The sequence below is a fragment of the Triplophysa rosa genome, linkage group LG12 (genome assembly GCF_024868665.1).
Source record: "Triplophysa rosa linkage group LG12, Trosa_1v2, whole genome shotgun sequence".
Taxonomy (NCBI): Eukaryota; Metazoa; Chordata; class Actinopteri; order Cypriniformes; family Nemacheilidae; genus Triplophysa; species Triplophysa rosa.
In genome coordinates, this window is record NC_079901.1 from 7,268,140 (window position 1) to 7,392,242 (window position 124,103).

Below are 124,103 nucleotides of genomic sequence, written 5' to 3' on the forward strand. Positions count from 1 at the left end.
GTCCCAAACAAATAATTTTGAAGTTCTTGATCTGCATATGTTTTTAAGTTTTGATTGCAAATTACAAAACAATTGCTAAAATCATGTCTGTTTTTTCATGTTTATCCGTAATGAAACGCATGGTCAATTGAAATTTTTATACAAATACTACCAAAGCCACGTGGTTTAGCATGAACTAGTGAAGGTCTGGTAATGTTTTTGTCTCGTCAAACTGACATTAAACACGTAAATGATATGTTTTTGCCATTTTGTAGTTTGGACTAATGCGCAAACTTGCGGGCACTCTGAAAAGAGGGAGAAAGCGACGCAGTCCGCGTTTTGAACGCGTTTTTAGACGCGACGTGTGAATGGCTCCTAACATTTCTATGATAAAGCATTAAACATTTAGCTACTTACATCTCGCTCTTTCACAGTTGAAACTGAACTCAAGCTCGACTAAATCCCACCTCTTTCATTTGATTGGCCATCTCAATCAGATTGACACTAAAGAGCGCTGTTAGACAGCTGAGGTAGATCAGATCTGAGATCAGTTATCTAGGCGTTTTCTACAATATCGGCAGTACTAAATAGTACAGTTTGTCCTATTAGGCAATGTTTTTCACCACAAAACTACCGAGGTCTGGAACTCGGGGACCTCAATAGTAGGTACGGCCATGGTTGCAAGCGACTTTTTGTCCAGTTGGGTAGTGTCATAATCATTTTACCGCTTGTAAGATTTGAAAATGATCCATTATGTCCCAGGAATTACAAGGCACATGCACGTGATACAAATTGAATGTTACACTTTTCCTAATGAGACTGATGCTGAGGTTGCCATCTCCTCATATAATAGGAAGCGAGGTTGTTTGCACATGACATCACAAGCAAGTAGCAGGCAAATATTTTTATTCGGTAGAAAAATCACTCCTCTTCTAGGGTTGGGCGATGTCAAATTGGCATCGGAAGATGCCTACAGTGAAACATTGTGATGGAAGACGACATCGAGGGGCGGGGCGAGGTGGCGGGGTTATATCAGTTTGCTGGATGGCCATCTGCCAAAACATTAAAAACAATTATATTTTGCGACCAGTTTTCAAGACAGCGTACTTTTCAACAAGTATTTGCCTATGTATGACCCGCACATTTTGAATTTCTTCCAGTTGTTATTTCACGTGGAAAGACGAGTAGATCTTGAGCCCACCAGTGTAGGCTGTGTGTGTGTGATTAGTCAACTGCGCGGGTCACGCGTCACTGATGTTTCCCGCTGCCATCGCGGACGCTTTCACTTCCCTGATAGCACACATACATCTGGCTTACGTCTATTTGAAATCTGCATTTACATCTGCAAGACATCTACAATACATTGTTTGCTCATCTGCAATACGTCTCGGAGATGTCTGCTGTCAGACGTCATATAGACCTCTAGAAGATGTCTGTAAGATGTTTATGATTTAGAATGGATGTAAAGCAGCTCTTTCTAAGATGTTTAGCAGATGTTTTTACGCAGCAGATCTCCAGATCTTTAGAAGATGTATTACAGACGTTCAGGTGTCTCCGAGACGTATTGCAGATGAGCAAACTACGTATTGCAGATGTCTTGCAGATGTAAATGCAGACGTCAAATAGACGTAAGCCAGATGGATTGTGCTATCTGGGTTTCTACGTCTGTCAAGACTCGCGCAGCTTCCAAATCATACTCGACCGCAGAAAAGCGCGAATGGACGAGCTCGACACATGCGCAAAATGTCATACTGTGGACTCGGCTGTAAACATTTGTCGTGCTGTACGCGTATGGGAAGTGCGGACGACTGCAGAACCTCCTGATGACGAAAATGACGTCATGCAGGGGAACCACGATGCCAGCCCAACATGTGATGTCTATCGGCCCAACCCTATCCACTTCATAACATAAGGATCATGTCCAACATGTGTTGTGATTTTCTGTTTATACCGTACCTTTCACTTGTAATAGCTCAATCTTTAAACCAGTTCATTACGGACTTTCTGCCATTCTGCTTTTCACTTCGTGCTCCCCATCTGCTTTTTGCATTTCATCAGAACCACATGACAGCAAACAAGCTATTGTTGTGCCATATGCAACCTATAGACAAAGTGTGATATTTTTGAAGAAACTGATTTGAAATGATTAATGATATATTATATTTTTTTTTTACTTGGTAAATAATTCCTGTGTATTATTTCATAATGTTGATGCCTTTATTATTATTTATTGTTTAATCTTTTGACAATGGGAAACGGTAATAATAAACAAACCGTAGGAATGTCTAAATTTCAACTGTTAGTGTATATTCTCAAAACTAGAACTGTCATCAGCTATCTTTTTGAATGTGAGTGTGTGTGGAAAACTTCATGTGAATATTCTTGTGTTTAGGGAGTTACAACAATTTATAAGAAGGATGTATTTTACTATCGACATTCAGTTGAACAGAGACGTGTGTTTCTTGTTGAATAACTTCAAACCCCCTTTTGATAATATACCCATGAAGTCCAAATTATGGATTTGTAATGTTGTTTCTGTTCAAAGCAATTTTTAGTTTATATGTATTTATGCACTTTCTTTGGTGTGGTTTCTGATTAGATAAAAAAAATCTAAGCATGCCAGTTGGTAACTTAAGAAGTCTTTAACATCTTAAATTATTCAAATAAAATTAAAATTAAAACAAAAGACCATGTAGGATTCTTTCCTCTAATTTCTTTGAGCAAACATAATTTATGAGAACTTCAGCTCTGTGTGTTGGATTTTAAAAATATTTCCCCTCGTTTCATCTTTCTGCTTTGTACTGGTGTGTCTCAAATTGGAAATACATGTTAGCGTCATTAAAAAATAAAAGATAAGTATTTTGCACATTTAAATTGGTCTTGCAGACCAAACATGCCAGGAAATGTGTCAAGTGTGCTGTCACTATATATGTTTGTCTTGTTTACTTGTTTGTATATTGAATTGTATAGTGAGCAAACAAATTTTAAACCTAAGCAATGTATAATTGTTCACTTTTGAATGAACAATACATTTATGTAGATTACTATCTCTTCTGGTATATGCGAAATGGCTACAAATCATGCTTACAAATATGCAAGTAAGCTAGACAAATACAAAGAAAACACCAAGAAAAAAATGGCAAAAACGGGATGTTATGATGATGTTGTTTCACTGTGCAAGCCTTCTGTCACTATTGATGTGATGTGATGATATGCTATGTACAGATCACGAGTTTGCTGACACATCATAATGCTGCTTGATCTCACATTGATTCATGTAACTCATCGATGTTGCAAATTATACTGGGTAGGAAAACACTGTAAGCAAAAAGTATGTATGTAAAGGGGAAAAATCACAGGACTTGATGAAAGAATCCCTAAAGGCTTGTATAAATGTATAATGAATGTCAAAATTATACATTTAAAACACATCATTAGTTAACATAAGACTCGAAAAAGAAACAGATTCTAACATCATGCATATTTTCTGCATCCTCATAAATTGAGGTCAGTAAGTACAGTGGCGGTTGTGAGATGACATTTGACTGCTAACAGCAGAAATAAACAACACTCGGCTCGGCCTGAATGAGATTGGCTGTCCTCTGCGAAAGGTTATGCATGAAAAAAACCCCAGATCAAATCAACCAGAATATACATGTGTGCTGGTAATCTGAAATACCTTTATAGACTGAACCTTGGTGGCTTTGTAATTGATATTTTTTTGGTTTTGTTTAAAATCCCACAAAGAATTTGATTGACTTTATAATTACTTGCCGTTTTAAAACGCACATTCACGACTGAACGAGATTTGGCAACGTCTCCCTAAAATTTCAAAGAGAAAATCTTATTTTAGCAATCTGTCCACACTCAAGATAATGGCCATGACTGAGAACATTTACCCGGAGATTTTAAGCCCCTCAGTCATGCGTTGTGCAAAACGACAAACAATACGAGTGAATCAACAGTATCTAAGCCTTCTGTAAGCGCAGAGGTCTTCTCTGCTCATTTGATCGAATGTTTTCTTTCTAATTTAACGGCTGACTCGATCTTGTAGATGGTGCCGAGCATTGGCCGGGTGTGATTAAGTGGGGTCCCAGCTCGTTCGATACATGCGGCCCACAGCTTAACCCAACACACGGAACAGCCATCTCATCAATGCTCTCATTTGGGCACGCTCGCACGATTCGCTGGCACACGCTGCTGTTTATGCAAAATAATCATTGAGATGTCATGTTGAGCTTGTTGTCTGGCACATTGGTGCTGTTTTAAATGGTAAACAGCAGATTTTGTTCTCGTGTTGCGATGCTGACATGATTACGAGGGGTTTGTTCATTTCTAGATGAAAAGTGAGTGGGCTTTAGTTTGACTGTCCTCATTACAAATGAAAGCACATTCAGTTTTTAAAGGGAACCCGGTGTATAGAGAGATGTATGGCTTAATGCGTTGTAATAGCCTTACACTACTAGCATTTGTCGTTAGAAACACATCAAATATTTTCAGCTCTTAAAAAAACCCTCAATCTAATACTCATTTTAACCTAAGGAGGCTGCCATGTTCTTTTTCGATGACATAAACTGGTTGCACGCACAGCTAGGCAGCCAAACTAAACACCGACACACTAATCAGTTCTTCAGTAAATAAGGTTCTGTAGGATAATATATATATATATACTGTATATATATGTGTAACAATGTTCACAGCAAGGAAGGAGGAGGAACGTTGAACAACAAAACTTCAATAAAATAAACAAACAACAAAACGAAAGTAAAATGCCGGAAGCTCCTGACATACATAATAAAACATAACGTAAAGTCCAGGCCTGGTTCTCTCTCGTCCTTTACTGTTGTCGCTCCTCCTTTTATATAATGCTAAAAGAAGAAAGAATGAAAATAAAGATGCTATTTGGTGTATTTTCCTACATTTTAATATTGTTTGTCAGAAACAACACAAACATGCATATTAATATCCAAAATCATTTCGAATTTATCATATACACGATGTTTTAGCCATTATTCAATGCATTTTATCCAGATTTTAACTTTTTGATGTTGATTGATCAACATCAGTAGCCTAACGTTATTGTCTTCTTTCCCTCGGTCATTAGCTGACGGGGGCTAATATTCACGTGTGCTCTAATACAGAATAAATAACCAAACCACAACCATTATTATTGTGTTTATCAGTATATTCTCATAATGTATAAAGTATACGATTATGGTGGATGCTGATGTCTTAAATAGTCTTAAATGTCTCAAAGGCGGTAGTTTAAAGCTAAGATTTAAAGCACGCTCACCTTGAACAGAAGTCTAATACTGAACGCGTTCTTCTTTTATGGCTGGCAGGCTGGCTTGTGTCAAGAGGACATACCGCCACTTACTGTCCCTGTGTGTTTGTATATCTGATCTTATGTTTTACTTGTCATATTTTACTGTTATATATGGAAAACGTGTGTGCTTCGCTGTTGCGAAAGAGAACAGGTTTAGGTCGCAACCATTTGACATCACGGATTCTGACGCAAAAAAATGGCGGCCTCTAAGTAAAAATATTTTTTTCAAAGTTTATGAATACTGTGACAGTTACACTGTTTTTTATTTCACAATTATAAAGTCAATGCCATTGTTCATATATTAAGCCATACATCACTCTATACCCAGGGATCCTTTTAAGTATTTTACGAGAGTTACTTCCAGTTCTTGACTGGTTTCAGAGGCGTTCAATGAGACCAGAACAGGGGCACTGTAACCATAGAAATTACGCTATGACTATGTTATTCATTTTCTCTTCCGACATGCACGGCAGATGCACTCACGCAAAACTCCAGTTTAAGACAGTCTTTCTGATGTTAAGAACATGTTTGTAACGCAGTGTTTTTAAGGTTTTAAATACATTCTTTCTTGTCCACAACATGACGAATTTTAGGAGTCAAAATCCAACATTTTTTGGGGGAATTTTGAACTATTTTATGAGGTGGATGGATAATTCGTATGAATGTGAGCTTATTTGTTTTAGTACAATTTGCTTTTCACCAGTGATGTTAGGTTTAGGGGTGGAGGAGCTTCAGTATGGCTTTTTCTACTAATCACAGAAATTCATACGAATTAGCCACCTCGTAAAATAGTTACAATTCTAGTGAGATCAGGGTGTCAAAATCGCACAATCGAACACAGTGATTATTCTAACCGAAAATATCAAGTAGTCTGAACCGGGCATATGAGATATAAGCTTGCCTGTGAATAGGCAGCTCTTGACCAGAATGAGCTACAAACTCGACCAGACTATTTCCCCACAAGTCTGCTACAGGAGTCCACGTGATGAATGGAATTTGCGAGAGTTCAACCGCTTTTATCAACAAAGGGACGTCTAACTCAAAGCACAGCTGTAGGTTACTCGACTGGTTGGCCATCATATGTACTGCACTATAGAGGTCAGTGAGTTTACTCTGATGTCCAACTTCCTATTAGAAGGAAAGTGAAAAGATGAATAAACCGAGATCAAACCGCAGCAATAAAGATCAGTCAGAACTCAAGTTGACGGCTGGAGGATGAGGGAGATGTTATAGGAGAAGAGTATGAAGTAGGTTATTTCCCAAGGGATCAAGGCCCTACGCACCTACGCAATCAATGCCTTGAGATCAAAGACGTATGTGGACTTCCTGAGCTACTTATCCAATTTGCTACCTTGTTCTTACTTTCTCGTCTCTTTTTTTATTAACCATATCTTCAATAAAGTTATCTCAAACTTCTCTTCAGTGAAAAGAGGAGACGAGAATGTGTACATCTGTAGAGACAAGAACAGCATGCCAACAGCATCATTTTTATCAGTAGATTCCTCAGTTAGGCCTATCCTCTTGACATGGAGATCAGACCTTTGTTGAAACCGTATCAGCCTCTCTATCCCAAACTGATAAAACATGCTTGAATGTAAGATGGCAAATTAAATAGGTTTTGATAGTTAACCATCTTAACTGTGAAACACTCTTAGTCCCACGCTGCGAGACTGACGGACAAGTAGTGCACCAAACACTGCTATTAGACCCAAACACAAGCACCAGAAGCCTTTCACAGTCCTCCATTAACTCCCACTGAGAGCTTAGATCTCAGACGTTGCATTAACGGGTTTGCATGGGTGTGTGTGTCCAGTATGGAATGGGTAGGCTACATTTCCTGAACGAAATAATATATTAAAATTCTGCCAACATTTCAGTAGGGAAATTTAGACTTTAAATACATCATTTAATTTGGGATTGCATGCACATTGTAAATAAGAAATAGCAATTGGGTAGCACTTTGTATGAAGCCCACATTTATAGTGGATTATAGAGGCATTTGTGCTAAAGATGGAGACGCAGGGTCTGGCATGCAAGAGTAATGTGTCTTTGAATCAGAGTGACATAATAGCCATAAAAAACTGTTTTACTGTCCTCATAGGATGCACATTCAAAATGGCCGCCAGCAATCGTATGAATTTCTTCATATGAGGAAATGACACCGTCCTGATAAAAAGAAAAGAAAAGCGGTGGCAGTTTGTGTCTTCTCACTCCTGGATCATTTCCTGGGCACCTGTGGGGACAGCTGTTGGAAAGATTTGTCTGAATGTCGCTGAGAATCCTGCAGAAGCCCTGATAGTGAGTGTATCGTACACAGAGTGCCAGTTTCACCGTGCCATCACTGCAGGCCAGAGAGGGAGTCAGATGTAGAGACATACTGCTGGCAGGTTCATAGCTCTCCCCTGTGCTGTGTATCACATCGGTGTTAGTGTCTGCTTTGATTTAAACCACAGATTTCATAATGAAACACTTGTAGCCCCCTTTGTCTCGTATACTCTTCAACAGCTCAGGCTAATGAAAGTCCAAGTGACATAATGACTCCGCAGTGAGTCCGGCTTTGTGCAATACAAAAGGTCAGCTTTAATAATGAAACACCTATTAAAATGAGCATGTACAACACAAAGAACAAACTTCAAAGTGTACGGAAACAACCTAGACAGTATCATGCTGTGCAGGTTTCCATCCAAGACATAAGATTCATATTTTCCAAAGTTTGTCGAAACATTTAGGGTAGCACTTCAGAGGCACTTAAGCAAAGTGAAGTCTAGGTGTCACATGTGGATCATTTCCTACATGTGCAGAGATCTTCTGTGGTGCACCAGTGAAGCACGCTTTTGATTGGCCAGAACATGTATGCGCTTAAAAACATCTCTGACTGGTTGTAACTTGTAGTGCTCAACGAAATTCACAGCTTATTTACGAAATAAACGCAATAAATGTAAGTACTAAAAGTATTTTATATACGAAATGATAAAACAAACCAAAAATCATAGTGACGAGAGATTCTTGTATTTTTTTTTCTTGTAAGTAAAATTTATTTATGTGGCAAAAAATTCTAGCTATATAAAAGTTAAACTTATAAATTTGTGTAGCAAAGTAAGAGTGAAACGTGCAATAAATTAAAATACTAAACGTGTTTTATCTACGAAATAATAAAGCAAGCCAAAAAACATGGTAACGAGAGATTCTTGTCCAAAGTAAAACATATTTATTGGATTACAAGTGCAGTAAAGTTAAACTTTCCATAAATTTAAATACTAAAATTATTTTATTTACAAAATAATAAAACAAGCCAAAAAATATAGTAACGAGAGATTCTTTTGCAAAATAAAAATGATTTATTTGGCTATAAAGTGTAGCAAAGTAAAATTAAAACTTGTGATTAAATTTAAATACTAAATGTATTTTATTATTTATAAAAATAAAACAAGCCAAAAATCATAGTAACAAGAGATTCTTGTGCAAAGTAAAACTTATTTTTTTGGCTAAACATCTAGTAAAAGTAAAACCCGCAATAAGTTTAAATGCTACAAGTATTTTATTTACGAAATAATAAAACAAGACAAAAATCAAAGTTACGAGAGATTTTTTGTGCAAAGTAAAAATTATTTCATTTGTAAAAAAAGTAGCGTGTAAAAGTAAAACTTTAAATACTAAAATAAATTCAAATACTAGAAGTACAAATTTGTAAAATAATTGTACTTTGTTAAATATGCCACTGCATTTTCACATGACTGGCCTCTTGGGCAGTCCTTGGCCAGTTTAGTCTGACATGGAGTCTAGACCTTCTGCCATCAGTCTGAAAGTCTGGCTACACAAGGCTACTGGATACTCGTACTAGCATAAGAAGGTCCAGTTCGTTTTTAAAACACACTTCCTGGTCATTCTAGCCCGACCAATGACCAGATTAAAGCAGCCACAGTATAAGCCAGCTATAGCGTCTAAAATACACCTATCTGCCCAAGATGGATTTTCCACCAGGGACGTGACCACGTTTAAATCGATAACACAATTCACTTCCCACACCGTTATCCCGCGGGCCGTTTCTTCTCTTCCACAGCGTTCTCTCACGCAGCTGTTAGCTTTTCGATGAGTGGCGGCTAGGGGGACAGTGGTATATCTCTCCCGCTGTGTGCAGCTGGTGAGGTGTGTTATCAGCTGTTCTGTGTGTCCGAAGGAAACGCACTTGAGCGGGAGTTTACGCAAGCATAACGATGCAGATGGTGAATGAGGCGTGCATCAGGAACATTGTGACAGTGTGAACAATGTGTTTACGGGCGTTCGGTGACTCGTCTTGGGTGTTCTGCATTCGGGTTGAGTACACAGTGTCACAGCACAACTGCTGTGTGAGCTGTTTCAATGCACCACGCTTCTGCTTTCATTTCTTTCTTTTTGGTTGAAATGTCACAACATGATCTTCAAAGACAAAAGAGAATTGAAAAACTTTTCTCTGGGTTAAATGTTTTATTTATGTGCTTTACACAGAACCAGTTGTAGTATAGCTTGAGGGAGTTGTTTTGTCGTCATTTATTTACCCTCCTGGTGCTCTGCTTGACTTCTGCTTTCTTCCTTGGAGCACAACAGAAAATATTATACAGAATGTTCTCACAGCTCTTTTACATACAAATGCCACTGACCTCAGAAATAACACAAAATAGTACACAAGTAGGTCGTACGTATTGTGTGTAATATCCCACAACCTTTTCTATTCATTGATATAACATGCATGACCTTTGAATATAGTCATACAAACGTTTACTGCCGTTTAATATGGAGTTTTTGTCTTATAATATAGTTTATTTCTTATTTTTGTCTTAGTTTTATCTTTTTTATTCAACAACCATTAATGTGCAATAACAACATCACTGGACATTTACAATGCCAGCAATATCACTTTTACAACTAGTCACTTTGTCTTACTGTCTTCTCACTTATTGTCCAGCGATTACTCTTTATCTTATTTTTGGTAATTATTCTACAAATTGAAATTTTGTATTGTATTGTGTCCATATCCAGCTAACCATAATGTGTTATTATTAAGCAACTGCAACATCATCTGACCACCAAACTTTCGTTGCTACAACATAACTTTGTGACCTTGCCAGTTAGTAATTGCAATGTGACAACGTCTTTGTTGTGACTGATTTCTGATTACTAACTGACAATTTCATAAATTTACATTGTGGCGGCAAAAGTTTAGTCGTCAACAAATCCAAGAATTTCACTTTCCATTTGTCATAATGTGACTGGATTATATTGCATTAATGATGTTGCCAATAAGTCAGGTAATTACCGAAATAGTACGAACATAGTATAGCAATTGGATCATTTTGCCTCTGGCGTGGCTGTTACGTCATGAAATTGCTTAAAAGTAAGAATAAATTATTTTGTCGTTATATTTGTCGTATTGCGTTTCAATCCTAGCCCGATGAGACCCAAATCATTTAAGCTCCTAGGGCCGGGCATCTGTGCACAAGCGCTACTGTCCCCACTCCTACTGTCCCCTGTCCTCACTTTACGATCTGGACCGAAGCACACTTACGTTATTATGATCCGACTGTTTTGAGGTAAACGGTAAGAAAAGCACACAAGTTTGTGATTAATATGTTCGACTTCATGCGCGTGTTGCGCAGACCCATCCGCTTAAGTAACACGAGAAATAACTCCTGCGGTATGCAGCACTGCATTATGTCCGACAAACCTAATATTTGAAGCCGTTTGAGACGCGGTAACACAGGTCTGCATGTGATCGTGTCTCACGTATCAGAAGGTTTTTTCCTTAAGAAGGAGAGGAGCTAAAGGAAGAATTTAAACAATTCATGTCATGAGTTCAAATAAAAAAAATCTGCATTCCGCGCACACACAGTCACAAACAATCATACACCAAACATTTTTCTTAACTAACTTTAAAAAGAAATGAAACGAAATAAATGTAATTTGCCATTAAAAACTATTCTAAAGTATTTTAAGTCTCAAAATGTACATCATGCATTCAAACTGTGCCACAGCCTGTCTGAGTAAACAGCCACAGCACAAACAAAAATACTCCAAACATTTAAATCATTTTATGAAGAAATGAAACGAAAAATGTATGTTTGAATTATTGCAAAAATCTGCGTTGTTATTAATAGCCTATAACAAATGTTGCTGTGTGGTTTTGGCTTCATCTTCACTCTCTCGATTCCTGCTGACATGACATTTACGTAGTTTAGAGCGGCTTTAATGCACCTTCATTTACACTAATCCTGAGCCGCATCAGAGTCGCCTTTGATACTAGGGTCTGAGGAGGGTCAGAGGCGGCATATTTTAGATCGGCTTTCATGCAGCATTGCGTCTTTACACAGAAATTGAATCCATGCCTTAACTCGCCTGTGTAAAGACGCCATCATATATGAGCAAATGAGATTTAATGTTTTGGTGATCTTTATCTTTAAATCCTTATTTATGAAGGCCTTCTAACATACAGCACCAAAGATTTTTACAACATTTTGAACAGGCCATAAAAGCAAGAATCGGAAAGTGAATTAAGACACAGGCAGATTGTCATGTTCGGATCATAAACCTTAAGGCTTTGACATTTACTCTGGAGTAAAATGTTGTCAATGAGCCATACCAGCCTCCTCATGCTTCAGAGATGTGAGAGGGGAATGCAAGAAGTAAAGGGTGCCTTTTCCTCTCATACATTAAAATACATCAAGATCAGAAGACTAGATACGGAGCATGGCTGTTGTCATGACAACAGTGAAAGAAGATGCTCCGCTTTTAGGCTGCACTCTTTCTTTACGACCCTGTGCTCCACCTGCTGTAGTGTCATGCTCTGTAATGCAGCACAAAGAGTCAAAGGAGAAATGGAGGTGGAGAGCTCAGGTGTCGGTATGTACAGTACATAACGGCGTGTTCTCACTTGACATTTAGGCTTTCTTGACAATGACATCTGTGACATTGTAGACTAGAATTGTCGTTGACAGAATGTTAAATGTTTTCTCATTTCGAAGTCAGTTTGATTAAAAGTGTCTGCTAAATGAATAAATGTAAATGTAGAGAAAATATGTTCATGTGACTAATGATCAAACAAATCAAGTACTAGATTACATTTTAAATGGATAGTTCATCCCAAAATGAAAATTCATTTACTCCCCATGTCATTTCAAACCTGTATGACTTTCTTTCTTCTGCAGAACACAAAAGAAGATATTTTGAAGAATGTTGGTAACCAAACAACAACGGTACCCATTGACTTCTATTGTATGGACACAAAACCATGTATGCGAATGGCTACCGCCCTTGTTCAGTTACCAGCATTCTCTAAAATATTTCATTTTGTGTCCTGCAGAAGAAATTAAGCCATACAGGTTTGACGTGACATGAGAGTAAATAAATGATGAAAGAATTGGCATTTTTGAGTGACTTATCCATTTAAGGCATCACAATGTTGTCTGACATGCAGTTTATTCGATTTAAGGCTTAATATCGCAAAACTTAAATTGTTAAATAGCTTTTCACACTTCATCATTTTATAAGCCTTTGAGGTCAGGTGTTAAGATTTCATACTATACATTTACTATACTATTAATTTTTCACAAATGAATATATTACTCTGCAAAAGTTTTAGGCACATTAGTATTTCTACCCCAAAAAATGGTTTCAAGCCAGTTATTTATATTTGTGTCAGTAGGAAATATGAGTTAACATTTTCAAACGTTCCTTTTGCCATTGTGTGTAATAATCATAGACTGTATAAAACATGGACGGTTTAACTGTAGGTTTCTGAGGAAAGTACGTTTTTTTGAAGCCTAAAGTGGGCGGAGCCATTGCCATCTTAGCCGTGCGAAAATGGGCAAAGAGGCGGGATGTGGTTGGAGCTGAGATGCCTGGTTGCTAAAACCACCTGTCCCTCAAGTGGCCAATCCGTTAATTAGGCAGAATGTTAAGGCTTAATATAATTTAAAGGATGAGTTACAAAATTCTCCCCCCTCACAGCTGTCATGAAAGGCAAAATTTCATGACAACAGGCTGTAAACATATTTTTCTGATGTAAAGTTGGACATTTTAACATGGGGCTCAATGAGATTCTGCTCTCTTTTGAAGCCTTGTCTCTAGGGGCCACACGATGAATTGCAGTTTAAGTCACTTACGTGTTGGTTTCACAAGAGAGACCTGAAGGTTGCTGCTTGGTAATAAGAGATTTTGTATTTAGTTAAAAGGAGTTAATTGATGTATGACCTTATTTTTTATTACTTCCCCACTTTACAGAATGTTAATACCTAAAACTTTCCTAAAAGTTTTCACTGTACTGTAGCTTTGCAGTAGCCTGACTACGTCAGACTTCGTACTTCCGCTCAATTTCAGTTCGCTTCTGTACTCAGTCTGAAAAAGTCAAACCATCTCCCAGATTATCTCCGGCTCCATACCAGCCGTCCAAGTAGACGCTAAGCACCGAATTTAAGATTGTAGTTAGGGAAATCTAAAACGACAGCGGACATGGAGACACGGGATGCTATTCGCTCTGTTGTGGAGAATATTCCCGGCATTTGCCAACTGAAGCCCGAACAAGAAGAGTGTTTGGTTCACATTTTGAATGGAGGTTATTTCCTCTGCTTTTTTTATGGTCTTTGGAGTTTTAGAGGGTGTATCTCGGTCTCTTTTATCTGTCAAGCTCGAACTGGCACCCTTTTGACAGGTCAGTGTCTCCTTTCTTTTCCAGTCCTTGAATATTGCCATGGCATGCTGTAATCTTGCAATTAAGTTGCAGCATTTCCGACAGACTCAAAATGAACGAAGAGCTGCTGTGTTTAAAAGAACTAATCCTAACTTTGACAGTTGGCTGCAAAAAATTTTTTGTTTGTCTCTACGGTCAAATATTAGTTTAGATGCACTAATTGTACCGTGGATGTGTAGATTTACTTCACATAATCTGCAAAAGTCGTTCACAGCCATCTTAACTCTGATATTTCGCTCGATGGTTTTGTTTTCGCCGCATACCTGTGTTTACAGTGGAAATTCGAGGCAGCTGAGCCGGTGCATAACATACGTCATAACCAAACGTTATGTGATTGGCTTAGGGGTACCAATGATTTTAAACTTCAGACAAGCGCCCCCCACGAGAAAGTAAACGCTTGTCAATTATGCCCTTCCAGATTCTGTCTACGAAGCAAAGCGGAGTAGCAGAGTTTGGTATTACCAGGCTAGCTTTGCAGGTAGTTGTCTTCAAGCATATTTACTTATTGACAATGATTGAGCAAATATGTATATGTAGCATGTCCCAGTCTTGCTGACCCTATAATGTTGGGTTCCAACCTGTAAAAAGCTTGTCCTGGGCCTTTAATTTAGTTTTAGTGATGAACTTAGTTTGTCTATCGATGTGAACATATCACTGTTATTAATGTAACCTTAGTAAAAAAGTAAAGCACATTATTAAGACACGTATTGCTTAAGTATACGCTTTCCTGTGGCTCAGTGGTTAGAGCATGGCACTAGCAATGCCAAGGTCATGGGTTCGATCCCAGGGGATTACACATAGTCAGAAACAAATGTATAATACTTTGGATAAAATACGCTTTGGATAAAAGCATCTGCCAAATGCATACATGTAAATGTAAATGTATTGAGGCAAAACCTATACATACTTTTAAATACATTTTGAGAACCTTGTAGACGCTGTTGGTCTGACAACCAGATTAAAGTGTGCAGTAGTTTAGATGCTGTGTTTTGACCCGGACAAATCAAATCTGCTGTGGGTTGTGTCATTATAAATGGGTGGTAGAAGCTTACATGACTTTCTGCTGTCATCCATTGACACCTGTAGTAGGTCGGCTAACAGAAGATTAGACAAAATCTAGTCATTTGATGTGAGTCTAGACAGTGTCATGTTTACTTACAGGCACTATTGGTTGACCGTGTTCACCAGGTCTTGAACTGCACCACCCAGTAGAATGGTCTGTATTTCTATAAAACCCCAGGGTCAGTCAGACATGGAGAGCTATGGTATTCATCTTCCTGCGGCGTGTAACCTCATTAAGAGTGATTAATTTAGCCACATGAATAATATAGTCCTGACTGACCCCAGGAGCCACACAGCTCCCAATAGACCTCTTTATCCTAATTCACAAAGTAAAGCAACCTAGACAGGTGCCTTGACTCAAACAACAGCTGCTCCTACTTGTTATCCGAACACTGCACAACACCAAAGCAATAGACCTGTGAAGCACCTCACAAAAAAGACAGACATGTCTGCCCTGAAGCTCATCCTAATGTACGTGAATGAAACAACGCAGATGTTAATTGTGGAGGTGTCACCCATCACAGACTCCCCTGAGAGGTGAGCTCCAAGCAAAGCGCGGTTCACCTGCGGTTGGAAAGTCACTTAATTTTGACAGCGTATTTTAAAGTTCCGCACAGCTTTTTTAGCCACTCTCTCTCTGTGCCACTACTTAAGCTGTGTTTTAGCTTTTCCGGAACCCTGTCATTCCCACCTACGTGCGAACTCGAGCCCACGCCAGCTGACTGCTGTTTTGGAGCTTAATGTTCTAGCATCCAAAGTGAGACATTAGCTTTACGAGCGTATCCATCAGCGCTCTCCGCCCACTGCGAATGTGCGCCACGTTCCATCCGAAATATTTCTGACATCCATCGCCCCCCCCCAATTTGGTACGCATAATGTAACTTTTGAATAAAAACGAGTTTTCATACAACCGCCTGCCAGCCACCGCCACACCGGCCCGTTCCTGTATTAGTCAACCTCTCTGAATCCCTGAGGGGACATCCAGCAGCTCCTCATTCCAACCATAAAGAGGCTGTCTTGAGTTTCTCCAGAGTCCTGTGAAGTATGATTTGGTGGTTCCAAACATCAATGGCCTTCAAGCACCCCTGAGGGAAGGACCCCTGCCAGAACACCAGAAAATCCATCCTGCCTGAAGCTTTCTCTCCGAAAACTAGCTGAGACTAGCTGAGCAGGGATATCCTCCCCATTGAAAGTCAGAGCTGGCACCGGGAAAAAAACATTTGCATTTCTATTCCAATACATCACATTGGTGGAACCCCAGACAAGCGACATCCTCGCAGTACTCGCAGGAGAAATGCAAGCAAAGGCCTCCTGATACATCGAAAATCCTTTAGCTTCTACAAAGTAGACTTGAGCAGTGTCGCACGTCGACAGACTTCAGACGACTGCGTTGGCACTGAAACAAGTTGGATTTTGCCGATATAGATTGAAACAATACCATATTTAACAACGACACCAGAATTTCATTCAATTCAAGGAAAGTCTTTTCAGCAAACACTCCAGGAAACAGGAAATTACATAAGATACGACCAATTATAGCTACCAGAACTGAGCATAAGGGTGTAAACATTCAGAGGATAGTGATCTCATATTCTCCAACTTGATATTAAATTCGGCTACTCGGGGAGGCTAGAAGCAATCATTTTAAAGAAATGAGACCTTGGAGTATTTTGGCTTGTACAGTGAAGGCCAAAGGGATCATTTCAATCAGAGTGACTAATATATGTGGTTTCCTCTTCACCCTTCATCCATCAAGACTAAGACCTCCAATTAATAAAGCTCAAGAGGTTTGGAAGGGAGGAGAGCTGCTTGTAAAAGCATGACAAGATGATCACTTACACCCAACTGATTAAAAGATAATCAAAGAGCAAAGATAAAGAACTCTCTGTTTCGGTTAAAAGAACCGTCTGTTCTCTCTCTTCTCCCTTATGCCGCCTTCTGCCTCTCTGATGCTCATCATTCAGATGATGTTGGGAGGACCCTCGAGGATTCATGTGCTGTGTTGACGAAACAACTTCTGGATCCTGTTAATCAAACCCATGAGGATGCAGCAGATCTCTGCCAGTTAGAGCCACTTTCAACTCTCACTTTCTGCTTGATGTTGAACTGAGATGAGACGGATAAACTGAAACAGAGAGATGGCGCAAGTTTATATGTTTGATGGCAGTTTTTAATAGTCATTTAGGGCTTAAAAGGACCCAAGTTCACCCAAAAACGTCAATTCTGTCATGAATTACTAAACCACAAGTTGTTCCAATTCTGTATATATTTCTTTGTTCTGTTGAACACAAAGAAAGATATTTGGAAAAATGTTAGCAACTGAGATTTCAGGGGCACCATTGACTACTATTAAAATGGTTGTCAAAGGTGCCCCAGAAGTGTCAAAATATCTTCTTTTGTGTTCAACAGAAGCAAAATATACAGTAATTCTTTCTACTATGGTAGTCAATGGTGCCCCAGAAATCTCAGTTGCTAACATTTTTCCAAATATCTTTCTCTGTGTTGAACCAAATTTATACAGATTTGAAACAACTTGAGCGTCAGTCATTCATGACAGAATTTTCATTTTGGGTGAACGAATAAGTGGTGCTTGCTAAAGAGCAATACAATTTCTACTGCTCATTCTTAGGAATAGTTCAGTAGAATAGTAAGGCGCAGTTTCATAGACAGGACTGGACTTTAGTGAAATTATAAGATTTTAGTCGCTTTTACAAAAATGAAATGGAAAAAACATTACTTATGTTTTTGAAAAAAAATTACGAGAATAGTCAAAATGTCTAGATTGTTGTCGTAGCATACAAGATTAAAGTTGCAATATTTAGAAAATAAAGACAGCGTTGTGAGATTAAACTCATACTGTTTTGAGAATCATGTCAAGATTATGAGACAGTCTTATATGTTAAAGGAAAAAGCCCACCTAACGCGTTTGTTGCAAATCTCTACACTAATAATGAAAAATAAAAAGTAGAAAATACACATATTTTTATTTCTTGTTTATTTCTTTAAATTAGTCCAAAAACATCTTCAGCTTCCTTGAAACCCACATATGTTCTTGATGATGTTGGGTATCTTCCCCGTATGGCTCACACAACAAACTTTTCTGTTGTGTCTTCCCAGTTTCTCACCTTTGAGAATCCACTCCCGGTATGCCACAAATCTACACTACACAGAAAACAGAAGCATAGCAACTCGCTACGTTGCACGTGTATTGCCTCATTACATAAAAAATGACTTGCTCTACAGACAGTGTTCCTCCGGTCCGTCTGGCCTTGAACGTCACTTCCAATTCACTTTTGGCAAATGAAGAATCACTGATAAAACACGGCGGCTTAGCAGAGGTGGGAAGCCAGGATCCTCTGTTAGATAGCGTGACGTGTCGTCTCACCGACTGGATTATCCCATTTTTAAGATGTGGCATGACAATATCCCAATCGACGCAGCACAAACTCTCCTGTTCTGCAGGTATCGCTTGGCACGGACTACATTTACACCACCAGATCTCCATTGCTCTCTGTCGTTCTGAAGCTTGTGGCTGCGGTTGTGCGGCTGTCTTAGTTCACTGTCTGTATATTCTGTCTCTATATTCTATTCCCCATTAAATCTGCAGACGTATTATCGAACACTGTTTTGTAAACAGTGACCCCGGATGCACTGTTTTGCCATACGCATGGCGTCGTGGTGCTCTTGTGTATATACAGTAGTTAAGGCTGAACCACTGGATCGACATGGACTATATCTGCAATGTCTTTATCTACTTTCTGTGCTTTGAAAGTCAGGTATGTTGCAGTCTATGTGGGGAGTCAGAAAGCTCCCGGACCTCATCAAAACTAGCATCATTTGCGTTCCGAAAATGAACAGATGTCCTAGGGTTGAGTAATTCAGGGCAGAATTTCATTTTTCGGTATATATCTTTAAGAGTAAACTTACTTTTTACCTTGTGTTTGGAGTGATGTAACAAGAAGATATGCGATGCAGATACGCAATTCAGTACATTTTTGTAGTAAAGCATATGATGTGCTTGCAAGCAGATATAAAAACAAAAGTATGAAAACAACATAGTTTCACGTTCATCCAAATAAAATAAAATATCAAATTTGTCTCCATGAAATATTCCATCTTCATTCTCGTTATAATACAACTTTTGAAAATATAGTTTCACTCTCATACCACTAAAACTTTATCACTGTCATTTTGACTTTATTCTCAAAACATAACTTTATGTTTGTAATCATTTTATTTTTATTATTATTTACATGGCTATAAATGATGGCAGAATTGTTATTTTTTGTGACTTTAATTAGAGTAATTGTTTTGTAGTAAAACAGTAGTTACTTTTAATAAGGATAACCATCATGTCATCCCAACCAGAGTTATTATAGTTTTGATTTTAGTTTTATTACTATTTTAAATTCGTTTTGATTTTTAGATTTTTATTTGTTAATTTTAGTTCAAGTTTTAGCAATTTTGGTCTGTGCTTTTGTCACTTTTAATTTATTGGTTTATTTTGAATGTTGCTATATAAGATTAATTAATTTTTATTTTAGTTTTGTTTTAGTTTTTGTTCATTATTATAATTTTACATTACTTTAAACATTTCAATTTTTCCTTGAGTTAAGTTTTTCCAATAATTTTTAGGTCAATATTATATTTCAATGAACCTTGATCCCAACCCCCTATTATTGTATTGCTTTTGTGAAACAAAAGATGTCTCGCACAATGTCAGAGAAAAAACAATCATTTTTTACAGTGTCTGTTTGCTACTTTTCCGTCCTTTTTATATGTCATTAATTGAAAGTACAAGAAACCAGTAACACATCAAACTCAACAACCATCCAAAAACACCTCAGAACATTGAACATTAACCAACTACACAGCATCCCGACAACCACCATCAACATTGTGTCTGCTGGTGAGATTTGCACAAGCAATCAGAATCAGAATCAGAAGAGCTTTATTGCCAAGTGTGCTTGCACACGCAAGGAATTTTCTTTGGTGTTGGAAGCTTCTAGTACAGACATTCAACACAATGACAATACAATATAATACGATTTACAGTCTAAAAGCATATTTAAAATAAAGACTATTTTACAGAAAATGGGGGATAATAACATATAAGAGTAACAGGGTAGTATATAGTAGAATATACATATTAACAGATTGTATGTACACTTGTGCAAATGGATCATTTAGTAAGTAGAGGTAGTGTTATATACATGTATACATAAGATGTAGATATAATAAGGCACTATAGTGCACACTATAGGAGTAGTGGAAGTGGAATATTGCTCTTAAGGAGCAGTTATCTGTTTAGGAGGGAGATTGCCTGGGGGAAGAAGCTGCTTCTGTGTCTGGAAGTCCTGGTGTTTGGTACTCTAAAGCGCCGGCCAGAGGGCAGCAGTTCAAAAAGTTTGTGTGCTGGGTGTGTGGAGTCAATGATGATTTTTCTTGCCCTGTTTTCCACTCTGGAATCGTACAGGTCCTGAAGTGTGGGCAGAGGAGCACCAATAATTTTCTCAGCACTACGAACTGTCCGTTGTAGTCTTCGTAGGTCTGATTTGGTGGCCGAGCCATACCAAACAGTAATTGAAGTGCACAGAACAGATTCGATGACCACTGAGTAGAACTGGGTCAGTAGCTCCTGTGGTAGGTTGAACTTCCTCAATTGACGGAGGAAGTATAACCTCTGCTGGGCCTTCTTTACAATGGAGTCTATGTGGGACTCCCACTTCAGGTCCTGAGAGATGGTGGAGCCCTGAATGACTCCACAGTATCCACAGTGCTGTCCAGGATGGTGAGGGGAGGAAGTGATGGAGGGTTCCTTCTGAAATCCACTATCATCTCCACTGTCTTGAATGCATTCAGCTCTAGGTTGTTTTGACTACACCAGGCAGCCAGCTGAGCAACCTCCTTTCTGTAAGCAGATTCATCACCGTCTTGAATAAGGCCAATGACTGGTGTCATCTGCAAACTTCAGGAGTTTGACAGAAGGGTCTGTAGAGGTGCATTCGTTTGTGTAGAGTGAAAATAGCAGTGGAGAAAGAACACATCCTTGAGGAGCTCCGGTGCTGATGGTACATGTGCTGGATTTAAATTTTCCCAACCTCACTAGCTGCTGCCTGTTCGACAGGAAGTTAATAATCCACTGACAGGTAGAGGTTGGCACAGAGAGCTGGGTAAACTTGGGCAGAAGGAGGTCTGGGATTATGGTGTTGAAGGTCGAGCTGAAGTCTACAAACAGGATCCTGACGTAAGTCCCTGGTCTGTCTAGGTGTTGTAGGATGTAATGCAGTCCCATGTTTACTGCATCGTCCACAGACCTGTTTGCTCGGTAAGCAAACTGGAGGGGATCAAGAAGTGGTCTGGTGATGTCATTCAGGTGGGCCAGTACAAGTCTCTCAAATGACTTCATGACCACAGATGTTAAAGCAACAGGCCTGTAGTCATTAAGTCCAGAGATTTTGGGTTTCTTCTGTACAGCGATGATGGTGGAGCGTTTGAAGCATGAAGGGACTTCACACTGCTCCAGAGATCTGTTAAAAATATTAGTGAAGATGGGCGACAGCTGCTCCGCACAGACTTTCAGGCAGGAGGGTGAGACATTATCTGGGCCTGGTGCTTTTCTGATCTTTTGTTTGCGGAAAAGCTGGCAAACATCCTCTTCGCAGATCTTAAGTGCAGGTTGAGTGTCAAGAGGAGGTGTTAATGGTATAGCAGAGATAGGGTCAGGGCGGGAGTGAAGGGAGAGACTCTGCATTTCAAAACGACAATAGAAGTCGTTCAGGTCGTCAGCCAGTCGTTGATTACCCACAGACTCAGAGGATGATGGCTTGTAGTTGGTAATGTCTTTCAGGCCTTTCCACACTGATGCAGGGTCGTTGGCTGAAAACTGGTACTTCAGCTTTTCAGAGTAGCTTCTCTTAGCTGCTCTTATCTCCTTTGTCAGTGTGTTTTTGGCCTGATTATACAAGACTTTGTCACCACTTCTGTAAGCATCTTCTTTGGCCTGACGAAGCTGTCTCTTCAGGCATAAAAATAAGACCGCTTCAGTGTGAGAGGAAGAACACACAGCCTCAGCCAGACATCAGCCTACAGCTGTAAGCATCTGCTGGGCATCTAGAGGGGGTGAAGAGGCAGCACACCGCTCAACCAGTGCAGAAGACTACAAATGTCAGCTCTGTAAATGCTAAATAATGGATTGTTTATGTTGTTTCACCTAAAATTATTCTTGGCTACTCCATCTTTTAGTAGCTTCGAGTTCGGCTATTTTGAATTTATCTGGGTAAACTTATTTAAACTTATTTCCTCCCTCCTGGCACTGTTTTGTTTAGTGTGCCGAATCCTTTTCTGTAGCTAGATTTGCTAGTGTTTAATTTTTTATCTTCACCTTAATATATTTTATATTTCTTTATATTGATATATATCAATTTCCGTTATATTTTATATTAATATTTTAAACGTTTATACAAACTATGCAAATAACTGTTTTTCAACGACTGTCATTTATTTTCATTTCAGATAAACTCGTTTTTTTCACCCTTTTTTTAAAACCATTGTTTACAAAAGCAAATAGCAATAGTTTTGTTATAAATGTGATTTAATGGTGGTAAATGAATGGGTCATACTGTATGTTGTATATTTGCTTGTAGTTGATATAAAGTACACATCTGCAAAGTATTTTACATACATTTCTATGGCTGTGTTGATGTAAAAAACAAATAATGATGTGGGTTTACTAACCTGTGAGCATTGGCAAAAACAAGGGTTAAAATGCTTCTTTGCCAGTTTAATGTGAAACAGAAACCTATATGCTGTGGCTCTGGGATGCTTGATGTATTTGTGTTTGAGGAGCCTAATGCCGCGTTCCATTGACTTCCATTCATATTCATGCAATGCGACAGATCGGAAGCGCAAGCTCGTCCGAAGATATTTTGCATTTCTCTGCGTAGCAAAGTTCAGGTTTGGTGAACTCTGACTTGCGAATTTGCCTCACATGAGTGTGTGAGACCAGTAGAAGATCAAAAAGTCACAATTTGACCTCTCGGTACAGAAATGTAAAGATAGAGGAATCGCTCCCGCCCATTTTTGCAGCACCGTCCGAACGATTTTGGCATGCTCAAAGTCGAGTGTGTCTGCGGACTGTCAACTTTTAGCTCAACCAGTAGATAAATCAGTAAGGAGGCCATGCCCACTTGTGAGGGAAAATAAAATACCAGTAGACAGTTTAGTGTTTGAATCAGTACAGGTGCTGAAATTACACGCCTTTAAAACCCTTTTTCTGACCATATGTTGTCTTGCGTTCTAACTTAAAATGCATTTGGATTGATATTTTAGACCACATCTGGAAGGAGACCTTCTATCCGCTTTCCAAACAATGAATATTAAAACAGTTCCCTCAGAAGGGCTTTAGAGCACAATTGCTTAAGTAAATCGTCACACACATCCACTTTTGATGTCCACTCCCATTTCATCTGCCACACCATCTGTGTAGCCACGATAAGCGCAGTGCTCTCTTACTTTACCTTGTTGTTCCCCAAGGACCCTCTCTTCCTTGTCTTCCTGTTCCTCAGACACGCCTTCCACCACTGTTTGCTTGTGACAACACTCAATGTGAGATATGGAGTCTCTGCCTTTTAGTTTCTCTCTCCGCCTCCTGCGGGCAGATTGTTGTTGTCAGTGACGGGTAACACTGCTATTACAGACCACAGCGCATCAGTCCGGGTTGGTACAATACAAACGCATCTGCACTTGTGTGGCAGTTGTATTTTCCACACAATAACAATGCATTTTGCTGCAGTGACTCCATATGAAATAAGCCAGTGTCTGCTACGATGAAGTAGACATTTTAAAATGAATTTATAGCCTCTCCATCACAAAATAGTTAAAAACAAAAATGCCTTTTAGTTAAAGGTCCAGTGTGTCATTTTTGTGGAGGATCTACTGACAGAGATGCAATATAATGTACATAACTATGTGTTCAGAGGTGTATATAGACCTTACGTAATGAAGCCTTATGTTTTTGTTACGTTTATTACCTCTAAGTTAGAATGAGCTATTTCTATCAACAGCGCGGGTCCCCTTACATGGAATTGGACATGATGTTTCTACAGTAGCCTTAAACGGACAAACTGCTCTACAGAGCAAGTTTCCTAAATACGTTATCTCCTTCGACAAATAAGTGAAAACGTAACGCCGTCTTAATGCTGTGTCAGCCACTGTGGTACTTCGAAATTGAGGGGCGAGGAGGGAACCGTTGGTTGCAATTCGAAACCTCACCCCTAGATGTTGCTAAATTTCATACACTGGACCTTTAACAAAGAGGTTATTTATACTCGGCCATTTTTAAATCAAGTAGTTATCCAGTTATATAAAGATCATGTGTCCAGATGCCCTCCAAGAGGAATTCATGGTTCAGATTGCACATTATCACAGGAATAAACATCACAATCTCATGTCAATTCTTATTTTTTAGTAGGTGGCTAATTCGTGTGATTTCAAAGATCATTTTATTTTATTAATTATAATAATTATAATTATAAATATAGCTGCAAGCAGCGATACCGGGCCAAGCCCACTAGGCACCGCAAGAGCAGTGCACTGCTCACCAATGCAATGTAACAAAAGCGATAAAAGCACAAACTGCACATATGTGAAAAACACTGGTTGATAACTCAAAACAAAGCATGCCCACACCCAGCCCACACTTCCCCCAGTGTATCCACAACATAAAATGAGACCGTAGAGCAAAAGTAGCAGAAATACATAGTGTATAGGAGGAACAGATGTCAGGAGTGACAATGAAAGAAAGAATGTCATTTTGTACTAAACTTGTTTCTGTTTGAATATATTTACATGTATTATAAACCACTTTAAATTGCACTACATAGATCACACTTTGTTTTATTTTATTTCATTACTAAAATGACATTACATTTCGTTTGTTTACGTACTTGCACTATTTGTGCACATACTTGCAAATTGAAGTGTATAAATGCACAAGACGAGGTTCGAACCAGCGACCTCTTGCACCCGAGACTTGCAATTTATCAGGTGCGCCACTCAGTAGGTGGGTTATAAGCAAGGGTTATAAGCAATTACAGCATAATATCTCATGAACGCTAGGTGGCGCTGTCTTGAAACTTCCAGGGTACGTTTGGGACTATAAATTGGTGACGCGTGTCAAATTTGGTGCCGATATAACATACACTTCATAAGATATCGCGATTGATGACAAATTTCAAAAAGGCAGACAGGCTGATCATCCAATCGTGACAGAGTCATAATCGTATGATCCGGCATGACAAGGAATCTGTAGACACCGAGATCTCGGTTTTCTGACAAACATTTCAAAAGTTACGAGCAAAAATAACCATTTTTCAAATCTCGCGACCCATAGGTGGTGCTGTTCCCCATTTTGGCAAGGACCCCCAGTCCGAGGTGTAGTTGACATGTACCAAGTTTCGTATCGATGAATCGAACATTGGCCGAGTTACAGCCTCCAATACATTTTTGGGTCAACTTTGAAAAGTTTGCGAAGTCGTAACTTTTGAGCAAGAGCGAAAATCTCCATTCCGGGGCATCTCTTCTGTTCGGCTCAGTCCAAAGATCGTCTCAGCTGATTTTCGTGACAATCGGTGACAAGTTCTAGGACTAGTAGCGAAAAAACGCAATACTGTACTTTTCAAGATGGCCGCTACTGTAATGGGTTAAGAATCATAAAATGTTAAGAATCACATGAACTTATGTTAATAAATTGCTGTAATAATAGTTGATTGATAGTTCAATAATGCTATAATAATAAATGGTTTTAATAAATACAACCTTAGTGTAAAGTGTTAACCATTTTAATAAATACAACCTTAGTGTAAAGTGTTGACCGTTTTAATAAATACAACCTTAGTGTAAAGTGTTAACCGTTTTAATATAATAAATACAACCTTAGTGTAAAGTGTTGACCGTTTTAATAAATACAACCTTAGTGTAAAGTGTTAACCGTTTTAATATAATAAATACAACCTTAGTGTAAAGTGTTAACCGTTTTAATATAATAAATACAACCTTAGTGTAAAGTGTTAACCGTTTTAATATAATAAATACAACCTTAGTGTAAAGTGTTAACCGTTTTAATATAATAAATACAACCTTAGTGTAAAGTGTTAACCGTTTTAATATAATAAATACAACCTTAGTGTAAAGTGTTAACCGTTTTAATATAATAAATACAACCTTAGTGTAAAGTGTTAACCGTTTTAATATAATAAATACAACCTTAGTGTAAAGTGTTAACCGTTTTAATATAATAAATACAACCTTAGTGTAAAGTGTTAACCGTTTTAATATAATAAATACAACCTTAGTGTAAAGTGTTAACCGTTTTAATATAATAAATACAACCTTAGTGTAAAGTGTTAACCGTTTTAATATAATAAATACAACCTTAGTGTAAAGTGTTAACCGTTTTAATATAATAAATACAACCTTAGTGTAAAGTGTTAACCGTTTTAATATAATAAATACAACCTTAGTGTAAAGTGTTTACCGTTTTAATATAATAAATACAACCTTAGTGTAAAGTGTTAACCGTTTTAATATAATAAATACAACCTTAGTGTAAAGTGTTTACCGTTTTAATATAATAAATACAACCTTAGTGTAAAGTGTTAACCGTTTTAATTTAATAAATACAACCTTAGTGTAAAGTGTTGACCGTTTTAATAAATACAACCTTAGTGTAAAGTGTTGACCGTTTTAATAAATACAACCTTAGTGTAAAGTGTTGACCGTTTTAATAAATACAACCTTAGTGTAAAGTGTTGACCGTTTTAATAAATACAACCTTAGTGTAAAGTGTTGACCGTTTTAATAAATACAACCTTAGTGTAAAGTGTTGACCGTTTTAATAAATACAACCTTAGTGTAAAGTGTTGACCGTTTTAATAAATACAACCTTAGTGTAAAGTGTTGACCGTTTTAATAAATACAACCTTAGTGTAAAGTGTTGACCGTTTTAATAAATACAACCTTAGTGTAAAGTGTTGACCGTTTTAATAAATACAACCTTAGTGTAAAGTGTTGACCGTTTTAATAAATACAACCTTAGTGTAAAGTGTTGACCGTTTTAATAAATACAACCTTAGTGTAAAGTGTTGACCGTTTTAATAAATACAACCTTAGTGTAAAGTGTTAACCGTTTTAATATAATAAATACAACCTTAGTGTAAAGTGTTAACCGTTTTAATAAATACAACCTTAGTGTAAAGTGTTAACCGTTTTAATAAATACAACCTTAGTGTAAAGTGTTAACCATTTTATAAAGATGCATTCATGTGGCTTACACAGTGTCTACACCAGATGCGATGTGTCTGCGAACACCAGATGCGAACATTTAAAAAACAACAACGGTACTAAGATTGAGTGTAGTTGTGTAGTTCATTGCTTATTGCGTCACGGGTGTGAAAAACTCCAAATAAAATGCAAAGATAACTTTTCAAATTTATCACAGTGTTGTGTTGTGTAAAGGTACTGTATGTGCACCCCCAAACTGAGAACAGTCAGATCAAGATCCATTAAATCACCCACAATTGTCTAAATACCATCATAGCAAACATACAGTACATAGCAAACCAAAGACAGGTGAAAAAACAACAGGTTTGGTGTCAGTAAGAGCTTGGATCTTTAATGAGTTTGAATCATGCTTGAGGTCAAAGCTTTCACCATGTTGAGTGCCTATAACATCAGCTATTACAGACATTAGGCTTTTTACTTACACGGTGAACAGATAGAGACAGCAGGTGACCATTTTGCTTTATATTGTTAATGCCCATGGTGGAGAAAAACATATCAGCAGAATAAACAATTAAAAAAATCACTTAAGTGATGTGCGTAGGCATTGACAATATGGTTCTTAAGCCAGACACTTTGAAGAGAAAGCAAACAACTGTGTGTTGCCAAATAAAAAAGACCTTTTAAGATACTACAAGAAGTTTTTATGTCTGTGTTTTGATCATTGTTGAAATTTTGGAATTGTCTTGTTTTCTTTGTGCCGTAGTTTGAATCGAATCGGACATGCTCAACAAGATGTTACATTGTAATTAAAGGAAAATAAATATGTGTATAAAGTTAATTAAATTAACATTAATAGGGGCACCAAACCAAACGTATGATAATATTGTTAAAAACTTCAAATTTATTTTAATTCTAATTTGAAATCGAATTGGAAATCAAAGTGGAATTTAAAAGCTAAATTCGATTCTAAATGGCACAAAACCTTGGCGCTTCATATCCATCATCAATACAGCGATAGCGGTGGCAAAGTTGCCTTTGGAATATCAATGTTTCCATTTCAGTCCACATTAAATCCTCCAAGAGGCAAAATCAGACACCATGCACACCAATGCCCGCTAACACAAACGTATTGATAATTTCAAACTGAACTAACAGATGATTAATGCAATAAACATATAACTCTAGTCCTCGGGTGAGAAAATGCAGATGGAAACCAATCTAAAAACACCCTCAAATTATTTTCCAGATCGATATGCTTTTATTTATCGTGTGTATTTAGATTAAAATTGGTTTTTGGAATCTAGTTTTTTAGCCATTATCTGTTCTCTAATTCTTCTATTGTAATGAATACCAAACGGTCCAGAGGCAACGGTCAATCGATACCGCTCCGCCTGATCTCTCTGCTCCAGTGAAGTTTATGAAACCGTGTGAGGTCAAAGCACTTACGCTGGAACAAGCAGCCGTACTGTTGACCAAGTGAACCACTGTGCTCAGTTGTGATGAACATGCCCAGTGTCTTCATGCTATAGGAGGAAACTACTGATCAGATTAGCCTGTCGAGCAATATAGCATTGGGTTATAGCATCTCTTTCTCTAGAGCGTGCTTTTGTGTTGACCGCTGAATGAAAGGTGGTGGTAAGGTGACAGTGAGTGTAAAACATATTGTGTGTAATGAGATGTGGAAAAACTGTATTAGTAATTAAACGTGTAGTATAGGTACTATTTTCATATCTCATCCTAACGTGCAGTTATGTTAATAGACCCAAGCGTTCAGAGCACACAGAGAGAGCAATGCTTTTATAACAAAGAACTGCACATATGCAGATGTCATAGCAAACAGCAGTAGATATACACACCTTATTCTCTTCTTCTGAAGTTCACTCAGCACTGCGAGGCCGTGGATTGAAGAACGCGCTAAAACGCAGAGTAAAAGACGGGGTGGAGCCGAAGCCTGCCGCTGTTGTCATTTGTTTGTTTCGCGGATATCATAGTGAGCGTAGTGGGAGAGTGGGCCCAGCTAAGGGGGTTGCCGAAATGGTGTTGCGCGTATTACAAGATCACAATTTCTGACTGTTTCAAGGGTCAGCCCTCGGGGGGTCCCCACTGGCCATCCGTGCACTCGTGTTCTGGGTACGACCGCAGCACAGTGGGCCCTTAGAATCGTCCTTCATTTTAATAATGACCACAATAAATGTTACATTACATTTTACATTGTATTTGTGTGATGTTTGTTAAAAGTTGTGGTGTATTCTCAACTCTCAACTCAACTTTATTTATATAGCGCTTTTACAATTTTCATTGTTACAAAGCAGCTGTACATGAGACACATTGACTACAAGCAAAACAATCAAAGTTGTACCTGCAAAAACAAGAAAAGGTTGAAAACACAGAAGACAGACACACCCACACACAAAACACTCCACACACACAACACGCACCAACACACACAGACACAGAGACACACACACACACGGATGCGCACGCACACACACACACACACACACACACACACAACACAACACACACACACACGTACGTACACAGACAAGTACGCACACACACACACGCTCAGTGAGAGCACACAATTAGGATAAAGGAGAGAGAAGCACAGGTCAAATATAACAGATAATAAATTCCTATATGCAATATTAATTAAGTAAAACTTTAAGATTCTAAAGCAGCCCCCCCGGTCAGGCAGATATATTACTCATCTTATACAGATGAGTAACAACTTTTTATTACTGAACTCGGACAAAACGGAAGTGTTACTTATTGGACCGAAAACTGCTATAAGTAACAACCAAGAATACTGTTTAACTATTGACGGATGTTCCATAAAACCCTCGTCGTCAGCAAAGAATCTTGGCGTTCTATTCGATAGTAATCTGTCATTTGAGAGCCACGTCGCCAACACCTGTAAAATTGCGTTTTTCCATCTTAAGAATATATCTAAACTACGTCATATGCTGTCAATCTCAGATGCAGAGAAGTTAATTCATGCATTCATGACATCAAGACTAGATTACTGTAATGCACTGTTAGGTGGTTGCCCTGCAGGCTTATTACAAAAACTCCAATTGGTCCAAAACGCGGCAGCTCGAGTTCTTACACGTACAAAAAAGTATGAACATATTAGCCCGGTTCTGTCAACCTTGCACTGGTTACCTATAAAGCATCGCGTTAACTTTAAAATCTTGCTTATTACCTATAAAGCCTTACATGGTTTAGCTCCTCAGTACTTGAATGAACTCCTTTTGTATTACAGTCCTTCACGTGCATTACGCTCTCAGGCGTCCTGTCAGTTGGTAATACCTAGAATTTCAAAATCAAGTGCAGGTGGTAGATCCTTTTCCTATCTAGCGCCTAAACTTTGGAATAGTCTTCCCTGCACTGTCCGGGAGGCAGACACACTCTGTCAGTTTAAATCTAGACTAAAGACGCATCTTTTTAATCTTGCATACACTACTCTTCCATAATATAAATCTTCAGAGGGTTTAGGCTGCATTAGTTAGATCAACCGGAACCAAAAACACAACTGATGTACTTGTTGCATCAAAGAGTACAGAACAGTACTCTACTCTCAGCCAGTCTTGTCTCATTGTTCCAAGGTTACCACAGCGAGCAGGATGCAGTTCATGGCCTGACCTGATGGTAGAGCGGAGAATGGGAAGTGGGGACCTGACAAGAGCTGAGATGATAGAGCTGGATAAAGAAGGACGCGGTCTCTTGACATGTCTTCACCACAAAACTTCAAATGCTATTAGATTATTAATGATAATCTTAAACTATAATTTATTTTATTATTAAGTTTATTTATTTTATTTAGCCTTGTTGTGCAAGTTCTCTGGAGCTTGTGCAGAGGCAGCAGCTTTTGCCAGAGGGGAACTGGAATCCCCTGGTTGGGCCTGGGTTCTCCTGAGGTTTTTTTTCTCGATTAGAGTTTTGGGTTCCTCGCCACCGTTTGCATACTGTTTTTGCACTATCTGCCTGACCGGGGGGGCTGCTTTAGAATCTTAAAGTTTTACTTAATTAATATTGCATATAGGATTTTATTATCTGTTATATTTGACCTGTGCTTCTCTCTCCTTTATCCTAAATGTGTGCTCTCACTGAGCGTGTGTCTGTGCGTACTTGTCTGTGTACGTACGTGTGTGTGTGTGTGTGTGTCTCTGTGTCTGTGTGTGTTGGTGCGTGTGCGTGTTGTGTTGTGTGTGTGGAGTGTTGTGTGTGTGGGTGTGTCTGTCTTCTGTGTTTTCAACCTTTTCTTGTTTTTGCAGGTACAACTTTGATTGTTTTGCTTGTAGTCAATGTGTCTCATGTACAGCTGCTTTGTAACAATGAAAATTGTAAAAGCGCTATATAAATAAAGTTGAGTTGAGTTGAGTCTCTGATTGGGTTTTTTAATGTGTGACTTCACAATGTAACGCTGGCCATCAGACTCAAAGATCCTCGCTGAAACCCTGATAATATGAGCCCGTGTGAATACACCGTTGTATAAGAATATGGTCTTGGGACACTGCAATTATTTGCCTTTTGACTTTTATGTTAAAAACAAACTATTTATTTTTGAACCAGTTGGTATTATCTGGTGGAGTTAAAAGAAAAAAATTCTAGTGGTACACATGGAATTGCAAGCATAAGTACTGTAGATTTTTACATTTTATGAGAAATATAGTCATTTTAGCCTCTGGAAAAGTTGTTGCCTCAGTCTTGTGTACTGGATTGTTGGTAGGGTGTTGCTATACATTTCTCAGCTGTTTTGAGTTTTAGCTAGTTGGTCTTTTCAGCCCCCAAACTCTAACATCTTTTGGTCCCTGGATATATCCCATTAAAGCAACACTATGGAACTTTTGCTCACGGGTTCCCTCCTGTGGTTGATAAACGCAATTGTCTGTTACCAGTGTTGTAAATAATGTCGCTGTACAAGCTTCCCCGTGGGCAGCGCAATACATGTGAATTTGAATGTGGCACTCTTCCGCAGGCAGGGGATGGGCGGGGCTGTGTGTACCGGCCCGAACACAGAACTTACAGCGTGTGCTTGTAGCCGCTATGAGGCTGCTCAGGTAGCAGCTGCAGTAGAATACGTCTGGTTAAGAGTTGTTGTACCACTGAAATCATTTTAGAGACATTAGTTTGAAGTCGAAAAACTACAAAGTGTTGCTTTAAAATATACTAATTAGGGATGCACCGATACCAAGCTCACATACTCGTACTCATATTGATAAACCAATACATCATGTGACATACCTGACAGAAATTACTGAAATTTGTGCTTTACCTTTTATGTGCTTGTCATAAACTTTCAGAGTTGTTAGTTTCAGTGTGTTGTGCTTGGAAAATTGCCACCTCACCCAAAAAATACAGGTACAGGCATCGGTATCGGTACCCGGTGCACCCCTTATACAAATGAGATTGTTTGAATTCATTTGATATACCCACCTTGTATGGCTGATCAAACAAATCAATTTTACAAGTGAAACCACATCCCCTCGACAAGTAATAGAATTGCATGACAAAGGTTAGATGGTTTGACACTTGAGAGTAGGAGAATCACAGTGTACTGGTACTGACAATAATCATAACCAGGAGTATTGATGATTTTTTTTAATACTACACGTATGATAATAATACAAATATTGTCAATAATTCTGTGCTACTGTCTCAGTGACTCTTCAATATAGTATGTGGTGGTTTCGCACCCATCAAAGTAACAGGTCATCCAAAAATGATCCATCACCCTTATGTTTATGACTTGTATACAACAATTTGAGTGGTTTTAAAAGATGTCATGGCTGTTTCTAGCTTGGTAATGGTATTGGAGAGTGCGCCAATTTTTTGAAGCTCCAAAAGGTGCATACATGTACAGTATATCCACCATAAAAGTCGGTGGGTTGATAAATGTCTTCTGAAGCACAATAGGGTACTTCAGAAAAATGCTAACAAAATAAACTGAATATCAATTTGTCCGATAACGTTTTTTATTTTAGTACATTTCGTGATAATTTTGTTATCCTGACTTCGTTTGGCCACAATATAAAAATGAAAAAATTACTGAACTACTATTTCCAGCTATGACCACAAAATCAGATACTCAACAGCACAATGTTTTCAGAGACTAACACTTTCATGCATGCATTTATACGAATTTATTGCTCCTTTTGGAAGATTTTAACTTATATACTGTACATACGTACTGTACGTATATACGTATTGGTACTGACCTAACCCTAACATTGGTGCAAATTTTGTGTCAAGATGCACACTATTAATGTTGGTTGGTAAGGCATGTTTGTAGCGTGTACGTTAATGTCCCCATTTAACTAAGGCCTAGTCCTGACCTATCCCAATCCTGCAGCCATACAGACGGCCAACCTTTCAGACAGCTGTGGCGCCTCCCGGTTAATCAAACTATTTGTGTGGTTTCAAGTGGTGGAGTATAAACGGGTAATGAGAGAAATAAAGATATATATATCGATGAGCAACCCCTGCAGAACCATAATCACTTCATCTTGACTCTTTCGTTCCTCTGGCCTTCTGGGAAATACTTTTCTTGATAAAAATCTGAAATGCTGGTCATTCTTCAGACTTGGCCACCCTGACCTTCAAACACATTTGCTGGAAAGGTAGCAATAAAGCCTCGAGACTTCAAATGAAAGCAAATGTCAACACGCACACTTATATACAGTCACATACATTCAAATACCACCAAGACATTTGCTCAGTCATATATAGCTGCACAGACACTGTGCAACACTTTTAATGATGTTCTGTTCCTCGCACACAGCATGAACAAAGTTCTGATCGGCAATAAACCCTCTAATTGGATTAAAGCAAATTAGCATTTGTAATGTCAGCTCAGTTTTAGTCACGACAATAATCTTCTGATCCCGGCACTGCCAGAGATTAATTATCACCTAAGACAATGAACTTGGAAAAAAATAACATGTCGTCTACAATTCTCCACTGGATTTTCAGGTGCATGCGTTTTTTTCCAAGCTGCTTTATTAAAATTATACATCTGGTTAAATCCAATGGAAAAGCGTTTCAGGTTAGATTTCACTGCCAAAAGAAAAATATTTTGCATAAAAAATTCAACCCATTTTAGAACCCTTAACATGTTTGGGAGGAAAACAGTTAAAACAAAAATAATGTTGCAGCTCCAAAGTCTAATTATTGTGATAAAAATGTCACAAGTCCTAAATGTGCCACATTCCACTCTCTCTTCACAGATTTAAGGCGAAACGTGACCAACAGTATGAAGATTGAACATTGATTCTGTTATTTCTGCTTCAGCTAGGGTGACCACCACTGAAAGGTAGCATAAAACTGTAATATATTAACAGAATCAAAACATTTGTATATATTCTTAACTACCTTTTAGCTCGTAAAAATAACTTTGTGTGTGTGTATATCGATTAAAAAAAATGTATCCGATTGATCACACATAACATTAATCTTTTTAAATATACTTATTTCACATTTAATCTCCAAATAAATGCAGAAACAACAGATTTCTTTGACGACATCATTCTGGTATTAGTACTAATGTAACTAATTAGTAACGAACGTCTCCATCAAATAGATTTTTTCTTCTTTATTTTAACATTAATTATGTCCGTTCAACATTGTAGTACAGCGTAATTGGGAGCTCTCGTGTGTCTAACGGGAGGAAATTGAGAAATTGAATTAAGTTCTCAAACACATTACAGTCTTTAATTCTGTATTTAATTTAGAATTTAGCATTAAAGCTACAAAACGCAATAAATTCCTCTTTTCTTTTGATCTTTGATTAACATAAATGCAAGGAGTTGTGAAAATGTCATTAATTTAGGATTTTATTTAACACGTTAAAACACTGTGTTTACGAAAATGCTAGACAAAACAGGCTTTCGGACATAATCTTGTGTGTTGTTGTTCATTCAAGCATGAAAGAGAAATTAATACGGGTGCTGTGCTGTCTGACAGAGATTCACTGACGTAGCCTTTAGCTCGTGACTGTATACACCAGACAGGACCGCGTCCCACAGCTAGAAACTGTCTATCTATACTGAACGCGTCAAAGCAACCGTTTCAAATCACGCATAAATGGTTAAAAGGCCTTCACATAAATAAGAGCGTGATTATATAATGTAAGGCTAGACAAAGGATGACAAAATAAACAGATTCATTTTTTGCAGATTAACGCAGCATCTAAGGCATTAACGTTGACAGCCCTTTAAATAAGGCAAAGAGGGACGGGTGGTCACCCTAGCTTCAGCTGTTTAATTGAGATGATTCTCCCAAGTTCTCACTGCTTTCAGCCTTCTCACACAACTGAACAGAAGCCGAGCTTTTCAGAACAGAGTTTTCAAGGTGGGATAGGTGAGCCCAATCAGAACCCCAGCACTCAGGACACGCCCTCCAGAGCTCAGCCTATCACCATACTGGTTCAGCAGCTGAAGAGCGACACCATTGGTCCATCCAAATCCCAACTATGACAGAATGAAAAAATAATGACCCAAGAGGTGGAGGTAATAACTTATTACTTCAATAAATGCACAACTACTTAATAATGGCTAACAATGTTGATATTAGAATTCCTGCCAATCCAAAAGTAAAACATGCGGATCATCACTAAAAAACAAAGCAGTCTACACAATAAAACCTTTCCATGATGTAACTTGATCATGATCCAAATTTCCTCAATGAACTTGGCATTTGATGATCTGATCTTAAATGATTGTCTGTTGGTCCTCGGGGCGTCGGAGTAAATGAGATTCTACATTTCAAGAATGGTTCTGCTGGCTTGAAGAACTCTAATTTACCCCTAATTCCTCCTGAGATTGAAACGTCTCAGATGAGCTGTGCCCAGTATGGAAGCAGAATTTGAATATGTAAATATGAACAGACCATTAATACCTGAACTTCATATTCGCCACCTCCTCCGGGCTTTCCATCACCGGTGACATCGTACTGTAACAAGGACATAAGGTGAGGAGAAGGGCGGAGCAAGAGAAATAGTGAGGGAGTTTAATATCTGACATGCTGCCTGGTAAGTAAAGTACTTATGATTATTTAAAAAAGAAAAAATATGTAATCATCTGTTCTGATGTTTGTGTAGTGCTTAAAACATGTTCATTTTTATTGCCTAATGTTGGTCAACTCATTTGTGAAATTACTTACATATTATATCATTTAAATATTCACTATTCTTCCGTTGTGATAATAAATGCGTTGACTGTCAAAAAATTGAATTGTTTTCATGTTGTTTCACTTAACTGTAAATGCTGGTTTATTTAATTCTTATAAATAGATCTTGACTTAAAATATATTTATCAAAATAAGCACTCTGGATGTCATTTTTAAATTTGTTCTTGGTTAATGACCCTCACATAATAATACATTTTACTGCAACAATTGCTCAATTTTAATCCAGTTTTTGTAAAATGTCTTGACATTAATCGGTTTGAATAAATACGTTTTAAATCACTGCTGACCCCAAACTCAATTCTTGATTCTTGACTGTTGATCAAGTGTTAACACTTCAGGGCAATTAAGCTAAAATAGATGATTTTAGCTGTCTTTGCATATTACACTGCATAATTTCCCCACCGAAAAACACACCTGCATTAAACCTGTCAAGACGGTGAAAATTCATGTAGACTTTACCTTCTCATACATGGCGTCATAGTTGACGTAAGCCAGCCAGTTGGTCTGAATCCACCGTTGGGTCAAATCAAAGGCGAGCTCTTTAGCGAGGGCGGAGTCGAGGCCGGACAGCCCTGAGACATATGATGATGGATGGGGTGAGACGTGGGCGGGTCATTTAAATGGCAAATTCACCGACTACAGAACATCATTAATCACATCTTAATAGCCACTTCACAAACTCGGAGACGAGATGTGACGGCAGGTAAATTACATTCTGAAGGCAATAATGTGATTTAGTTCACATATTTTACCTGCTGAAGATTCTTCATGTACGTTTGCTTCGAGTTATAGTATATATTAAGTGCCTCTCAGAAGTTGGAGTCCCGTTCGTGTGAATAACGATGGACGATAACGTCGTTTATGCTATGCTTGTGCATTACAGTTTCACATTTTAAATGTGCCACCCCTTTATATTCAACTGGATTTTGATTGGCTGCCTTTTTTTAGTACCGTTACAACTGTGGTGTGGACGCCCTTATACTCGAAAAGTCATTCTAAATGTATCTATAGGTCCTTGGTATGAATGAGCCTTAAAATGTTAGAGACCAGAAGCAGCTGACCTGGATTCTAGAGAGACCACCACTCCGAAACAACATGACCGGGAGCATGCATCCAGTAAACCTTTGCTTTTAAGACACACTGCATCTACATTCACAACCTATTTTATTTATGTAACGTGACCTATGAAACTAGATCATCAATAACTGTGGGACTTGATGTTACCTATTAGGATTTACGAATTAGTGGCTAGTAGAGGAATGATGAAAACACTGGAGGCCGGAGATGAAATTGACCCGTGTGTGAATCTACTGGTAAGATTTAAGAAAAAGGGCTGCGTAGTCTAACACGGGTCTACATATCAAATCACATCACATGGTTTCTTAATGTTCCTAGTGCAATACATTTTAAACCAAAGACATGTTTTATTGTCATTTGCTAGACGAATAGTAAACTGAAACAACTGTCTGTGTTCACGTTTTTCTACCCAAATTATGAAAAGTAGCATGTTTGGGAAAGCGTATACCTTCTATTATCATGTGTTGAAGAGGAGGCCAAGCATTAGGCATGTCCCACTGCTGCCCGCTCGCACTCAAAGATGTGGGGACCCCATTCGGATAATCCAGAACACCACTTCCCTAAACAAAGATGCACGCTCCGAATCAGACCGGATATTAAACAACAGCCTGATATCTGTGCATCGAGCGCCATCTGGTGTTACATCAGAGCTCTGCATCCATTCAAAAGGGCTTGTGGCATCTCACTTTTCTGTGAAACCCTAATATACTGTTGTCTTAGTTGGTTTGCAAAGAGCCACAAATAACCAAGAAACCAAACTGGGAAGTGAGCAAAGGTGTTGCCCACGAGACTTTATTGGATATAAAGAAATAACGATTTTAATTTCCTCGCAGTGTGTGAGGAAGGTGCCAATGAAAGCACCATCACGTCATACTGTGAGACATCTGGAGCTCGACTGCAGTCGTAAGCAAAGTGAGGAGATATCGCTCACGTCGCACAGTTGACGGTAACCCGGTGTAGTCTGTAACATGAGTGTTTTTAACGTGATAGACTAACCTTAAGGTACTGCACGGCCTGATCTCCCATCTCAGGTTTAGAGTAACAGCGTGCCCACAGAGGTGCCATGTTAGACGGGTAGAAGGATGCGTGTCGGGACTGGGTCACCAGGCTGAAATCGAACCAGGCTTTTCTCTTTGGATCCCACAGTAAACTTTCAAGCGCTTGAATCCTGGCAGAAAGCGCCTGATCGTATTCTACTGCCTTCTGCTCATTACCTACAAGAAACAATCACAGTATATAACCTACAAACCCCATCATCCATATGCCACTGTAACTCTTATGATTCTGTATTTATAGCTGAGGAATTAAAATCCTATAGCAGTTTTTATATACAACAGTATGTACTGCATAACAGATGAATATGCATGTACGGACTATGTGACTTTGATCATGAAATAAATTATGATCTTAACATTTAAATAACACCTGGATGACAAAATGGATAAGCCTGCTGAAAAAAAAACACTGGCCAAAACACTATAGAAAATCTAATGGTTATAATGGGAATTGTATTGACTAATGGAAACCATAATGGTGTCTACTGGAATGTGATGGATCCTGTTGGTAGGATGTTATATCCTATTGGAATAAAGAACAAAACACTACAAAAATGATTTTTTTGAATTGTTCATAATGTTTTTTTTAATGGAAACCATTAGAATTTCTGTAATGGTTTGTACTGGGTTTCGAATGGTTTTTAAGCAGGGCCAACATTGCTAGATGCTTTGGCATTTTTATAGAATAAAATAGACGGTAAATAAATATTATACAAAATAAATGGATTCGTTTGTTTAGTTGCTGACTAATTCTAGTTCTTAAGTTTTGAAACTTTTAGAAACATGTTTTACAATTGAACCTATAAGAGAACACACATTTGTCCTTAAACACATTTGTTGTTGTATTTTTAAAATACAACATTCCGTTTTCTTTAAGATACACAGCCTCCACGTCGCCACAATTCTTTCGGAACTTGTTTTAACTCGTTTGGACCACATTTCTTGAACAAACTGAGTACAGAACATGTTATTAAAACATTACAATTGTAAGAGGGTTGAAATCTACCAAAAACACTACTGACACTACAGCATGTGCCAAGCAGATCACAATTTTGGAAATGTTGTCATGGCAACACACCTAATCCAGATGTTCAGTAGATGTCACAAAGGGAATCCATTGGTTAAGTCAAGGATAAATCTTTAAAGTGATACTTCACCCAAAAATGAAAATTCTGTCATTTACTCACCTTCCAGTTGTTCCAAATCTGTATGAATGTCTTTGTTCTGATGAACACAGAGAAAGAGATTTGGACGAATGCTTGTAACCAACAGTTCTTGGACCCCATTGTCTACCATAGTAGGAAAACTTGCTTTATAAATTCTTTGTTCTGTTGAACACAATGGTAGTCAAAAGTGCCCCAGAACTGTTTGCTGTCCTACATTCTTCAAAATATCTTCTTCTGGGTTTAACAGAACAAAGAGTTTATAATGTAGGACGGCAAAACAAAACAAATCTAGGGCACTTTTTACTACCATTGTAATCTTTCTATGTGTTCATCAGAACAAAGAAATGTATACAGATTTGGAACAACTCGGGGGTGAGTAAATGACAATGTTTTTATTTTAGTGTGAACTATCCCTTTAAGGGTTAAATGGGGAACTAAATGGGAAAACACCACAAACTGGACTGAAACAAGCATCTGCTTTATGAGCATCACAGCTCAGTGCATCTCACCGTTAGGCCATGACTGGACCCTTACATTAGGTGCTTATGAAGGTTTTAATATAGATGTGTTTATTATAACCAGAGGTGTGTTTGCTTTACCCAGGGTCCTGTGGAAGGAGGCCAGCAGTCGCTCATTGCGGCACATGATGGCATTGAGGTCAGCAGGCAGGATGGAGCTGGTCTGTGTGTCACGCAGGGTGCCGCTATTCATGTTCAGACTGTCTATGTACCAGCGTGTAGAGAAATCCCAGCCCGACTCCGCTCCGGCTTTTAGTTCTGCCCAGAGTTTCTGCTGAGCCTCTGCAGTGAAGAAATATACAGTGTAAAGAATTCTTGTAATTTTGCAGTCACTGGTAATTTAGGTGTAAATAAACAAGAGTACTGTAAATCATTAAGTACAGAACAGCACACAATGTTTTACAAAATGGCAGCTGTGGTTGCCTTATCTCTGTATAATACACAGTAAACATCTAAAGAAATTTACAGCTTATACTGTATACAGAAATAAACTGTTCATGTTTATTTAAATGTCACTAAATAAATAAATAAATGTGACATTTTCATTGTTAGTTTTTTATTTTTGCTCTCTTATGCCATTTCATATTATAAATATTAATAATATAAAAAAATTATTATTAACTGTTTGTTTCCTAAATTTTTGCTGTCACATCACAAGACGCATAGGGAATGTTTGTCAACTTCCCACATACAAACAGCTTTACTATGCAGAAGCTGATCAATATTAAATAGTTAAGTCTAAATAGACCCTTCTCAAAAACAACAGCTGGTTGATTAAGGTGAAATCTTTTTTTTTAGAATTAATATTTATTGTTTTAGGTCAAATAATTGAAGGTAAGAAATTACCTAAATCAGAGCTTTAAGAGCATAATGAATAGTTTACCATGCAAACAATTTGTCCAATTCTGACCCTCCTTTCATTTCAAACCTATATGACTCTTTCTTTTGCAGAACACAAAAGAAGATATTTTGAGGAAAATAAAGAAGATATATTTTGAGGAAAATTGGTAACCAAACGACATTAAATCCCATTGCCTTTCATTGTACGAACACAAAAACAGACACGTTTCTCAAAATATCTTCCCACTGATTTCCACAGAGGACAGTCATATACCATGAAAATACCGTCATGTCATTCAAAATCTGTATAATAATTTTCATTTTCGGCTAAATTCTAACATCTACAAGAAGCATCTGGTTTCCTACCTGTTGACAGACCCTCGGCCAGTTCTACATCATCACTGTAGGACTCAGGCCTGCGCAGAACATCAGATCATTTTCTTTGAGCAAAATGTTATTCTTGTCATACATGAGTTTTACTCTAGGGCTGTACAGCACAGTCTCACCTGGGCCCTGCCACTTGTACATTATATCTATTCAAAATGTGTGTCGCTCCATTCGTCACTACAGCATGAGAGCGATTCTGCATCCAGAAGCTGTACTCCTTCTCCAGCACCGGCAAAACCCTCCTTAACGCACACGCACACACAGCAGAGCTGATGAGACCAGCAGCGCAGCACCCCAATATTCAAGAAACCTGCAGGAGGGCAATTTTTGTGAAGGTTACCTGAGGAAGTCTTTATCTTCAGTGACCTCAAAGAAGCTTTCCACCATTAAGGATAGAAATGGAGGTTGACTGCGCCTCTCATAATAAATTCGGCCTCCGTTGGGGACAAAGCCGTACCTGAATGGAATCAGGAACGAAATATAATGATAAAATAAGAATAAAATAAAATATCGAATCAAGTCATTTTGTACGATTGAAAAACAAGAGCTAAGCTTAAACAGTGCTTACTTTCATTTCAAAGAATAACATTAACATCCCATTCTCATTAATTGAGGTAACAATACTTAAAGGTCTATTAAAAGGCCAGTATGTTGTTTAATAATACAGTTTTGAGTCGATAAAACAGCTAACGCTTGACATGCTTGCACAGCAATTTAATTGGATGTTTTGCGAAATTAACTTCAAGCTGTCGAGTTGTGGTCTCACACACACAAATACAAGAAAAATAGCACACCTTTCCACCAGGAACATGAAGTTCAGAATCATTCCTCGAGCCGTTTCAGTCATTTCTGACAAAAGAAGACCGTTTATAATCCAATACGAGTCCCTGAAGAACAAAAATACAGAATTAGCAACATTATAACAAGAAAATAAGAAAGGCTACCCTTCCTAACTCACTGCCCTGATGCTGCCGGGATATGGGTGGTTGTCAGGGTGTTGCTATGCATCTGTTGTGTAAATATTTGCTGATTGGTGAACTAAGGCAAAAAAGGCAGATCGTGATATTCAGGGCGCCCGCATCAATGCAAAGTCAGAATTTTTTACATTTTTTATTATTGTTTTAAATGGTAACAGCCGAGTCGCACAATTTCAACAGTTTTTCATGATTGTAGGCCAAACGGTCCAGTGTTTTCTATACACAAAAGTAACACTTCGGGAGAGTTAAGTCCGAAAGTATAGTTTCCTTTTTACGCGGACACGAGGGACAGCGTACAGTGCGCGTGACGCAAATTTCATCATCAGAATATAAATTCTACCAGAATTTTGTTACCTCGCATAGTACGCGCAGGTCGCACATGTTCATTCCAATTCTTGCAGTAATTAGTTTAACCACCAGGTGGCAACTGTGTCCTGGGAGCTTCGATTCAAGGATGTGGAAGAAAACTTGACCCCTGTAGGCCCGGAGAGGTATTGCAATATGTTGTAACGCGCATGCGTCAAAACCCGTGTGTGTGTATATGATTTGAAGGAAGTATACATTGTAAGGCTGTGCGTTCGGGTGTTAAAGCAACACTTTGTACTTTTTCTACCTTACAATAAGGTCTCAATTATTTCTGTGGTAGAACAACTCTTAACCGGACGTATTCTACTACCGCTGCTACCCGAGGAGCCTCATAGCGGCTACAAGCACACTCTGTAATTTCTGTGTTCGGGTCGGCACACACAGCCCCACCCATCCCCTGCCTGCAGAAGAGATCCAAAAGACGTTTCTGCATTCGCCGGTTTCATCAGTTCAGTAAACGAATTCACGTGTATTGCGGTGCCCACGAGGAAGCTTATACAGTGACATTATTTACGACACTAGTAACAGACAATTGTGCTTCTCAACCACATGGGGGAACCTGTGAGCAAAAGTTCTATAGTGCTGCTTTAAAAAAAAAAAAGTAAAAGAAGCGAAAAAATAATGTATACCACGGACTTTGTATCCAATCATCTAATCCTCAGTATATGAAATCGCGTGCGTAACATTTTTGTGTGCTTGGGAGGAACTAACCAGTAGTAAAGTTCTCTGAAGCGTCCACCTGGCACAACGACTGGATGTGGGGTGTAAATTTGCGAGTACAGCTCGGGGTGGTCTCTGACATCATCACGGATCTGTACAGTAAAGCAATAACAAATATTAGATCAATGTTACGGCTTATTGAAAATAATTTTTAAAAAATTACCTTTCGACCTAATGACTTCCACAAACGATGCAGTTCTTCAGCCCAGCGACGATATTTCGGATCAGAAATGTTGGACAAGAATTTTGGGCTTTGAAAAAAAAAAAATGAAACTAGATGTTCACTCAAAAGTATGAAATCATTGAATCAGGCTCATGTATTTTAATGACTTAAAGGGGTCATATGACACGGCTGAAACGAATATTATCGTTTGTTTTAGATGTAATGCAATGTGTATACAGGATTTAAGGTCCAAAAACGTTGTATTTTCCACATACCGTGCATGTTTGTATCTCCTCTTTGCTCCGCCTCTCTGAAACGCGCTGATTTTTTTACAAAGCTCATCGCTCTGAAAAGCGAGGTGTGCTATGATTGGCCAGTTAACCAGTACATAGTGATTGGTCGAATACTGCAAGCGTGTGATTGAAATGTAACGCCTCTTACCATATTTGCAACATCAGGTTCCAAAGCAATTGTACTGACAGGTACGCCCACCTTACTTGCGTATACATTTGGGCTGTCTTAGTCAAATCAAACCACGAACTGATGTAGATTTGTGGGGGTGTGGTTACACGAGGCGTTTCAGGCAGGTCTGGGTGAGCAGTCGCTTTTAGATAGAATGCATCTTTTGTTATCACACTTTCTTTTTTGCAATTTTACGTGTCTAATACATGCATGCGGCAACTTATAACACACCAAAGACACTGAAAAACACGTGTTGGCGCCATATGACCCCTTTAAGAAATACAAATGTTTTTTTTTTGTTTTGTTTTTTAAGTATTTTAAGAGTTATTTTACAGAATGTGTTGGCCTTTTTATTTTACATGCAATGAAAATGAATGGGGACTGTGGCTTTATTATCAGCTCAACTTGACCCTAAAGTGATAGTTCACCCAAGAATGAAAAATCATTTACTTGCCCTCATGTCATTTCAAAACGGTACGACATACTTTCATTTTTGGGTGAACTATCCCTTTATGGAATCATTTATTTTTCGTATCGACAACTCGTCCTCTTACTTAGAATGCCAATCCGGAGGAGTCCACATCTCAAACTCTTTACCCGGCTCTTCAAAGTATACATTGAGGAACTTTATTAGCTCCGAGGATGGGACAGTCTTGTTTGGGAACCCAGAGGTCAGATTCTCAAAAGCTTCCACAACGACCTCTACAGGTGAGAAGGAAAAGCAGTGAGCGAGAGAAACCACATCACAACATTCAAGCTTTTCAGAGCGTAAACATCTTGGACCCACCAGGATGAGCGGTCAACTTCATATCAACAAAGTGCTTGTCATCATCAAACAGCTGAGCCATCTGAATCTGTTTGAGGATTTGTCCAGTACAGTAGATCTGACTGATAACAACAAACAGACATGTAAGGTTACAATAATAGACGCGGTTCCTCACAGGTGAGTTCACATATCAAGATGAATAACTCTACTGCATTAAGTTCAAAGTTCAGCTTTACAACATCCAACATTCCACCAGGGTTGTCATCGAGTTAAAGTTCAGAAATAAGAATATGTGGCTGTGGAAGTCTTTAAACATGAGTCTTATCACGGGAATAACTTTCACAAACCAAGCACCAAAAGCAAGATTTCCAATGTAAGAGCTGCGACATATTAGCGTGTTATTATAATATTGAGTTCATCCTATTAGATGATTCAGAAAAGGTTCTTCAATGGTAAAAATAATGATGTGATATGGGAACTAACCTGTCACAAGGTTCTGGGAGTGCATCTCCACATGAGAAAAGCAGAACAGATGAAATGATCTTCACATACAGCCAGTGCATTTTCAGATAAAACCTCATGTGGATCTGATGGCTCTTTACCTATAAGCTTGAGTTTAAAGCTCTGTTCGTGGGCAATGATCAGCGGGTGAGAGGACAATTTAATAAAAAATCATTAACCGCGCATAAGCAGACTGACCCCTATGAAGATAACATAACGTGGGACTTATTAATACCAAGTATAAGTTGTGTAACAGAAACGAAATTGAAGGAATTTAACACAAACACTGCCATCTAGTGAAACAAAAGAGTACTGTCACAAAGGGTTTAGTATAGGGATAGACTTTCATTGACGTAAATAATGCCGTGTATGTAACAAAAACAAAACAGTCATTAAAAACAACAACTCTAAGGGGTTAGGGCCTTTCATGCCACAAACAAAACATCAACTGGTTCATTAAAAGAAAAAATATTGGGTTTAACATTTCTGGTCTAAGACTTTAGGAGTCAAAGAAAGAAACCGAGTGCATTTTATGCTAAATGTAGAAATGTAGTTGCATTACACTCCTGCTGGTAGCTGAATGCATGAATGATTCCCCTAACACTTTAATAAACATGCAAAGGAGGAAAAAACACAGAATTTCGTACATGATGGGTGGTGGAAACCGTTAAGTGCTGAGCATAAAGATCCACATAAAAAATTCCATACCATTTTTTAAAGACCGGGTAGGAGTACCGATATTTGAACTTGGTACCTTTAAGCATGACATGATTATTAGGGTTGCACCCAGATACCGTGTTAAAATGAAAACCTCTCACACTTTAATGGAACTTCAGTGAGCTTTATTTTTCAACAAAAAACCATCATAGATGTTAACCATTGCATTTACTACACATCACATAACTTCAGTCTTTAAAATGTAGCATCACTGAGAACAGTGCCAATTGTAACTGCCCAATTTCAAAAAGGAGAAAACAAAAACAACTTTGTAAATTTAACTGGTCATTTTGATATGCAATATCCAACTGGTGCTTGCTTAAGAAAACAAAAAATCTCAAATTTAAGGGCAACGTTTAGAGATCGAATTTTCCTTACCCAGAACTCCAGATGTTGATTTCAATTTTTAGTTTTCCAAATTCTCTTAATTATTCTCTCCATTATTACCCACCCGCTCACCCTCAACCCAGACTGATGCATCTGAATATTCCTACTCTGAACAGACCAGTGGTACTGCTAAGTGTCAAGAATCTAAGGATGCATCAGGGCAGAAAACCACCCACCCCTCCCAACCAAAAAAAAAAACATTTAGAAGAATGTGTGGATGTTGGTGTTAAAAAAAAATCTATTTTGTATACAAGGGAAACTTTGCTTTAAACAGGCGAGATGTTCTCCACATCATTCTTCCAAATAAAACAGAGGAAAGTCAACAAAACCCCAAACCACTGTGGTCAAGAGCACAGCACATCCGACAGACGCTGCTTCACAACATTTTAGGATCACACAGTGCTTTTCACAACAATAGTTTTTGAAATAATAAAAACTCCAGGCTGCTGCCAACAAGCCCATTAATTCATATACTCTTCTCTAAAGCAGATCTCTTGATTCAAGAAAAAAAAAAAAAAATACACATGGGGAATGTGCCCACACAAAGGGGCACACACTATAGAGAAGAGAATACAAGTTTAGACTCGAGCAATGCTGCTGGGGAAATGTTGCACATTATTAATATAACAAGTCAGTGAACAACTTATCACATTTTGCTTGTAATTTGGTAACAAACTTGACCGTCAGAGGACAAACCTTGCTTTATGGTACCTGAAAAACTCCACGCAACATTCCACAGCACACAATGCCGAGCCATTAAATAAGAAAACAAAACATCTCACCTGCATGTGACTTTTAAATGGGGACAGATATCAATTCATTTCAGGTAAACATCGCCAATTATCACAAAACACATATTGCATCCCTCCCAATCTCTCCAGCCCACCCAAAACAAAGACCCCTCAAAACAGCATGGGCCCAAATTTACTCAAAAGCAGCGGAAGGGCTTAAGTGTATCGAACAAGCCCCTGTCATTCCCCCAAAATAGGAAGTGAATCATTAAAGGCGTTTAAATTAGTGTTTGGGGGGAATATTGCGCCGCAAAAAGGAAAAAACTAATTTGGTTATCAGCACCCATGAAATACCCAAGTTAAATACCCACATCCCTGCCACAATATTTCCACAAAACAAAAACTCAGTCTGAACACTTAAGTGCCCAAACCGAGGAAGTGCCCTCAACACGTGTGCAGCCCGTATTATTATTATTGCCCGACCCCTGAACTACAGTTCAAACTTAAGCGCAGCCCACACTGCAAAGGTTTAGATTCCTCTGTTAAATCTGTGCAGCATCTTGAGAACATGGTCTTATTACACAAAAAAACACAGCTGACTTATGGTGCACTATCTCTCGGCCGCTACATTATATCGGTCCATTGTTTTGAATTCTTGGCATCCCGGTTTTTTTCTATTTTTCCTTTTTCCAAAGGGGTACGTCCAAGTCAATCCCACCACCCCAAACGGTCTGTTTAAAGTCATGCCCAAGTGCCAATGTCGGTGAACACAGACCCACGTAACAGCTACACATCTCGCTCATGTTCAACGTTTTTGCGCATCGCCAATTCGAGCTGCACTGCAGCAAGTAGCACTATTACATGATGAAAATATTAAGTTATCTCTACGATCAGAGTCGCCCGGACAAGGGGACCCTGCCGAGTGCCTCGTAAGTCAGTTACAAGCAAAAGGCTGGAAAGTAAATAAGCCTCGTGTTTTCACAACCCTTAAATGAGGCCGATTATTTGAGCTACCCAACGTCAGGAACTTCTGTCAACACTGGCTTACGGATGACGGTTAATCATTTATAGAACACAAGTGCAAATTTAACCAACCGGACCACCGGATGAAACTATACTTTAAGGCTTTGAAGCTTATCCCCAAACTCTTGAACAAATGCTTTGATTGAAATAAAGAAGCCCAAATCGCTTTTTATATAACAAGAGTGGTGCGCTGCTTGGAAAGGTTTTAATTTGGCTAAACTTTCCCAAGATTGAAAGAACAGAATAAGCAAACAAAACCGTGCCATCCAGTGCTGACAGAGTCCTGAATTTAAAAGATCTTCTTCGCGATATTCTTCTCAAGAGTCATTCAGCCTGTTTAGCTTGTTTTAAAACAATCTATTAAAAAAAATAAATGAAGTATTTACAAAATGTTTACAATGTGCCAGATCTGTATAAAATGGCACATTTAGGACAGAGTGCCTAGCCAACAAGAATGTGAAACTGCTCTGAAATCAAAAGAAAAGGGAAAAGGATCCACATTCGTCTAAATGGGGAGTCCTCATGGCCAGGAGAAAAGGCTTGTGAGAGTCTGGTCAAAGTCTCTTAGTGTTGGCCCACTGAAGACCGAGGAGGAAAGAGTTATGGGTCTCTAGAGGCACGGTATGTTCCATGAGCGCATGAAGGTAAAAGCCATTGAGAGCCTTGTGGGACTTTTGAAAGCTTGCCACTGGAACATTATCCCCATCACTGTTGCCACGCTCAACGCTGATATCATCTCAGTTCTCCAGGGGGTTTCTCTCTTCACGCCAGAGACTGTGCAAATCACATTCGCTGCCCTATCCGCTCTCTTGCTGTGAAATCCTGTCCCAAAAATCTATAGGTGGCAAATGCAAAATGGATCTTCTGACGTCAAACGAAATGGGCTGACAAGCAATACTAAACCGCGTAAGATCCTGGTGTCTCCAAAACAAGTGATGGGAAATGTCATAAATCAATCCGGTTATTACTTTTGAACAAGTTAGACTGCTTGTTAAGGCACTTGTTACAAATGACAGGAAATATGAAGATGAGCCGAGGGATAGAGCGACAGCAGGGTGTGGATGTGCTTGCAGGCGACGAGTAATCGTTTCTTTTCATGGCTGATAAATCCTCATGTCCCCTCTTTACCTCCTCGAAGTGATTCGAAGTCTTCAGGGTTGAAAAAATATTGGTGCAACAGTCCTTTATTGGGCCATGAGTCCTTCCCGATTATTGGGACAAAGTCACAATCCTTGTGGTGGCACCAGACAAAAAGGAAGGAGCTGGGGTAAAAAGGTGCGGGGAAAGGAAGACAGACGGAAGATAGTTAAAAGAAAAGATCCCCTATACCCTAGACACAGTAGGGGGAAAGACATGGAACTAGGGGAGAAGGACTGGTGATCTGTAGGGGGTAGAAAACAAGAAGCCACATATGAGCATGAGTCACAGAACGCAAGCATCAAAAATGTAAAAAGCAAGTATGGATGATGTTTGAACTCGCCTCTCCTGCTCACAGTTTGACCTCCTCCCCACTTTCACTGTGATACTCGGCCACATATAGACTCTTGTCAATACTGCTGGGAATGGGCTTGATCTCAGTACCCAGCTGTTCTTCAATACCCTTTAGGTTAAAGCGGTCATCGTAGGTGATCAAGTTAATGGCAAGACCCAAGTGTCCGAAACGACCTGGGAGCAGATGAGAAGGTCAATGTGCTGTTCTTTCAAATGCATGCTTGCCAAACTAGTATCAATGCAAAGCGGACTCACCGGATCTGCCAATGCGATGGAGGTACGTCTCCCCAAGTTTGGGGAAATCAAAGTTGATCACCACATTCACAGCTTGTATATCAATTCCTCTTGTGAAGAGATCTAAAAACAAGAAAAACATGGTCGATAAACATTGTAGTTATTAAACTATTACTACTTAAAACAATCAATTGACAGGACCCAAAGAGAAGATTTGTCCAAATTCGTCGCACGATTTACTAAACAACAGTAATAACCAAATATCACTAGCTGCGTTTCCATTACCATTCAAAATGCGCAAATTGAAATAGCGCATAGAAAATATGCAAAATGTAAATTTCACAAAAACGTTTTCACGCTCGCATGAGGTGTTTTCCAGGAAATACGATAAAGGAATATTTCGCAAAACAGCAACAGAAACACTTTTGTCGCATTCCCAAGTCACGTGGCATACGAGTGTCACATGATCATTCGCAGTATGATTGGAAAGATAGGATGTAAGGAATTCACATCTTATATGATGGCCCAAATGCAGAAAAAATATTATGTGCAGTATAGAGATTTATTGGAAACAGTGGGTCAGCAGGTGGCATTATGCACCTCTAAAGTTGGTTCACAACCCGACATAAAACCTAAAGTTGGCCATATGACTTTTTGCGAGAAGAAAAAAAAACACTTCAGTCGCATAACATTGTTTAACTCTTTCCCCGCCAGCCTTTTTTTTAGTTGCCAGACAGCGGCAGCGTTTTATAACATTTTCACAAAAATTTGATGGCTCACAGTACATTTTCTGTAATGAATATATGGACAAACATATCAAATGAAAGAACAGAGTCTCTGTTTTAAAGAAATATTCTTCCATCTTCATTTGTTCTTTTTTTATCACCTCTTTATCAGGCTTCTTCAAAAACGCATCACTTTGATTAAACAGCGGAGAAAATTAGATTTTTTTGTCAAAGACTCTGCTCAGATTAGACTCCGAACAATGATTAAATACAGATAAAATATTTAACAAAAAAACAGATAAAAAAACAGATTAAAAAACAGATTAAATATATACATTCTAGGCTCAGAGATTCTGATTAAATTGATGGGGCGTTGATGTTGTATTGTCATTATTGTCATTTTCTCCATGCTTTTGCACCACATGACACCTACTGAGCAGTAGCTAATCGCATGACAGTAATTTTGAGCTACAGGAAACAGTGAAAGATATGAATTTGTCGAATTTTTGATTTTCAAAAAAAATAAGTACATTGCCCTCGTCTCGCGATCCTAATGCTCCAAGTAGTAATGAAACATCTAAAATGATCTTTATTTGTCTACGTTTTCTGAGAGGAGCACCAACCTATGTATTTCCTGATACAAACTGTGTCCATCGAAAGCAAAGCGCTTTGCGCGTCTGACGTTTTGGTTTCAGTTTTAAAACATGCAGGACTGAGAAAATAAAGTGCGGGTTTCATGTTAAGAGAGTTATTAAGAGAGATAAAGTGCAGGACCTGATTGAGTTAACTGAGTAACTGAGTTATTAACAGCTTTCATTAAAAAATACATATTAATGTATTATGAAGCGAATTGATCGGTCTCTAAAATAATTATTAAATATCATGCGACTGAAACTTCGGACGAATATCGATCGCACCCCAAGTGCCTTACTTCGAGCAGAGCTCTAGAAGTGGATATTCGAAAGGGAGACTGGCAACAGTCTCTCATAACATAGCCGTTTCGCTCACACGGGCGAACTGAATAATAAATATCAACGCCATTTTCTCTTTATCCGAGACGACACTTTGCGATCGTCCCTTTCAGCAATGCTTTTCACGGGCGCAAACATGACGCAAGATTAGAACGCGCGATTCCGGTTGGCCCAAGGACCAAAAACGACGGTGCTGTTATCTTGATTCTGGTTGGCCAAACGAATCCAGGTGCTGGACCAAAGACATTTCAGACACTCGAGAGTAGACGCCTATCTGTAATCTGTAATGGAAACCCGGTTACCGTCTCTAAAAAAAATGAAATGCAGAATGATAAGTACTTACCAGTGCAGACTAGATTTCGACATAAGCCGTTTCTGAAGTCATGGAACACACGGTTTCTGTGTTCCTAAAAAAAGGTAAACATTCATTTACATCACTACAAAGAGAAAAACATCATGAATGCCAAATTCTGTCTGGTACTATTAGCCCAAACTAATGAAAACATCTTCCAAGCTCTTGAGAAATGATTACATAAGCATTAGCTGTATCAGTAAATTCTGCCAGGAGCTGTGTGGTAACACCACAGGCACCAGTCACACCCACCTGTCTCATCTTGGCGTGAATGTAGAAACACGAGTAACCAAGCTGAGAAATCTTCTTGGCCAAGAGCTCCACTCGCTGGGATGAATTGCAGAATATAATCGACTGATTGATCTGGAGCTAAAACACACACACACAAACACAAAAAAACACTAAGAATGTAATAAAAATGCCGTTATATTCTGCAATAGTCCAAAAAGACCTAAAAATGGCATTAGTGTGAGAACACCGAAGAGATTTTTACCCTGGAGAAGAGCGTATTAAGGCAATGGACTTTCTGCCTTTCGGTTACATAGGCGTAATACTGGGTGACCCCCTTGAGGGTCAGCTCCTCCATCAGGTTTATCTCATAGGGCTTCTGCAGGTGAGTATTCTGTGCACAAAACAACTGTAAATACACCACTAACACGCCCATTATTTAAAAATCCAAACAAGTTGACTTACCATAAACTTCTGCACGCTCAGTGGGAAAGTGGCAGAATACAGCAGAATTTGCCTTTGTTTGGACAAGGAGCTGAGAAGTTCTTCCATCATCTGTACAAAGTCCTGTGACAGGAGCTTATCAGCCTACTCGATAACGCGGGAGTACAACATCCATGAGATCTCCATACTTACAGGATGACAGTTATACAAGTAAAAAAGAAAACTTGCCTCATCCAACACCACCATCTGTACTTGACTGACTTTGGCCACCCCCTTTTTGATGAGGTCTAAGATTCTTCCTGGAGTGGCAATGATAACATGCACTATAACAGAAAACATACAGCATTAGAAGACTGCATGCACAGTTTCTGAAATCATGTCAAAAGCCATGCCGCCACATTACGATCACTTGCCCGTTTCGTCCAGTCTCATTATGTCATCACGGAGGTTGGTTCCACCTGTTGTTGCCATGACCTTAACCCCGCCCATGTGTTTGCTGACCTGGATGGAGATCTGACTCACTTGGAGAGCCAGTTCTCTAGTGGGCACAATGACCATCGCTGCAACACCCACAAGTGTTTTAGACATGAAGCCATTTTAAAAACAAACCGAATGACCCACAAGATCTCCACTGCACAAGCGTGCCACCTTACCTTGTATGTTGTCTCTCTTCAGGTCAATGCGTTCAAGTAAGGGAATGAGGTAGGCGCCACTTTTTCCTGTGCCGTTCTTGGCTCTGGCCAGAATGTCCCTTCCAGACAACGCAATGGGAATGCTCTCCTCCTGCAGGAATGAGCAGATGGATCGGATTCGATTCAGACTTCTGTCCAGCAAATATCTTCATTCATGCTATAGGGGTCAAGTGCTTTCTGCCCGTTACCTGTATAGGTGATGGTTTCTCCCAGCCCATTTCAAAGATGCCCATGAGCAGCTCCCGCTTCAGGCAGTAATCCTCAAACTCGTTTCCCTTGGTAGCCGTCACATCCTGTAAACAAATGAGAGTCATTGAGTTCATGCTGGCACAGATTTGTCCAGAACAAAAGCGGCACGAGGAGCATTGTGCTTCAGAGGCTACTGTATACAGGAGGACTTACTGAAGTTTTCATGCGCATATCCTTCGGAGGAAGCTTCAGATTCTTCTTCCAGTCATCCCCAGGCCTAAAGGGGAACAAAACAAAACACTCACATGACCCCGAGGAAGAGTTTATTGCATTATGTATAATTAACATGTAAGGGCTTACTTAATGATGGTGTTGGCTGTGGGCGCAGGCTGGGAGTTGCCATTGTTGACTGTGCTGGAGCCTTTAACCTGGGCAGGTTGCGTTGTTTGGGACCCCCCTCCACCACCTCCAGGGCCACCTGCTGGCTTCACCGAGCCTCTCATTTGGCCATTCTGATTCGACAGTCCAAGAATAACAGGGTTCTCCATTCTGGCTGTACTCATGACTTAATATTCTCACTTCCAAACAGTGAGCGAGAAAAACAACAGGGGAAATAATACTTGGCCTGATGGGCTTGCAAAAGAATTTGCAGGTTGTCCTTGCCGCACCTTTCCCAGTGTCCAAAGCGCACAAAAAAAGTTAAAGCAATATTTTTCACCAGTTCCTTTTTTTCTCAATATGCAAGTCTCTCGTGGAGCGTTTCAATATGAAGGTCATTCAAGCAACAGGTCACAGATATTATAAGCAGGAGTATTAGCTTCAGTTATCCTTCCGCAAATGAATGAATCCCTCCTTTGCAAAAGGGACGTTTCACAGACCAAGGGCGAGGACGCCAGTGTTAGTCTTTTCAATTTTTCGGCCCATTCCTTTCTCTCCTAAGCATCAACAATTTAAGGTTTTCCACCTGCAGGAGAGAGAAAGAAACATAATTTATTGTGCATCCCTAGTTATAAGCTTATCGACCATATCGGCATCGGCCGATATAGGGTCATTTTTTATGTTATCAGACGATAATAAATATTTAGGCCGACATATTATAGCCGATAAATCATAAATCCTTTCCTCTGGTTAAACTTCTCCAGCTGCACGCTGCTCACAGTTAAAGTACAGTAGAGTACAGTACAGTACCATCTTTCTGTCGTGATCATTCACTTACTGCTATTAGCAAAACATAGTTGATGTGTAGGTACAGTATGTAAATACAGTATTTATTAGGGGTGTAACGATACGCTCAGCTCACGATTCGGTACATATCTCGATGCTGGGTTCACGATAGGATACACATCTCAATATTTTGAACAAAATTAAAATATGAAACTGAAATTCAAAGAACACTTATTTTCAAAATACAATTTCAGTAACTTTTTTTGTTGCACATACAACTTAAAGAATTTTAACATTTTAAGGCTTAACTGAACCTGCTGTACTGCAGGTTTGTCACCGAGTGTCAATTTTGACAGCAAATTTTGATTTAGGTTTAGTCATAGTCTTTTGACTAAAATGCAATTTAGTTTTAGTCATATTTTAGTCATCACCATCATTTTAGTTTTAGTCGACAAAATCTACATTTTATTTAGTCTACTAAAATCTATCTGGTTTAACTCATTTAAATGGTGTAATTAAATGTTCCATACAAAAATTTAACTGTTTCGACGTAATTTACTTTAGAATAAAATTAAACCAGGTCATTACCTTTATTTTTCACAAATGTTCAGTAACTACTGGATATGCATTGTTGCAACACAGAGAATATTAGACCATGAACGACATGTAGCAGTTCATTCAGTCTCATTTCGTCTCAATTGACTCGTTCGTTCAGTGAAGGGCGTGTTCATTCAGTACATTCAACCAATGAAACGCTCTGACAGAGCTCACGCTCAAGCGCTATTGGCTCGTGTCTCTTTGAAGCTGCGCTGTCTTTGCTTGAGACAATAATGAATGAGAAAAATCTTTCAAAAAGACATATTACATAAACTATACAGTACGACTCACTTCATCGCTTCTCTGATCGGTACAGTGCTGGTTTCTTTTGGCTTTATGTTGCATATCACGTTATGCAGCAGCTCACGTTAGCGGATAAATTAACATTAGCATATAAAAATGTTTGTGCTGCCTTTGAAATGAGTTTCGGGGTGACTTGCCTGCAGTCACGCTTCAAGTTTGCTGTGTTTACCGGTGATTGTGAGGTAAAATGAGACACTTTGTAAATCACGTGGAGACACAGATTGTGTCTTGTGCTTCCACTTCTCCCAGAGACTTCTCTCTCTACCGTATATGCGAGATAAGCACACGTGACACGCTGGCGCAGAGTAGGTAGCATCTTGACCGCTCAACGAAATACAATTAAACATCATATCGTAAAATATCCCCATCTCTCTTCGATGCGCATCGTGACATTTTTGCATCGCGAAATATCGTAGTACGAAGTATCGTTATGCCCCTAGTATTTATGAATGTGTACATTATAGGAACAGAAGCATATTGTTTGAATCAGACAGCTGTCTGAATTAGGGATGGGCATTTTTCAATAATTTCATATTCGAATATTTGAGCTCATAAAAAACGAATATTCAAATATTGATTTATTTAAATTAAGTTAATAATGACGTAATTTGTTATGTTTTTATTTAGTCACAATTTCACATCACGCTTATAATTATCATTAAATATTCACAATGCATTAATATTATATCCTGTATATCATTTTTTATGTTGAACAAATACATAAAAACTGCATAAAAATACATAAAAACTGCAGAAAACGGACTTAACAAAACGCAACGTATATTGACAGTCTGTGATATATGGTTATCTTGGTTTTTTTGTTTTACATGTTCTTGATAAGAAAAACAAGCATATAGGTCTATTTTACTTTGGTGAAAGTCTGTTCAACAAGCCGACAGTTAACAAGCCGACAGCGGAGAAAACGCGCTGCTCTTCTCTAACTCCCGGAAACAAAACCCAGATCTGACAAGAATATCTGGCTTTATTGTTTATAATGTTGATATAAATTAAGTAAATGGGCTTGATATCTCATGCCGACTGTTAAGATCCTAAAAAATACCCCGCAACAAAGACGGAGCCATAGTGCTTGATTCCCTGATTACGTGACCGTCATTTTTATATAAATATTGTTTTCTTTGTCGTTCACAGTCAGTGTCTGTCTTGTTTAGCTTTGCATTGGATTTGCATCAATAAATAAGGTAGGCCTATTTATTTCAACTAAGGTAAGGAATTACAGCGCGTTTTAAAACAAACAAAAAAAGCATCCGTTCAAATTTATTTACAGGCTGTAACTTGAAGGCGACGACCCTATTTGAACTTCTAGAAGGAAAATTCTTGCTTTTATGCATGTAAAAATGTGCCAGTCTTATGTTAAGGCCAAATTCATTAACATTTGTTGCAGTGAAATTAGGGCTGTGCCGATAAACGATATCATATCGAATCGCGATAGAATGCATTTAAGTGGCATCCAGTGTGTAAACTTAAAATATTTAAACGAGCTTTGCAATCTGAGTGAACAAAGTTTTAGGAACACATACAAACGATTTTTTATATTTTCTGTACATTAAAAAATCCTTACAGAAGAAGTGAAGAAGCGTTAAATAAGACCTCACTCTAAGGTCTTCTGTAACGGTAACTTAACCTTGTGGTGACACAGTTTTATTCTTATGAAAAATAGGAATATTCGAATAGCATTTTTAATATTCGAATAGTTATTGCGGATCGAATATTCGTGCACATCCCTAGTCTGAATGCTTTCTGTCTTGAGACCTGTTAGACATGCGGTTAGGCTATCAAGAACACTTTTCTGGGTTGCTCTGGAAGAACGTCCATAATTTGTTTTAAATAAAAAATAGACCAGAAAATTTTTAAGGTTAAAGAATTGTAAACTAGTAGTGGTGTAACGAGATCCGATTGGTCTCAGATATTATTTTATTTAAATATTTCATCTGGCTGTTCTGCGTGTCGGAGTGAAGGAGGTGCACAGATTAACATACTACACGAGTGATGGTCGAGGATTTGTCTGCGTCTGCACTGTATGAGGATTTAAAAACATAAACCGCAAATGCTCGTAAAATAAACTGAGCAACTCTGCAGATGAAGTTTGAGTACAGCTAACATCAAGCACACACTAAAACTGAAGCGTCTTCCCAACGACCCGTCAAATAAAAGTCCCGTTAACTGGAACACTCAGACGACAAAAATACTGTAGTATGAAACGATGTCACAAACAGTCTTTTCAACCACACACTATCATTATTTCTGTCAAATGATCACGCATGAGACACACATTTACAAGCTCTCAGTCTGCCCAAATTAACCTCACACCAAATAACAGACCAACATAAAGTAAATACAGCCTGACAACAAAACTGCTCATATGATTGTCTTTCAGGACTGTGTTACATTGTTCTGATTATGCTTAACATCTTAACTAGACCGGTTTGAAACGAAACTAACGATTCAAATTTGTAGCACGGACAAATCCGAGTGCGCGGTCATATCTGTCATTACGGTAAAAACACGCCATGAGACTGTGTGGAGCTTATCACCGTATTTACTCTAATAGAGAAGCTGCGCTGTAAGAGCTTTTCATCAAGTTGCCCAGCATTTCATGTTTTCAGGTTATTTTAAACCGTTTACAGGTGATACTGTGTTGTTATGTTTATCAGTTGTGTCTTTCTTTAAAGACCCCTTCAAGCAGTCTGTAGATGTCTGCAAATTAATAAATCTTTCTAAAGACCTTTAATTGCAAGTGTCACCTTTTTTTACAGTAGAAATATTTCATACACAATTTACCTCAATGCATTCATACTTTTTAGGAAGTTCAACTTTTGCATTCAAACTAAAACTTAAAATAATAACCACTTGGTATTTGTTACTGTACTATAGTTACTGTAGGTCAACCATGAAATATGTAATAATTTTGAAGCAAAGTCCTAAATATTACATACCTAAATAAACTTTTTTTTTTGAGAATCGATATTGAGTTGATCCGTTTACAAAAACGATTAATCGATTTTTTTGCCCAGCCCTAGAAACAATTGTATTGACACTTCAAATTAAATATCATTTTTCATCTTCGGACAGGACAACCACATGACAATGCTTAATATCAAGCCAAAGTACCAACACTAGTCTGACTGAGCGCAAACGTGGCGCGATGACATCTTAAATATGCTAATTAGTACATCAAGAATAGATTCTGAATCGAATGATGCGGGACCAAACGATTCCCACCCCTAGTCGCGAGCACACAGTTCCCTGTACTAAACAACTTGTCAAAGTATATTCTGTATAGGGCTGCAGCTATCGATTCTTTTACTAATCGAGTATTCTACAGATTTTTCCATCGATTAATCGGGTATTCGGATAATAAGTACTTTTTCTTTATTAAAGAGCAATACTAAATATACAAGAGAACATAAGACGGGTCTCTTAAAATGAGTAAAACAACTAATTTGTTTCCTTTTTAGAACAATTAGTTTTTATTGCTGAAATAGCATACATTAATATCTGCGAAAACTAAACCCATTTAGTACATTCCATTGCCATATTAAATTCAAAATGCAATATAATACAAATATATAAATAAGAAACATGAATAAAAATGGAAATAATAATTTCAAACAATAGCCTATGACTTTTATTTTGGCAGGTTGTCAGAAGACGCTTATTTTTTAGTATGTCTGTTTCTTCACTCAAACAATAACATGTTTGTGAAATAAACTCTCAGCGCAACTCTGGAGGTGAAGTTCATGTCCTCATTCAGCGCAGACGCAGACAAATTCATGAGCATCACGCGTGTAGCATGTTAAACTGTGCAGTTCATTCACTCAGACACGCAGACCAGACAGATGAAATGTGTAAATAACAGGATTCGGTGTCCACTAGTTCGCATCTAGTTTGATGGACTCAATGCAGCCGGAAAACAAGTTTCACTCGTAAAATAGACTAAAACTAAGTAAAATATCAGTTCACCATTTCAATAAGCTATTAGGGCTGTGACGGTGGCAGTTTTTTACCACCACGGTGGTAATAGACAAATCGACCGTGGTGGTTGAGAAATATATATTATTTATATAAATAATATTTATATTATTATATTTGCGTGTAGCAACCACATGACGAGTGGAAGAGAAATATAGACCTTATTTAAATACTTGAAATTGTTAAATAATTGAAATATGATATCTGAAATAAATGAGGATGAAACATCCGTCAATGTTTAACGCGCAAATCCATCAGTGAAACGGCACACTACAGCATATAAAACATTTAAATAAACATCAGTAAATAATGAAAACTTAATTGATATAAGAAAGCTAAATACTAAATAAAAAAGCTCTTGTTGCAGTAACTTCAGTCAGTGGCGTATTAACCCTTACAGTCCTTAACAATTCCATTTGAAACAAACTGTTTAAACCTACATTGGCTTTCCTATTCAGATTGCCATAAAAACTTTACTTTTTCCGACTCATTGATGTGAAATTTACTTGTTGACATTGTCCAGATTAAAATGTGTACAGCTGCACTAAATGCGCGTTCAGAAGATGTGCACAGGAGCGCAAATGAATAGATGTCTCTCCGCAACCGCGGCAAAACCTGCGCGCGCTCCGACACTAAGCAAGCGGGTCATAGCCAGTTTTGATTTTACGTATCTGTTCATTTCACAACAAGATCCATTGCAAAACCCCGCAGAATAACCTGGGCTTTGCCGTGCAGGCCTGCGCTCGAACGCACCAACGGAAACGTATGCCAATAATTTCTGTTAATTTAAAATCTTTTAAATAAAACCATCCACAACTGAAAGGCTACAACTAGCAATCGTTATCGCAACTCTCATATTTATTACACCTATATTTGTCAGAGTGACGTGCACTACCGCCGGTGGCAGTTCACCACCGTCATGGCACTTTACCATCGTGGTGGTGCGGTTGTTACGGCAACCGTCACAGCCCTATAAACTATCAGTTATTTATCAGCATGAGAAATAAGTGTGAGCGTGTGAACAGACTCAAATGCGTGTGTCTCACGGTGAATGCGTGAGACTTGAGAGCCCTGTTCATGTTACAGAGTTTAGCGGGCTGTGCGTCAGTAATAACGGTCCGTGGGGAAACGCAGTGCTCCGTGTACTGTAGTTAAATGGATTAAACGAGGCTTCGAGGCAACAAAAATTGCCTCGATGATTTTTTGTATTCGAATAACTCGAGTTACTCGAGGAATCGTTTCAGCCCTAATTCTGTACATCCTGGCCACGGGTCGCCTTCTGAGAGAACAGTCAGCTTTTGTGGGCGGAGTTTGGAGGAGAGACGGGAACTGAAATGGTTGTCTGTCAGCATCATACATGGATGTTTTTTTTTCTTTAAATCATTTTGGATTATTATAGGCTACACTGCGTGTATTCATATTTTTAGCATATAATGTTAAATGATACTTTTTAATGAAGTGTTTTGTTGTAGGGGTACAGAGTACAGTTTTTCAGCAGTCAGTATATTGAAAAGCAAGACAAAATATAAAAAGCCATTTCGTTTATGCAATAGTGAAAAAATTGGCCAAGTAAATAGAATAAATGCGAAAAACCATGTTCGGTGTTTAGTATTCGGCCAAGTGTTTCATTTTTATTCGGCTTCGGCCAAGAAATTTCATTGCGGTGCAACCTTATTTTAGAACCATACAGCCAAAAAAGTTGTTCGATATCATTGTGTAGCACTTTTATTATTTTAACTGTAGAGGGATATAGAAAATATGCAATGGGGTCCAGAGAGAAAATACAACAATTTCAAGCAGTATACTCCCACCATTTGGAAATCAAAATAAACAAAACACCAAAGCAAAGAATATTTAAAAAATTCTCAATGAGGTATTTGATTAAAACACTGTTAGACGATTTCATTGGACGCAAGCGCCTGGCCCGAAGTCAACTTCCGGTCTGTGTTTGGTCACCCACTGACAAGTTATCATTTATTTTATATTAAAACTACTTAGCAGTTACTGATTCTTTGCGGAGGTCTACCGGACGTTTGGGCCACATAACGTTTATGTTGTTGACGCTGAAACCATCTATACGGTTCATCTATACAAATCAAAAATCATTTAAAATAAAGCTGCAATATGCTCAATATGAAAAGCATACAAAGGTTAGAAAAGCTGTAATGTGTGTTTGATGTCAAATGAAATCTGCCCAATAATGGCAGAAGCACCTGGCACCAAATCAAACCGGATAGGCCTCATAATATAACAGACCAGCCCGTCGTGAAATACTTCACCCAACCCAACCCCCCCCCCCCCCCCCAAAAGCTTAAACGCAATAAAACCCATGACCGTATAACCTTAACTCTTGTGTTTGCGTGAAACCGGTACAGCAGTGCTTATAACTAAACAGCTGTTAAATCCAGTTCAAATAAAACCGTGAAATCAGTTTAAGTTGGCTGGTTTAAAATGGGCCATGACGCTCATAAACGAACACAAAGTAAATGTGTTAACACTGGTATAAAAATATTAACAGTCACAATTTCCACAATCTTTACGTTTCACATTTTAACTCTATCGTCTGAAGCGTATAGGCTATTTCGACAAACAGCCAATGCTAAAGTTAGCTACGCAGCTAAACCGGTTTTCATCGCATTTTAACAGACAGAATGAAAAATAAATACATACATACTATAACATCGTTTTAACACGTTTGTCTATAGTTAAGGCCGAGTTTAATACATAAACGGTGAAAATGTAAATGAACACAGAACTCGAGCTCAGTGCAAGAGCTAGCGCGTCCAAATACAGGCCGCACGCGCATGAAATCTGACAGACTTTTTGATAACGGTCACAGACGTAAAACATTCAAATTAGCATCAATAACTTGCATTTAAAAATATTAAAATAACACATTTACAGCCATTTATGGCGATTGTCTGAATTCTGTAGCTGGGCCAAAAATAAAGGCGCAACACCAGAGATGGCTATATAAACACACGGGCGCAAAGACAGCCACGAAACCTAAATTCAAGCAAACTAAACATAGTTATAATGAACGTTAATTTGACCTTATGTATACTCACCGACGGTGGTTGAAAAATTCTCTCCGTGTATTTGTGTTTGTGAGTTTGAAGTGTAGAGTTGTGACATATTTGGGGGTGTAAAGCGAGTGTACAAGATGGCTCCCAATCATCTTTAAACCCTCCCATAAGCAGTCACATGAGAGCCCCGTCTAATCCACAAAAACACCACTCATTTTAGCATTATTTATTTTATTTAGATACTCATTATGGGGTGTTTGAGTGAAAAGCATGTTAAAATATTTTATCCGTTTTTCTAATACTATTTGTGTTGTTTCTGTTGGATATCTTTTGAGTTTTTATTTTTGCATATTGGAAGGTGTAAGAAGCTATCATCACACATTTTCCTTATAAAATATATTGTCATAATGACATGATAGGGAAGCTTAATTCTTACCTCAGGTCTGTTTTTATCCCGGCTCAAACCTGATTTCAGCTGGCACTGAGTGGTCATTTATGAGGTGAACACATCTGGGCTTGTCTAATTACTAATGCTTGCTTTAATGCTTTTAATTTCACTTATTGGGGTCTCACGAAGAGAACAAACTTCCCTTTTGCTCCACTTTTCGAGATTTAGTACTCATTTCAACAGCATTGAGGTTTGTTGTTGTGCACATGGCATAGATCTCTTGATTGGAACACCTGTGAGTTTAGAGCTTGTTAATTATTTGCCTTTGGTATCTGAATGACTTGAACTCATCAGTTACACTGACAACAACTGAAGGTTCAATGCAGTGAGGAAAACTGATTTTCCTGTTGAAAACAAGAGAGTAAATAACTTGCAATAAAAAAACAATATTAATAAGACAGAGATACCCCCTATATGAAAAACACAATCCCCCGGTTTCAGAGACAAAGCCATGTCTTAGTTAAATTGAAATCGATTTCATAAAAATGCCTTAAAAAAACATTACTGTACATTTTGTGACAAAACAATGGATCTATTTTAAGATGCAAACGCAAGTTATTTTCAATTAAAATAGCTCAAACATTCATTTTAGTCTGGGAGTAGCCTTAAAGTGACAAAAATTCACCCAAAAATTAAAATTCTGTCATCATTTACTCATCCTCTTGTCATTTCAGACCTGGATGACTTTTTTCTTCCGCAGAACACAAAAGAAGATATTTAAAAATGTTTTGTTAACTGGACCCCATTCACTCGCATTGGTTTTGTGTCCATACAATGGAAGTGAAGGGGTCCAGTGCTGTTTCGGTTACCAACTTTCTTCAAAATATCTTATTTTGTGTTCTGCGGAAGAAAGAAAGTCATAGGTTTGGTTTGAAATGACTAGAGGGTGAGTAAATGATGACAGAACTTTCATGTTTGGGTGAACTTTAAGCCTTGTCTGGGAAACCAGGCACATATGTAAAATAATGAAACTGGGGGCGTATTACAGAAAGATCATAACTTGAAAATCTTATCCTATCTGTTTTCTTCCTAAGTGCATAATCTTATCTTAACTACATAGGAAAGGGGTATTACAGAAGCGTCTTAACTTGACAAATAAACGGTCTTAACTTTAGGATGACCCCACTACTGTCCTAACTTCAAAATTATTTAAAAACTAACTGAAAAAACGCTCACAATTGCGCTGTCCAACAATGGCATTACATCGATTAATAATTAAAAATGAAGAATGGATAAGTTTCTATTTCCGTGGCACTAAAATTAAAAACTGGTTTTGTTTTTCCATTTTGTTTACCTCATCAGCAGCTCGCACAGTGTTGGTTGCTTGGTAACAGACCTGAAAGGGGATTGCAGAGCTTGATGGTACAATTCAAGATTTCCTAACTACAGATAAGATACGATTTTGTAAGATAGGATAGGAATCCCAAATCAAGTTTGCTTCTGTAATACAGATTTGTGAAAAATCCTAATTTAACGTATCATAATTAAATTAAGACCTACAGTAAGATAAGAAACTTTCTGTAATACGCCCCAGATCTTTATTATGAAATCTTAAGTGTAAACAACCCATGATTTTAATAAAAAAAAATATTTCCTGGAAACATGGTTGGCTGATTTCCATGTGTATTGTTCCATTTACCCTACAACTTCAACTAAAAGTTGGCCAACACCTATGAATTCTACTAGCTGTCATATATTTATTATTATATTTAAGGTTGCCACTTTCTTCCCATCCATTTAATAAAGCAAATTATTCTTTTTTAATCTAATTTTCAAACAAATTTAACCGTAAAAAAACCGTTTTCAATGGTATGTCCAAACTTTTGACTGTGTATGTATGTCTGTTTTGATAAGGCAACTTATGAAAAAGTGACAGGTTAGTTTGAAAAATTGTAAAGAAGGTTGCTAGGTTTTGGTCTGTCAAGTAGACTGTTAACCCTGATTTTGTTTTAGCCCATTGAGTCTTAAATCCTGAAATAGTCCCTCCATTACGCAAGTGTTTAGAGAGAATGGTTTCTACTTGAAACTCTACTATAGAAACTTTAAGTTGAACACATTTATCTTAGCTTATTTGAATATGTTGATTTAAACGTTTGACCCATCATGCATCAATTAAACTGATACTGTTCTACATGTAGGACTGTTGTTTTGCTGTTTGCTGCACAATGAAATTATCTTGCTATCAGCTATGAAAAGGTCATCTTTATCTCATAAATTTTGTTTACTGGCACCATTATTGAGGTTTGTGTGATTAGTGTTGAGGTCTGTTATAAGTGCTACATCCTGCTTTACTTGCTCTTCCTTTGCTTTGCATAGTAGCCTCTTTAATCAAAGCAAAGACGGCAGAGTTCACTTAATATTAAACATTTCCAGAAACAATGTTCAAAATATGTCAAATTAAATCTCTCATATTGTTGATCATTCGTAGGACAATAATATACACATTGGCTGAACCAGTCATTTTGCAGAAAAAAATCAAATAGGCTGTTGAAAAAAAAAATTCTTACATTCAACTTAAAGTGAAATTTTTTAAGCAAAATTCTTTTTTTTTAGGGCAACAAATTTCCATATATTTTTTGAGGTAAATGAACTGTCTGTGCTCATAGTGTACAGTATAATTTTGAATTCAAGGATCGTGACGTTGAAGTGAAGTTCTAAAAAGGATATGCAGGTTACAAAAAAAGTCTGTGAAAGCTCTTGAGGTGGTTAAGTTCAAGTTCAGAGGCGTGTTTTTAGACTTGAGCGTAAATGTAAGTGGTTCACTGCCTACATATTCTGTCATTGATTCCTTATTGTTGGAGTAGAGGAAACAAACTTATAAGACAATGGATGCCCACATCACGATGAACATGGATGAAATAACAAAGAAAATGATTTTTGAAGTGAGTATTTCAAAGCTCCTTTACAAACAATTCTTTTTTACTTTAGATTTTTATAGGTTGTGTCTAGTTGTCTTCACTGATTCACTTCATATCCTGTTAAAACTAAACTCTAATGATTAGAAAAATGCACAGTGATTAAACTTCATATTTATAACTATAATCTACTTTTAAGAACTTGATTACAAGTTCCATAATACGTTCCATATCAGAAGCTCTTAAATGAAAAATGATCACACTCTAATTGATATCTTTTTTTTTAAATCACATTTTTGTGTTCATTTATTATTATTATTATATTAGTTTTAAATACTAAAAAATAGGAAGTGAGACGTTTACTTTTAATAACTTCCTCTGAGCATTACAGGTGGATCACAGCCTAAGCCTTTTGTACTACTAAAATTATTTAGCTGTAAAAACCAAATTGTGAATACACTTTACATTTTTGGGCTTTAATCGCCACAATTTTAAAATCAATAGGATAAAATAATGTTTTCATCTGTTGATTTATATTGTTATCTGTTGTGGAATCTGTTTAAAGTGATTAACAATTCTATTTAACAAAAGTATGTTTTTACTTTATTAGGGCACTGAGTTCATGATCACCGATTATGAAAACATAACAGAGGGACCTTCCTCTGATGAAGATTACATCTGTGATGCCAAAAACAACCCACTGCACCTGTTTCACACCGTGTTCCAACCCCTCGTGTACGGTGCAGTGCTTCTCCTGGGCCTGACAGGCAATGGCCTCCTCCTGACGGTCCTCCTAAAGCGCCGGAAAACCCTACGCATCACAGAGATCTACCTGGTACACCTGGCATTAGCCGACCTTCTCCTCCTGCTCACTTTACCATTCGTAGTGACTCAAGTGGTGGTTGGATGGATCTTTGGAGAGTTTCTTTGCAAGCTTTTGGGCCTCATCAATCGTCTAAATCTGGTGAGTGGGAGTCTGCTTTTGGCATGCATTGGCTTTGACCGCTACCTCGCCGTGGTGCACGCCATCCCCAGCCTCCAGAATCGACGGCCTAAGATCGTTCACCTAACCTGTGCCCTGCTCTGGCTGCTCTGCCTGTCTTTGTCCATGCCCAACATGGTGTTCCTCAGCGTGGCGGAAAGAGATGATGGACCTACCCGGCTCTCCTGTTCTTATAACAATCATCACATCCACGCAAACAACTGGATGTTGACCAACCGATTCATCATGCACCTGCTGTGCTTCTTTCTACCTTTGATGGTCATGAGCTACTGCTACACTGCCATCATCATCACTCTTTGCCAAAGCCAAAAGAGTTTGGAGAAGCAGGGGGCTATCCGATTGGCCTTGCTGGTTACGCTGGTGTTCTGCCTGTGCTGGTTGCCATATAACATCACCATTCTGACCGACACCCTGGTTGTGTTGGGTGCTATCTCTAAGTGGAGCTGCCACGCTCGTGCCATGTTGGATGAAGCGCTCATAGTGACGGAGGCCATTGGCTTTATGCACTGTTGCTTGAATCCAATCCTGTATGCCTTCATTGGGGTACGCTTCCGGCGAGACCTCCTGCAGTTGCTAGCGAAAAGGAAGTGTCTGAGAGTATGCCTGCCAGGGCTGAGAGTTGAAAGTCAGAGCAGGTCGTCTGTAACAGATGCTGTGACTGCAACAACAAGCAACCACTATATCTAATGAACATTGGAGGTTTCTGAAACTGAACTTTTTGTAGAACTAGTTAAATGTTTTCATCCATGTGCATCTTTGAGTTGCCAAGCAGCAACTTGAGACCTACGTCTTGACCACTGTACTAATTCACAATGCATTGCTTGAGCCTACGCATGGGCACATTAATGCCCATAATGTGACTATGTATGTAATCATTTTCTAAAAAGAAGTGTGATTTCAAGGGATAGTTCACCCAAAAATGAAAATTCTGTCATCATTTACTCACATTCGAGTTGTTCCAAAACTGTATCTTTTGATTTGTTCTGATCAACACAGAGAAACATTATTTGGAAGAACGCTACTCCCATAGTAGGAAAAATACGTTATCATTTTTTTGTTCTGTTGAACACCAAAGACATTTTGAAGAATGTAGGACAGCAAACAGTTCTGGGGCACTTTTGACTACCAATGGTGAGTAAATGACAGAATTTTTGGGTGAAGTATCCCTTTAAGACTGAATTAAGACAATTAAAATAAAGCTTCTGCATCATGTCTAACCTGCAAAAATGCTTTGCTTTGTGTTCTGAATATGCCAAAGTCTAAATGTCAGATAACAAATGATTCTGAAATAAAGTTTTCCATAGTGAATGTCTTGATTTTTGTAATGTGATTGCCACTCAACCAGTCATAAGCCCCCACCATTACAACAACAAAGCCAACACAAAGTTGCTGAACAGATTTTTTTCTTATTTGTTATTAGATTTCTAATAAAACACAGTATACAGAACAGTTGCAAACAAGCACAAATTGCATCTTATTTACAGCAACTATATATATGTTTTAGATTTATACATAGATATTTATATATTACCTTCCACAACAGTTTGGTAGCCAGAATGTAATTAGAACATAGAAACCCAGAGGCTTTTTTTCTCCGTTCGCCTTTGCAATGGAACACATTAATCTCAAATATACATATTTTACAAATATCTTAAAAAATGGCTTTAGATTTTACTGAATTATAATGATAACCCTCAACAGTTAGTTCCCGAAGTTCACGTCAGCATCAAGAAAATATTACTAAAACCAATGTTTTTAGCATTTGTTTGCCATTATCAATGGCAATGACAGCATTCCAATTCAGAAATAACCAATAGGAAACAAGGTTTTTACAGTTTTACAGAGACGCCCGATTAAAAGGGCATGTTGGCCATATTTCCAGGTCCATAGCCCAATGGACTATCCAGAGACATGCTCCGTTGTCTCAGACTCTGAGGGCCCATCATGCCTGACTGTGAATGTGGAGGTCCCATCATAGGCCCCTGAGGGGACATGAGGGGCCCCGGCTGGCCAAAGTGCTCCCCAGGAAGGGCCATGCCCCGCTGCTTGGCCTGCATCATCATCAGATTCTGCTGAGCCATGAGATTATGAGGGTGCTGCTGTGGAGAAAGCATACCACGGGGAGGGTGGGAGGGGTGTTGTAAGAGGTTGTTGGCCATCATGGCCTGTTGCTGCTGATGGTGTTGTTGCTGGAGCTGCTGTTGTGGAGACATGCCTGTCCTGCCCATCATATGCCCTGGGTGGCACATGGGCCCCATCCCACCACCTGAACCCATGCCCCTGGAGCCCATCTGAGGCATGCCCATACCTGGACGCATACCACAATGCGAAGGGTGTAGGGACAGTTGCTGCTCGGGCATCATGTTCTGTAAGTTAGCGATATGGGGGTTGGAGGAAGGGATGCCGCTATGGGGTGGTCCAGACGAGGAGAGCTGCTTGAGAAGTTGGGCAGAAGTCTGCTGAGGCGGTTGACCCTGGTGGGGATTCTGATGTGGCTGGGACATGGCTTCACTTTTGGGGAAGTACTGTAGGGTGCTGCTGGGCTTGTCTGCAGGAATGATACGGGAAAGATCGAACTCGGGAATGCCTGTATGTGTGGGCCTGATGACCTCACTCAGGTCTGGACCATCACCCATGGTTAAGGGTGGAAAAGAGTCTGGTTGGTGAGGAGGTCGCTGGTGAGACATTCCTTTATTTAGAAGATGTATCTGTTGAGGTGGTAGGACCTCATCGGGACGCTGGGAGTACTGCTGTCCCATACCAATAGGGGAGTGAAGAGGTCCCTGCATGCGAGGGAATCCCCCCATCTGGTTTTGAAGATGCAGTGGGGAAACATTACAAGGTCCTATTCCATCAGGAGGTCCACCTCCCATTATTGCTGAGGCCATTCCTGGCATGCCCATAGTGTTAGGGGATGGGAGCATGGGACCAGAAGGATCATGGGATAGCTGCTGACCTCCTTGGAGAACCATTCCCATAGGGCTTTGTGGACCACTGTGAGGTCCCATTGAACCCTGGGAGGAGAGTAGCATCTGCGTGGACTGATGATTTCCCAGGTTTCCTACTGAAAACAAATGTGGTATAAAAGCTTATTTAAATTAATTTAATAAAGTTAATTTATTCTACACTGTAAAAAACTTACTTTTATTTTACATAATTTTCTCATTTTTTTAAATGTTGTAAAAACTGTAAAATAATTTTTAGTAAATTATGTAATTTTACTTGACAAAATGTTATTTTATATTTTTTCTGGTGCCCCAGCTGCTGGAATGTTACAGTTTTTACAGGTATTTTTTTTAGAGTATACTCATTAACTACTTTAATATAAAATACCTACATTTAAAATAAATACAAATATAATATATTAATTTAACAATATAACATCAAACGATAATTTTAATGAGAAAAAAACTACATTATATTTTACATAACTTTTATTATACAGCTTGAGATTTTGATTGTAAGAAAAGTGAAGAAATTTACCTGACATGTTGATTCCAGACAGGAGGGGTCTATCGGGTAGCATCTCATCATCTGATGTAGCGATTGTCTTGATGGCGTCATGGTAGAGTGGAGTGGAGCTGGGCATGGCATACTTTGACATCTGAGACATTATAAGGGAAAGAGGATTCTGGGATGGGGGAGCATCAGGCGAGGAAGTGAAAGGCATACTAGGATTGATAGAATTGGGCGGCTGACTGATGGGTGTTGAGTTTGAACTCCTAGGTGGCAGGGACATGCCTAGAGGAAGAAGATGGAAGCAACTGTATCAACTTCGCTAAAAGCATTCATATATACAAAACTAATCAATGCCAAGCCAATTAAATTTACAACAAACATATTTCAGTGTTTCCCATACATTGATTTATTCGTGGCGGACCGCCACACTATCAACACTGACCGCCATAAATAGATGAAAGTAAAAAAAAGATTTCACGTATACCCTTTAAATTTGTATTTTACTATTTAAAACAGCTTAATTCGTTGTAGAGTTGCGATCAGCGTCTTGACGCTCAGCACCTCTCTCTCTCATCTTGCGTGCTGCACCTCGACACTAAGCTCCTCTCACATGACAGTGCAGGAATTAAAAGGTGGCGGTGTTTTCAATATGCATTCCTCCGTGTACTTGCCTTTCCACGTAAACATCAACAGTCACAGATGTTACTGACAGAGAAGAGGGCTGACCGAGTTTATAAAGGACTTAACAAAAGGTTAGAAATATTTCCCACACATCTCCCACACACTCTTTCTATATGAGCTCGGTGTGTGTCTGTGTGCGAGCTCTCGCCCCGAGTTCAGTGCACTGTGCGCACGCACTCTAGTTAGCTCAGTGTATTCTCCCATATTTCTGAATTTGCGCCAAATTATCTGCGCTATATGCGATCTACAATAAAACTACTACCATTTAAAATCAAAGAAGAGCACATAATACAGTAGTAAAGGTTGTGCGCTGCATGAGACAAATAATTAGGCCTAATATAGCCCAAATCAGATGATTTTCCTTTATAAATCAGGATTTTAGCAGCAGTTAAATTGACTGGTGGTTGTAACACAAGGTATTATTGGGTCGTGTTCAGTCAATATTTTACACTCGTTTCATGTCTTACAACAGAACAGAAAATATGTGAGAAAGGCATTGTTGTATTAAAATACAGTACAAACAAATTTCAAGTGCCAACAATGCAAACACGACGCGATGACGTCACATACTAATTTGCATATCTGTGACATGGTCTACTGTTGGCATTTGAAATTAGTTTGTACTGTATTTTAAGTGCCACAAGTCTCTCAAAATCCTGTGGGAAACACTGTATTTTACCTGTATCCATGGAGCTGCTTCCTCCATTTCCGGCGACCTTCACACTAGGTGGCCCTCCAGGACTGGGCATAGCCGTCTTGGGTGAGGCAGTCCAGCCAGGTGAAGCGACTGGCATGGTTGGAGATTTTAGGTGTCCGGGAGAGCCAGATGGTGATCGGAGACCAAGAGAAGGGCCTATGACCTGTGGCGACTTGATAGAGGTGGAGGAGGGTGTTCCAGCCCCGGAAGCTGCTGGTAGAGGCGGGTGAGAAGGACCACTTGGTAGTAAATGGCTGGGTGATTTCAGGCCTGCTGCAGACGGTGAAGGCATGAGAGGTGATGGCTCTTGGCTTAGAGAAGGAGATTTGAGCTGGTGAGATGGAGGTAAAGCTGGGGAACCCATTGGATTTACACTAATGGACAGGTCAGGGGGATGTCGAGTGCCATGGTCTATACCCCTTGAGCCGGTGCTCATTGGAATGTGACTAAGTCTTGGGGTGCTGTTCATGTGGGGAGGACCTGGCTGGTCCGGTACAAACATCTCAGGCTGCTGCATATATGGGCCATCACCTTGACTACCAGGAAAGGAGCTCTGGTTGGGGAACTGAAGAGGTCCTTCAGGACCAAGGATCATTCCTTTGTTAGCACCACCACGGCCATTCTGTGAAGCCCTGATACGAGAGATTTCTTCTGGGTTCAACATCTCCCCAAGAGGGCCAACAAGTCCAGGCCCTCCCCTCAGCTTCTGTGCCAACAACTGCTGCTGTGGATTCATGGTCATGCCCATATTCATGTTTAGATTACCCCCCAAGGGAGAGTCTATTATGTCTCGCATTGTAGGGCCACCATCGCCACCTACTCCACCCATGGGAGAGCCCATTATAGCCCGAGAACCAGGAAAGTCCATTGGGTCACCCCGGGAGGGCGGTCCTCCTACCATTCCAGGATTAGGAAAGCCTGGTCCTCCAGTGTTATCTATCATCCTAGGGCCGCCAAGCCCTGCCTGCTGCTGCCTGGATATTTGTTGTTGCAAGTCTAATCTATGTAATCTCCGGAACATCTCTTCCCGCGTTAAAGGCCGATCCATATCTCCCTGAAAATGCTGTGGAGGTCCACCCGGTCCCCCAGGAGGGAAGCACCCATGAAATGGGCCCCCACCACCCATGTTTGGTGGCATTTCATCCAACCAAGCCATGCCTGGCCTTGGAGGTCTTTGAGGGCCCAACCCCTCCATAGCTAAAACTCCTCCAGGGCTTTCCGAGTAGCCTCCACCACCTGAGGGACCTCGCATTTGTCCAAGAAACCTTGGCCCTCGAGGCCCCTCCTGATGCATTTCCATTAATCTAGGATTTCCGCCCATTCCTCCCCCTACCATCAGCCCTGGCCCCCATTGCTGATCACCAGGTTTACTGTGATATGGGGGTGGGGGCCCCCTCATTAGCATTGGCCCCCCGGGCATGCCCATTTCCGACATCATGCGGAAATGCTGGGCATGTTGGTGGGGGTTAATTTCTTGTTGTCGCCTTTTCTCTAGATAGTATTCTTCCTGCAGCTTTCTCCAAGCCAGCTGCTCTGGTGTTACACCTTCAGGCCCCATCATGGGACCCATATCCATCCCCGAAGGTGAGGAGAGGTGGTGAGAGTGCGGTGGCATACCATGGTGCGGCCCCATCAGTGAATCATCCAATCCAGGACCACCAAGATTCTGGGTCTGTGAGATGATGGACTGTAATGGTTCCTCGTACTTTTTCATTCCACCCACAGGTGGCATACCAGGCATACCAGCATTGTTGTTGTGGCAGTTACCAGTATTCTCACCACAATTTTCACCATCTTCCATCCCCCTACCCCCATCGTTACTATTATTGTTGTTGACATTAGTACCATTAGGATTGCCATTAGGACCTCTTGGTTCCTCATGGCCAGCACCGGCACCACTACGGAGAAGCAACCTCTCAATGTCTCGAAGAGTTTGCAGTGATCGTTCACGATGCTCTAGCTGCTCCTTAGAAAGGCCATCTGTGCTCCCCGGCCCTCCACGTTGACCTGGCTCACCCTGACGATGTGCAGATAATGCAGAGGGACTTGAGGAAGGAGACAGTCCTGCACCATGGTGGGGAATCGTACCTGGCCTGTCCACTCCATCTGATCCAGAAACCCCTACAGACTGTGGGCCCATCGAATGAACTGCAGAGCGGCTGTTGCTGCCTGACGTTCCTCCACCTCGGTGGGTTTGGGTTGACTCACCATCTGGATGCCCTGTGGAAGAAGGAGTACTGGTGCCGGGAAGGTGTCCTCCCACAACGCCACCAACCGAAGCTGGCCGGGGCGTACCGCTTTGGGACTTGGGTGTGCCAATGGGCGGGGTGTGACTAGAGCTGATCTGCTCACTTAGGTTGCTGAGTTTTCCAACACCGATAGACTGCTCAGAGAGACAGATAAGGACACAGAAAAAGAAAAGAGATAAATATGTAGGTGGGGGTTGCTATTAAGTGTCACCTTTTTACCTCAGCTCAACACATAGCAAAAGACTTTCAATTATACTATTCTCGTAATTACTCAATAGAAACAGGAACAAAAACAAGCATTGTGATTTAAATAGCCATTTTAAACAAAAATTTTGTCTCACGCCACTGAACTGGAACTGGAACTGGATGAGACACAATTCTTTCACACATGGTTTATGTTTACGAACATAAAACACATTTTATTATCTAGCATAACAATATGAAGGCTTGTGTTGGGACAGACCTGGTCCAGTTTTGTGCGGGGTACATTCTGCTGGTGATATAAGAGGATGGAGTCTGTGTGGCCATGCATCACTGCCTCTGCAGCACTGCAGAACAAATACAAATATTTTCATAAGTTTTACATATTCATAAGTTTTATAATTTCCTACAAAACTGCACAAAACAATATTCAATATTCAAAACATTGTTTTCTATCATTTTCTGTGTTTCCCATTCTGTCGTGTGAAAGCAGCTTCTAACTCCTACAGCTACTGCGTGGTGGAGAAATGGGCTGCTGTTAATGCTTGCACTTTACTCAATCCTTTGTTGTGGCTTCAGCAAATTTTGATTAGCACATGCTGACTGCAGCGTATACAGGAACAAAAAAAAAACACTAACCTGTTGGCTAGGCTTGTGGTGAAAACATAAACTATTTGCTGAGGGGGCCGAGGATTCAGATCAGTGCGAATACCGGGTCCACGACCAGAGCCCAAACCTTGACCTCCAGGATCACTTATCGGGCCCGTGGCAGATGAACCAGAGTGGGACTGACTAGGACACATCACATGCTCTCCTGAGTGAAGGCCACAAGAGAAACAGTAAGACAGAAGAAAAAACAAAACAAAAAACTTTTAACAAATATCAAATGTACCACTTTGGGATCGTCTACGCAAAAACAAAAATTCTGTCATGACTGATTCACCCTCATGTCATCCAAAACCTGTATATGACTGTGGAAGACAAAAGAAGATATTTAGAGAAATGTCTCAGTGGTTTTGTGTCCATACAATGAAAGTCAATGGGTCATAGAGGTTTGACATGAGGGTGAATAAATGCTGAAACATTTTTTTGTGAACTATCCCTTTAACGTCACGTTTCAGTCATTTTCACAATCAACATCTATATAGCCAAAAGGGGCCATGAATAAAAAAACTGTGATATCCCTATTTATAGAGTTTACTAGAGTACACTGTTAAGTATAAAACAAACAACCTGCCAGTTAGTTTTCGTAAAAAAAAAGTGAACTTGAGAAGCCAGATTTATGCTGTAAAAAAAATACCACTAATGTCCCGGAAAACCACAAGGAGGAGCTAAATCCCACAGAAACACTTTCCAGAGCCTCGGTTCATGAGCGTCTGATAGGTTGGCATTTACATCAAGAAATTATGTGGGCAGATATGAAACACTGAAGATTAGTGAAAAATACAAAACAAATAGGCCAGTTGCTGTTAAGGTCACATGAAATGAATTGAAAATGTTGTTGAAAATCTGTTAACTGGTCCAAGTTACACCACATACAGGAAAACCTTATTTTTATAATATGATTCAGACAAGGTCAAGGTTACAGCATTGGATATTATCTTTGAAGGGCTATATCAAGTCATACGAGTGTGCCATGGGTGTTGTGTGGGGCATGTGCAGGTAATGTTTCATGACACACCTCAGTCACGTGTTTATACACAGATGAGGAAGTTGACTTTACGTCACATAAGAAGACAACAGCGCAATACCATAGACCTGTCAGACTATTGCATGGCAAGTTTACATCAAGTTTTTACTTTAATTGTCACTTGGTCAGTTGCTTTGTGACATGCAATGCCAAGGAAGCGGAAGTTGTTGAATGCCTTTATGAACAGAGCATTTAGTATTATAAACTGCAAAAATGATTTCCTGGCTCAGTATTTGTGTCTCGTCTTCCAATAGACGGTTTCAAAGCAACAACGTTAACAAACGTTTCTGCGCATGCGTGCTTTTGTGACCCAAACTTAACTTCCGGTAGACATCAGCAAAGAACAGATTATTTCTGAATACAAAAGAAATAAGAATTAAATTACATAAATGAAGTTAATTATGTCTAGGCAGCATTATTTTGAGTTACCAGTAGAAAAAAACGTTACTTGGCTAAACGTAAATGTGACAAAATTACACGACCCATTCAACATTTAATAAAATTAACACACAATAATATTCAACAAATTCTGTGTTTAATACGGTTATTGTACAATAAAATATGAATATAAAATCCTATTAATATTAATTAAAATGGTAAATGTTATATTATTTGTCACTAGCCAGACCGGACGTTAACTTCGGGCCAGGCGCGTGCAACCGTGTACGCTTTATATGCTTACAACAAAAAATAACCTGCTTTTGTCTTTTACTTTTTACTGTATGAAGATATTTTTCTTGTTTTAAGCATGAACTCACTTAATTTTGAACATAAAAAAAGAAAAAACAAAACATTTTCTCTAGTAAATAGATTAAAAACAGCCAATGATCAGGGCCGATATATCCTGTCAATCAAAAGAGGACAGGAAAATGCAATGAATTTGTGCTCTGTATATAGAAAATGTTAAGAAACATCATCAGTTTAATGTTTAATATCATTATTCATTATATGAATTAACAACATTCAGAAAGTTAAGAAATATTCATTTAATCTTCAGAATCTGTATCTGCAGACATCACTCTGAATAAATCGGTATCGGTGGAGAAATTTAGTATCGGTGCATCTTGATTTAAGAATGTTTACATATTTCTATTGGAAAACCAGACAAAAATACTAAGCAACAGATTCTTCTTTGCAGTGTAGGGTTTAGAAACAGCTTAAGCTAAAAAAAAAAAGAAACATAAAAGCTATTTATATAAATAGCTTCTGTCCAGTTGTGTCAGTTAAAACCAATGTGTTATTTCTGCTTTTTGTTTGCTATGCCAACACGTCTTCATACGTCTCGGATTTTCTCAGATACAGAAGAGCAGGTAGCGCAGGATGTACTTGCGCTCCCAAGCTGTGGTCACCAACTGACAGATGCATATCCACACAAACAAAAAAAAACTCTCTCGCTCCCATACACACACACACAAATGCGAGTAGAAGAGGCTTTGAATATAATAATAGAGCAGTTTATGATAGTATATATAATTGGGTCTGATGTTAGACAGGTATAGCTTTTAGGGGTGTAACAATATATCGAAGTATCGTATATCGCAATACCAAAAACATTAAGATATGTATCGTAGAGCTATTAAGATATGTGTCGTAGACTGTGTTAATATATATATTTTTAATATTTTTATGTTAAAAATTTGTTTTATTTTTCAATGACACATCTATTCAGTTTTTTAGTTTACATAAAAATGGTTGAATTAAACTTTAACAAATGTTACTAAAAAATGTGAATGTTTTGGGGAAAAATCTGTCAGTTCCAGTTTTTTTACTAATATTGTGATCGTGAACTTGGTATCCTATTGAATCGTGAGCCGAGCGTATCATTACACCCCTATTAGCTTTATTAACTGATGTTAATAATAATTATTTAAAGAATTATGCAATTGTTCTTCTTAATGACTTTATTTATCCTTTAATAAGTTAATAAATATTTTGGCCAACAATGCTTTCACTTAAGAACTCCTAATGTGACACCACACGTCAACGTTTGTGAACACACACAGTCTACAGGAAGAAACTCACATTGTGTCTTCTAACACAGTGTTTACGTACAGGACTGGCAGGTGTTTTTATGTGCGTGTGCACTCACGGTGTGTGGCAGAAAGAGGTTTCTCATCCTCTTCCTCAGTTTCAGCCCCCGAGCACCATTCATCTCCACTGTACGGCTGCTTTCTCTCCAGAACACACCTGCGTTTGCTGCGCATCACGCCCTCTACTGGACACCATTGAGAAAAACACAGAAAGGCAAAATTATGCAAACACGTTTCAAATGAACATGTATGTCAAGTCATGCTATACGCGGACAGCCACGCCCACAAACTGACCAATAAACCCACGGCCGAGCTGAATTGTGGCGAGTGTTTCGTGTCAAAACTGTCTACTCCAGACACGCAATACTCCAGAAATGTAAGGCATTCATAGGGTATGAGAGGAGACCAGGCCTTCAAAACCTTAAAATATCTCCCAACCTTGAATACCAGACAGGGAGAGTAAGAAAAGAAAGGGAAGAGAGAGACCGAGCGAGGGGCGTTAGGTTGTGGTGTCCTCGGCTTGTGCACGTCGTGTTGGCGGCGAGCAGAGATAAAGAGCTGACCTTTTCTGCATCCTCTTTTGTTCCCAGCAGACATCAGTTTACGTAAATGAGTGAGTCAGCCCTCTCTCTCTGGTTTACTTTCTCTTTAATCATTGGCACTTTCCAGGTGTGGCAATCGAGTGGTCTGAAGTGGATGGGTGACTTGCATTTCATTTGAATGTCTTTCTGTTTGCTTTCCTGCCGGGTGAACAATATTTACAGAGAAAGAAAGAGGCGGCGAGAGAGAAAGAGAGAGAGAGGGGCGAGTCTGCTTGAGATGTGATAGACGGGGATAGTGACTGAACGTCTCTCCTTAAAAAGACGTGGACTAATATTTACTGCTCTCTGTACATTCAAAACCCAAATTAAAGACACAAAATGTTTACAATTAAAAGTTATTCATTTATTTACTTTAATTACAATAAATAAATAAACCTGGGTGCAACCCCACCTTTTACCTTCCATGCTCTTATAAAGTCCTACAGGTGTGTGTGTGTGTGTTTGTGTAAGTGTGTGTACGCACACACAAAGGAGCTTCAGTGCTATAACAGGAAGCTCAGATGACTCACACGATAGCCCCGTTATTTCCCCTGATCTCTCGCTCTCTCTCTCTCTCTTATAAACACACGACATACAAAAAGCACTGGTGAATGGAAATAAATTAAGAATAGTACAATCAACCAAACAAAAAGAAACAGCGCACACACACACACACACACACACACACACACACAGTGAAAAGAAAAACACACCTCCACAGTCTAGGAATGGAAGAGGTGTTATTGCTTTTAATATTGGGCAGACGCTGTTTGAGTGAATCTCACTAAACCTGTCAAGAATACGTCAGCCCAGTCAAAACATGAAAATAAGAAATGATTTTTCGCCTAATGACAATAAAGCCCTTTTTTGCATTGTGACATTATTAAATTAAACAAGCCCGTAACACAATCTCAAAGTCATTAGTGTAACGGGCAAAAGATAATGCTAAATAATTAAAATGACAAAGAATGTATTAAAGAATGACATGGTGGTAGTATTTAATTACATATAAATTATGTACTGCTTTAATCACGTTGATTCACACTACCACAGAAATGAATGAACACAATACAACTCCATTTTTTTACTGGTTTTTTTTTTCACGTTGTGGAATAATAGCAAATATTTGAAATGATAAAATAACACAAGTGTGGAAAGTATGAAGTGACCAACAATGCTAAAGATCTCAGTCTTCTATCTGAGTTTCTTCGATGTAGACACTTTGAATCCAGTAATCACTCAACAGTCTGGACATTCCCTCTACTCTGGTGCACAAGGTGCATTATGGGACACTTTTTAACCTGTAGTGCTTAAACGTGAATATGAACTTGTTTTCTTTGCAGTATTTGATGTATGAAAAAATACAGAGCATGCTTTCTGTTATTTTGACCTGTTTTTCCTGTTTCAATATTTCTGCAAATAGAAGCCATATTTTCATTAGAAACAAAAATTATCATTTTATTTAAATACATGCCTGTAAATAGTAAATTCTCTCTCTTCATTTTTTCGCAGCTGTAAAATAAAATCGTAAAAATATTCATTTAACATTTTGATTGGGTTCTAAATGTTCTGTTGGTTGTTTTCGGTTCAAAACTGAAACAGGAAGTTCTTCTTGACCAGCGTTGTTTATGTTTTCCAAAGTGGTGTATTTTTTTCAACTTTGGACATTTAATCATAACCTTTATATTTACATTTATAAGATCATGAGAAACACATTCATCTTTACAAAAAAATGTAATTGTAATCTTTAAGTCAAATATGTTTTTTATGCTTTCAGTTTTGGAGTGAAATGTGGCCTGGACATGTTTTCATGTGATTTACCCATTTAGACCACACAGGGGAAACATAAGCGTGTGTGTATGTTGTGCACTGAGCGGACTGCTGACATTCAGGAACCTGTTGCGTCGAGTCTCACTCCCCCTCAGTTTCTCCACCCACTCTATTCTACTTCCTGTCTGAGCGCACACAGTCCCTCTCTATCCCTGCTCACAATTAGTGAGTGACACACCACAAGGCGACTACATGCTACATAAGCACACGTGTCTTCAGAAAGGTCAGGGCATTTTGGGGTTGCTGAAAACAGTTTCATCTTTACTGTGTTTCCAGTCGAAAGGGGAATTACAGAAGTTTGGGCTGTTGATGGAGAGATACAGTACGACGATGAATGAGTAATATATGCAGGGTTGTGTACGTCGGTTCTCGTATAGCCAGACGTTTGAGTATTGGCACAAAGTGTGGTCCACGTTGTAGCTTGTTATGGAACACTGTTCGCTTTTTTCTCATGACATTTAAGGGTCCGCTCACACAGAATATTCATTAAGCAACACCTCATGTCCCACACGGACTAGGTCTGCCCCTTGTGGACTCTCCGAGCCAATTAGATTGCTGATTTAAAAAACATCATTCCATTTCTGCGTGGAATACGCAAGGGATGGTCAGTGAGCGGCGCTACGGCATGCTTTTTGAGTCTAACACAAGTATTATGCCTACCTTTGACATCCGGTTCCAAAACAGGAGTGATCGACTCTCTCTGGTCTCCCGTATCCATGGAAACGCTCCTTTCCCTCTTGGCCTTGGTCTTCATTATCCCACCTACTCCGACGCCAGCGCTTGATTGACTGAGACTCTTCAGTCCAGGGTTGCCAGGAGAAATCTGGTTGGATTTGACTCCATGGTTCCCGGACGCACTGCTCTTTGACCCCTGGGTGCTCGCAGGTCCTTGCTGCTGCGCTTGGTTTACATTCGGGAGCTGTGATTGGGCCCCGCTAGTCACTTGCTTGCCATGATTGGTGAGTTTACTTTCTGAGTGCATTTGATTGGCCGGTGGTGGGGAGGAAACGGAAGGGATGGGTTGCGGCGATATGTTGTGTCTGTCTGTCAGAGAGACGTGCACTGCAAGCAAACATACAGACAGCTAAAGAAAGAAAGGGAGAGATGAAGAAAGAGTATGGCTGTTAACTTTAACCCACTTGCAGCATCTGCATTCATGAAACGATGAATGAACAAAACCTCAAATTCTATGTACCAGGTTAAAAATGTGATGGTAGAGATTTTGTCGTAACGTTTATTTGAACTGTTTGAAACGCATCTAGCAGTGGTCATCGTGATAATGAAGAAACATGAAGTATTGAAAAATATACAGCTGTGCGCCTCCTTAACATCTATAATGTCACATTTATGACATCACATTGCAGGCATATCATTGTGTGCATATGAAGAGTTTATTTCCAAAAGGAGATAACTACGTTTTTAAAATCTTTCAAAAATCATGTTTTTTTTATTGTGCAGTCCAATGAATATCAATCAAATTTAAGCCATAATAACTAAAAAAATACAGCTAACTGACACAATAAAACATGATAACATCATAAAAAAACATGATTTGAATTTTAAAACAGATTCTCATTTTGGAAACACACTCTTCATATATTGTCTATTTTACAGCAGCTCTGAATTGTTGTGTTTGCATTGTTTGTAGAGATGCTGCAGGTTTTTACGCACCTCACTGGGATGAAGGTCCAACAAACAAGTGCATTCCGACGTCTTCTCACTTTACAAGCACTGATCTGTAACACACAAACAAACACAGGAGAGTTTTAGTTGTGATGCTTTCATTAAGATACTTTAATTAATGGTATTTAATTATGAAACAAAACTTTCAGTATCATTAGCACATTTACAGAAATGAAAAACCGGGAAACATTTGAAACATAGAAAGGTCTCTTTAGGAAGATGGGTGTAGGTGACACATTAAATAATAATAATCTCTAAACTCTCTCACTTTCAACAAACATCCCGCTTTCTTTACAAGATGTCTCACTTTCTACAGTATGTCTTCTCTTTCTGACAAATACATAAAGAAACTTTCTTTCTTTGCACAATGTGTGCTAGTCAATAAAAAGATTACAGATATAAATACTCACATATACTGTACATAGTTAAAACATTAAAAAGTAGTTAAAAGTAGTTTTAGGGCATCTTTAAGCTTGTGTGCTACTAAAAGATTTGTCATAAAAGTAAAAATATACAACATATACAGTTCTGTAAATAAAACATTAAAAAAATAAGAATCGCTTGTCGCAGGTAAGGGCCTATACAAAGGTTTGTCCAATAAATGCTTCCTACAATGACAAATCCACTCCCCCTAAATCCAAATATCACCAGCCTACAGGTGACTACATTTATGACTACATTTACATTACATTCATTCATTCAGCAGACACTTTTAAACAAAGCGACTTACAGATGATAGAGCATTTTGTCAAATGAGCTAACAGTAAGAAACGCTTAATAGGACTAGGTGTTATAATCCCACTATTTCATCACAGTTGAATTGCCCAATAGGACTTTTCCCACCCCTTATGCATGACATAAGCGGCATCTAGTGGTGAGATTGTGAATTGCAACCAATGGCTCACTCCATCCCTTCCTTGCGTGGTAGCGACACAGAACTCAGATGTCGTTACATTTTCACTTATTTGCTGAAGGAGATAACGTATTTACGAAACGCGCTCTGTAGAGCGGTTTGTCCATTCAGGGCTACTGTAGAAACAACATGATGAATTCCATGCAAGTGGACCTGCGGTGTATGTAGATAGAAATAGCTCATTCTAAGGTAATAAAAACATAACGCTACATTATGTAAGGTCTTTATACACCTCTGAAGACATAGTTATGTATATTATATTGCATTTCTGTCAATAGATCCTCCCAAAAATTACACACAGCCCCTTCAAAAAAGGAAAAGCCCTTCGATATGCCCTTTCAAGGTCAGCATGAAACGAAAGTTGCAGTGGTGTTTTCTTCGGAAATGTAAGGTATATTTGAACAAAACAGCTTCTGGAACATTGATTAATGTAAGGCGGGGCATGATTTCATCCGTTAGGAATTGATTCAATCGTTGAAAGTTGCAGGTCTGGCTACTAGACAGTCAATATAGTCCCACCCCCAGGCTGAGACGTACATCATGCATGTTTATAAGTACACGCACGCACGTCGCACGCACACATCTCTCATTTCAATGGCTCTCAGCACAGCTGCCAAGTGTGTGTGTGTGTGTGCGTGTGTGTGTGTGAGTGAGCAGTGCTAGTGAAGGATTGGGTTTCTCTCATTTGAATGGAAGAGAAACTACACACAATCCCAGCAGCCACCTGCCTGTGTCCATAACCTGCGAGCTCTCCAGCATCTCAGCTCTGTCTGTATCATGTGTGCGTGCACATGTGTGTCATGTCGTTTGGGGCCTGTCGTGCAGCCTGTGTAAGAGTGGCATGCGGTACATGTCTGTCTGTGTACAGGCTTGACCAGGACACCCCAGCACCTGTTGCACACACACCCAATGACATCATCCTTTATTCAAATCTGCCTTATTTTACGTATACTTAAAGGGATAGTTGAAAAATGAAAATTCTGTCATCATTTACTCATCCTTAGATTGTTCCAAACCTGTATAAATTTATTTGTTCTGCTAAACACAAAGGAAGATATTTGGAAGAATGTCAGTGACCGGGCAGACTCGCCCCCATCGACTCCCATAGTAAATGATGACAGAATTTTCCTTTTTGGGTGAACGTTAACGCTAGTGTTTAGAATACAGAAGTATATATGTTTTAAGTGACAGATACTGTAACACACAAACTGAGAGATGTGTGATGGAGATGCTAATGATGTCCCACACATGTTTCCATCCTACAGCATCAAGTTCAAAATCGTTGACCTCAAAAACAACCAAAGCCATATCTGTCCCTCGCACACCCCCACCCCAACCCCCACAGAAACACCTCTGCCTCCATGTCTGGCTCAATCTCAGTCTCAAGGCGAAACTAATTTTTTCTTTCCGTTTGCCACCGTTCACACACATCATCTTCTTCCTCCACAAGATATTTATACTTTCTTTCTAACTCTTTCACTCCCCTTAGTGCTTCGTTTTTATACCACCGGTGGCACTAAACAGTACTGAAAAAATAAACAATGTTTTCAAACAGGTTTTCAAAACACACCTTCTACTGCCATTGGGTGAATAAACATAGTCCTGCCCCGAACTCACTATGTGAAAAAAGTTACGTTTTGACAACGTCACACATTGACAGTTTTTGCACCTTTCTTTGTAAAGCCGCTCGGAAACTGTACTGTGATATGAAATGGTCAAAATCACTATACAAATAAATCAAACTGAATTGTAAAGGAGAACTTTCTTAACAGAAAAAAATTCCACACTTTGACAGTTAAGCTTATCATTAACACATGCACCATTCATCACATATTAACTCAAGAGGAAACGCATTCTATCTATTGCGATAACGCATCGACTGACGGATGTTTTGTAACACCGTCCTTTTCTGACCATCTTGAGCGTCATCTACATTTACTGGAATCATTATAATTTGTGGTCGACTAATGTCAAAAGCAATAAAGATACTTTACGTTCAACGTAAAGTATCTTACTTTACGTGTAAGTTCTGCTGGATCTATCGCATTCACTTTCGATAGCACCTGCACACCTGCCAGAGGATCAGAAGATGATGAAGAAGAAAATGCACTTGTGTTATTTTTGGACTAGGTCCATCTACTGTATGTTTGAGCCAAGAGAAGGCCTACAGTCCCATACACATTGTAAACAAGCAGAAGACATTCAGGACAGCATTTAATTGGACAACAGTTTGAGTGCAAGATGAGTCATCAATGCATTTTCTTAGAATTGAAAGGCTGTAAAAGGTATGCACGTGCACAAAAACCACAACAAAGTATACTAACATATACAGTAGATGGCCTTGATACAAACACACATGGACAAAAAAGACACTAAACAACTAATTCATAGGGTCTTCAAACCATTGAAGCTATCACCACCTGCCACTTTGATCCCATTTTCACAGTCCAGAAGAACTGAAAAGAGGCGGATATGAGAAAACAAGAGTCTGTCACCAGCAAATGACAGAGAATGAAGCACATTAAAGTCAAATTAGCCGAAGAAACTTTCGGAAAGAAATGTGACATGATCGAATTGTAAAAAACTGAGGGGGAATTTGACGCACAATAATGCTCTCAGAAAGACGCCGCATGAAACTCTGAGAGAGAGCGAGTGTTTTTGTTTAAGCCATTCATAATGTACTGTTTTCAAACAACCCTATGACATCATACCAAAACCCAGAGGCCAAGAGGACACGCATGACAAAGTCAAAATGGACATTCATATGTGTGTATTGTGAACTAAAACAAAACCACCACAATGAGACAAAGCATATAACAGTGAATGTGTTACACAAGTATAAATAGTGGGTGTGTAACAGGACACAACAGCAAGGTTTCATAGAGAACTTGATTTTTAACAATAACATAAAAACCTTTTAGGGCATACCCACCAACTGTGACACTGTATATGGTAGTGATGCACCGGAATTTCGGCTGCTGAAAATTGGCAAATAAAACAAAATCAAATAAAAGCTGAAATATCTGGCGCCCGTGCCTCTCCCTTCAGTGCTCGCGCTCACTCTAGCTGTTATAAAAGGACGACCGTGTAAGTGCGCAATAGCAAATGCTAAAACTAATAAATATAACAAGAAAAGCACAGAAAATGACACGCAAGCTTTGTGTGATGCGCGACTGCGCGTGAACGGCTTTATGTTTCTTTACTGTCGCAGATCAGAAGCCACTCTTCACGTATAGATGTGAATGATCAGCGGAACGATCTGTCAGTAACTGATGATGTAGCTCACGTGGACCGTCATCCGGGCGGTGCTGATGTCACTGAAGCTCATTTCAAGCCTGTTTACATGAACAGACTCACTGCCCCTGATTGTGCACCATATATAACCTTCTTGTATTAGCAGGAGCTTCTGAGATTGACTATAATTTGACTACTGTTATGTATATAATAACTCCAGAATAATTCTACAACTACAATGTTTAGACGATTGGTAAAAAAATGTTATATTTGATTGTGTTGCAATGACCAAGGAATGAAAACTAAAGCATTAGCAGCTGGTCATGTACAGTACATTCATTTTAGTGATTGGGAACAATGCAGCGTGCAAACTTAAAATAAACATAATTTATCGCTAATCTCAAATTATCTCTATCGTCCGCTGGTATAGTTAAAGTTATCATTATAATGTGAACGGCCCTATAGACAGCAACAACATATACGTTATGTGGCCCAAACATAACTTCCGGTTGACCTCCGCAAAGAATCAATAACTGTTGGGTAGTTTTAATTTATTTATTTCATATCCAAAAAATATGCGTATTTATTGTTAGTAATAGGGATGAACCGATTCCAGTATCGGTATCGGACCCGATACCAAGCTCATGTATTTTTAGTAAATCATATAGATACACCCAGTGTTAGGTAAGTTACTCTGAAAAAGTAATTAATTACTAGTTACTAATTACATATTCAATAGTGTAATTAGATTACTGTACAAATTACTCTCTCCAAAAAGTATTTAGTAACTTATTAGTACTTATTACTAATTATTTTCTATATCCTATATCCACCTTGATTAGTTAAGTGACAAATGTGAGAATTATACATTAAAGCACAGATTTTACTTTATTTTGATGTCAATTCCACTATTGCACACACATATATTACACAGAGTATTTCGTTTAATTACATCAGAAGTAACTGTAATTAAATTACAGAAAAAATAAGAGTAATGCCCTACTTTACTTTTTCAAGGGGAAAGTAATTAAATTACAGTAACTAATTACTTAGTAACTAGTTACATCCAACACTGGATACACCGATACCAAAGTCTGATACCTCACATGACATACATGACAGAGCTGACTGAAATTTGTGCTTTGAAAGTTTGTGACAAGCACATAAAATTGTCTTTTTTCATAATGTGTTTTGAGGCAGGGTTATTAGTTTCAGTGTGTTGTGCTTGGAAAATTGCCACCTCACCAAACAAATACCAGAAAAAAATATCGGTATTCGTACTCGGTCTTTAAAAAATGGTATCGGAGCATCCCTAATTAATAACATAAATTAAATATAAAATAATTCCTTATATTATAACCAAACTCTGACCGGAACTTAACTTGGCGGGTACATCCGACAAATAATACAAATATAAAAAAACAACAAATGAAATTACATGCAGCGATTTTCATCGGACTCTACCAACTGATGATAATCACAATCTGACTTTCTTGTTTTAAACCAGTTCAATAACATTTTTTTGAAATGTATCGAGCTTGCATTCACACAGTGTGTGAGAGAAAGAATTCATTTGCTGCTTATAAAAAGCTATTTCCTCATAGAACTGATTCTGATCTCAACCCCCAAACACTGTGATCCATTTAGTATGAAGGTCTAGCAGTGAGTCCCACACACACACACAACTTACACTGTTGCACATTTTTAGCATGCTGAGGTATATTTATAGCTCCAAATTCCCAAACGGGAGCAGCAGAAAAGTAATAGGAAAATTCTGGGCCCTCTCCTAAGACACACACCTCTCGCGCACTCTTCTGCTTACGTAAACATATAAATCTCACACACACGCACACAGAGAGGTACTGTAGGCAATACAGGTCAATACTGTGACCAAAGTGTGTGACAGAGGAGTTAAACGTTAACAACACACACACACACACACACACACAGACACAGTGAAGGCTTTGTGACACCGGCCCCAGCTTAACAAACTACATTTGAGCACGGCGCCAGTGGAAATACGGAGAAGAGAGAGCGAGCGAGAGAGAGAGACATATGGGTTCTGATGGCCTTGCTTTCTCTGTCTGTCTACTTAGACCAGTTTATTCTGGCAGATGAAATTATTTCCAAAACAACAGGCTCAACCTCAACGCTGCTGTCAGATTGAATTCTGTTGTGCGAGTTTTCTTCACGTGAATGACGAATCTTATCAAGACCCCATGTGGGTCTGTTATTTTTACAAATTATTAACCAATCTAAAGTGTTGAAAATAGCTTGAGAGCAAATCTCTTAACTCCATTGGACACTTCAACTGTCTGAGAAGTCTCGTAACTCCACCTCTTCTTCACTCCGCGGGAGCCTCTCGGCATTACGTCTCCTGATTGAAAGTTTTTTAGACAATAACGAGTGAAAAAAGTTAGGTTAGATACATTTGAGTAGGTCTGTTTTGTTAAAAATCGATAGCTGTAATGCTTCGGTGCAGAAGGAAGCCCGTGAGCCACGAAGGTAAGTGTGCGAGCAGATTCGGCTAATTTCCGCCTATCAGACAGCCTAGTCAGCTCATTGTTTTTTGTATTACATCACTTATAGTTCTTAAACCTTTAAAATAGAGTTTAGGAAGATGTATGTAACCACAGTCGTTAGCTTTGGTTAACTATTGAAGCCTTTTCTCTTGTCAAGAGGCTCAACGCAACCGCCAACTTTATTTGCGTGCAGATTAATTTCCGCCTATATTAGACAGCCTGTTTAACGCTTTATTTTGGTATTGCATCACTCATAGCTCTAACGTTTAAAATAGAGTTTAGGAAGATGTATGTAACCACAGTCGTTAGCTTTGGTTAACTATTGAAGCCTTTTCTCTTGTCAAGAGGCTCAACGCAACCGCCAACTTTATTTGCGTGCAGATTAATTTCCGCCTATATTAGACAGCCTGTTTAACGTTTTATTTTGGTATTGCATCACTCATAGCTCTAACGTTTAAAATAGAGTTTAGGAAGATGTATGTAACCACAATCATTAGCTTTCATTAGCTCTTAAAGCCTCGTCTCTTGTCAAAAGGCTCAACGCGACCGCAGACTTTGATGAACACTGCTGGCAGCAGCGACGTCTGTGTCCGTACCATTCTTATCAATGACGTAATCTCGTATCTCCCTGCTCCCAAGTCATAAACCTTGTATCTCCGATTAAACATGGTTTTGGGGAAATGTTGTGTTAATGTTGGTACACAACAGTATATGATAGCAATATAAGGTATAATACCAACTTTAATGATACAATGTTTAATAACTAAAAAAATATGCCGTTTTTTTAATTTCCTGAAAAATAATGGTTTTGGAGATGCAAGGATTCCGCCCGACAGCGACGATAGGCTGAAAAATATATATATTTTGGTCTCCACGAGTATTGAGCACATCAAGGGGGTCCCTAAAACCCAATGTGCAAGTGGTAAAACCAACACGATTCTACTGTAATGATATGAATGCTTGACTCTGCATATGTATATAGCAATAAGAGATGTTTGTTTGATTTATTTTTAGTATGTGAGAGAATAAAGTTTCGCTACGAAATAGATAATTCATTACATGAACTATAGTTTTATTGTGGTTGCCAAGAAACAGCAATCTGGCACATTAGAATAAAGTTATATAGTCATCCAATCACATTTCAAGGTCTGTATGATCTTTTTTTAATAGATCTGTCTAGTTAAATTGTGAGAAAAGCTAGTTATGCTCTGCGAGGAACTGGCCATCAGGGTGTATGCCGAGATGCTTGGATAGGCTCCAATCCTCCCACGATCCTGCAGAGGAAAAGCAGTTTTGGAAAATGGATAGATGGAAAAATATTAGTTATTCTTGCTGGAATTTCAACGCAAAAATCTTAACAGAACAACCATTTCATATCTACTTCCAATTACACATGACATGAATAAAACATTCAGTCAAAATGTGATTTAATCTCAGAGGTTGTGCATTACTAGTAACTTCTGGGAACTATTGAGAAGCTCCAAGAACCGCCATTGCTGTGAAAAAACTGTTCCATTGGAGTCAACCGAGATGACGCGACTCTCTCTCTCAATGGCTCTGCTTCAGATGTGAAAAAGAATGTAAATTAGTATTGAGATGAGTTGTGTTTGTTTGTTTTATAACCATTTTGGGATGGACTTGTCCAATATACACTTTGTCCCGTACAGTAACAGCAAAGCTAACAGATTGTAAGGTTGCATTTTAGGACAAAGGAAGAACCTGAAGACCTTTGAGAAAGCTGTTAAAGCTTATCAGTCTGGTAAAGGTTATAAAGCCATCTCTAAAGCTTTAGTGCTTCAATGGAGAAAGTTTGGAATAGTTGCTATTCCTGGAATAGGACGTGTCCTTCGTCCTGCCAAAATCTCACTAAAAGCAAATAGCAAAACTATCCAGAAAGTCACAAAGAACCCCAGAGCAACATCCACAACTCTTTGGGAGTCATGGGGCACAAGCCACTGCTCACACTGATTTCACCTGGAAGATCCTCAAGAATTCTGGAGCAATGTCTTACGGACAGATGAATGAAAAATGGAACGTTTTGGAAGATATGGGCCTGGCTATGTCTGCATTTCACATAAAGAAAAAAACAAGAAGCAGGGGTGGTAGTGTACAGAGCTGGGAAGGTTTTGATGCCTCAGGACCTGGACGAATAAGACAAGGAACGTATGTTTAAGTATAGCATAGCATGGTCAATTTTATTTCATAATTACGTGAATGATGCAGATTACACTCTTAAATTAATCTTAAATTAAATTATCACTTTTCAACAATAATAACTAAAAAAAAGAAGTAGAGGACCCAAGGCCCAACTTTCCCTTACAAAACTATAGACAGTAAACTCCTCTGGCAACTATAAGCAACAAACTATTTTTCTCGCCAAGAATTTGCCACAAATGAAGCGCTGGTTTGGTAGAAATGCTCCGTTTTGGCAGGGTCTGTCACACACACGCTTTGTATAATCAATGCAAATCACAGACAAAGGCTATTCATAAGCCGTGACTCACAGTGACGCATGTTTACGTACACACATACTGTCTCCCAATGGAGTTCAAAGGGTCATTGGTGCTGTACTTAATCCAACTCTATCACCTGATGCCCGGACCTTTGCTCCCACTGCTTAATGCACTCAAGGAAAGGTAAACAGTCTAAAGCTGACTGACACGCTGAAAGCTCTAATCATTTACCTGCTACCAGCATTTAAAAGCTCATAAGCGCATCCAGGCCACAGCTGAAGGTTCATGTCCAACAATCAGGACCTTGCGCTTCGCTGCGTATGGACGAGCCAAAACACGGTCCTCAGTGTCAGCTATGCAAACAAATATTATGAAAATAATGACAGTGATGTCACATAGCAGGAAACTCAACTTCCTTTGGGCAACATCCTTGGGCAACAATTTTTATAAAGTTGTTATTATATATAAAGGGATTTTATAATTGGGTTCATAGAACTTTTACTACGCATTTAAATTTGTCAGCGTTATAAAATGTTTTGAATGCCCATTGTCACATGAATATCATATATAAGTAATATGCATTTTATTACTTAAAGATGCATTTAATCACATTCAAAATATTTAATAAAATAATGATAACAACAACAACTATTGTTATTAATAATATACTGGAATTAAATAATTATAATATTATTATAGTAATATTAAGTAATAATAACTAATAATAATTTATTATTAACCATTTAAAACCTGATGCGCCGTCACAGACACGTTTTACTAAGCTGTATTCATTTTACCGTAACTCTTAAACTGTTTGCGCCATCTACACCACGAACACTTGCACATTGTGTTAGAATGTAACAGTCAAAAAAGTGTGAAAAATCCTATTTTTGCAACAGGACTTAAGGGGTTACTATATAATATTAAATATTATTAAATAATAATATGTTATACTGATCAATAATAGCTTTTCAATATTTCTAGGTACAGTAACTTCCAAATAAATGCAATAACTAATTCTACTAGCAAAGTGTATCCTTTCAGTAAGACAGTAAACGTTGGTGTGCTGGATGGACATTCAAAATATTTAATAAAATAATGATAACAAAAACAACTTTTATCATTATATATAATTCTTATTAGTAATACTGGTATCAAACAATATTATTATAATAATATTAATAATAATTGACAATATTAACAATAATGTATTATTATTACTAATAATATTAAATATGTTTACATAACAATATTTAATACAGATCAATAATAGCTTTTTATTGTTTCTAGCTACAATTAATTCCAAAAAAGGGCAAAGACTAAGTGTATATCCTTTCAGGAAGAAAGAGTTGATGTTCTGGATGGTCATGGTCTTAAATCTGTCAATTTGCCATTCCAGTTGTTGTTTTAAAGCTAAAGTCAGCCGTTGTGACTTCAGGGTTTGTGCAACGCTTTAGTCAAAATGCAAATTCTTCTAACACTAGCCACGGGAAATCAAGCCTTTTTAATGCTTTTTATAGTTGGTGAACCTCCGTGTGAATCACCATAATTTGTGTAAAATACTGAGTTTAGACTGATCCATCGATCCTAAAAAAGCCCAAAGCTCTAATAATCTTTTGTAAATGCTTCGTTTCAATCCCGTCGCAGCACATTTTGGCCATTTTCAGCTCAATTTGAATAAAGCTGTAACATAAAACAGCTCTTTCCGGCGTGCCGCGAGAACCCCAAAGTGATTTGTTTGCAATCTCGATCATCCCTAGTCAAGAACTGAAGACATTTACAGTCAATTTCAACACACTGTAATTCTACAAAGTGAGCACTCAGCAGTGAGCATACTTATGTCGCCGCCACAGAAATCACTACCCCACACCCCAGATTACAACCAGTGACTCAGCGCTCACCAGCACAGCTACTCTCCATCAGGACGAGAGAAAGACTAAGACTCCTAATTGTCACAAGTCGGGCCGATCATGCAAAAAGCCTCGTCTTGTTTGAACATGAATCTCGCAGAACAGAAACCTGAATTTCCCACACATCAGCTGAAACTGGCGCAAACGTGTTTTCGTCTGACTAATACGTCCATACACGCGATGACTAACGCTTTTTCGCTTTCTTTAATTTCTCCTCCTCGGCAGCGGAGACTACTTCACACCGTCTGAACGCTTGCCTCTCCTCCCGTCTATCTCGATTTCTGTCTCGGCATGTGTTCTTCTCAGACCCTAATGAAGTGTGTGAAGAGGGAGCCATTAAACACGTTTAAACCGTGTTCAAACCCATTATTCATGCTGCCTGTAAGATCGTCTTGACATTTGACTGAGCATCAATTATGTCTGACAGCTCTATAAATGATACGCCGAGGACTTGTTACTGGTGCTTGCTTAGACAAGCTGTTACTATTGCTATTGCTCATCTTTACGGGATTTGATCAATTTTTTTTTACTTTTTTAAGATCTATTTTTTTATATTTCATCTTATTTTAATGATTAAAAATAAGCCTTTGAGTTCATAACTTGTGTATAACTTTCTTTCTTCAGAAGAACACAAATAATATATTTTGAAGAATGTTGGAAACAAACAACACTGAACCCCATTGACTTCCATTATGCAGACACAAAACCATTTCTCAAAATATCTTCTTTTGTCTTTCACAGAAGAGTCATTTACAGGTTTTCAACAACATGAAGGTGAATAAATCCTGAATGATTTCTTTGTGTGTGAACTATCCCTTTAAAATGGAGGAAATTTGAACAATACTCCAAATTTGCATGCTGCCTTCACATGCGCTCGGATATTTGATAATTCCCACTTCAACCAGGAAATAATTTATGGAACGGTGCTCTTTTAATGTTAGCAGATATGTGTAACGTTTTAATGCTACTAAATACTTTTAATATTACTAAATCCAGTTACTTCCGGGTTGAAATTATTGGGAATTTGGGAATTGTTGGGAATTATTGAATTTCCGAGAGCGCATGACGGCAGCATCAGTAATACAAGAACAGCCTTTGACTATATGTCCATAAACTAGTCGTCTAGCAAACACCCACAACACCTGACATCACTTCCTTTTCTTCAAACCCAGTCAGAAACACTCAAATCACCTGCACTTTTGCAAGGAATCATGGGAAGTTGCCGTAAGACCATTGTAGGTCAAGAGACAATGGAGGTCAGTAGGTCACAAAAATGACCTGATTGTTCAATTGTGCTTAAACGTAACAAATTAAACTAGGTTATTGCATTTGTGCATGACTAAATACTATCGTACAACAAGAAGAGAGATGATTAAACAGTAAATAATAGGGCTCGACACTCCCAGTCTGGCTTTGAGTCCAAAATGGGACAGATCCTGTCAAATTCTCCTTTCATCACAATAGAGAGTTTACCTAGAAACCTTCCAGTGTCAGAAAGTCTATCTAGTAATTTCCTCTCTCTCTCGCTCTTTGTCTTAGTCCAGCTGTGTGTCTTCCCTGCTCAGTCACTCCATTGTTCCTCCACCGCAACAGGCCGTTTGTTTTTCTGTCATTCGTTGTCGTGGGAGTGAGTGCAGCGCAGTCTCGAGTAGAACAAAAGGTTACGAGAGTGCAACCGTCACATGCGTAAGACAGAAGCTGCAGTAGTAGCAGACCGTGTGCGTGTGTGCGGGACTGCAGGTAAGAGAACAGCTCCTCTCTGTCAGAACTCGACTCAAAAGGGAATCAGAACAATACTTTACATTTGTGCTCTACGAGGACCCAAGATCGAGTTTGGGAGAGAGTTTGTGGACGCCACTGCAGGCTGCATATGTCAAGAATCGGCTTATTAAAACTGATCTAATTTTCTTCTGAGGAGCTCACTGTCCGAAGCCTCGCTGATGTGTCACAGAGAGCCAAGAGAAGAATCTAATCTGTGGTTTTCGATCACACTAATGGCTTTACTGATACAAACAGGGTTCTCACGCCTTTTGACCAATTCATTTGTTATGACTTTTTCAGTCTTTAGTGATCACTGGATAAAGATTAAATAAAATGTGTAACACTTTACAATCAGTGTTGGGTTTAGCTAGTTACTAAGTAATTAGTTACTTTAATTTAATTACTTTTCCTTTAAAAAAGTAAAGTAAGGGATTACTCTTATTGTAACTGCAATTTAATTACAGTTACTTTGGATGTAATTGAACTAAATACTGTGTAATGTATACAATAGTGGAATTGACATAAAATTTCAAAGTCTACATTTAAAATGCACGCATTAATGTATCTTTCTCACATTTGTAATACTTTAGTCAGTTAATAAGAGTACTTTATGTAGTTTAATATTATTTATTTGAATGAATTAAGAGTCGTTTCATGTCTATCCTTGACTCACTTAACTAATCAAGGTTGATATAGGATATAGAAAGTAATTAGTAATAAGTGACTAAATACTTTTTGGAGAGAGAAATATGTACAGTAATCTAATTACACTATTGATTATGTAATTAGTAACTAGTAATTAATTATTTTTCAGAGTAACTGTTTACAATAAGGTCGTATTCATGAACTGTCAATAAACAATAGTTTTTCAGTGTGTATTAATTTTGTCAATGTTAGCTAATGTCAAAACAATTGTGTTAGTTCATTGTGCATTAAAGGAGTCATATGACATGATTAAAACATTATTAACTTGTGTTTTTGGTGTAATACAATGTGTTTATACGTTTTAAGGTTGAAAAAAATCATTATTTTTCACATGCCGTACATTATTGTAGCTTATTGTAGTAATTTTTACAAAACAGTGCGTTATGATTGGCTGAATACCTCAAGCGTGGGGCGGAAATGTTACGCCCCTTACCATAACTTCCAGGACGAGGCCGATTGTCAGTTCATCTCTCCTCTCACTCTGAGAAGTTTCGCCTTATAACAGTTGTAAAAACAGTACTCTAATAACGGCAGTGTCAGATTAAATAATGAAATGAGTGGATAAAAAACGCATATGCAAGCGCAGTGGAGGCCAGAGAGTGTGTGAAAGCCCAGAGCGTGCAACTCTTATGCTGGAACTATTGTCAGTTCACCTCACCACCCACTCGGGAGTTGTAGAAGTATTGTTCATTGTTAGTTCATGTTAGCTAATGCATTAACTAACTATTAACAATTCTTCTTATATATAGTATTATATTTTTGCTTCAAATGTTATAGATATGAATACGTAAATGTCCCAAGGATTGTAACTTATTTCTATGTTACAGCCCTGGAAATCAACCTGATTTTCTACAGCAATGTGAATGTTTTTTAATGTTCTATTTGTCTATTTTACTCTTTGGACTTTGCAGCTTTATTTGGAACAGGACCCGGGAAAGGACCATGAGGCGGGACACAAACTCAGGTTGCCTGAAATGCTGGACGCATCGGCGCTGAACCACCATCTGTTAACAAAATAGTGAAAATTTAAAACAAAATGTTTTTTGTTTGTTTGATTTTCTTTATAATAAGTCAATTTAGTTCAACTGGTACAACACACAAACAAATAAAACTGTACACCTTGAATGAAATGCAAATCACTTTGGATAAGTGTCTGCCAAATTCATAATTGTAAATAATATTTCTTATTTTGTATTTACATAGCTTAAATTATTTCATATAGGAGTTCATTTTTAAATACATTTAACAGTTACTTCCTTTATTAAACATCTGGAATGTACTTGACAATGCCTTATCGAAAAGTCACTTTTGCAAATCACTTCAAGCAGATACAGACAAATATAGAAACATATATCAAATATCATCAAAAGGCTGAAAAACAGAGCTTTTTATATTGGCTAAACTGCCCAGCCCTGTTTGACAGATCATGTCATTCTGTAATGTGATCTCCAGCATCCTCTATATCCACTGGATGTGCAGTAATGATTGCCAAGCAACTGCAGTGTCGGGAGAGAGGAATAGTCCTAATCTAAAGCCGTCATGGGAAGATGGAGGATGTTACAAATCAAAGTCTGACTGAAGCGCCCCTTTGCTGAACTCATAAACAGAGGCGCTGGTATTAAAGGGGTCACTGTGTAAAACGATATTCCACTGCTCTGATGTGGCTGATGCACTGTGTAAACATGTCATACCTTTTTCATAACCAAAACATGTATTGAAATTATGCTGCGAAAACAAATCATTTGAAATTATGTGATGTCAAAACCATATGGTATGACCACCCAAATATTTACATACTGTATGTACATACTGACACGTCAACAAAGTGTGCACTGCAGAAGCCAAATAATGGGAAATCACAATAGCTACAATTCCAGTTGGAAATCCTCCAAACCTTGTGTTATTCTTGGCTGCGTAAAGCACCTGAACTTCTGCATATGCTTCTGTGGGATCTGTTAGTTAGTGAAGCAAAGTTCCCTTTCTGTCGGTCTCTCGACGTTGTGTCGAGCCGACAGATGGGGTTCGTCCTTGAGAACCAATTGCTTCCGACTTCTTAGAAAACGCCAATGAAATTGGCGAATGAAATTTGCATGCCGGACTCCGCCCCCGGATTTACCGGGGTATAAAAGGGAGACGGCGTGCCTCATTCATTCACCTTTTGTGAGCCTTCGCTTATGATCAACAGACTTCGCTACAAGATAGCAACTACAAGACTGCCGGTTCTACGACGTGGTGCAGCGGACTGTCCCTTCCTGCGGTGACTTCCCCTGGGCGTCTCGGCGGTTCCAGAGGTGTTCGAGACTTCTAAAAGAGCAAATTTCTCCAGCGTGGCACGTCCCGCTGTTCTCGTGGGTGCAACACACTCATCGAGGAGGGGGACGGACACGAGGTCTGCTTCCAGTACACTGGGCAGCCCCCTGTTCCCACGGGACTCAGCCACCACCTCGTCTGCTTCCCGTTCCGTGACAGCAGTGGCTACGGCTACAGCAGCAAGGGTGATATGAGGATTACTGTGAGCGCTAATCCGTCAGCCACCGGCTCGCGGACCGTTCGCACATCGTCTCGCTCGTCTGAAAGTTCCCCATGAGACGGTCCCACCGTCTTGTTCCTCAATCACGTATCGGACATGGTACATGATGATGAGATGTCTGTTGCAGCATCGGAGGGTGACTTACTGGCATCAGACTCCGACGATTCCTTGAAGCTCCCTCCCTCGGGGGGTCGAGCCCAGAAAGAAGCGGACGTCGAAATGTCAGCCATGCGTTCCCGGGCCGCCGGCATTGGGTTGCAATGCACCGCACTGCCTCTCCCAACGCTCGCGGCTGGATACATGGTACCTCGGGTTTGAGAGCGGCTCCAAGCCGCACTCGCCCCCAGTGCCGTGTTTTCCCGGAAGTGCATGAGAAACTTAGTACGACCTGGAACGCCCCCTTTCGGCGCGTGCACGTCAACTAGTTCCATCGCCCTTTCTTCCCTCGATGGTGGGGCAGCTAGAGGATACGTCGATGTCCCCCAGGGGCTCGACCTAGCCTCCCGTCCAAAGCATGTAGGCTTTTTCGGCATCTTAGGTGTCGAGAGTTTACTCTGCTGCGGGCCAAGCTGTCCCCTCTCTCCATGCTATGGCCATCCTGCAGGCCAAGGCATTGAGAGAGCTCCAGGAGGGTAAGACCGACCCAGCGTTTATGCAGGAACTCCGCGCCGTCACCGACCTCACTCTATGGGCAACCAAGGTGGTCGGGCGATGTCCACACTTGTGGTCCAGGAGAGACACCTCTGGCTGAACCTTGCACAGATGAGTAGTGCCGAGAAAGTTCGCTTTCTCAACGCACCCATCACGCAAGAGGGGGCTGTTTGGTGATACTGTCGAGCAGCAGTTCTTGACAGTAAAGAAGCAGACAGAGGATATCAAGCATATCCTCCCCCACTGCGATTCGGCCGCCCTCTGGCCGTCGAGATCCGGTGCACAGTCTGCTTCCCAGCAGCCTCGGTCCTCTTCAACGCCTTCCGGTTTCGGTGCCCCCCACTCAGGCGGTCCCCCGGAAGAAGACATCGAAGAGGAAACCACCACCCCGTCAGCAGCCGAAGCGGCCCTCATGGGAAGACCCCAGGGAGATCGAGAATACCTTCGGGCCCGACCCCAGCCATTCCATCGCTGGTTGGTCGATCCGGGACGGTTCCTGCCCCGTCCCAACAGCCCACTTCTAGAGTTTTCTCTCTCTCTGGGTGTTTATCACAGCCGCTCTCACCCTCTACATGACCGTGTTCGGCAACTCGACGTTGCGTCACAGCGAGGCCCAATGTCGAGGATAATCATCAGCCTAAGCACTCTCAATCGATGGTGCGTTGATCCCACGGCGAGGGATCCGCACTGCCAGCCATCGAACCACCCCCCGGGAGGTCGATGAAGCAGAACGTGCCCCTAGCCTCCCTGTCTCGGTCCCTGGGAGCCTGACAAGAGCTTCCCAAACCGTCACGGTGACTACGGGATACGATCCGTCTCGGCTACGCGGTCCAACTCCCCAGACGCCTGCCCAAGTTTCGGGGCATCCTCTCAACCTCAGTCAGAGGCAAGGATGCCCCCGTGCTTCGGGCCGAGGTCGCCACCCCTCTGGAGAGGAAGCGATTGTGCTCGTCCCTCTAGCCGAGATGTTCAACGGGTTTTACAGCCCGTACTTCATCGTCCCCAAAAAGGGGGTTGCTAGATCTGCGTACCCTGAACAGGCACCTACTCAAGCTGCCGTTCAGGATGCTCACACAGAAGCGCATCCTGGCATCTATCAGATGTCAAGATTGGTTCATGGCAATCAACCTGAAGGACGCTTACTTTCATGTCTCAATTCTCCCTCGTCATCGCCCGTTCCTACAGTTCGCTTTCGAGGGTCGGGCATATTAGTACAGAGTCCTCCCGAAGACCTTCACGAAGACCGTGGAAGCCGCCCTTACTCCCCTCAGGGAGAGAGGTGTGCAGGTACTAAACCATCTCGACGACTGGCTCATTTTGACACACTCGCGAGATCTGTTATGTACACACATGGACCTAGTGCTTCAGCACTTAGATCGATTGGGACCACAGGTCAACCGATAAAGGAGCAAGCTCTCCTCTGTGCAGAGCATCCTCTTTCTTGGTATGGAACTCAACTCTGTCTCCATTACAGTGCGACTGACTACAGAGCGCGCTCAGTCAGTGTTGAACTGCCTGGAATATTTCAAGCAGTCAGCGGGCCCCCTGAAACAATTTTCGAGGCTCCTGGGCACATGGCATCCTCGGCGGTGGTGATACCCCTCGGGTTGATGCACAAGAGAATGCTCCAACACTGGCTACAGAGTCGAGTTCCCTGGAGAGCGTGGCACACCGGCAGCAGGCGGATGGTGATTACGCCTCCCTGCCGACGCACCCTAACCCCTTGGTCTTCAATGACCTTTCTACGGACGGGGGTCCCTCTCGGGCAGGTCACGCGGTGGTGACGGACAGACGCCTCCCTGCAGGGTTGGGGTGCCATGTGGGGAAGCTTTCCCAGGGGAAGGGCACGTTATGGCATCCCAGGCCAGACCTCTGGAACCTCCATGTTTGGCCCCTGGACGGGACGAGGAGATCCTGAGTAGCCTACCCCCTGCGGCGGTTAAGACCATCACTCAGGCTAGGGCCCTGGCCACTAGGCGGCTATACGCCTGTAAGTGGTGCCTCTTCTCATCCTGGTGCTCTTCTCGAAGAGAAGACCCGCGGAGTTGCTCGATCGGAAACGTGCTGTCCTTCCAGAGACTCGAGAGTAATCTCTCCCCTTCCACACTGAACGTGTATGTAGCCGCTATTGCCGCTCATCACGACCCAGTTTCTGGTAAGTCTCTAGGACAGCACAATCTGATCATTTGGTTCCTAAGGGGCGTGGGAAGGCTACCGCCTCACCCGCACTCCGTACCCTCTTGCGACCTTGATGCGGTCCTGGAGCCCCTCGGAGATGCCGCTCTTTCTCACCTCACGGTGAAGACGGCTCTCCGGATGGCGCTCAAGAGGGTAGCGGACCTACAAGCATTCTCCGTGTCCACAGATTGCCTAGAACTCGGGCCCGGTGATTCTCACGTTATCCTGAGACCCCGGCCCGGCTACGTGCCAAAGTTCCCACCACTCCCCCAGACACCAGGTGGTGAACTTACAGGCGCTTACAGGAAGACCCAACCCCATCCGTGTTGTGTCCAGTATGCGCATTGCGTCTCTACTTGGACCGCACGCAGAGCCGCAGGAGCTCTGAGCAGCTCTTTGTCTGTTTTGGAGATCAGTAGAAGGGGAGGGCTGTCTCAAATAGAGATTGGCGCACTGGATCATGGACGCCATCACTACGATGTACCTGTCCTATGATCGCCCGCGCCCACTGGGTGAGAGCTCTCTCCACACGAGTATAGCCTCCTCGTGGGTACTGGCTCGAGGCGCCTCTCTGGCAGACATCTTCAGAGCTGCGGGTTGGGCTACACCCATCACCTTCGCGAGGTCCTACAGCCTCCGCGTAAAACCGGTATCAGCCGGAGTCTTGCAGGGCATCAGGCAAGACCGGCGGCCGGTAGGGTGTACGCCTATGACAGTACCTTCCCCCCTTTCTTCTAGGTGGGTCAGCGTACTAAACTAGCCTCCCTTCTTCCCCCATTGGGTGAAGAACAGGCACTCCATCCATCACTAAGCAAGCACCTCCTGCGGGCGGGCTGGGCAGAGCAGCCCTGCCCCTTAGGCCGGGTACCAACTGAGTTATCCACAACATAGCTCTAACCGGACCTAGTGCTACTGGACGTTGTAACCCCCCAGCAGGGCGGTTCCGTCTGATGTATCCTCATGATTGGTTCCCACCTTGGTAACCAATGAACTTCCCTAGGTGGACCTCCACCTAGCGGTTAACTCCTTCAGTCCGCACATTCCTCCCATGAGTTCTCCCCTAATGGTGAGACCATGTTGGTATCTCCACTAAACTCCTCCCTGCGGTAGGAAGTGGTCTCTGAGCGCATCCCCCACTTGAGGAAGTAGCGCTTACCCAGTGGCCTTACGGTTCCGGGAGGCTTCTCGCTGTTAGAGAAACAAGGCCGCCGCCTGTGAGGCCGAAGGCAGGGGTCTTCCCACCTTTCAAGAAAAGCTCTGGGACAATTTCGCGGTAGCGCTCACGGCTGACACGCCCAGGCCAGTCACCGTCGCTTCGCTAGAGATTGTGACAGGGCACAGTGTTGTGGCATTTTCCATAGGAACCCCATCTGTCAGCTCAACACAACGTCGAGAAACCGACAGAAAGGGAACGTCTTGGTTACGGATGTAACTTCAGTTCCCTGATGGAGGGAACGAGACGTTGTGTCCTTCTTGCCACAACACGTGCTGTCCACTGCAGCAGTCGTGAGAGGTCTCAGGCTCCTCAGAACAAATGTGAATGAATGAAGCACGCCGTCTCCCTTTTATACCCGGATATCTGGGGGCGGAGTCCGGCATGCAAATTTCATTCGCCAATTTCATTGGCTTTTTCTAAGAAGTCGGAAGCAATTGGTTCTCAAGGACGAACCCCATCTGTCGGCTCGACACAACGTCTTGTTCCCTCCATCAGGGAACTGAGGTTACATCCGTAACCAAGACGTTTTCGTGTACCATGAATGCCTTGCAAGGAGGCTGTTGGACAGCACCTACTACAATAGACACACTAGCAAATCCGTTACGCCGTATGCAACGCATCGGTTTTTATTTATACCCATGCATTGTTGTCGACAGGCAATGACCACTAGTCGTAAGTGTCCATGGGCGTCTTGCTTGTGTAACCAAGACAGAAGAAGACGCAGCTTGTGTACGCTGTCAGAGAAGCATTAGCAGTGATAGCGGAGAGTAAACAGTCACTTTTGCACCTTGAGTTGTTAAATTCAGAAGAACACTTAATTTATTTATATAATTCATAATATATATAATTCGGAAATAAGGATGAGTAAAAATGGCAGAGATTTTTGACCTGAGGGAGGGGTTCAAGCAGACCAATCTGAGTCAAATTTACGCGTTGTTACAGTTTTAGAGAAAGTTCGCATTAGGCTACAACGTAAGGTATGCGGCTATGCGTAGGGTACGGCGTAGGTTTGACACAGAACAAATTGAGCTTTATTCCCCCTGATCCAACAAATGCCTACAAACACTGACAAACTTCAGCAAACACCAACAAACGTCAACAAACACCATAAAAACGAACAAACACCAGCAAATGCAAACAAACACCATAAATGACAACAAACACCATTGAACTCCAACAAAAGCCAGCAAATGGCAACAAACACTAACAAATTCTAGCAAATGCCAACAAACTCTAGAAAATACCAACAAACGCCAACAAACATCAACATTCTAAAATCTCATTGACAGTAATCCAATAAACGCCAACAAGAGTTTCAAACTGATCAGTGTGAATAAAGATACCAACAGTTAGTTTAATTCTAAGGGCAAGAAAAATGGTCATAAAACTACAATACTCTTCTCTCCACTATACCACCACATCACTCCCTGGACCATGTCAGTAAGCTTTCATGAATACTTTGGGATGGAGTATATGACTCAATGGGATGATGATGAGATAATGTGACAAGCTCAAGAAATAAGAGGAGGAAAATGTTTTACTGTTGTAGGTCAACCACAGATTTAGGGCATCATTTAAGGAGCACAATGTGATTCAATTATTTTCATTCAAGCCATGAGTTGAGTTTTTGTGTTGTAGTCAAACCCTAAACATAAACAATGTATGCAAGCATGCACATGAAATTGTGAAACAATAGTTGAATGCTTAGTTTATAATCAGAATACAGTCAGTGAAATAGCTGGACCTAGCATTAATTTAGTTAAGCGTAAAACAAGGTAAAAATATGTCGTGAGGGGGTTGTTGCCTCCCCCCAGTGATCCTACTCTGAGGTAACATGAAGGCAGTGAGTATAGAATGACATCTTGACAGCTGACAATTCACCGGAAATGCTTGAGCTGGACTATCGTATAGGGCTGCCTGTCACGATTATGAAATCTGGCTGACGATTAATTGTCTACTAAATAATTGTGATTATGGCGATTAATTGTCTGTTTTAAGGCTTTGACGATTAAACTATCAATGACAATAAATCTTTTCAATGAAGGAAATATATACTTTAGAAATGCAAATAACTAATATTATTTACTGTAGAGTGACCTTAACAGAGAAGACTTGAGTCTTGAGCGCTAAAACTAGACATGAGGGTCTTGCTGTGTACTGTAGATGCAGTAAGTCTGGAAACACAACAAATCAACAACAAAAAATACAAAGCTAATACAACTCAAATTATGGGGAAATGTCATTTGAATGTAACAGTGAGTGCAGATCAAGGACAAAGGATGCAAAATGCAGCAGATACTGCAGATCACCCTTATTTTCTAAGGATTCACAATGATTGCGGTTATCTGAAATAATTGCGATGACGTCAAATAATTGCGATGAGACAATTATTTAATAATTGTGACAGCCCTCCTATCGAACACTAGGAAGCAGCCGTGCATATAGCGATTTGGCAATAAAACAATAAAAATGTCGCTTCCAATCTGATTAGACAACACATTAACACAAGAAAGACAACAATGGGCATCAGGTGATTTTCCAGAGTCTTTAAGCATGTCGTCAGTGTCCTTCTGAAACCCTGTATGTCCAAATTCGCTGTTATGCAGGAAATAGAAAAAAACACTGTACTTTTTAAATGATTACATACTGTGTTGTCAAAGTTGAAAAGCACTTGTTATTTCTTTTTATTGGTTAAATATGGGAAACCCTGTGACAAACATAAAGGGTGACTAAAAATAATGATTTATTAAAAATTATATTTATTAAAAATCACAAAATATAGAGATGTACAAAAGGACACTGGCCAAGCATTCGTAACTGCGTTCAAGTACTTAGAGTACGTTTCAGGCCCAGAGACATATATTATCTCTCAAGTGTGCAGTGAACATCAGAGACACCCTGCTGAACAACTGATAAATAACATTATCAACAACAACCCACAGCAAATTACAATCACTCTCTGAAACCTTCTTCAGCATCAGGTGATTACTTTTCTCAAAAGTCATTTTTGTAATTATCTATAATTACTGAACGCATATCTTCTAGTTTCTCAGAATCAGTTGGATATGCGCGCCTCATGCCAGGATATTTGCAAATTCGAACTAATCATAATCATGTTGTAATAAACATGATTGCCATTTACAAAACGAAGAAACGGGAGAAAAAAGTACCTTAAGGACAATTTCAAGAGTCATTTATAAACAAGTGAGAGTTCTTTGTTGCGTATCTCAATGTAAACGACATTGCTCAGCGTGCAGTGCATTGTGGGACTTTGCGCAGGTGAAAGCCAAGAAATCAGCCTGTCGGGGGTCCGGTCAGGTTGCTGTGGCAACGGCACGACACGGATCCCAGCGAATGAAAGCAGCGTGAGAGAAGAGAGCGTGAGGCTGGATGACGACGACAGTAAATAGAGTGAGAGCGGATGCAGTCAGGGGGCGATTATCTCGCAGCCGCCCCTTGTTTGAAAACACTGGCCGTGCCCTCGCGGCTAACAACAATGCCAAAACAAAGTGAAAGAATACTGTTTACTTAAGAGGGAGGGAGGGCGGACTGTAGAGGTCTGAAGAAGGAAAAAGAGGAAGGAGGAGCGGGGCAATCGAATGAGCCAATATAAACACCTCGGCTGCAGTTCCACGCTGGGAATGTGTTAACAAAAGCGTTACGTATTCTGCGAGAGCGTGTGAAGTGAAAAAACTGGCCAGGGTAGCTTGTGTATGTCAACATCGGCGTCTGCAAATGTTTACGATGAATGACTGATAATATAAAATAGAAAATTGTAAACATTTCAATGATTTTATTGCACTTTTTGTTTGGCTTGTTCGTCATCAAACAATCCAACAAAATATTGAACGTCATCCAAACACTTCTTCAGGCCTTAACAGCAAATATTTGTCCAGTACATATGCATCTCTTTGTGTGTCCACAGTGCGATCACATGGTAGAATTGAGTTTGTGTATAGCATGTACCATTTGACCCCCAAGAGAACGTAAGAAAGAAAGAGAGAGTGAGAGAGGAGCAGTGTTGGGCAGTAACGCGTTACTGTAGTTTGATTACTTTTTTGGTAACGGAGTAATTTAACGCGTTATAATTCCTAAAATAGTAATTAGATTATAGTTCCAAGCCCAGGTAACTATACGTTACAGCTGCGTTATATCGTTGCCTTTGTATCGTTTTATCATTTAAATTGTATAAAGAAATAGCTTTTTCAAAGTCTGGATGCCTGAAATGCGCCTGCGCGGAGAGAGTACGACCAAAGCTACTCCATGGAAAGCCTGCCACCTTAAGCTAAAAACTCGTAACGGCCAATGCTATCGCCGCGCGGAACACAGGCTAGGAGACTAGACACCGGATATGATTGGCTGAGGTGCCTCTCGTGATCGATGTTAGCCTTTATGCTCCAATTGTTAGTATTACAGACCCATACATCTCCCTATCACAAGACAATCTTTGGTACTACCAGCGAAAACAAACTCAGCATGGAGAGAGAAACGTATGCGTTCTGTAGCTGGAAAACAATCATTATTTAGAGTTTATTTCTGTCAAAGGCAAGAACATTGTTGTGCGTTGTCGGTCATGTGGAGGTAAGCAAAACCCTCTCTCCCGCGATAAACAACCCGAAAGGGCAGTACAGCACGGTTAAACTTAAGTTTAGAAAGTAACATCACCGGGCACGGAGAGCAATGAATCAACTTCTACTGTCGAGTGCCAGGCTGCTATTAGCAACATGTTATGTTTTGTCAGGCTAGTTTTTGCTGCTCTAACGCTGTTATATTTGTTAAATGATGAAGAAATCATCATAGAAATATGCAGAAGCACTAGTTAAGATATACAAGTTATAAGAAACCAAGGAGAAACTTTTTACATTATGGAGTATGCAGGTATTAGAAATTACTTTTAAAAGGAGTATTCAGTAATCAGTAATTTAATTACATTTCCAGAGTAACTTGCCCAACACTGGACGGGCAACGGTACGCACAGCATAAACAGACTGTCATGGCCACAGAACAGCCGTGTACTGTGTGTGTGTGTGCTAAGGCCGCAGTCCCTCGGTGAGCTCTGAAGGCCCTTTCTCTCGCTCTCCCTCTAAAGACAGGGAAGAGCTGGTCTCATATTGCTCGGGGGTCAAGGGTTGTTTTATCTCGAACACACTTTGGGACGTCTGCCAACTAGAACAAGGGAAAAAAAGAGTGAACTGCAGCCGCAGCACCGAAAGGCGAGAGATGCAGAGAGAGAGATGCCAAACTAGGGTACTTCAGTCCTTTTCACAGTATTGGTAACACAGGACGGGCGGACAGCTGCTTTTGAACACTCTCATACATACGTGCACGTGTACGCTCTCGATGGCGATCGCAGAGCTGCGGTTGCACGTGTGGATACTCGAATGTAAACAGTTGTGACAAAACGACGTGTCAAAATATCAAATCTGTTTAGGACGTTGTAAATGCAGCCTAGAACACCTGTCGCCGTCTGTTACGTAAGAGAGACAGGAAAGTGAGACACGCATTTGAGTAAAAGGATTTGGCGCTCAACATGTTTACACAAGCATGTTTAATGCGTGTGTGCGTGTGTGTGATGAATACACCAATGACTCATGCAGAAGGGTTTGTCATATTTTAAAGTTAACTACATTTCTGAAGGAAATGTGAATGGTGGCTAATGCAAAATTGTCATCACGATGTTCGCAGGTGGTTGTCAGGGCTTCTCTATGAGGTTGCTAGGGTGTTCACAGTGGTTTTTAGTGTGGTTGTCATGTGGCTGTAAGTGTAAAATGAGTTATTCACCAACATTGTATACAGAGTTTGGGGTTAGTCAAATTCCATATCTTTAAACGAGCAAGAGTGATGCAAACACCGCAAAAGATCTTTACCATGTGGCATCATTCATCTCTCAACCTCATTTTATAAACCACAAGCTATTTTCACAAACAATGATAATGAATTTGACATTAATAGCGTCGGCATTTCACACTAATTAATGTAAAACGTTTTTGTTATGTTTGTAACTGTTGCACACATCTGCAGGTCTTTGATTCATAAATTCATAAATTAACTAAAGTATCAACAATGGCCATTACAGGGGAACGAATACCATAAATTTGCTTCATCATCGGCGCGCACAGCTAAATATTTAAAGCCTTAAATTAAGTTTGTGCATACACACGTTGCACTTCGACCAATCGCAGAGCTCGATTTATAAAACTACAGCGTAATTTCCATTCCACCGTAAATGTGGGGCAAAGTTCTGGCACGATTCAACCAAAGAGCTCGTGCTGAAGGGAAAAATGCATGTTGTGTTGAGCTTGGAGTGTTTCGGTATCTTTGTTGAGCCTCACAGCTGGGCGCTGTTGTTTTCGTCACGCTCAAAGCTTCTCGATATCACATTATTCTTTCATAGCTCACCTTAGCACGCCGGCATGTAACTCATCTGGAAGCTCTCAGATCACCTGACCAGATAAGAAACACTTTGTTCCGAACGTTGAATCTCATTGTCCTTCCAACGCACTACAAACGGCCTTTAATAGACCCGAAACACATGTACGTTCGATGACACATTTCACCTTCCTCTGCGTAGTCTCGTCCAGTCTTTGGATGGTTGGATGAAGGTTTCATCTCTCTGAATCACCTTCAAAGTATCGCAGATTTTACGACGCGGCAAGACAACAAATCTGTGGTTCTCAAAACATTACAGCACAAAAAAACCCGCCAACTAAGGCCTCCGACTGCGGCAGGAATGATCACGTAATGAATGGCGAGCACATATCCACCAGCCCGAGAGAGATGGGAAGTATTCTTATGCGAATATGCATTCCCCGGACGCCTGTATACCTGAGAGGATACACTACTCTTTAAACAACGTGAAAGCAGATGGCAGCGGGGGACAAACTCTCTCCCTGATCTAAAGTGTCTCATGAAAGACATAGTCTCAGGTGAGCGGCCATATGTTAAGCTCCAAAAGTTTTATACACAGGTCAGCGTGAAGAAGTCGACGTCGCTTTGTACTGTAGCAAAACAAAGCACCGGCCATTAGAATAGGACTTGAGCCGGCGACCTTACACCGTGTCTACACCGGACGCGTCGTGATGGGTCAAAGCTAGATCATCCCATTATAACAAATTAAAATAAACTCAGCATTCATGGACACACAACATTTCTATTTCTCACATGCTATCTTTCTTGGCTGTCTAAAATGAAATTATATTTTTCTAATGGGCAATTCCAGTGTTATGGAAGTGACATTTTCAGTCAAAACTTCAAATATAAACTCACAGAGAATGTATGTATTAGCAATATATTGAACCATCTGTTTGTATTTTACTAAACCCCTGTTGACAGAGTCCAGACATCAGGAAAATGTCTGTCCACGCATAGGTTTTCTATTTTAAAATAGGGAAATAAACATGCGTTCTGGATGTGACCGAAAAGATTTGACTGTTTTTGAGAGACAACATACTTTGTAGGATTTCAGTGAATTAAAATACGCAAACCAGAAGCAATAATATGCAACAAATGGAGAAGGGATGACTCTTCATGAAACATTTCTTATATTTAAATTTTCATGTGTCAATTTCTGAGGAATATGGAACCATTACGGATGTGACAATTCTGAAAGCGTCACCTACCTGACAAGGAGAAATCTTTTTATTTTTCATAGAATTGAATAGAATATCAGAGGTTGCACTAGACTTTTTTATGACAGACAGGCTCGTAAAAAATCTGTCATAATCTATTATTACCCGTCACTATGGTGCAAGGTGGCGTTATGTGCTAATTAGCATGTTTGTGACGTCATCACGCTGTACTTTTATTTACTCTCTGAACTTACTGTATTTTAATACAACTGAATGCCCAATAAAGCCATTTATATACTGTATATTTAATATTTCTGTTGTCAGACATAAAATAATAGTTACAGACAAATGTTTATGTTCGTATGTCTAGTCAGTAACAATGAGAGGTGCCTGTAAAAGGTGTTTTGTACTCACTCACTCACTCACTCACTCACTCACTCACTCACTCACAAGTAAGCTGCGGTTTGGTTATGAATGTGCTGCTTCTGTCGCTAACTGAAGACAGAAGACACAGAGAGAGACATTTTTCCACTCACTGAAAGCTAATGCTTATCCAAAAAGACGCTAGTCGCTTTTCTGAGGGAAATAACTCTGTAAAGACCGCACTACTGCACGCCTGGGGGTGAGTGACAGATGCATCTGCACCACGAGTCTCCGCTGACAGCGCACGCATTTTCCAAAACGGATCAGGCATTAAAGAAAGCTAATGAATGGGAAACACACGTCCCTTCTCGAGTGCATTCAGGGCAGAGGTAGTAGTAGCCTAACTCCTGCCGCTCACAATCACGTTCTGATGAAAGGAAATGATAAAACGGGGAATTACAAATTGCCCTTTTAATGTAATCCGTCAAAATGACGGACGGCCTTCAGATTTTTTCGTCACTTTTTAGTATTTAAACCACCAAATATTGCGCTGTGAGTAGGTGAAAACGTTTGGTTACAAACTTGCCCTAATTATTTTTTAGTTTATATTTTTTAACCTGCCATGAAACAATTGATCACTTTTTGATATAGCCTAGTTATGTTTTTACTATATTATTTCTAAGGCAGCTAGTTCTAATCTGAACTTTTTTCTCTAACCATATACAATAATGTGCCCTGAAAAAGTAGTGTGCACTATCAACTGATCATACAATTGTATAAAAGCCTATGAAATTAACTTTATACAAATAAATGAGGGTTTTGTTTTCATTTCACTGTTGCTTAAGTCCAGTAACAACTAGTGTCCTTATTTTTCATTTCATAAAACATTACATCTTTATTTCATTACACAGTATCTTTCGTTGTACTCTGTGGTCTGACTTATTAGACAGCAATCTGAGTCAACACTGGGCATGGAGACTTTCGTCTTGAGATGTTAGAGCGTGTACACACAAGACAGTCAACAGAACAGAACGCAGAGGCCTCCAGACGAGCATATAAAAGATGAGATTAGAAGTTACAAACACACCATTCACGGTGCGAGATGTACGTCTAGACCAGCGATAAAAAATTAGCACATTTGTGCAAGTCCCCATTACAGCTAGCTACATAAAAGAACAAACATACGCAGAAAGCTCTGCCAACCGTTGCTTTGACAGTGGATGGAAGGAGGACTTCTCAACATCCACCTATCAGAAAATGTTAGTGCAACGTCACATAAACGTTATTTTTCATGAGACATGGCTAAAACATATATGTTGAACTACTCTATGCGTTGGTCTACTTATTAAACTTCCATGACAAAATGCTAACAGTGACTAACTGTTCTGCAAAGTTTCATTTTTAAGCTTCCCAATGGCGTATCCGTGGCAACCAGGCATTTAAAGACATGTCATACTGAGAGGCTGATGAGATTTAGCATGTGTCCCCTGCCCACATTTTGGATCGTTTCTTCATCCCGTCTAGCAGTTAACACATATGCTCCTACACAAAGAGCCACAAGCTCGGGCGACGTTTGCTGTTCCCAATCCCTGCATTTCACGCAATCTATCTCTAACTCACTACATCGAAATGCCAAAAAAATCTCAAGCAATTCTCAGACAAATGTTCTCTGTGGCTGAGATGAGACGTGTCAATCTAGTTTAGTTCCTTAAAGCATCACTGTTTCCAGTGAAGAAGTGGATCGTGGGTTTGAACTTCAGGCCATTCTAACCACACACTGAGAGTTCCTCGGGTGAGATTCCACCTCGGGTGGAAGTGCTCTTCTGTAAAACGCAAACCAATGGGCTTAAGTGTCTACATTTTAGATTAGATTCAACTTTATTGTCATTGCACATGTACAAGGCAACGAAATGTGACCTCTGCATTTAACCCATCCAGAGAGTAGTGAACACACACACAGCAAGTGGTGAACACACGTACCCCCAGAGCAGTGGGCAGCTATCACTGCAGCGCCCAGGGAGCAAGTAGGGGTAAGGTGCCTTGCTCAAGGGCACCTCAGTCGTTACCCACCGGCCCTGGGAATCGAACCGGCAACCTTCTGGTCACGAGTCCTACTCTCTAACCATTAGGCCACAAATATGATGTCAGAGGTTTTAATAGACAATGTATAAAAGTCAATGTGAATTGAGTAAACGCCTACTAACGTACTAATGATGTGGTTTTATAGTACTGATGCAAAGGGTACAGGGTAAAGGGTCGTGTTCAGATGAAGGTAAGGGAATTTTCTAAACGTCGCACCTAAATATTTAACAAATTATAAATTAATTTGATCATGTAAACGTAGGGCTGCTCGATTATGACAAAAAACATAATCACGGTTATTTTGGCCAATATTGAGATCCCCATTATTTAACACGATTACTCATTAACTTTTAAAACAACGTAGAAAACTTGGCTTTTAAACTGCGAATTCAACTGCAAAATAAATGTAAAGAAATAGCACAGCTGAACCACTGTAAAGGAAAAGGGTGCACTGTGGATTTATATCACAAGAAAAGCGAGGATCCTTGCAAAATGGAATGCAGCACAATAATAGTTTTACCTCGATTATTTTGTTTTTGTAATTGTTGAAGGCCAAAATGAACGATTACGATTAATTTTCGATTAATTGCACAGCCCTATGTAAAAGGTATATTTCCAATGTAGAACCTTCTTAAAGGGACAGTTCACAAAAAAATCTGTCACCATTTACTTACCTTAAAATAATTACCTTGAATAAATTTCTTTGTTCTGCTGAACGCAAAAACATTTGAAAGAATGTAACCAAATAGTTCTGGTGTGCAACTGACTACTATAGTGGGAAGCAAAACTACTATGGTAGTCAATGGTGCACCAGAACTGCTTGGTTCCCCATATTCTTCAAAATATCTTCTTTGTGTTCAACAAAACAAAGAAAGTCATACAGGTTCGGAACAACTTCAGGGTGAGTAAATGGTGACAATTTTCATTTTTGGGTGTACTATCGCTTTACAGGCTACTTGAACTCAATTTCAATGTTTAATTGTAAGGGCGTTTTGAACACTTTTACTCGATAAACAAATTGAACGCTGTCTTGAATCACTGCCTGATGTGGCTTCATTGAAAATCTGTTCAAAATCAGTCGCGAAGCTCTGCTCTAAACCACTCGCTGATGTCTATGAGGTGTTGAGCCAATGTGGGGCAGAACACACTGCGAGCCTTGGGCCTTAAAGACAATTCAGATCAAGTTGCAAACTCTGTGAGCTGCTATAAATAGAGTGGTAGGATATCACGCTCGCAGCAATAGCTAATGGGGAGGCACAGGCGTTGTGGCCAGTGGGCTAAAGAGCAGCCAAACACTGCCAGAATACACTTCACACATTCTCTCTCTCCCTCCCTCTCCGCCTCTCGCTCTAGTCACACTCTTACTACGGCTGACGGTCTGTCGGCTTCTTATGATGGAGGAAAAGATCCATTTAATTTAAAAGGACCGCTTTGCCCAAACTCTCGAGATGAAATGCAACCTTATCGGCTGTGCCTGATCTGGGGTCGGTTCTCGGTATCGCCATCTCTCTCTTTCTCTATCACACGCAGCACTAACTTAATCAGCTTGCGTCACTGAGACCCTGGAGATCACACAGGAAAAAGAAAATTAGCGGAGCATGGGTAGCAAACGAAAAATGACAGAGAAGGATAAGCCTTATAGTCAACATCACCAAATTTAGAATTTACCTTATTTATTTTCCTAGTCCTGTAAGATTCAGTTGGCCACAGTCACCAAGTCCCCTCCCCTTCAACCAGGAGGCTGCTAAGAAACGCCCCCTTTTCACAATCACGTCAATTTCTGATCAATAAAATCCCAGTCTACATTTTTCTCATGAAATGGTTTGCTTTAATGTGGAAATGCATCAAATTCAGAAAGAAAAATAGGTTGCGGATATCATTTAATAGTGCCCGAAAGAACAGTTTACTGTCTCACTGTAATGAACAGGAAATATACAGTATATAGGTGTGTTTGCATTCACATATGGACATCGCTTACATTGTTCGGCAGCGTTTCAGCCAACATAAAAACTATTTTGGTCAGATGACACTGACCACGTTTACGTGGACGTCAGTAATCGAATTATTTGCCTTATTCTGAGTAGGGCTGCAACAACTAATCGATAAAATCGATAATAATCGATAATGAAATTCGTTGTCAAAGCAGTTTTAAAGTCAGATGTGGTTCTCCGTGGATGCGTCTCTTCGTGCAGCGCGAGGTGCGCAGTTTTAAAGTCACACGTGTCTCTCCATGCAGCACGAGTGACGCAGTTTTAAAGTCACACGTGTCTCTCCGTGGATGCGTCTCTCCGTGCGGCACAAGTTGTGCTGTTTTAAAGTCAGACATGTCTCTCGGTGCATGCGTCTCTCCGTGCAGCGCGAGGTGCGCAGTTTTAAAGTCAGACGTATTTTGCATGCATCTCTTCAAGCTGCGCAGTTTTAAAGTTTAAAGGGGGGAGGTGTTTTAAATGACAAAATTAAAGATTATATTAGTAAAACCCAATTTGTGGCGTTTGCACTTTGCAAAGTACATAATAGGCTAAATACCCTGATTTGGTGGTTTATTTAGTTCATTTAGTTCAGAGGTGGGTAACGAAATACATTTACTTGAGTACTGTACTTAAGTACACTTTTTGAGTATTTGTACTTAAGTATTACTTTTTCTGTTTACTTTTTACTGTACATTTGAATGACAAATATCTCACATTTCATGGCACAAAAAAATGATTTCCTTGGCCGACCCTCCCCTCGCTCCGACGTTTGGGGGAGACTATTGTCAGTTGCTTCTAATATGACACACCTGAATCAACTCAACAGGTGTATTAATTATGGAGACATTCACAACATTTTCGGAGAAGGCTAATGAGTTCAGTTGTGTATACTTTTCCCATATCTGATTTACTTATTATAAGCAAAAGATGTAATCACATTTTTATCCGATTAATCGAAAAAATAATCGCCCAACTAATCGATTATCAAAATAATCGTTAGTTGCAGCCCTAATTCTGAGTAAGCTAATATTACGATTAAGGTGTTTACATGAGTTGCTTTAAGAATATACCTTTCATGTTCCCGTTTTACATGTTACACTACATAGTTCGATTAATGGCATACGTCATTACGTACCTAAGCGACGCCGTTCGACGTTCCCTCCATAATTTCATGAATCAACAAACAGTTCGTCTTCGCCATGGTACCACATACAGTTTTTGGTGTTTCATTTATTTTCTAGAATTGTTGGAATCTTTCTTGTTTCCCGTTCGGACCAAAAATGTGCTTTCTTGCTTGACGCCATGTTGTTTGCCGTGAAACGAAACGGCTGTCCACTGCCGTGCGTATGTGTAACCTGTCGCAAAGTGCCGCGAAAGTTCCTACGCGCCGGTGTTGTTTCAAAATCCTACTCCCCGTGAGATTACGACTCCCCTGTTTTCCCCTACGAAGGTTAGGGTTAGGATTAGGTGTGGGGGCAGGATTTAGATATAGGGACCAATCACAAAGCAGCATCCTAAGTGAATGAACCAATCAGAAGTAGGGGAGTCGTAATTTCACGGAGAGTCGAATAACACCGGTAATAGTGCGATTAAGGTGTGTACATGTCTATACCGCACTTCGATAATGCGACTAAAATAGGAGTACTCCACCCGTCTTAATTCGATTCGTGTTTACTACGATTATGAGTTTAGACGGATTAAGACAATCAAAAAGCTCTGTTTACATGGTCCATTCTTAATCAGAGTATTGTCTTAATCGTGTTAATATCGGATTATTGTTGCCCATGTAAACGTGGTCACTGACTCATAAAATGACTTTAATGATCTACCTCTACATTATCTTTTAAAGCAGTTCATCGGGTTGTTGTAGACTTTTTGTGATGTTAAATTATACTTTCAGATGACCCGTGAACATTTTCAGTGAATGTAAAGTAAGGTAAGTAACCAGAGGTGTAGTTCATCACATTAAGCGTGAATATGTGCCAATAACATCTGACAACCAGAGCATCCAAATCCAGCTTGCCTTCATTATTTAACATTTTGTCAAATGTTTAATAAAGTGTGCGCCATCTTTCTGCAGAATGCTTCTTCAGCCCACTACTAGACGTTTAGGAAATGTGCGAAGTATCTAAATAAAGTTACTACATGAGGCCAGTGCATAGCCAATACAGTATGCTGGGTTTAACAAATTGATGACTTTGCAACACAATTAAACTGAATACAGCTTTTAAAATGCTATTATAAAACTATGATAGTCTTAATTTATCCGAATAACAACTATATTTCCATTGACTAAATAAACGTGATGGTGAGTAGCGGCCGAGCACACACAGCGCACAGATCAACAGCACCATGACATTCTTCAAGTGCCTGCCTCTTATTGCCATTCAAACCGCCTTATGCTCATTTCTCAACGCAAACCTTCAAACGACACACTTAAACAACAGCCACAAGTGCTACAATGTCTTCCGTGGCGTTTCGTGTCGTTTGACGGTCACATGGAGACGGGCCCGACGTTTCTCTAAGCCTCTCGTCAGCTCATTAGCATCCATTGCATTGAAGAGAGCCAGTTAGCTAGCCCGTTAGCAGCCGAGGCTAACTCCAGGATTCCTCACAGCTGCCGCCGTGACCGCGAGTTCCGCGCCGGAGCGCTTCGCTACAACAAAACTGGCAGTTGAATCGCTTTCGCGCGTTTTCCAAATTGATACCTCGCAAGATCCGAGACAACGCGCGGACCGATCGAAACGCGCGGCGCTGTCAGAGCGCGCCCGCATTTCTATCGCCGAGTGCGTGTGCGTGCAGGTTTCCTACCCCATTCCGCTGTGCGTCTGAGAGGGGAGGCCGATGTCAAGAGTGACGGCCAGCCGACATCACCCGAAGTGTCCGCCACGGTCGCTCGCTGCCACTGCGCAAGATCCTCTCCGGCCAGCTGCGTTTAGCGTCCGGTGCGATTCCCGCGGTGCTTCGATTCAATACGCTTTACAGTGTTGTTTTCGTTGGGCTCCGAGCGGAAGACGAGTCCCGGGGAAGACAGCAGATCATGACTCCGCTGTCTGCATATTCCAGCCCATAGTGTAGGGGTAGCAGAAGGCGCATTCACTCAGCCAGCGTTCACTGATGAGGCGCTCAGACAGACAGCCGCTCTAGCGTTCATTACTCAACTCACTGTACACACACATATATGCGAGCGAGTGACACACTCACCCAGACACCTGTTTCCTGTAATGTCAACTCGAGAATATTTTTGGGCAATTATTGCTGTGATAATCTTGTGTCATGCGAGACGTCATATTATGAAAAAACCCCAATTTATTTGAACTGTTAATGTTGTTTATCAAAATGTTCACAGACAACCTGTACGTGCACTTGCAAACTAAAAAATAAAATCCCAATTAACATTGTGGACACTCAGTTGTCATTATGTGTTAGGACTTATTATATTTAGGTATTATTGTGATATGTCATTGACAAAATATAAATAAATATTTTATTCATATTATATCATTTGAACTGTACACTCTTTAAAAAAAGATGGCCAAAAGGCTACTTCGATGCCATAGAAGAACTTGTTGGTTCCACAAAGAACCATTAACATCTGAACATCTGTCTCACAAAAGGTTCTTTGTGGCGAAAAAGGGTTCTTCAGATTATAATAAAGTAAGAAAGAGATGCTTCTTCAAAGATCCTTTGACTGAAAATGGTTCAAAATGGTTCTTCTATGGCATCGCAGTGAAGAACATTTTGAGCACCTTTATTTTTAAGCGTGTAAGTCGCTTTGGATAAAAGCATCTGTTAAATTGAGTAAATCTAATTAAATTGTATTTCTCGTATGATATTACTAATATTAATATATTATTGTGAAATAATAATAACGACAACAATAATAATAAAACAATTATTAATATTGTTATTATTAATACACCCTTTATTGACTTTACATTAACAGAAAGATTATGTGTACTTCCATTCTTTAGGTGAATTATGATATGAAAATATCAAAACTATCAATATAAAATAGTCAAAACAATAACTTTATGTAAGAAATAAAATTGTTTATTAAAGGGCTTTAATGTATGTATACTGTATACTTACATGCTCATGTAGAAAGTAAACATTGGTTTGTTTTGTCAACCATTGTTATTCATAATGTGTGACCTTTCAATTAAAGTATATCTTGATTCAAATCCACTTGTTAAGCAAAACAGAGAAGACCATCTTGCCGGGATTGATCTGAGTTTCTAACTTTCTCTATTGGTTTACCAAAGCTCAGAGGATAGTTATGTGTCTGCGGTTGGGCGAATGAACTTCACTTTTGCTCCGGGTGAGAGAAATCAGATGCTCAATGTGATCTGACAACAGAGGTATCCGATGTATCAGACCCCTTAGATCTCTCTTCATCCGGCACATATGCCTAGATCACTACTTTTTCCCTTGGAGGCATAATGCCCTGTGAAACATTTGGGTGTTCAGACATCATTTCACAGGTGAGCACTCCCTCTGGTGGTACTGAAAACGGTTAAACGTCCCTTTGGTGAAGCCCTTGATGAATTTACTCATACTGTCGGGTTGACCAAACGTTCTAAAACACAAACGTGTATGATTATGTAAATCACGCGTCCCAAAGTGAATTAACTGTAGTTTCATATCCCACAGACTTGCACTAAATGTACCAAAAGTTGCACCACCAGGAAATCAGCTCCACTCCAAACCACAATGCAAGCTAATCTAATTGTGCGCATACAAATAGCTCCTTTATGAGCTGGATGTGTTTATCGCTTTCACCCCGAGGAAGTGTGTGCGATAATTCCATGTACATGATGAAACCTGGAGAAATGCATGCTCGTAAATTTGTGCAGAATGGACAGCTGTGTAAAACTGAGAAGTCAAAACTGCAATCGTTCTGCTGGGATGAGATATTAAGTACTATTGCGTGGACCTGCATTGGTTGGGCGTTTTCCTAAAAAAGGGATCTTTTCTTTGTCTAACATCTGGTGTTGAGTTACACTTTCAATTGCCAAGATACTGGAGGAAGTAAGAGAGAGAGCGAGCGAGAGAGAGAGAGAGAATGAACGGACTCCGTAGATAATTTGTTAGGGTACAAAATTGTTTGCAAACTGTAGAAAGCCAAAGATAAAAAAGATGAAATGTAAAGATGAAATGTGTAAATGTGTCATATCTCAGCCTAGCTGTTGGTACTGTAGGTCTTATTCTCTGAAAAAAGTTTTAACACTGGGGTACTATCAAATAATAGCCTAATATTTAGACTCGGGACTATAGGCTGGCTCGACTGGGGGGGTCATATATTCTGGTGGGGCAGATATATAGTCATAGTTCATTGCATGCATAATATTTAAAATTTTCTGTGATGAAACTCACGGATCGTTATTTAATAGATCATACAAATAAGTTCATATATTAGTAATACATTTTTATTATTTTAATTGTCAGCTACCACCCCCCCAGACCCGGCCCTGATAATAATAATAATAAATAATAAATGCTTCACAAGATGTAAACACTGGTCCAGAAGCACTTCAGGTTTCAGTTTTCAGGTGAAAAAAACTCCCAAAATGCTTTCTGGATGCGAAAAATGCAGAAACTCTAACCTTGTCTGAATTCTTTATGATGGAGAAACATTTTGGAGGCAGTGTGTAAATGTGATTGACACAACATGTTGACGTATTTATTTTTTAACGTGCAGAAATTTCAGACGCAAAGACCGGTCTTATTGGTTTTGATTTTTAAGAAATAAAATAATTTAAAATTACTTTTTTGCATATTTCACACAATCTCTGAGACCGAAACATAAAAGCCGTGAAGTTAATCTCATTTGAACATAAAGGTTAACTTCATTTTTATTCTGTTCACACACAGCACCAAAATAATGTGAATATTATTGAAGTTAATGTTGTTTACAAAATTAATATCAGCCAAAAAATGATACTCAGTCGGCAGACAACCACAAATAAAGAGGCCAGACACAGCCTTCTAGGAGACGCTCTCAGTACTGATCATTTAACACACAAAGAGCATCATGTATGTTAACACAGGTGTTTGGGGATGTGGCTCTCTGCATCTCCTGTCTCTCTGCTCCACCGTTCACACCTTCAGCCGCTGCGTGCCAAAACAACGAGCGCATCAATTAGGCAAAGAAATGAGAGTTAGACAGAATATAAAGAGAAAGAAAATGAGAAAGAAGAGGAAGGTCAAGAGTAAAGCAAGAGAGCGAAACAGTGGGGAATGAAAGATCCTGAGCGGGAGAATGGGGGGAGACAGCAGTGTTGTCATGGAAACTGGCAGATATCTAAAGACCAAAACAAGAATGTAAATTGGTTTACCCTCCGAATGTGATGGAATTGGATAACAAGAGGAGTGTAAAAGAGCGAGGGGTGAGTGATTGAGGTGGAAAGGAAATGCATGTGATAACCTGAAATGGTTTCAAAATCACATATTGATCACATTCAATCACATTTGTGTAACGTAAGCAACGGTATTAAAGAGTTCAATAGTCCGGGTTGGGGAGTAACTGATTACATGTAACGGGATCTGTAATCAGGATACAAAAAAAATTGTTAAATGTAATCCGTTACAGTTACATGAAAAAAATCAGATTACAGTTACAATTAGTAAAAAAATTGATTACTATCAGGATTACAATTGTTTCAAAACTAAAGTAATTGTTTTAAAATGTGGAAGTCTAAGGTATTTTGTGCTGTGCAACCGATTTCTAAATACAATTTCATGTACATTCCTAAATGCTTCTCAGCTTGTTTCATGTACCTATAAAAATGTGACGTTTATCATTTATTGTGTTAATTGACATTAATAATCATGATTACAACACCAAAGTCAATAATCAACAAAAATGATTTCATTTTAATCTTGCAGCCCTCATTAATAAGTTCCTGTATTTTAGATCTGTTTCCTCCGATATTCTGCTTTGAGCCACCTCAAGACAATTCTGATGCTACCTTGCTTGTAAATGAAAAGACTTTTTAAAATCCTTTCATTTACATATGTGACCCTAAAGTAATCCAAAAGCAATCAGACTGCATTACTTTTATATTGTGTATGTTACTGATCAAATTTTTATTAAGTAATTTGTAACTGAAGCGGAATACATTTTTAAAGTAACCTTCCCAACCCTGTCAATAGTGCAGCATAAGCTGCAAATAAATCATACCTAAGAAATGCTTTAAAGATGCCGTTCCTCGTGATGCCAATTTTCAAACTTTAGTTAGTGTGTAATGTTGCTGTTAGAGCATAAATAATATCTGGAAAATGATAAAGTTCAATGCCAAGCGAGATGTTGTCTTTAACTGAATTCGCTTTTCAAGGATTACAGAGAACAGCTGGAATCGGACTACAGCCCTTTACTTCCCAGGTAAATGATGTCACTATTCCGAGTTTTTGAATAACCTCTGCCCACAGGAATATGCCAAAAAAGGGGAGAGGCCTTCCTTAGAGAAGAGGAAGAGCCGCTGGAGTAGTGTTTGGTTATCAGAGATTGTAAACATTTGACTGAGCTACGTGCTTAAAGGGGTCATATGGCGGAAGTATGTGTTTTTCTGTGTTTTTGGTGTGTTATAAGTTGCCCATGCATGTATTAGACACACGTAAAATTGCACAAATGAAAGTGTGGGAACAAAAGATGCATTCTATTTAATAGCAAATGCTCACCCAGACCTGCCTGAAACGCCTCGTGTAACCACACCCCGGCGAATCTACGTAACTTCGTAACATGATTTGACTAAGACCGCCCAAATCTACACGTAGTTAAGGTGGGCGTAATTGTAAATCTCATTGTATCGTCTGTCAGTACAATTGCTTTGGAACCTGATGTTCCGAATATGGTAAGAGGCGTTACATTTCCGTGAAATGCTCGCAGTATTTGACCAATCACTACGCACTGGTGAACTGGCCAATCATAGCACACCTCGCTTTCAGAGCGATGAGCTTTGTAAAAAATCAATGCGTTTCAGAGAGGCGGGCAAAGAGGAGATACAAACATGCACGGTATGTGGAAAATAAGTTTTTTAAACTTTAAATGGTGTAAACACATTGCGTTACATCTAAAACAAACAATAATATTCGTTTTAGCCGTGCAATATGACCCCTTTAATAACTTTCACTTTCATCACAGTCCTACAGCTGGTAATAGGAATTCAGCTGCACACATTCTGAGATAACCAACGATCAAATAACAGCTTCCATGACTTTAACATCGGCTGTGAAAGCTGTTCTGTGTAACACACTGATATTGTGTGCGTGTGTGTGCGCATACCTCTAAAGCACTTCTTTGAAACGTCCTTTGAAGTCCTGCTTGCAAATGTCTCCTAGTCAATCTGCTTGTTTTATTATCCAACTTGGTCCATTATAAAAAGGCAAAACTAAGGCTTCTGTTATTAGTGTTAATTAATATATCTGATCTGACGCCAATCGGTCCGATGTCATTTCCCTCGCCATAGTAGGAAAGCAATAGCGATCTCGAAGAAAGATTGACGTTTGCACATGCACTAGCAGACCTCCGTTACACTTCGATCGATCCGCATGTGTTTAACTGATGAAGTGAAGTTGACGCCATTGTTACCGTTTATTGCTAAAAGCCAAAGCTTATGAATACATGTGCACTGAGAGGGGGACCGACCAATTACAACAGCCTGAGAAGTGGAAGCTCGCTGATGTGGTATGGGTGGGACATCTTCAGACACACGCTCTAAGCGGGGAACCAATCACGACAGACTGGGTCAGCTCTACCAATCAGAACGTTTCAGAAGGAGGGACTTTATAGAAATCAGAAATAATCTGTTCATTTTGTGAGAAGAGGGACAGCGGTGAACAATAGACTTGAAATATGTGAAATATAAAGCGTTTTTTGAAACTAGAAACATGAACATCCACTGTTAAACACCCAAAAAACATAAGCAAAGCTTCGAAAAGAACCAAAGAACGGCACCTTTAAAAGAATGGCTGGTGTGATGGGGCAATTGGAGAAAAGAGCATCTAATTAGGCGGTGAAATCAGTGACTTAAGTAATTACGAGTGCTTTTAATTAGCCTTGGGAGGAACTAAGGTGGGTTGTTAGAGATGTGTGTGTGTTTCTTTGTTGCCTTGTTTGTCTTTCACAAGTATAATTTAGCTTGTTAGTAGTGGGGAGTTCTCCAGAGACTTTGAGCTTCCCCCACATCAGTGGTTTATAGAAAAATGAAATAACTTCATCGCAGACAGCCACAGGCAGAACGAGAGAGAGAGACAGCAGGTTGAGTCTCCATGGAAAAGATATAAAGCAGAGAGAATCTGATAGTAGACTTAAAAGTCAGGTTGTGTATTACAGTATGTGCATTGCTAATTTATTTATTGCTAATTTATGTTACTTCAAGTAACAGTTAGTGGATGATAATACTTTATAAATTTGTGAATATTATTATACAGTATAACCTTATTTCTACAGAATATACACTTGTATGTGCTAGATATACAGTATAAACTGTGCTCAGCATGCAAATATTTTGCATGGAATAGTCAAATGACCTTTTGCCAAAAATGCATCCAGAATACAATATGCTCCACTTGTCAAGGTCTTGTCACATGCAAAACTTTTTTCATTTGAGGTCAGGTGATAACAAGGGTTCCCTTTCTGTCGGTCTCTCGACGTTGTGTCGAACCGACAGATGGGGTTCGTCCTTGAGAACCAATCACTTCCGACTTCTTAGAAAAGGCCAATGAAAATTGGCGAATGAAATTTGCATGCCGGACTCCGCCCCCGGATATCCGGGTATAAAAGGGAGACGGCGTGCCTCATTCATTCACCTTTTGTTCTT

At 39.7% G+C, this 124,103-nt stretch overlaps 4 protein-coding genes across 7 annotated transcripts; 1 reads left to right on the forward strand and 3 right to left on the reverse strand.

The window, feature by feature from the left end:
* Positions 1–33,448: 33,448 nt before the first annotated feature.
* treh (trehalase (brush-border membrane glycoprotein)) lies at positions 33,449–45,638 on the reverse strand. Its single transcript, XM_057348047.1, has 15 exons — positions 45,538–45,638; positions 45,076–45,176; positions 44,843–44,990; positions 43,827–43,914; positions 43,655–43,755; positions 42,395–42,487; positions 41,941–42,057; positions 41,720–41,842; positions 41,580–41,629; positions 40,455–40,655; positions 38,631–38,848; positions 38,083–38,194; positions 37,017–37,129; positions 36,267–36,320; positions 33,449–35,839 (listed from the first exon to the last, which is right to left on the reverse strand). Exons 1-15 carry the CDS (start codon positions 45,633–45,635, stop codon positions 35,702–35,704), a joined length of 1,755 nt encoding a protein of 584 aa, XP_057204030.1. The 5' UTR covers positions 45,636–45,638; the 3' UTR covers positions 33,449–35,701.
* Positions 45,639–46,382: 744 nt separating this feature from the next.
* ddx6 (DEAD (Asp-Glu-Ala-Asp) box helicase 6) lies at positions 46,383–62,973 on the reverse strand. Its single transcript, XM_057348200.1, has 14 exons — positions 62,862–62,973; positions 54,100–54,703; positions 53,953–54,016; positions 53,739–53,843; positions 53,512–53,641; positions 53,272–53,418; positions 53,087–53,181; positions 52,880–53,002; positions 52,680–52,808; positions 52,439–52,555; positions 52,178–52,241; positions 50,160–50,261; positions 49,894–50,078; positions 46,383–49,794 (listed from the first exon to the last, which is right to left on the reverse strand). Exons 2-13 carry the CDS (start codon positions 54,300–54,302, stop codon positions 49,903–49,905), a joined length of 1,455 nt encoding a protein of 484 aa, XP_057204183.1. The 5' UTR covers positions 54,303–54,703; positions 62,862–62,973; the 3' UTR covers positions 46,383–49,794; positions 49,894–49,902.
* Positions 62,974–66,004: 3,031 nt separating this feature from the next.
* LOC130562766 (C-X-C chemokine receptor type 5) lies at positions 66,005–68,328 on the forward strand. Its single transcript, XM_057348006.1, has 2 exons — positions 66,005–66,149; positions 66,733–68,328. Exons 1-2 carry the CDS (start codon positions 66,093–66,095, stop codon positions 67,810–67,812), a joined length of 1,137 nt encoding a protein of 378 aa, XP_057203989.1. The 5' UTR covers positions 66,005–66,092; the 3' UTR covers positions 67,813–68,328.
* Positions 68,329–68,503: 175 nt separating this feature from the next.
* Positions 68,504–117,520, reverse strand: bcl9l (bcl9 like). Of its 4 annotated transcripts, none has more exons than XM_057348004.1 (9): positions 117,094–117,520; positions 82,215–82,279; positions 81,204–81,627; positions 78,192–78,317; positions 75,052–75,226; positions 74,675–74,759; positions 71,945–74,345; positions 70,609–70,866; positions 68,504–70,186 (listed from the first exon to the last, which is right to left on the reverse strand). In XM_057348004.1, exons 3-9 carry the CDS (start codon positions 81,523–81,525, stop codon positions 68,979–68,981), a joined length of 4,575 nt encoding a protein of 1,524 aa, XP_057203987.1. In that variant the 5' UTR covers positions 81,526–81,627; positions 82,215–82,279; positions 117,094–117,520; the 3' UTR covers positions 68,504–68,978. The 4 variants fall into 4 exon arrangements, with proteins under 4 accessions (XP_057203987.1, XP_057203986.1, XP_057203988.1 ...); XM_057348003.1 differs by having other exon boundaries at positions 68,505–70,189; positions 81,204–81,605; XM_057348005.1 differs by having other exon boundaries at positions 68,505–70,189; positions 78,192–78,314.
* Between the last annotated feature and the right edge of the window lie 6,583 nt (positions 117,521–124,103).

Bases quoted from the DNA above. Each gene is read 5' to 3' on its own strand.
- bcl9l (XM_057348003.1), bottom strand. From the start codon at position 81,525: ATGCACTCAGAAAGTAAACTCACCAATCATGGCAAGCAAGTGACTAGC. The intron at 70,867-71,944 runs GTAAAATACAGT...TTCTTCCTCTAG, and splicing joins AAGCAGCTCCATGGATACAG to GCATGTCCCTGCCACCTAGG. The intron at 70,190-70,608 runs GTAAATTTCTTC...ATTTGTTTTCAG, and splicing joins GTCTGGAATCAACATGTCAG to TAGGAAACCTGGGAAATCAT.
- ddx6 (XM_057348200.1), bottom strand. From the start codon at position 54,302: ATGAGTACAGCCAGAATGGAGAACCCTGTTATTCTTGGACTGTCGAAT. The intron at 53,003-53,086 runs GCAAGTTTTCTT...GTTATCGAGTAG, and splicing joins AGATGGTGGTGTTGGATGAG to GCTGATAAGCTCCTGTCACA. The intron at 50,262-52,177 runs GTAAGTACTTAT...TCTTGTTTTTAG, and splicing joins TCGAAATCTAGTCTGCACTG to ATCTCTTCACAAGAGGAATT.
- treh (XM_057348047.1), bottom strand. From the start codon at position 45,635: ATGAGGTTTTATCTGAAAATGCACTGGCTGTATGTGAAGATCATTTCA. The intron at 44,991-45,075 runs GTGGGTCCAAGA...TCTCACCTGTAG, and splicing joins GAAGTTGACCGCTCATCCTG to AGGTCGTTGTGGAAGCTTTT. The intron at 35,840-36,266 runs GTATTAATGGTC...ATTCTGTCATAG, and splicing joins GTGGCGAATATGAAGTTCAG to TTGGGATTTGGATGGACCAA.
- LOC130562766 (XM_057348006.1), top strand. From the start codon at position 66,093: ATGGATGCCCACATCACGATGAACATGGATGAAATAACAAAGAAAATG. The intron at 66,150-66,732 runs GTGAGTATTTCA...TTACTTTATTAG, and splicing joins CAAAGAAAATGATTTTTGAA to GGCACTGAGTTCATGATCAC.